This window comes from Somniosus microcephalus, chromosome 7, assembly GCF_052327205.1.
Source record: "Somniosus microcephalus isolate GS21.2 chromosome 7, FLI_Smic_1.0, whole genome shotgun sequence".
In the NCBI taxonomy this organism is placed as follows: Eukaryota; Metazoa; Chordata; class Chondrichthyes; order Squaliformes; family Somniosidae; genus Somniosus; species Somniosus microcephalus.
In genome coordinates, this window is record NC_140993.1 from 260,715,376 (window position 1) to 260,848,791 (window position 133,416).

At 45.7% G+C, this 133,416-nt stretch overlaps 2 protein-coding genes across 4 annotated transcripts; one reads left to right on the plus strand and one right to left on the minus strand.

The window, feature by feature from the left end:
* Positions 1-15,390: 15,390 nt before the first annotated feature.
* On the minus strand, positions 15,391-31,235 carry ntaq1 (N-terminal glutamine amidase 1). Of its 2 annotated transcripts, XM_085993669.1 has the most exons (6): positions 30,892-31,235; positions 28,249-28,348; positions 25,462-25,512; positions 18,778-18,926; positions 17,233-17,357; positions 15,391-15,967 (listed from the first exon to the last, which is right to left on the minus strand). In XM_085993669.1, the coding sequence occupies exons 1-6, from the start codon at positions 30,984-30,986 to the stop codon at positions 15,858-15,860; spliced, it is 630 nt and encodes a 209-aa protein (XP_085849795.1). In that variant the 5' UTR covers positions 30,987-31,235; the 3' UTR covers positions 15,391-15,857. The 2 variants fall into 2 exon arrangements, with proteins under 2 accessions (XP_085849795.1, XP_085849796.1); XM_085993670.1 differs by lacking the exon at positions 25,462-25,512.
* A 3,934-nt stretch (positions 31,236-35,169) lies between these two features.
* On the plus strand, positions 35,170-116,106 carry atad2 (ATPase family AAA domain containing 2). 2 transcript variants are annotated; one of them, XM_085993671.1, is made up of 28 exons: positions 35,171-35,628; positions 50,239-50,405; positions 50,715-50,758; positions 52,663-52,834; positions 52,964-53,069; positions 53,567-53,657; positions 56,823-56,942; positions 60,781-60,895; positions 61,343-61,453; positions 68,220-68,328; positions 71,663-71,778; positions 73,382-73,556; positions 75,033-75,121; positions 76,139-76,298; positions 79,311-79,401; positions 79,559-79,864; positions 83,000-83,129; positions 84,585-84,771; positions 87,400-87,585; positions 88,563-88,698; positions 94,026-94,222; positions 100,183-100,342; positions 103,830-103,952; positions 104,619-104,768; positions 106,858-107,304; positions 109,382-109,518; positions 110,183-110,311; positions 115,778-116,106. In XM_085993671.1, the coding sequence occupies exons 1-28, from the start codon at positions 35,518-35,520 to the stop codon at positions 115,814-115,816; spliced, it is 4,104 nt and encodes a 1,367-aa protein (XP_085849797.1). In that variant the 5' UTR covers positions 35,171-35,517; the 3' UTR covers positions 115,817-116,106. The 2 variants fall into 2 exon arrangements, with proteins under 2 accessions (XP_085849798.1, XP_085849797.1); XM_085993672.1 differs by lacking the exon at positions 104,619-104,768 and having other exon boundaries at positions 35,170-35,628.
* Positions 116,107-133,416: the final 17,310 nt, after the last annotated feature.

A 133,416-nucleotide genomic window follows, 5' to 3' on the forward strand; every position in this document is an offset into this window, starting at 1 on the left:
TTTTTTCCCGTGTCTCTTATTTGTTCCTCCCTTGCTGCTATCATTGTTCTTTTTCTTCCTGCACTATTCCTTTTCCTATTCCATCGCCAGTCTGCAAATTTCACTCTGATGATGATGGCAGCCACAACTATAGAACTCTGTCGATATCTGTCAGAGCTCCATTACTCATGTGCACTGCTGTTGGCAACTGATAATTTACTTTAAACTTTGAATAACATATTTATGCCAACAATTATTACAATTTGGAGTCTCTCCCAACTCTCTTTATTCGTGTTCAAAGCAAGCTCCACAAGCTACAAGGACACCACTACTTCTATGATCAAAAGCTACAATCTCATACATGTCGTGAACAGTAGAGGGTTAACATTTATCCTTTTTAAACAAGATAATTTACCCCCGAATGTTGAATGGGATTCTCACAATGAACTCCTGCTCTCTCTGATAGGTGTAAAACGCTGTCTGACCTTACCTTTCAGGCTAAAACAAGATGGTCGAATTTATTTAGAAGAATTAGGAATACACTAAAGCAAGAAACTTAAATACCTTTTTTTATATTTGTTTATATGGGATGTGGGCGTCGCTGGCAAGGCCAGCATTTATTGCCCATCCCTAATTGCCCTTTGAGAAGGTGGTGGTGAGCTGCCTTCTTCCAGGATTTTGACCCAGCGACGATGAAGGATCGATGATATACTTCTAAGTCAAGATGATGTGTGGCTTGGAGGGGAACTTGGAGGTGGTGGTGCTCCTGTACAAATATTTACAAACAAAAACTACAAAAATTTAAATCAGTTCAAGAGAGTTGAAGAATATCAGAATGCATTTGCTACAGTCCGCACCCCCCCCCCCCCACAACAAAATAAACCCCACAAGGCTTGTAAAGGGCAATGACTTTAATAAACTTTCTGGTAAGATATTTGTACATGAGATTATGTTCTTGCCTTCCACACGAAGCTTTGGAAACCTTTAGACACAGCCAAAATTGACCAGATTATATGGCAGCTAACAAAATTAATTAAGAATAGTATTAGATACAAAGAACTCATATAAAGTTGCCAGAAAAGTAGCAAGCCTGAGGATTGGGAGCAGTTTAGAGTTCAGCAAAAAAGGACCAAGAGATTCATTAAGAGGGGAAAAATAGAGCGTGAGAGTAAACTTGCAAGGAACATAAAAGCAGACTGTAAAAGCTTCTACAAGTATGTAAAAAGAAAAATATTAATGAAGACAAATGTAGGTCCCTTACAGTCAGAAATGGGAGAATTTATAATGGGGACCAAGGAAATGGCAGAGCAATTAAACAAATACTTTGGTTTTGTCTTCACGGAAGAGGACACAAATAACTTCCCAGAAATGCTAAGGAACCAAGGGTCTAGTGAGAAGGAGGAATTAAAGGAAATTAGTATTAGTAAAAGAAAATAGTGCTGGAGAAATTAATGGGACTGAAAGCCGATAAATCCCCAGGGCCTGATAATAACATAAGAACATAAGAACATAAGAAATAGGAGCAGGAGTAGGCCAATCGGCCCCTCGAGCCTGCTCCGCCATTAAATAAGATCATGGCTGATCTGATCCTAACCGCCAATCCACTATCACAGGACCATCTCCTGAATCTAACAGAATTAGACACACGAAATAGGAGCAGGATCAGGCTACACGGCCCCTGGGCCCGCTCCGCTACCCACAGGGCCATGACCGATCCGAACCTAGACTCATGTCCAAATTCCCACCCGCTCCCCGTAACCCTTAATTCCCTTTACTTCTAGGAAACTGTCTATTTCTGTTTTAAATTTATGTAATGATGTAGCTTCTACAGCTTTTTGGGGCAGCATATTCCATGGACCTACCACCCTCTGAGTGAAGTAGTTCCTCCTCATCTCAGTTTTGAAAGAGCAGCCCCTTATTCTAAGACTATGCCCCCTAGTTCTAGTTTCACCCATCATCGGGAACACCTTCCCCGCATCCACCCGATCCAACCCCTTCACAACCTTATATGTTTCAATAAGATCGCCTCTCATTCTTCTGAACTCCAATGAGTAGAGTCCCAATTTACTCAACCTCTCCTCATATGTCCATTCCCTCATCCCCGGGATTAACCGAGTGAACCTTCTTTGTACTGACTCGAGAGCAAGTATGTCCTTTCTTAAGTATGGACACCAAAACTGTACGCAGTATTCCAGATGCGGTCTCACCAATACCTTGTACAACTGAAGCAATACCTCCCTATTTTTATATTCTATCCCCCTAGCAATGAAAGCCAACATTCCATTGGCCTTCTTAATCACTTGCTGCACCTGCATACTAACCTTTTGAGTTTCGTGCACCAGGACCCCCAGATCCCTTTGTACTTCAGTACTTTCCAGTTTCTTGCCATTAAGATAATAACTTGCTCTACGATTTTTCCTGCCAAAGTGCATAACCTCACACTTTCCAGTATTGTATTCCATCTGCCAAATCTCTGCCCACTTACTTAGCCTGTCTATGTCCCCTTGCAGGTTTTTTATGTCCTCCTCACTCACTACTTTCCCTCCCATCTTAGTATCATCTGCAAACTTTGATGTGTTACACTCGGTCCCCTCCTCCAAATCGTTAATATAGATTGTAAAGAGTTGGGGACCCAGCACTGACCCCTGCGGAACACCACTAGTTACTGATTGCCAGTCTGAGAATGAACCATTTATCCCAACTCTCTGCCTTCTGTTAGATAGCCAATCCTCTATCCATGCCAGAATATTACCCCCATGATGCGCTATCAATAACTCAAAAGACTGAGATTAAGCGAGTAATTAACAGGCTTTTATTAACAAGAGAATGAAGGTGTGCCTCGAGTGGTCGACCGGTCCAGAATACAGAGGGACTGTGGAGCAGTCACCTTTATACCTGGACTCGTGGGAGGAGTCAGCCGAGACATGTACAGGCATGTACACAGTGGAATACAAAGTGGTTTACCACATTCACCCCTTGTTTAAAAATGAGTCCGGCGGGGTGAAGTGTATTAAAAGTTAGTGTATTGGAGTCTCTCCGGAGGTCTTGTCTGCCGCTGTGATCGACGTGGCGACGGCAGGGGTAGTGAAGCTTCCGGCGTTGAGTCCCGCGTAGGCTGGGGCACTGGTGTGTAGTCCTCATAGGTGTCGAGCGGGTCGCAGGGCCCAGGCCCGCCGTCTGCTGGGGCTGGATATCGGGTCGTTGGGGGGGGTGGTAGTGGGTAGTGGGTTACTGCGGCCCCCGAGGGTGCGAGGTCTTGTATGAAGACTGTGTCCTCCCGCCCGTCTGGGTACGCAATGTAAGCATACTGGGGGTTGGCGTGGAGGAGGTCGACCCTTTCGACCAGGGGGTCCGTTTTATGGGTCCTCACGTGTCTTCTCAGTAGGACCGGCCCTGGGGACATCAGCCATGGCGGTAGCGATGTCCCGGATTTGGACTTCCTTGGGAAGACAAACATTTTCTCATGAGGGGTGGTGTTAGTGGCAGTGCAGAGCAGTGACCGAATAGAGTGGAGCGCATCGGGGAGCACATCCTGCCAGCGGGAGGTCGGAAGGCCCCCAGACTTTAAGGCTAGCAGGGCGGCCTTCCAAACTGTCGCATTCTCTCTTTCCACCTGTCCGTTCCCCCGGGGGTTGTAACTGGTGGTCCTGCTTGTGGCAATACCCCTAGCGAGCAGGTACTGACGGAGTTCATCGCTCATAAACGATGAGCCCCGGTCGCTATGGATATAGCTGGGGAAACCGAACAGGGTGAAGAGGTCGTTCAGACATTTAATAACCGTGGCACTGGTCATGTCCGGGCAGGGGATGGCGAACTGGAAACGGGAGTACTCATCAATAATGTTGAGGAAGTACACATTGCGGTCGGAGGAGGGGAGAGGCCCTTTAAAATCAACGCTCAGGCGCTCGAAGGGGCGAGTGGCTTTTATCAGGTGAGCCCTGTCTGGTCTATAAAAGTGCGGTTTGCACTCAGCGCAGACTTGGCAGTTCCTGGTCATGGTCCTGACCTCCTCAATGGAGTAAGGCAGGTTGCGGGCCTTGATGAAGTGGAAGAACCTGGTGACCCCCGGGTGGCAGAGGTCATTGTGGAGGGCCCGCAGTCTATCGATCTGCGCGCTGGCGCAGGTGCCACGCGATAGAGCATCCAGGGGTTCATTGAGCTTCCCGGGCCGGTACAAGATCTCGTAATTGTAGGTGGAAAGTTCGATTCTCCACCTCAAGATCTTGTGGTTTTTGATTTTGCCCCTCTGCTTGTTGTTAAACATAAACGCAACTGAATGCTGGTCAGTGAGCAGGGTAAATCGTTTTCCGGCCAGGTAGTGCCTCCAATGACGCACAGCCTCCACAATAGCCTGGGCCTCCTTCTCAACGGCGGAGTGTCTGGTCTCCGGGCCCTGGAGGGTTCGTGAAAAGAAGGCCACGGGTCTCCCCGCCTGATTGAGGGTAGCGGCCAGGGCAAAGTCAGACGCGTCGCTTTCCACCTGGAAGGGGATGGATTCGTCCACTGCGTGCATGGTGGCTGTGGCAATGTCTTCCTTGATACGGTGGAAGGCTAAGCGGGCCTCTGCCGTCACGGGAAAAGAGGTGGACTTGATCAGCGGATGGGCCTTGTCCGCATAGTAGGGGACCCACTGGGCGTAATAAGAGAAAAACCCTAGGCACCTCTTCAGGGCCTTGAGGCAGTGGGGCAGTGGGAGTTCCATAAGGGGACGCATCTGGTCAGGGTCGGGACCGATGACTCAGTGTTCCACAACACAGCCAAGGATGGCAAGGCGGGTTGTGCGGAATATGCACTTCTCCTTGTTATACGTCAGGTTGAGGGGTTTGGCGGTGCAGAGGAATTTTTCGAGGTTTGCGTCATGGTCCTGCAAGTCATGGCCGCAGATGGTCCAGATATGGGAAGGTGGCCTGCAACGCATTTTGATCGACCATCCGGTCCATCTCCCTTTGGAAGACGGAGACCCCGTTGGTGACGCCAAAGGGAACCCTAAGGAAGTGATAGAGGCGGCCGTTTGCCTCGAAGGCAGTATACTGGCAGTCCTCAGGGCGGATAGGGAGCTGGTGGTACGCTGATTTCAGGTCAATGGTCGAGAAGACGCGGTACTGCGCGATCTGGTTGACCATATCAGCTATACGGGGGAGTGGGTAAGCGTCCAGCAGGGTGTAGCGATTTATTGTCTGGCTGTAGTCGATGACCAGGCGCTGCTTCTCGCCGGTCTTAACGACCACAACCTGGGCTCGCCAGGGGCTGGTGCTGCCCTTAATAATCCCCTCCTTCAGGAGCCGCTCCACTTCGGTTTTAATGAAAACCCTGTCCCCGGCACTGTATCGCCTGCTCTTTGTGGCGATGGGCTTACAGTCGGGGGTGAGGTTAGCAAACAGTGGGGGGGGGGGGGGGGGTGACTCTGAGTGTGGAGAGGTTGCACCTGGTGTGCGGCGGGCAATTTGGAAGCTGCTGGCTGCGGACTGTGAGTGGGGGGAGGGGTCCACCGTACGCCATCGTAACACTTTTAAGGTGGCACTGAAAATCTAACCCCAGTAGAACGGCAGCGCAGAGGTGGGGCAGGACCAGAAGTTTAAAATTATCGTACACAGTCCCGTCTACTATGAGTGTCACCACGCAGTAGCCGCCAATGTCCGCCGACTGGGACTCGGAGGCCATAGAAATCCGCTGGTGCGCAGGCAGGACTGGGAGAGAGCAACGCCGCACCGTGTCGGGGTGGATGAAGCTCTCCGTGCTCCCAGAGTCAAAAAGGCAGATTGTTTCGTGACCATTTACCTTAATGTCCATTGTGGACCGGGCCAGCTGGTGCGGTCTCGCTTGGTCCAGCGTAACGGAGGCCAGCGTAGGGGTCGGTGTGTCGCTGCGGGTATCAGATGAGGCGGTGTTGGGGGCCTGCTGCATCCCGGCTGTCGTCCAAGATGGCGACGTCCATGATCCCCATGTGGCTGGGGGCGTCCAAAATGGCTGCTGTTCCGGTGGTTCGCACATGGCTGGGGAGGCCCAAGATGGCGGCCCGCACGGCCCACACGCGGCGCTGCTGGGGTTCGGGGTGGCTTTGGCCCTGCAGACGCTGGCGTAGTGTCCTTTCTTCCCGCAGCCCGAGCAGATCGCATTTTTCGCCGGGCAGCGTGCTCTGGGGTGTTTGGCCTGGCCACAGAAGTAGCATTTCTGGCCTTGGGGCACTGCTGTCTGGCCTTGGGACACTGCTGCGGTAGTTGGGCCGTTGCTGGGATGTGGCTGGGGTGGCACGGCGCTATGAGACGGTCCTACCGTGTCCCAGGCTGTCGTTCCCCGCGGCGTCCAAGGTGCAGAGGAGTAGGCGTCCATGCCCCGGTAGGCTGCGTCCAATGATAGTGCGAGTTCAGAGGCCTTGTTGAGATCGAGGTCACTCTGCTCCAACAGTCGCTGTCGGGTGTAATTGGACCTGTGGCCCGCTACAAAAGCGTCCCGGATAAGTTCCTCTGTGTACACGGCGGCCTTTACATCCTTACAACCACAGGCCCGGCCAAGCACAGACAGTGCCTGAAGGTATTCCTCGGTTGATTCCCCAGGTTGTTGTTTACGACTCCCCAGGAGGTGCCTAGCGTACACCTCGTTCACTGGGCGCATGTACTGGTCCTTGAGGAGCTTGATAGCATCCGCGTACGAGGTCGCGTCCTGGATGACCGAGTACACTCGGTGGTTCACTTTGGAGGTCAGGACATCCAGTTTGTCCTCGTCCGATTTGACCATTTCAGCGGAGGCGATCAGAAATTTTTCAAAACACCTAAGCCAGTGAGTAAACTTGGTGGATGAGTCCGCCTCCCGATGATCTAAGTCCAGGCATGCTGGTGTGGGGATCTTCTCCATTATAAAAATCTTGTTAATAAAATTGATGCGCTATCAATAACTCAAAAGACTGAGATTAAGCGAGTAATTAACAGGCTTTTATTAACAAGAGAATGAAGGTGTGCCTCGAGTGGTCGACCGGTCCAGAATACAGAGGGACTGTGGAGCAGTCACCTTTATACCTGGACTCGTGGGAGGAGTCAGCCGAGACATGTACAGGCATGTACACAGTGGAATACAAACAGTGGTTTACCACACCCCAATCCCGTGATTTTTTATCTTAAGCAATAATCTTTTGTGTGGCACCTTGTCAAATGCCTTTTGGAAGTCTAAATACACTGGCCTAGAAATTCACTAGCCTTAGCGCCGCTTTTGAGGCGCTAGAGGGACTAGCGCCAGAGTTATGGCCAGTTTAAAAATTCCCTGGGGCCCTAAATCGGCGTTGCACCGGTAGCGCTGCGCCGGCACCGATGACGTCATCGGTGTGCGCAGCGTCCCGGTTGCCGTGGTAACCCGCCCGAACTCCGAAATTGAGTTGCGGCCGCCTCGCCCGTGGCAGCCGCAAGCAACGTTCTGGCAGAGGTGCCTTACTTCAGTTTGCGCCGGCGCATTAAAGGCCCCGCGGCGGCCGGCCACTTTCCCGCCGGCCACCTGCCCGCAGCTCCCTCCCCGGACTTCTCCCCCCCCCCCCCCGGAACAGATGCAAGCCCGGCACTTGTCCGAGGTGCCGGGCTCATTTTTAAGCTGATTTGCGCGGGCCGCGGCCGGGTGCAGGCAGCTCCTCCTTAACGGGAGGAGGAGGCCTGCACGTCCCCAGCCTGCTGCACCGCATCGGGTGCCGCAGCGCCGGAATTGCGGCGCGAAATGGCAGTTAGCGCCGATGTACCGCCGCAAAGACCCTTCAGTAGCGCCGGCAGCCGTTTGGGCGCGGCGCCACTGAATTTTTGCCGCGCGCAGGGGACTTAGCGCCGGCACTAACTTCCGGCGCTAAAGCCCTGGCTAAGCCAAAACCCAATTTCTAGGCCACTATGTCCACTGGTTCCCCTTTATCCACCCTATATGTTACTTCCTCAAAGACCTCCAGCAAATTTGTCAAACATGACTTCCCCTTCATAAAACCATGCTGACTTTGTCCTATTAAATTATGATTATCCAAATGTCCTGTTACTGTCTCCTTAATAATGGACTCCAAAATTTTACCTACCACAGATGTTAGGCTAACCGGTCTATAGTTTCCAGCCTTCTGTCTACTGCCCTTTTTAAATAAGGGTGTTACATTAGCAGTTTTGCAGTCTGCCGGGACCTTTGCCGAGTCCAGGGAGTTTTGGAAAATTATTACCAATGCATCCACAATCCCTACCGCCACTTCCCTCAAGACCCTAGGATGTAAGCCATCAGGTCCAGGTGATTTATCCGCCTTGAGTCCCATTATTTTACCGAGTACCACTTCCTTAGTGATTTTGATCGTGTTTAGCTCCTCCCCCCCCCCCCCCCTATAGCCCCCTGTTTGTCCAGTGTTGGGATATTCTTAGTGTCCTCTACTGTAAAGACTGATATAAAATATTCATTCAGTGTTTTTGCCATCTCCATATTTCCCACCATTAATTTCCAGGTCTCATCCTCTAAGGGACCAACATTTACTTTAGCCACCCTTTTTCTTTTTATATAACTATAAAAACGCTTGCTATCTGTTTTTATATTTTTTGCTAATTTACTTTCATAATCAATCTGTTATTTTTTGCTGTCTTTTAAAGTTTTCCCAATCCTCTATCCTCCCACTAGATTTGGCTACCTTATATGCCCTTGTTTTTAGTCGAATACTATCCTTAATTGCTTTACTTAGCCACGGATGGCTGTCTTTTCTTTTACACCCTTTTTTTCTCAGTGGAATATATATTTTTTGGAAGTTGTAAAATAACTCCTTAAATGTACACCACTGATCATGTATCGTCTTACCCTTTAATCTATTTTCCCAATCCACTCTACTCAATTCCGCTCTCATACCTTCATAGTCTCCTTTATTCAAGCTTAGCACGCTTGTTTGAGATCCAACCTTCTCACCCTCTAATTGAATATGGAATTCAACCATGTTATGGTCACTCATTCCAAGGGGATCCTTTACTAGGACATTTTTAATTAATCCTGTCTCATTACACAGGACCAGATCTAAGGTTGCTTGCCCCCTGGTCGGTTCAGTTACATACTGCTCAAGAAACCCATCCCTAATACACTCAATGAACTCATCCTCAAGGCAGCCCTGCCCAATTTGATTTGTCCAATTAATATGATAGTTAAAATCCCCCATAATTATAGCTGTTCCCTTATTACAAGCCTCAACTATTTCCTGATTGATACTCCGTCCAACAGAGTTGCAACTGTTCGGAGGCCTATAGACTACGCCCACTAGTGTTTTTTTCCCCTTATTATTCCTTACCTCCACCCAAACTGTTTCATTATCCTAATCTTTTGACCCAATATCATTTCTCTGTATTACAGTGATTCCTTCCTTTATTAACATAGCCACCCCACCTCCCCTTCCTTCCTGCCTGTCCTTCCTGATCGTTAAATAACCTGGTATGTTTAATTCCCAGGCATTGTCACCCTGCAGCCATGTTTCTGTAATGGCCACAAGATCATACCCATATGTAGTTATTTGTGCCATTAACTCGTCTATTTTGTTACGAATGCTACGTGCATTCAGATAGAGAACTTTCAAAGATGTTTTGTGACACTTAGTTCCTGCTTTTGCCCTTTTTATTACTTTACCTTTTACTCCATACCTTCTGCCCCTTCCTGACACGCTCTGGTTTTTAATTTCCCCACTGCTACCTAAGTCTATGACCTTCTCTGTTGTCATTTTTATTATTTGCTCTCTAGGAACCTCCCCCCCACTAGTTAGTTTAAAGCCCTCTCTACAGCCCTAGTTATATGATCTGCCAGGACTCTAGTCCCAGCACTGGCCAAGTGAAGCCCATCCCAACGGAACAGCTCCCTCCTGCCCCAGTACTGGTGCCAGTGTCCCAGGAAGCAAAACCCATTTCTCCCACACCAGTCTTTGAGCCACAAATTTAACTCTCTAATTTTATTTGTCCTAGCCAAATTTGCTCGTGGCTCAGGTAATAATCCAGAGATTATTACCCTTGTGGTTCTGCTTTTTAATTTGACCCCTAGCTGCTCAAACTCCCTCAGCAGAACCTCCTTCCTTGTCCTATCTATGTCGTTGGTACCAACATGGACCACGACAACTGGATCCTCCCCCTCCCACTCCAAGTTTCTCTCCAGTCCAGAGGAGATGTCCTTAACCCTGGCACCGGGCAGGCAACACAGCCTTCGGGACTCTCGCTCTCGGCTGCAAAGAACTCTATCTATCCCCCTAATGATACTATCCCCTACCACTACAACATTTCTTTTAACTCCCCCCACTTGAATGGCCCCCCGCTCCACGGTGCTGTGGCCAGGTTGCTCATCCTCCCCGCAGTCCCTGTTCCCATCCTCACAGGGAGTAAGAGCCTCGAACCTGTTGGACAAGTGCAAGGGCTGCGGCTCCTCCAACACTACCTCCTGGATCCCTGTACCTGCCTCACTTCTAGTCACACCATCCTGACCCTGGCCACGGACTACATCTGAATTAATTAATCTAATTGGTGTGACTACCTCCTGATACACAGAGTCCAGGTAACTCTCCCCCTCCCTGATGTGTCTCAGTGTTTGAAGCTCGGACTCCAGCTCTTCAACACGGAGCCGGAGTTCCTCGAGCAGCCAACACTTACTGCAAATGTGATCACCGTGAGCATCAATGGTGTCCACCAGCTCCCACATATTGCAGCAGTAACACATCACCTGATCTCCCATTCTATGTAATTAATTTAATTTATTATTATTCTTAAATACCCTCTGTCCCGATTCTAGATGGTGAATATCACACCTTAGAAACTATAAACGAAAGAGATTTAAGCTTAAAAGGGAGAAATACTCACCAACCAATCACTTACCCGCTTTCTGGTGACATCACACTTGGATTACTTTTTACCTCTCTCCTTCACTCCGAGTTCCCAGACTGGAGATTGGTCGGCCTTACCTGGTCTCTGGGACTTTTATAGCCCCGCTGCTGCCGCTCGAGTTTCCCGCCGATGCTGTGAGGCCTTACCTGGTCTCTGGGGCCTTTTATAGCCCCGCTCTGCCGTTCGAGTTTCCCGCCGACGCTGTGAGGCCTTACCTGGTCTCTGGAGCCTTTTATTGCCCCGCTCTGCCGCTCAGGATTCCCGCCGACGCACTGAGGCATTACCTGGTCTCTGGAGCCTTTTATAGCCCCGCTCTGCCGCTCAGGATTCCCGCCGACGCACTGAGGCCTTACCTGGTCTCTGGAGCCTTTTATAGCCCCGCTGCTGCCGCTGAAACACCCGCCGACGCACTGAGGCCTTACCTGGTCTCTGGAGCCTTTTATAGCCCCGCTGCTGCCGCTGAAACACCCGCCGACGCACTGAGGCCTTACCTGGTCTCTGGGACTTTTATAGCCCCGCTGCTGCCGCTGAAATTCCCGCCGACGCATCCCAGAGTACTAAAAGAGGTAGCCATGGAAATAGTGGATGCATTGGTTGTCATCTTCCAAAATTCTATAGATTATGGAACAGTTCCTGCAGATCGGAGGGTGGCAAATGTAACCTCACTATTTAAAAAAGGAGAGAAAACGGGGAACTACAGACCGGTTAGCCTAACATCGGTAGTAGGGAAAATGCTAGAGTTTATTATAAAGGATGTGATAACAGGACACTTAGAAAATATCAATGGGATTAGACAAAGTCAACATGGATTTATGAAAGGGAAATCGTGTTTGACAAACCTACTGGAGTTTTTTGAGGATGTAACTGGTAGAATAGATAATGGAAAAAACAGTTGATGTGGTGTATTTAGATTTTCAGAAGGCCTTTGATAAAGTCCCACATAAGAGGTTAGTGTGCAAAATTAAAGCACATGGGATTGGGGGTAATATACTGGCATGGATTGAAAATTGGTTAACGGACAGGAAACAGAGAGTAGGAATAAATGGGTCTTTTTTGGGGTGGCAGGCGGTGACTAGTGGGGTACCGCAGGGATCAGTGCTTGGGCCCCAGCTATTCACTATATATATCAATGATTTGGATGAGGGAACCAAATGTAATATTTCCAAGTTTACTGACGACACGAAACTAGGTGGGATTGTGAGTTGTGGGGAGGATACAAAGAGGCATCAAGGCGATTTAGACAAGTTGAATGAGTGGGCAAATACATGGCAGATGCAGTAAAATGTGGATAAATGTGAAGTTATCCACTTCAGTAGGAAAAACAGAAAGGCAGAGTATTATTTAAATGGTGAAAGATTGGGAAATGTTGATGTACAAAAGGACCTGGGTGTCCTTGTACACCAGTCACTGAAAGCAAACATGTAGGTGCAGCAAGCGGTTAGGAAGGCAAATGGTATGTTGGCCTTCACTGCAAGAGGATTTGAGTACAGGAGCAAGGATGTCTTACTACAGTTGTACAGGGCCTTGGTGAGACCACACCTGGAGTACTGTGTGCAATTTTGGTCTCCTTACCTAAGAAAGGATATACTTGCCATAGAGGGAGTGCAGCGAAGGTTCACCAGACTGATTCCTGGGATGGCAGGACTGTCGTATGAGGAGAGATTGGGTCGACTAGGCCTGTATTCACTAGAGTTTAGAAGAATGAGAGGGGATCTCATTGAAACGTATAAAATTCTGACAGGGCTAGACAGACTGGATGCAGGGAGGATGTTTCCCCTGGCTGGGGGTCGAGAACGAGGGGTCACAGTCTCAGGATACGGGGTAGGATATTTAGGACTGAGATGAGGAGAAATGTCTTCACTCAGAGGGTGGTGAACCTGTGGCATTCTCTACCACAGAAGGCTGTGGAGGCCAAGTCGGATTTCTAGACACAAAAGGCATCAAGGGGTATGGGGAGAGAGCGGGAATGTGGTATTGAGATAAGAGGACCAGCCATGATCATATTGAATGGCGGAGCAGGCTCGAAGGGCTGAATGGCCTACTCCTGCTCCTATTTTTCTATGTTATATGGTACATATATAGCAGATGAAGGGGCCTCGGAGTAGAAAGCTGTTGAAGCAACCAAGTTCAAAGACACAATGGAACATCTTAAGCACAGAATTATTTGACGAGTAAATGCTCACATCCCGTCCGGCCCATACATAACCCTTCTTGCTTTGAAGAGAAATAATTGGATTAGCTCTCGGAAAATATTGGCCTGGACACCGGGGAGAACTCGTTCTTCGAATAGAACACTAGTGCTGTGGGATCTTTTACTTCCACCCGAGGGAGCCTTAGTTTAACATCTCATGCGAACGACGGCACCTCCGACAGTGCAGCACTCCCTCAACACTGCACTGGGAGTGTCAGTCTGGATTATGTGCTGAAGTCTCTGGAGTGGGACTTGAACCCACAACCTTTCTGACTCAGAGGCGAGAGTGCTACCCACTGAGCCACAGCTGACACCTAAATCTCAGTGATGTGACAGTGAGTGTACTACAGTCAACGGCAAAACCCTAGGCGAGGGAAATCAGCCAAGGACCCCCCTCCCACTCAGTATCCAGTAATCTCTGCTGGAATTGTACTTTCGTAGCGATTGGGTGAAGGCAGGACCAAACTCAGCTGTGATAACCCTCAAAAAAAAAGCCCATTGACTCCCGGTATAGACTTAAGATGAGGCAGTCAAAGGAGTTATCATCGATCTCTGTGCACATCTGTGATGATACTAGTACGATAGCAAAATACTGCAGATGTTGGAAATCCGAAATAACAACAGAAAATGCTGGAAAAACTCAGCAGGTCAGGCAACATCCGTGGAGAGAAATTTGAGTTGACGTTTCGGGTTGGACCCTTCTTCAAAACTGGAAAGGAAAGAAACTAGATCGAAGGCAGGGCTGCGATCAGACAAAAGAATAAAAGAAACAAAAGAAGTAAAAGAGATTAGAAGCTGGACGAGATGGTAATAGGCTGGGATTAGGTGTAAAGTGTACTGGCAGGGCAAAAGATAGCTGCCAGGTGTGAGAGAGAAACAAAAGGAAAGGGGGGGGGGGGGGAAAGGAGTAGAACAATTACAAGGGAAAATGAAATGGGGGCCGAGCTTATGATCTGAAATTGTTGAACTCGATATTGAGTCCGGAAGGGAGGAACAGCACCTCATCTTCCGATTAGGCACTCTGCAGCCTTCCGGACTCAATATCGAGTTCAACAATTTCAGATCATAAGCTCGGCCCCCATTTCATTTTCCCTTGTAATTGTTCTACTCCTTTCCCCCCCCCTTTCCTTTTGTTTCTCTCTCACACCTGGCAGCTATCTTTTGCCCTGCCAGTACACTTTACACCTAATCCCAGCCTATTACCATCTCGTCCAGCTTCTAATCTCTTTTACTTCTTTTGTTTCTTTTATTCTTTTGTCTGATCGCAGCCCTGCCTTCGATCTAGTTTCTTTCCTTTCCAGTTTTGAAGAAGGGTCCAACCCGAAACGTCAACTCAAATTTCTCTCCACGGATGTTGCCTGACCTGCTGAGTTTTTCCAGCATTTTCTGTTGTTATCTGTGATGATACTCCTACTTTTGAACTGTTGCCGAGAGTTGCATTGGCACCAGGTCAAATATCGGTGTTCAGTCTGGTTTTGATGGATGTGTGTGATCTTAAAAATGTTTTAAAAAATGTTTTCAAATCCCTCCATGGCCTTGCCCCTTCCTATCTCTGTAATCTCCTCCAGAGATCTCTGCGCTCTTCCAATTCTGGCCTCTTGCGCATCCCCGATTTTAATCGCTCAACCTTTGGCAGCCGTGCCTTCAGCTGCCTAGGCCCCCAAGCTCTGGAATTCCCTCTGTAAACCTCTTTGCTTCTTTAAGACGCTCCTTAAAACCTACCTCTTTGATCAAGTTTTTAGTCGTCTGCTCTAATATCTCCTTCCGTGGCTTGGAGTCAAAATTTTTTTAATTGATATCGCTCGTTAAGCACCTTGGGACGTTTTACTACGATAAATGCGGTATATAAATGTAAGTTGTTGTTGTTGAACTAGGACCACACCGAGTCTTCAGCCAAAAAAATGTTAAAAACAAAATAAGGAAACAGGATAAGAAATTGCTGGGTTTTTTTTCAGTTCCTTCCTGGTTCTTCTTCGGCCACCTGAACGTCTCTAGCCAAGGACCAGGTTTTGTACCTTCCATGCTGCTGCCCTTCACCCACCCACCCACTATGAGACAGTGATGCAGCCCGAAGTTGACTCTTCCTCCGATTCGCTTTCCTTCCCGTGATGATGTCCCGTGCCGCCCCCCGTGTACACCTTGCTACAACAACACTGCTCAGTCGTATGGGCAGGCCAACCCGCATCCCCCTACTGTTGAGGAACTTTGCACTGGTCTCCAATCTGCTGCGCTGGCAACCCCAGTGTAAAATCATTATATATCTGCGTACCATAAGCAATTAACACATACTTCAGAGTGAGTTACAATGCGGCAACACACTGAATGACTTTCATAAACCCCTTGCACTTCGCTTGCACTGTTAATCATGACATCTATAGCAGAAAACAATTGTTAAGCTTTAAAACATTACATTTTATTAAACTATTTTGCATTGTGGAATAACAATAGTTTGGAGGTTTCCACACTGATCAGGTAGGTTTGGTGTCCTTTACTCTTGTGATATCAGTGCATGAAGGAAGAGTCTGCGCTATGATGTGGCTGTAGAAAACAGTTCATCACGTTGTCTTCATTTAATGGTAAGAGTTCACTCTTAAGCAATGTGTGCAACTCGAGAGTCTCTTTGGAATCACCAGTACCAATAGTTTGAATTAGATTTTCTTTAGTCTCTAACTCTCTCGGCTGTATTCCTGCTGTTTGTGTGTTCTTTACTGGCCATATTTGGGTTTTCTTTTGCACACTTTAAACACCCAAAATGCTTCTTTGCAGGATTATTTGTGTCCCTCTTATGCAGTTCCTCAACATGTTGCAGGGCAAGGATTAATACTGGAAACTTCAAATAGCTTTTCCTCCAAATATTATAGCTTTGTACTTCCAAATTGTTGTACAAATTCCAGAAGGGCATACACATCACCCCATCCGACGGTAGGAGTCATACTTATAAAATCATCCAGGTTCATCTTTGCCTCTAGATTTCAACCAGAGTCACGCCAGGTTAGGAGATGCAAGTTTTAAAAGACACGACACCAAAATAGGAAACAATCCATCTTACCAGTGGAAACAGTTTCTCCTTATTTACTCTAACAAAACCCTTCAAAATTTTGAACACCTCTATTAGGTGCTTAGGTTAAGGGAAGATTTAAGTGTTTTATTTTCTGGAATGTGAAACAGGGTTCCTTCGGCCCGTATGAACATGTCAGCCACATCAGCCCAGGGACACGCCGCGTCAGCCCAGAGACACACCACGTCAGCCACGAGCCCAGAGGCACGCCGCGTCAGCCCAGGGACAGGCCGCGTCAGCCCAGGGACAGGTCGCGTCAGCCCAGGGACACGCCGCGTCAGCCCAGGGACACGCCGAGTCAGCCCAGGGACACGCCGCGTCAGACATGAGCCCAGGGACACGCCGCGTCAGCCCAGGGACACGCCGCGTCAGCCCAGGGACAGGTCGCGTCAGCCCAGGGACACGCCACGTCAGCCACGAGCCCAGAGACACGTCGCGTCAGCCCAGGGACAGGCCGCGTCAGCCCAGGGACAGGCCACGTCAGCCCAGGGACAGGCCGCGTCAGCCCAGGGACAGGCCGCGTCAGACACGAGCCCAGGGACAGGCCGCGTCAGCCCAGGGACAGGCCGCGTCCGACACCAGCCCAGGGACACGCCGCGTCAGCCCAGGGACAGGCCGCGTCAGACACAAGCCCAGGGACACGCCGCGTCGGCCCAGGGACACGCCGCGTCAGACACGAGCCCAGGGACAGGCCGCGTCAGCCCAGGGACAGGCCGCGTCAGCCCAGGGACAGGCCGCGTCCGACACCAGCCCAGGGACACGCCGCGTCAGCCCAGGGACAGGCCGCGTCAGACACAAGCCCAGGGACATGCCGCGTCGGCCCAGGGACACGCCGCGTCGGCCCAGGGACACGCCGCGTCAGACACGAGCCCAGGGACACGCCGCGTCAGACACGAGCCCAGGGACACGCCGCGTCGGCCCAGGGACACGCCGCGTCAGACACGAGCCCAGGGACACGCCGCGTCAGACACGAGCCCAGGGACACGCCGCGTCGGCCCAGGGACACGCCGCGTCAGACACGAGCCCAGGGACACGCCGCGTCAGACACGAGCCCAGGGACACGCCGCGTCAGACACGAGCCCAGTCCAAAATTTAATTACATTAAAAAACATGCATTACCCGTTTTTGGAGCATAGTTTTTTAAAGTTCCAAACACATTTTCTTTCACTGACCTGCAGTCTGAATACAAGGATACGATGGAGGAGTCACGCGCCACATTCCACAAGCATCTTTCATATGAGACCGATCTGAAGCGAACGTCTTCAGGTACAGATCTGCTCTTAGAACTCTCATTTTCCTGCACAAAAATAGCAGCATAATTTGTTGCATCATACTTTTCTGCCTGTTTTTTTTTTTCACCCTGATCTTTTCCTCCAAAATATCTTCCCTCTTTCAGATCCTAGGCCCAGAGAAACTCTCCACAAATGGAAACAAACTGCTATTTCTGGGTCGATACACTGCAGGCATATTGGAGTGATGTGAAAAGGGGCAGCTGATTTCATCAGAGTCAAGTTGGGTCTCCAACCATCTAACCACGGATGTGCATTAATATGGTCGTGGAGGGGGGTCCAGTCTATTCTACTCTCTCATCTTAGCTACAGGAGGGTTCACAATCTTGGTAGCCATGAGGGGGACAAAATACTGCAAGGATGGGGGGGCAGCAAGAAAGTGGAAAAATAAGAGGTACAGTGAGTGTCACATAATAGAAAGATGGCAGAAGTTATTGCTGGTTGGAGATTGTCTTGTTTTCCTTCTTTTCCTCATCTCTCTCCTTTCATCATTTTTTTTCTTCCGTCCATCTTTTTGTTCACCCAAACCCGTGTCAGCCGTGACTCAGTGGGTAGCACTCTCGATTCTGAGTCCGAAGGTTGTGGGTTCACGTCCCACCCCAAAGACTTGAGCACAAAAATCTAGGCTGACACTCCCAGTGCAGTACTGAGGGAGTGCTGCACTGTCGGAGGTGCCGTCTTTCGGATGAGACTTTAAACCGAGGCCCCGTCTGCCCTCTCAGGTGGACGTAAAAGATCCCATGGCCACTATTTTGAAGAAGAGCAGGGGGAGTTCTCCCCAGTGTCCTGGCCAATATTTATCCCTAAGCCAACATCACGAAAACAGATTATCTGGTCATTATCACATTGCTGTTTGTGGGATCTTGCTGTTCGCACATTGGCTGCCACGTTTCCTACATTACAACAGTGACTACACTTCAAAAGTACTTAAAGTGCTCTGGGTCATCCTGAGGTTGTGAAAGGTGCTGTATAAATGCAAGTCTTTCTTTCTCATGATTCTCTGTCCCTTTTTTTCATTTTCTAATTTTCTCTCCTCCTCCTATGTTACTGATTCCTTGCTGCAGAATGATTTGATGGTCTGAGGCAGAGGCATCCTACAGTACCCCTTCCAAATAGCCATCCTTTCATGTGTGAGCCTTGATGCTTGCTGCTAGTCAGTTATTTAGTATGGGATACATGGCAGCCAAGCGCAAAACTGTCCTCACTCGATGTCCATGCACACGTGTACTTTTAACATGGATCACTGGATTCAGCCATCTAGGCCCCAAGCTCCGGAATTCCCTCCCTGAACCGCTCCGTTACGGAAATTCCCAGTTGATTCCCTCTGTAATTAGTAATGTTCATAAAGTTCATCCATCACATTCTGACCACTGAAAAGTTGTGAAGAACTAATGGAAGGAATATCTCTTAAACGACAGCTCTCCTCACCTTCTAAAAGCCGGTCGGATGAGATCTTCAGATCTGAAGGCTTCTTTCACGTAAGTATCAAAAGGACATGGAAATGGGAGAGTCGTATCCAGGTCATAGACCTCACAGTGCTGTCCTCCGCAATCGTGGAGTAGGATAACATGGTAATCCTGGTTTAAAATACATTATTATTGTAATGTTTGCACTATAGTATGCCAGATTGCAAAACTATAATTGCTATTATTAATTTATCAATAATTATATACTTACTGTAACACTTGTACTTATGTGGTGCCTCTCACATCAAAATATCCCAGAGCATTTACACAATTAATTACCTAATTAAAGTCACAATTGTTACACAAGCAAATGTAGTAGCTGTTCTGTGCCCAAAAACTACAAACAGCTACAAGATGAATGACCAGACAATCTGCTTTTAGTTAGTATCTGTTGCCCGTATCCTAACTCGCACCAAGTCCCGCTCACCCATCACCCCTGTGCTCGCTGACCTACATTGGCTCCCGGTCCGGCAATGCCTCGATTTTAAAATTCTCGTCCTTGTTTTCAAATCCTTCCATGGACTCGCCCCTCCCCATCTATGTAACCTCCTCCAGCCCTACAACCCTCTGAGATCTCAGCGCTCTTCCAATTCTGGCCTCTTGCGCATCCCTGATTTTCATCGCTCCACCGTTGGCGGCCGGGCCTTCAGCTGCCTTGGCCCGAAGCTCTGGAATTTCCTCCCTAAACCACTCTGCCACCCTCTCCTCCTTTACGTCGCTCCTTAAAACCTACCTCTTTAACCAAGCTTTTGATCACCTGTTCTAATATCACTTTATGTGGCTTGGTGTCAAATTTTGTCTGCTAACGCTCCCGTGAAGTGCTTTGGGACGTTTTACTACGTTAAATAAATGCAAGTTGTTATTGTTATTGGTTGAGGGAGGAATGTTAGCCAATACACCACAAGACCTGCCCACTCTTCTTTGAATAGTGCCGTGGGATCTTTAAGATTCACCTGAACAGGCAGATCGGACCTCAGTGTGATGAACATGGGTTCCATTCAGCCTCATGTTGTAAAATATAGCTATATTGTATCTTTGCACATGACTACAGGAAACTGTGCGCTATCCGGCACCGACGGGACCGAGCTGCTGCCGTTCCCTCAAAACTGCCGTACACTCCAGAGCTAATGTTGAAACATACGGAGATTTTCATCTGCGTAAGAATCAACAAACCCTGTGCCTCTAAACAGTCGGCAAGCATCTCTGTAGCGTCTCTAGCTAAAGCTGTTGCTTAGCTACAGACGTTGCAGAGCTTGACTGTTCAAAAAAAAGAAAAGAAAAGAAACGAAAAGAATAAAAAACGGCTCCTGATTTTTGCCAGTGGCTCGAGCTTGCCGGACGGTTCGTCTCCGGATAACTCAAAGTTTCCTGTATTAGGTAGGCCAGGAAAAATAGAAGCCCTGTTGACTATTTCTGCACTGGAGTGTAAGTCTAGATTATGTGTTGAAATCAGCAGGTGTCTGGCCATGTTTTTAATTCACTTAGCCAAACCAGAGTTACGTCACACAGCAAAGTGCAATTGTATTTTATGCTAATCCACGATCCAGTTAAAGGACTCCGAAAAAGGACCTTTACGAATTCTGAATCATTTTCCTATTTTCATTCCAGAAAACAGATTTAAGTATTGGTGAGTGTTGAGTACTGCATTACTATTTTATCTGCTGATTTATTTTATCTTTGCAAACTACCGCCCCATCTCCAAGACCTTTGAACATATCGTCGCCTTGGGTACTTCACATTAAAGGCAGAGTCTAAATGCAAATTGTTGTGGTTGCTTCTGTATAAATTTATGCCTTAAAAAAAATCTAGCCTGATATATTTTGCCTTTCAGCGTGTTGTTTTGCAGCCAGAGTGATCAGGAGTGTACAGTAGGATTCTTGTACATCTTTCCATTGTGTAACCCAAGAAAAAGGTTCTTAGCGTTTTAATAATTAACAAGCTTTAAGTTCACTTGTATATGCAACAATGGAACTTAAGGACATAAGCAAACATTTTCAAAGTTATGTGCAGAGATTGGAGAAGCTGGAATTGTTCACCTTAGAGCAGAGAAGGTTCAGGGGAGACCTAATTAGAGGTATTCAAAATTATGAGGGGTTTTGATAGAGCAATTAGGGAGAAACTGTTTCCTCTGGCAAGTGGATCAGTGACTAGAGGTCTTAGATTTAAAATAATTGCCAAAAGAACTAGAGGGGGAATGAGGAGAAATGTTTTCACACAGAGGGTTGTTAAGGTCCAGAGCGCACTACCTGATGGTGGAATCAGATTCCATAGCAACTTTCAAAAGGCAGTTAGGCATGTACTTGAAGAGGACTAATTTGCAGGGCTATGGGGGAAAAAGCTGGGGTGTGGGACTAAATTGGACAGCTCTTTCAAAGAGGCACAGGCACGATGGCCCGAATCGCCTCCTTCTATGATAAGAACATAAGAATTAGGAGCAGGAGTAGGCCATACGGCCCCTTGAGCCTGCTCTGCCATTCAATAAGATCATGGCTGATCATCGACCTCAACTCCACTTTCCCGCCCGATCTCCATATCCCTTGGTTCCTCTAGAGTCCAAAAATCTATCGATCTCAGCCTTGAATATACTCAATGACTCAGCATCCACAGCCCTCTGGGGTAGAGAATTCCAAAGATTCAAAACCCTCTGAGTGAAGAAATTCCTCCTCATCTCAGTCTTTAGAGGCTGACCCCTTATCCTGAGACTATGCCCTCTAGTTCTAAACTCTCCAGACAGGGGAAACAATCTCAGCCTCTACCCTGTCAACCCCCCTCAGAATCTTATATGTTTCAGTGAGATCACCTCTCATTCGTCTAAACTCCAGAGAGTATAGGCCCAATCTACTCAATCTCTCCTCATAGGACAGCCCTCTCATCCCAGGAATCAATCTAGTGAACCTTCGTTGCACCGTCTCTAAGGCAAGTATATCCTTCCTTAGATAAGGAGACCAAAACTGTGCACAGTACTCCAGGTGTGGTCTCACCAAGGCCCTGTACAATTGTAGCAAGACTTCCTTACTCTTATACTCCAACCCCTTTGCAATAAAGGCCAACATGCCATTCGCCTTCCTTATTGCTTGCTGTACCTGCATGCTAACTCTGTGTTTCTTGCACGAGGACACCCAAATCTCTCTGATCACCAATATTTGAAAGTTTCTCACCATTTAAAAAATATTCTGTTTTCTATTCTTCCTACCAAAATGAATAATCTCACATTTCCCTACATTACACTCCATCAGCCACCTTACTGCCCACTCACTCAGTCTATCTATACCTCTTTGCAGACTCTTTGGGCAGGATTTTCATTGGTCCGTGGAGGCGGGATTGGTGGCGCGTGGGGGGTTAAAATCCCGAAATTGGGGGGGCACGAACCCATCCCGCCTCCATGCTAATTTCAAAGGAGGCGGGTACCCGACCCGCACTGGGACCCGCCTCCCCGAGGCGGGAAGGGGATTAGTGCCAATTAACTGTCTGTTAACAGGTAGTTAACAGGCAGTTTTTAGCCTAATCCCTATTTTCATTGTTGAAATGTGGGATCCCCGATGGCTCCAAACCACGCCAAGTTAGCGAGGCGGACCGTCGGGATGAAGGGCTTGGAGGGGTCGAGATGTCCGGTGTTCAGGTGAGTGATGGTGCATGAGTGCAAAGGTAAGTGTGTTTGGTGTGTGTAAAGTGTTTAAATAAGTTTTACATACCTTTACTTACCTTTACAGCCTTCCTTCCTTCAGGTCTCGGGAGTCCCTCATCTCACCGGCACAGAAAGCAGAATGGCCGCGATCTGTCAAAAATTGCAGCATTCAGCTTTCTGTTCTGGAGAGATCTCTAAATCATCCTGAGAGGAAAGAATTAACTTGGAGTACAGATTGTCAGTGTTTGACAGCTTCAAACAGCTGTGAAACGCTGATATTTCATCTGTCAAAAGGTCTTGACAGATAAAATATCAATCTGTGACGTCACCTGTTGACGGGTGGCCCTTAATTGGCCTGCTGAGCCCGTTGGGTGGGCTCAACAAGGTCAATCAAGTCAAAATCGCGTGGGTTGGCTAGAACTCGATGGAGGCGGGACTACAACCCCGAAAGTTGTAGTCCCGCCTCCTACCCAACTCCTCAATGAAAATCCAGCCCTTTGTGTTCTCCTCACAGCTTACTGTCCCACCTAGCTTTGTATCATCAGCAAACTTGGATACATTACACTCGGTCCAGTCATCTAGGTCATCAATATAAATTGTAAATAGCAGAGGCCCCAACACTGATCCTTGCGGCACCCCACTAGTTACAGCCTGCCAACCTGAAAAAGATCCATTTATCCCTACTCTCTGTTTTCTGTCCGTTAACCAATCCACTATCCATGCTACTATATTACCCCTAACCCCATGAGCCCTAATCTTGTGTAATAATCTTTTATGTGGCACCTTATCGAATGTCTTTTGGGAACCCAAATATGCTACATCTGGCCTGTAGTTCCCTGTATTCTCTCTCCCTCCTTTCTTGAATAGCGGTGTTACATTTGCGACCTTCCAATCCGCTGGGACCATTCCAGAATCTAGGAAATTTTGGAAGATCAAAAGCAATGCATCCACTATCTCTTCAGCCACCTCTTTTAGAACCCTAGGATGTAGGCCATCAGGTCCTGGGGATTTGTCGACTTTTAGTCCCATTAGTTTCTCCAGTACTTTTTCTCTACTTATATTAATTACGTTAAGTTCCTCACCCTCATTAGACCCTTGGTTCCCCACCATTTTTGGTACGCTTTTTGTGTCTTCTACTGTGAAGACAGAGTCAAAATATTTGTTTAACGTTTCTGCCATTTCCTTATTCCCCATAATAATTTACGTTTACTTTTGCTACTCTTTTCCTTTTTACATACTTGTAGAAACTCTTACAATCTGCTTTTATATTTCTTGCTAGTTTTCTCTCATATTCTATTTTTTCCCCTTTTTATCAATTTTTTGGTCAACCTTTGCTGGTTTCTAAAACTCTCCCAATCCTCAGGCTTACTATTATTCTTTGCAACATTAAAAGCTTCTTTGAATCAGTCTTCTTTGTATCGGTCCCTTCATCTAAGTCATTAATATAGATCCTTGCGGCACCCCACTAGTTACAGCCTGCCAATCTGAAAATGACCCGTTTATCCCTACGCTCTGTTTTCTGTCCATTAACCTATCCTCTAGCCATGCTAATACATTACCCCCAACCCCATGTGCCCTTATCTTGCGTAACAACCTTTTGTTGCACTTTATCGAATGCCTTTTGGAAATCCAAATATACTACATCCACTGGTTCCCCTTTATCTACCCTCTCGTTACATCTCAGAAAACTCTAATAAATTGGTTAAACACAATTTCCCTTTCATAAAACCATGTAGACTCTGCCTAATCAGATTATGATTTTCTAAGTGCTCCGTTACCACTTCCTTAATAATGGATTCCAGCATTTTCCCGACGACTAGTGTCAGGCTATCTGGTCTGTAGTTCTGTGTTTTCTCGCTCCCTCCTTTCTTGAACATAAGAACATAAGAAATAGGAGCAGGAGTAGGCCAATCGGCCCCTCGAGCCTGCTCCGCCATTCAATAAGATCATGGCTGATCTGATCCTAACCGCCAATCCACTATCACAGAACCATCTCCTGAATCTAACAGAATTAGACACATGAAATAGGAGCAGGATCAGGCTACATGGCCCCTGGGCCCGCTCCGTTACCCACAGGGCCATGACCGATCCAAACCTAGACTCATGTCCAAATTCCTGCCCGCTCCCCGTAACCCTTTATTCCCTTTACTTCTAGGAAACTGTCTATTTCTGTTTTAAATTTATGTAATGATGTAGCTTCTACAGCTTTTTGGGGCAGCATATTCCATGGACCTACCACCCTCTGAGTGAAGTAGTTCCTCCTCATCTCAGTTTTGAAAGAGCAGCCCCTTATTCTAAGACTATGCCCCCTAGTTCTAGTTTCACCCATCATCGGGAACATCCTCCCCGCATCCACCCGATCCAACCCCTTCACAATCTTATATGTTTCAATAAGATCGCCTCTCATTCTTCTGAACTCCAATGAGTAGAGTCCCAATCTACTCAACCTCTCCTCATATGTCCATCCCCTCATCCCCGGGATTAACCGAGTGAACCTTCTTTGTACTGACTCGAGAGCAAGTATGTCTTTTCTTACGTATGGACACCAAAACTGTACGCAGTATTCCAGGTGCGGTCTCATCAATACCTTGTACAACTGAAGCAATACCTCCCTATTTTTATATTCTATCCCCCTAGCAATGAAAGCCAACATTCCATTGGCCTTCTTAATCACTTGCTGCACCTGCATACTAACCTTTTGAGTTTCGTGCACCAGGACCCCCAGATCCCTTTGTACTTCAGTACTTTCCAGTTTCTTGCCATTAAGATAATAACTTGCTCTACGATTTTTCCTGCCAATAGTGGGTTTACATTTGCTACCTTCTAATCCACTGGGACCGTTCTAGAATCTAGGGTTTTTTGGAAGATCACAACCAATGCATTCACTATCTCTGCAGCTATAATGATTCTATAATAGAACGAGCCGGCAAAAGGACAATGGTGTTTTAAAAAAAATTGGAAAAAAATGATTTACCGTTGAAAATGTAAATATAAATATTAATTAACAAAGGGGTCACTTACCCAGACTACAGGCTGATCTCCATGGCCAGACTGCTGTCTCCAGATGGGCACCTTTGCAGTAATGAAGTGAATAAAAACAAAATGTAAATTAGACAAAAAAACTATTCCACAGTCTTTATTCAAGTCTTTAATGTGACTATTCGTTTTCTTTAATTACTGTATCATGTCAGTGACACGGTGATCAGGTCATTCCTGCTTGTACGGAAGGGGACACAAATAACTTCCCAGCAATTCCAGGGAACCAAGGGTCTAGTGAGAAGGAGGAATGAAAGGAAATTAGTATTAGTATGATTTAAAAAAAGAGTGCTGGAGAAATTAATGGGACTGAAAGCCGATAAATCCCCAGGGCCTGATAATCTGCATCCCAGAGTACTAAAAGAGGTAGCCATGGAAATAGTGACTGAGATGAGGAGAAATTTCTTCACTCAGAGGGTGGTGAACCTGTGGAATTCTCTACCACAGAAGGCTGTGGAGGCCAAGTCACTGAATATATTTAAGAAGGAGATAGATAGATTTCTAGACACAAAAGGCGTCAAGGGGTATGGGGAGAGAACGGGAATATGGTATTGAGATAGAGGATCAGCGATGATCATATTGAATGGCGGAGCAGGCTTGACGGGCCGAATGGCCTACTCCTGCTCCTATGTTTCTATGTACATTTCATGAATGCAACTAAGAGAGAACAGGATAAGATGGGGACCCCTCTGGTGGCTCAATGGGGAACTGCACCATACAGTGTGAGGATGAGCCTTTCAAAGCATGCTTAGGCTAGATTCAATCCCTTGTCTGTGTCAAGATAGACGATCTCAAGCGAATCACTAATGAGCTATGTCGTTGAACATTAACATTGATGTGTTTCTTATTCAATCTCACTCTGTTATTATCAGTACTTGATATTGCTAATGTGCAACACATATTGAGCAGACAGAGCTTCTGTCGTCCAGTGAATGCGCAGCGTACAAGTTTATAGAATCTTACAACATAGAAGGAGGCCATTTGGCCCATCGTGCCTATGCTGGCTTTTTGAAAGAGCTATCCAATTAGTCCCCACCCCACTCCATTTTCTTTCTTTTTCCAGGTATTTATCCAATTCCCTTTTGAAAGTTACTATTGAATCTGCTTCCATCACCCTTTCAGGCAGTGCATTCCAGATCATAACAGCTCCCTGCATTAAAAAATTCTCATCTCGGTAATTATCTGAAATCTATGTTTTCTACCAGTGGAGACAGTTTCTCCTCATTTACTGTATCAAAATCCTTCATAATTTTAAACTTTTCTCTTAAATCTCTGATCTAAAGGAGAACAATCCCAGCTTCTCCAGTCTCTCCACGTCATTTGAGGCCTCACTAGCAATTTATAAAGGTTTGGCAATAACTTCCTTGCTTTTGTACTCTATGCCTCTATTTATAAAGCTGTTATATACCTTTGAGAAGAGCTCATTATTAAATTGTGCAGCAATGTTAATAAATAACAGAATTCACAATGCTGGAAGGATTCCCCTTGCTGCTGAGCAGAAACCAATTTAAAGCTGCTCTGCCCCATTGTGGTGGAAAAGAATATAAGAACAGAAGAAATAGGAGCAGGAGCAGGCGTAGGCGATACGACCCCTCCAGCCTGCTCCGCCATTCAATAAGATCATGGCTGATCTTCTACCTCAACTCCACTTTCCCGCCCTATCCCCATATTCCTCGATTCCCTTCGTGTTCAAAAATCTATCGATCACTCAATGACTGAGCCTCCACAGCCCTCTGGGGTAGAGAATTCCAAAGATTCACAACCCTCCGAGTGAAGAAATTTCTCCTCATCTCAGCCCTAAATGGCCGATCCCTGATCCTGAGATCCCTAGTTCTAGACTCTCCAGCCAGGGGAAACAATCTCTCAGCATCTACCCTGTCAATCCCCCTCAGAATTTTATATGTTTCAATGAGATCACCTCTCATTCTTCTAAGCTCCAGAGAGTATAGGCCCATTCTACTCAATCTCTCCTCATAGGACAGCCCTCTCATCCCAGGAGTCAATCTAGTGAACCTGCATTGCACCGCCTCCAAGGCAAGTACAGTATATTCTTCCTTAGGTAAGGAGACAAAAACTGTACACAGTATTCCAGGTGTGGGCTCACCAAAGCCCTATATAATTTCAGCAAGACTTCCTTACTCTTATACTCCAACCACGTTGCAATAAAGGCTAACATACCATTTGCCTTCCTATTTGCTTGCTGCACCTACCCGTTAACTTTCTGTGATTCGTGTACAAGGACCCCCAAATCCCTCTGCATACCAACGTTTACTGGTCTCTCAACTTAAAAAAATTCTGCTTTTCTATTCTTCCTACCAAAGTGGATCATTTCACATTTCACCACATTGTACTCCATCTAATATGTTCAGGTACTGCCCCCCCTGCTGGTTATTTTTACAAAGTAACTAAAATTAATTCACTGGAAGAATTATTACCATTCTAATAGCTTATTTAATTTGAAATTTTTGTTCTGATTCCAATCATAATTATTTCGTTTCTAGGTGTATTTGGTTAGGTGTCAGACATGGCTCAGTGGGTAGCACTCTCGCTCTCGGAATCAGAAGGTTGTGGGTTCAAATCCGACTCCAGCACAAAATCTGTGCCGTGCTGAGCGTGCGTGCTGCTTTTTGGCAAATTTACTACTTTGGTGCCTGAAACAATATAACTTCATTCAGGACGATAATTAAGCCTTTATGGGGAAAAAAGGAATTTAGTAAAATTCTTGTACCTTCGAATAAGAAAATGTACATTTTAGTTTCAAACTGCACTTACCATCTTTTGATCGTTTGATATAAAAACAGCATACCATTCTTCCAAAGGATGCTGTCTTCGGTTCTTTATGTACTCACAAAGCTTCCACACATTTTCTTCACTGAAAAACACATTTTAAGATCGAAGAATGGTAAAAGATTGTTTGCTTAAACATTTGGCATTTTTTTCTTTTTAAATCAAATGTGGGAAGTTGAAATGTTCTGGGCATCACAGTTCAGGAAAGATGTAAAGGCTTACAAAGGGGACAGAGGAGGTTTACCAGGATGTTACCAGGGATGAGGGATTTCAGTTATGTGGAGAGGTTGGAAAAGTTAGAACTATTCTCCTTGGAACAGAGAAGGTTAAGAGGTGAGCTAATAGAGGTTTTCAAGATGATGAGGGGTTTTGATAGAGTAAATAGGGAAAAAATATTCCCTCCGGCGAATGGGTCAATAACCAGAGGTCACAGATTTAAAATCATTGGCAAAGATCTAGAGGGGAGATGAGGAGAAATTGTTTCACTCAGAGTTGTCGGGATCGGGAACGCTCGACCTGAGATGGTGATGGAAGTGGATTCCATAAATAATTTTTAAAAGGGAGTTGGACAGGTATTTGAGAATGAGGAACATGCAGGGTTACGGACAAAAAGCGAGGGTGTGGGACTAAACACGACGGCTCTTTCAAAGAGCCAGCACAGGCACGACGGGCCGAATGGCCTCCTTCTGTGCTGTAAGTTTCTATGATGCAAAGTGCAAAGCAGACTTTGTTTTCACTTCCTTTCTTAAAAGGCGCTGCACTCATGGCTGGGGTAGGTCTCCAGAGGTGCTGGTAGGCCTTTGGTCCCTCGTCCAAGTGGCCATTCATCACGTGTGAGCTTTGACAATGCCAGCAGGCTATTTTACCCAGGGGTACATGACCAGAGCGGAGCCTGGACCGGTCTTTATACACGTGGACGTCAGATACACTGTTTGGAAAGAGTGATTGTAAAGAAAGACAAGGAATCTGCAAGATGGAGTTTGTAAGTTAGCAGTGAACTGCTGAATGCGGCAGTACGTAAAATTGTTTCCAATCATAATAAATGCAGCTGTGTTTCCTTTATCATTTGATGCTGCAGTAGAAATGCCAACAATATTATATAAGGGCAACAAAGTGTTTTGGTCAGTGACAATGGCAGGTCAGTAACATTAAAGGCCAGCATGTCTATAACCAACCTTTTAATTTTAAAAGCCAATTAAGAATAATCCCTCAAAGAAAAAAAACACATCTTTCCGACAATTCTATATATTCCTTTTTGAAGTGTGGTCACTGTTGTGACGTAGGGAATGCAGCAGCCAATTTGCGCACAGCAAGCTCCCACAAACAGCAATGGGATAATAACCAGATAATCTGTTTTAGTGATGTTGATTGAGGGATAAATATTGGCCCCAGGACACCGGGTATAACTCCCATGCTCTTCTTCGAAATAGTGCCACAGGATCTTTTACATCCACCTGAGAGCAGGTCTCATTTTAACGTCTAACGTCTCATCCGAAAGACGGCACCTCCGACAGTGCAGCACTCCCTCAGCACTGCACTGGAGTGTCAGCCTAGATTTTTGTGCTCACGTCCCTGGAGTGGGACTTGAACCCACAACCTTCTGACTCAGGGACGAGGGCGCTACCAACTGAGCCATGGCTGACACTCAATAGGAAGGGGTGAGATATCATTTTACTTTAAAAAAAAAACTGAAACTGATCCATAGCGGTCAAGATCAGGCGACCAATAGAAGTGACATTTATAGAATCATACAGCACAGTAGGACGACATTCGGCCCATCGTGCCTGTGCCAGCTCTTTGAAAGTACCATCCAATTAATCCCACTCCCCCCTGCCATTTCCCCATAGACCTGCAAATATTTCCTTTTCAAGTATTTATCCCATTCTTTTTCAAAAGATACTAGTGAATCAGCTTCCACTGCCCTTTCAGGCAATGTACTCCAGATCATAACAACAACAACTTGTATTTATATAGCACCTTTAACGTAGTAAAAATGTCCCAAGGTGCTGCACAGGAGTATTATAAGACAAAAAAATTTGACACCGAGCAACATAAGGAGAAATTAGGGTAGGTGACCAAAAGCTTGGTCAAAGAGGTAGGTTTTAAGGAGCATCTTAAAGGAGGAGAGGTAGAGAGGCGGAGAGGTTTAGGCAGGCAATTCCAGAGCTTAGGGCCTAGGCAACAGCAGGCACGGCCACCAAAGGTTGAGCGATTATAATTAGGGATGCTCAAGAGGGCAGAATTGGAGGAGCAGAGATATCGCGGGGAGTTGTGGGGGCTGAAGGAGATTACAGAGATAGGGAGAGTACCGAGGCCACGGAGGGATTTGAAAACAAGGATGAGAATTTTGAAATCGAGGCGCTGCTTAACCGGGAGCCGATGTAGGTCAGCGAGCACGGGGTAGACGGGCGAATGAAACTTGGTGCGAGTTAGGACACGGGCAGAGCAGAATTTTGCATGACCTCAAGTTTACGTAGGGTGGAATGTGGGAGGTCAGCCCACATAGGCTTCTTTTTTTTTTAAAGTACACCTTAGGAAAGTTACATCAAAATGTTTGCAATTTTAACCCACAATAAGTGAGACAATCTCTCTCCACAGGGAGGAGGGGGACTTGCCAGGCCTGCTTACCAGTAACAGCTGGTATACGTACAATCCTCCTTTACAATGGCTGAGATCTGACGTTTACCGCCTGGCACGAACCTGTCGGGGTTTGGGGTACTCATAACTTCGTGGGAGGGAGGAGGGGGGGAAACAGAACTGCCAAACAATCTAAATTTAATTATTTTCTTTTTTTTTTAAGAAAAGAACTGCTTCAAAAAGGCGACAGACCAGAAACCAGTGTGATTCCTCTTGTCGGATCCATCGACCACAGCGAATATTTTTTTTTAGAAGGACGGAGGAGTTTAGCGGCACACAATCGCACTGCCCCGCCCACCCAATGACATAAGGCGCGGCGTGGCGGGCTGCGCGCGCACACTACAGTACAAGTCTTTGAAATGAAGCAGACGCCTTTTTTTTTTGCAAACAGTAAAGCTCTTGGTTTGATTTGAACGCGTGTTCAGTGATTTTACTGGCGCCTCCGCAGTACTAAACGAACCGTGCACGTTCATCGTTTAGGAGTAGATACATAAGAATTGCATTAAATTGATAAATGTGTCAGCAGTGGGTAGCACACACTCGCCTCCCAGTCAGAATTGTTGTGGATTCTTCAAGTCCCACTCCAGGGACTTGAGCACATAAAAACTAGGCTGACACTCCCAGTGCAGTGCTGAGGGAGTCAGTGGCAGCAACACAAAGAATTCGACCCAACACAATCGTCGCTAAGCAAAAGGAAAAATATCTGTCATATTGGGCAGAAACAACAAAAACCCAAAGCAAACTCAATTGCTACTTGGCCCTAAAGACAATACAACATGGCTGATTACCTGACCATGGTAAAGGATAGCAAACTGAGAAAAACCTTGACAATGTACAGACTTAGTGAACATAGCCTGGCGATCGAAAAAGGTAGACACAGGCAGACCCAGCTACCAAGAGAGGACAGGATATGCTCTCACTGCAGTCAGGGAGTGGTGGAGACAGAGATGCACTTCCTCACAGCTTGTAGAAAATATCAGGGCATAAGGGAGAACTTCTACCCAAAATTCACAAAAATATGCCCGGAATTCAGAAATTTGAAGGATGACCAAAAACTCCCATACCTACTAGGGGAAGAGAGAAATTGTGTAACACTAGCGGCACACTATGTTACAGCTTGCCATAAACAGAGGGACAACCACTAAATATAAGAAAAGAGTATATATAAATTACATGAAAGTATACTTATACACTCAGGGATATATCTGTTTATACACTGTATGGATAGATCTGTATTTTTGTGTACAAACATGAATGTTTTTCGATGCTTTGGCAACATAAGATGTAACTTGTCATGCCAATAAAGCGATTTGAATTGAATTGAATTGAAATTGAGTCCCTGCGCCGTCTTTCGGTATGAGACGTTAAACCGCGGCCCCGTCTGCTCGTTCGGGTGGGTGTAAAAAAGATCCTATGGCACGATTTCAAAGAACAGCAAGTTATCCCCGGTGTCCTGGCCAATATTTATCCCTCAACATAACAAAAACAGATTATTTGGTCATTATCACATTGCTGTTTGTGGGAGCTTGCTGTGCGCAATTGGCTGCCACGTTTCCCACATTACAAGTGATGCCACTTCAAAAAAGTACTTCATTGGCTGTAAAGTGCTTTGAGATGGCCAGTGGTCGTGAAAGGTGTTATATAAATGCAAGGCTTTCTTTAAATGGGGTTCCTTCATGTCTTCACATACAATTTTTCCTCAATTAAGTAACTGCATCCTCTGTCCCCACTGCTCTATTTTGGTCTGCAAATTTTACAGCTAACAAGTAGTTTCTGCATCAGGGTTATGTGTAGATAAGAAACAACTGGAGTTCAATCCCTGAGATACTGAAAATAAAATAGAAGGCCGTGCCAAATACAAGGAGCAGCACAACCAGATTCAGACGGATTTGGATAATTTAGAAAACTGAGCTACAGGCAGATGCAGTTCAGAGTGGACCAGTGCAAAATATTTAGTATGGAAACAAGGACCCAACAGACCTGGAGGTAAATGACACAACTTGTATTTAAATAGCGCTTTTAACGTCGTAAAACGTCCCAAGGTGCTACACAAGAGTATTATAAGACAAAAATGTTGACACTGAGCCACACAAGGAGAAATTAGGGCAGGTGTCCAAAAGTTTGGTCAAAGAGGTAGGTTTTAAGGAGCGTCTTAAAGGAGAAAAGAGAGGCGGAGAGGTTTAGGCAGGGAATTCCAGAGCTCAGGGCCTAGGCAACAGAAGGCACGGCCACCGATGGTTGAGTGATTATAATCAGGGATGCTCAAGAGGGCAAAATTAGAGGAGCGCAGATATCTCAACGGGGTTGTGGGGCTGAAGGAGATTACAAGATAGGGAGGGGCGAGGCAATGGAGGGATTTGAAAACAAGGATGAGAATTTTGAAATCGAGGCGTTCTTTAACCGGGAGCCAATGTAGGTCAGCGAGCACAGGAGTGATGGGTGAACGGGACTTGGTGCGAGTTAGGACACGGGCAGCGAGTTTTGGATCATTTCAAGTTTCCGTAGGGTGGAATGTGGGAGGCCAGCCAGGAGAACGTTGGAATAGTCAAGTCTAGAGGTAACAAAGGCATGGATGAGGGTTTCAGCAGCGGATGAGCTGAGGCAGGGGCGGAGACTGGAGACAGGGGAGGGATGCTGAAATCTGAAATAAAAACAGAAAATGCTGGAAATACTCAACAGGTCAGGCAGCATCTGTGGAGAGAGAAACAGAGTTAACGTTTCAGGTCAATGGCCTTTCATCAGAACTGGAAAAAGTTAGAGATATAACAGGTTTTAAGCAAGTGCAGAGGGAGGGAAAAGAGGAGGGAGGGAAGAACAAAAGGGAAGGTAACAAGGTAAAAGAAACAAACGGAAATCCTGCCAGAGAGAAGAGCAGAACTTCTTCAAGGTGGGCATTCCTGGAAGAGAGGTGCAAATGAATTACACACTAATTCAAAAGCAAAATACTGCGGATGCTGGAAATCTGAAATAAAAACAGAAAATGTTGGAAATACTCAGCAGGTCAACCAGCATCCGTGAGGAGAAAAACAGAGTTAATGTTTCAGATGCAAAAATAGTTAGTATGGAAACAAGGACCCAACACAGACCTTGAGGTAAATGACACAGCATATTGACGGAGGAATAGAAAGACGTACTTGCATTAATATAGTGCCTTTCACAACGTCAGGACATCCAAAGTGCTTTACAGCCAATTAAGTATTTTTAAAGAGAAGTCATTGTTATAATGTAGGTAACTTGGCAGCCAAATTGCATACAGCAAGGTTCCACAAACAGCAATGTGATAATGACCAGATAATCTACTTTAGTATTGTTGGTTGAGGGATAAATGTTAACTACAACTCCCCTGATAGTCTTCGAAATAGTGCTGTGGGATCTTTTATGTCCAGGAGAGCAGACGGGGCCTTCGTTTAACGTCTCATCTGAAAGACGGCAATTCCATCAGTGCAGCACTCCCTCAGCATTGCGCTGCAGTGTCAGCCTAGATTTTTGTGCTCAAGTCTCTGGAGTGGGACTTGAACCCACAACCTTCTGACTCATCGACTGGAGTGCTACCAGTGAACAAAGGTTAACGCCTTATCAATAGATTGGTTATGGGAGCCAAGCATCAGCCCACTGTTAGATTACACTGAAAAAGAGCAGTCAACAGGTACTTGAAAGGGGATTAAAAACATACAATATTGGTGTATGTCACACAAATTGGACAGCTTCTGGGGCACGGTATTCAGTACCATAAAGTAGAATCACAGATTGAGTCAGCACAGAAGGAGGTCATTCGGCCCATCGTGCCTGTGCCAGCTCTTTGAAAGTGCTATCCAATTAGTCCCACTCACCCTGCTTTCCTCACAGCCCAGCAAATTTTTTCTCTTCAAGTATTAATCCAATTCCCTTTTGAAAGTTACCACTGAATGTGCTTCCAACGCCCTTTCAGGCAAATCAAGAACTCATTAATATGGCTGCTGAGTGGGTGGGTGTGAAAATGCATCCACTCTATAGTTCCTAGGCACTATAACCTAGCTGATGAGCAGCAATGTTTGCTGCCCAGATTTTGCAGCAATCCTTCAATCCAAGTCAGCAGGCTCCCCCACGTGCCTTTTAGTTTTAACCACGCCCCTGTCTATTGCGTCACACGAGGTGTGTTTACCGAGTTCTGATTGGTCCGCTGTGACGCAATTATGCGGGCCGTCGAGAGCACGTGACACGAGGGCGGCGGCGGGTTGGCTGGAATGCCGACCAATGTGTGAGCGAGGTGGCTTTTCGGCTTCCGGCAAATTGGAAGTGGTGGTGAATGTTGTTGTTGTCGCACTGCGCGCTATAGGAGAATATTGAATCCAGGCGATAATACCCACCTTGCTGCCGTCAGATTTGTATTTGGTGATATTGGACGCTGATCCCGCGCGCCCTAACAGCTCGTCCGGTCGGAAAGAGTCAGACTAGCGGCGGAACTCTTTTAGCTGGCGGAAGGGAGCGCGGAGAGCGCGGCGCGCGGGAAAGTTCTGGCGCCAGAATCTCGGGCGGTTGGAGCGCGCGGGGCGGAGCAACGGCTGGCGGAGCTCGAGCGGGAGCGGGAGCTCACCCCACCAGCCATCGCCAGCCACTGTCCGCCTGCCTCCCTCAGCCATGGTGATGTTGAGGAGCGGCGTGTCCGTCACCCTGGACTCCAGCTCCGAGTTCATCGCCCTGGAGAAAAGTCACAGTTCGGCCCCCTCCTGCCGAGGCCGGGCCGAGCCGGTAAGACCGCGATCACTCGACCGGGGGCGGACACTGTGTGTGTGGGGGGGCCCCTGTCACTGTGTGTGGTGGTGGGGGGGGCCCTGTCACTGTGTGTGGTGGGGGGGGGGGGGCCCTGTCACTGTGTGTGGTGGGGGGGGGGGCCCTGTCACTGTGTGTGGTGGGGGGGGGGCCCTGTCACTGTGTGTGGTGGGGGGGGGCCCTGTCACTGTGTGTGGTGGGGGGGGCCCTGTCACTGTGTGTGGTGGGGGGGGGCCCTGTCACTGTGTGGTGGGGGGGGCCCTGTCACTGTGTGGTGGGGGGGGGGCCCTGTCACTGTGTGTGGTGGGGGGGGGCCCTGTCACTGTGTGTGGTGGGGGGGGGGGGGGCCCTGTCACTGTGTGTGGTGGGGGGGGGGGCCCTGTCACTGTGTGTGGTGGGGGGGGGGCCCTGTCACTGTGTGTGGTGGGGGGGGGGGGCCCTGTCACTGTGTGTGGTGGGGGGGGGGCCCTGTCACTGTGTGTGGTGGGGGGGGGGCCCTGTCACTGTGTGTGGTGGGGGGGGGGGCCCTGTCACTGTGTGTGGTGGGGGGGGGGCCCTGTCACTGTGTGTGGTGGGGGGGGGGCCCTGTCACTGTGTTGGGGGGCCCCCTGTCACTGTGTGTTGGGGGGGGGGGCGCCCCTGTCACTGTGTTGGGGGGGGGGGCGCCCCTGTCACTGTGTGTTGGGGGGGGGGCGCCCCTGTCTGTGTGTTGGGGGGGGGGCGCCCCTGTCACTGTGTGTTGGGGGGGGGGGCGCCCCTGTCACTGTGTGTTGGGGGGGGGGGGGGCCCTGTCACTGTGTGTGTGTGTGTGTGTGGGGGGGGGGGCCCCTGTCACTGTGTGGGTGTGGCCCTGTCACTGTGTGTGTGGGGGGGGCCGTCACTGTGTGTGGGGGGGGTGTCCCGTCACTGTGTGTGGGGGGGGTGTCCCGGTCACTGTGTGTGGGGGGGCGTCCCGGTCACTGGGGGGGGAGGGGCGTCCCGGTCACTGGGGGGGGAGGGGCGTCCCGGTCACTGGGGGGGGAGGGGCCCCGGTCACTGGGGGGGGAGGGGCCCCGGTCACTGGGGGGGGAGGGGCCCCGGTCACTGGGGGGGAGGGGCCCCTGTCACTGGGGGGGGGAGGGGCCCCTGTCACTGGGGGGGGAGGGAGGGGCCCCGGTCACTGTGGGGGGGGGGAGGGGAGGGGCCCCTGTCACTGTGGGGGGGAGGGGCCCCTGTCACTGTGGGGGGGGGAGGGGCCCCTGTCACTGTGGGGGGGGAGGGGCCCCGGTCACTGTGGGGGGGGGAGGGGCCCCTGTCACTGTGGGGGGGGAGGGGCCCCTGTCACTGTGGGGGGGGGGGGGAGGGGCCCCTGTCACTGTGGGGGGGGGAGGGGCCCCTGTCACTGTGGGGGGGGGAGGGGCCCCTGTCACTGTGGGGGGGGGAGGGGCCCCTGTCACTGTGGGGGGGGGGAGGGGCCCCTGTCACTGTGGGAGGGGGGAGGGGCCCCTGTCACTGTGGGGGGGGAGGGGCCCCTGTCACTGTGGGGGGGGGGAGGGGCCCCTGTCACTGTGGGGGGGGGAGGGGCCCCTGTCACTGTGGGGGGGGAGGGGCCCCTGTCACTGTGGGGGGGGGGAGGGGCCCCTGTCACTGTGGGGGGGGGAGGGGCCCCTGTCACTGTGGGGGGGGGAGGGGCCCCTGTCACTGGTGGGGGGGGAGGGGCCCCTGTCACTGGTGGGGGGGGGGAGGGGCCCCTGTCACTGTGGGGGGGGAGGGGCCCCTGTCACTGTGGGGGGGGAGGGGCCCCTGTCACTCTGGGGGGAGGGGCCCCTGTCACTGTGGGGGGAGGGGCCCCTGTCACTGTGGGGGGGGATGGGCCCCTGTCACTGTGGGGGAGGGGCCCCCTGTCACTGTGGGGGAGGGGCCCCCTGTCACTGTGGGGGAGGGGCCCCCTGTCACTGTGGGGGAGGGGCCCCCTGTCACTGTGGGGGAGGGGCCCCTGTCACTGTGGGGGGGGGGCCCTGTCACTGTGTGGGGGGGGGGGCCCTGTCACTGTGGGGGGGGGAGGGGGCCCCTGTCACTGTGGGGGGAGGGGAGGGGCCCCTGTCACTGTGGGGGGGAGGGGGGCCCCTGTCACTGGGGGGGGGAGGGGCCCCTGTCACTGGGGGGGGGAGGGGCCCCTGTCACTGGGGGGGGGAGGGGCCCCTGTCACTGTGGGGGGAGGGGCCCCTGTCACTGTGGGGGGGGGAGGGGCCCCTGTCACTGTGTGGGGGGGGCCCTGTCACTGTGTGGGGGGAGGGGCCCCTGTCACTGTGGGGGGGAGGGGCCCCCTGTCACTGTGGGGGGAGGGGCCCCTGTCACTGGGGGGAGGGGCCCCTGTCACTGGGGGGAGGGGCCCCTGTCACTGTGGGGGGGGGGGCCCTGTCACTGGGGGGGGAGGGGCCCCTGTCACGGGGGGGAGGGGCCCCTGTCACTGTGGGGGGGAGGGGCCCCTGTCACTGGGGGGGAGGGGCCCCTGTCACTGTGGGGGGAGGGGGCCCCTGTCACTGTGGGGGGAGGGGGCCCCCCTGTCACTGGGGGGAGGGGGCCCCTGTCACTGTGGGGGGAGGGGCCCCTGTCACTGTGGGGGGAGGGGCCCCTGTCACTGTGGGGGGAGGGGCCCCTGTCACTGGGGCTGACCGTTTATCTGGTGAGATCTCCCGCCCCGGGTGAGTGGCTGCCCTGGGATTGCGGCCCAATCCCCCGGCCATGGTGGGGGCGATGTGTCGCTATCGGAGCCTGGCCCGGGGAGCGATGGCCGCTCGGTGGGGGGAGTGACGCAGTTTGCTGGCGGAGCCGCGCCTCTGTCGGACTGTTTGTGTTTTTTGTTTGTTCCATTGTCGCAGACGTCAATATAGATTTGTTTTGAAACGGGCTCGGGCGGTCCGAAGTGAGCTCAGGCCCGGGGAGCTTCCGTCCAAATCTCGGGCCCGAGCTCGGCTTTCACGCTTCAGGCGTTGACTGTGGCCGCTGAAAAACAACCGGTCACATGGGCCGCAGGCACGGGTCGGCCAAGTGTCATCACTGAAGATTGTTCTTCCAACTTCTTCATCTCGCTCATTATTCGGCACCCCATTCCAGCCCCTCCCGACTTTTTTTTTTGTCTGCATTTTTAAAAATGTTCTCGGACAATTCAGTGGGGATTTGTGAGCATTTTCTGTCGACTATGGAAGTGGAGGTATCCCAGCATTCAATGCTACAGCGCAAGTCCTCTATCCGAGCTACAGAGATTGAGGAACGGGATTTCGCATTGCTCCAGCTGCTGGGACAGCAGTGCCTCCATAGCATTTTGCGCGCTCTCTCTCGTTAGAACGAGAGGAGCGCTGCGAGCTGATGTCGGATATTACGATTTCGTTGTTTGAATGCAGTTAAGTTAGGCGGTCTCTGGAAGTTCAGTGTTGCGACAGTACAGCCTTTTGTCATTTTACTTAAATCGTTGCATTTTGAAACCAACTTTTTTTGCTAACAGTTTTGCACTGTTAGATATAGTAGTCAGCTTGGTTCAGTAGACAGCTTTTTAAATCAGAAGTTGTGGGTTCAATCACCCCCCCCCCCCACACCACACACACACACACTCTCTTCCCAGGCTTTCTGGCATCTATGCTGCAGTGCTGGAGGTGCCGTCTTTCAGATATTCTGTAGAAACTAAGGACCTCATCTGTCTGTTCAGGGAAATATAGAAAATATCTCGACACCAATTGATTTATATAGGTGTCCTATGTTCTTCAATTAGTATTACCAAAAACAGTCGACTGGTCATTCATCTCATCTGTGGGACTGTGCTGTGTGCCAAATAAATGCATTTAACTTTTGTACCTTCCATCTTAAGAATGATGCAACCTAGAGAGTAAATGTATTCAGTGTTTAGCATAGTTCTCTGTTGTAATTGAGTAAGTTGCAATCTTTTTGTAATAGACATTATGTTCTAGAAAATGTTAGATCTGACTAATGTATGAAGTATGTCTCTCTATTTTGAGGTTATAAAGGGTTCCTTGTAACCCAGATTTGGAAGTGTGACAGCTGTTCAGTTATTTAAAACCAAGACACACAATTCTATGTTTTTGTTATGACTATATTGGGAGCCACATCTGAACAGGATCTGAATCACTGGGTTTCCAGCACTACCGTGCCATAGTATACCATTGCTTTTACTTGCATGCTGGTTAATAGATTAATTGGCACACCCATTTATTATCCCGTCACTAGCACACATCTATTCAACAGACACTTACCTTGGCAGCAGACTTCAATGTGGTGAAATGTGTCCACATTAAATATTCACTCCCTCCACCACTGGCACACTGTGGCTGCAGTGTGTACCATCTACAAGATGCATTGCAACAATTTGCCATGGCTTCTTCGACAGCACCTCCTAAACCCGCACCCTCTACCACCTAGCAGGACAAGGTGCATGGGAGCACCATCACCTGCAAATTCCCCTGCAAGTTACACACCATTCTCACTTGGAAATATATCGCCATTCCTTCATCGTCGCTGGGTCAAAATCCTGGAACTCCCTCCCTATCAGCACTATAGGACTGCAGCGGTTCAAGAAGGCAGCCTTCTCGAGGGCAATTAGGGATGGGTAATAAATGCTGACCTTGCCAGCGACGCCCACATCCCAGGAACAAATTTTTAAAAATTGAATGGCGGACGTGCTGCCGACAGAAATGATTCCTATGCTCTGCCACTCTTCCTCTGCAGTACAAACAACTACCTTCTGAAAAGGGTGACCTTCCATGCCAAAGATGACAACTCACTTGCTTCCTTTTATAATATCTCTAGGGCGCTGTCTGTAAATGCAGCAGTCTTCTCTGTGACCCTTGTACTTTTCTTCTGCTATCTTTAATATGCCAGCAAAAACATTTTAAAAATAGGGTACTTGCAAAACACCAAGTGCCAGTGTGCCTTTAAGGCGTTGCAACAGCTGTTTTTCTGCTGCATTAGGTAGCCTGTGATTTTTGGCCTTCACAGTCAGCACGTGAGCCAATCCACGTTGAGGGTGCCTGTTACAAATTTGGGTTTGTTGTAAATACTGTCTGATTCATTGGCAGCAGTTATAAGAACATAAGAAATAGGAGTAGGCCAATCGGCCCCTCGAGCCTGCTCCGCCATTCAATAAGATCATGGCTGATCTGATCCTAACCGCCAATCTACTATCACAGAACCATCTCCTGAATCTAACAGAATTAGACACACGAAATAGGAGCAGGATCAGGCTACACGGCCCCTGGGCCCGCTCCGCTACCCACAGGGCCATATCCGATCTGAACCTAGACTCATGTCCAAATTCCTGCCCGTAACCCTTAATTCCCTTTACTTCTAGGAAACTGTCTATTTCTGTTTTAAATTTATGTAATGATGTAGCTTCTACAGCTTTTTGGGGCAGCATATTCCATGGACCTACCACCCTCTGAGTGAAGTAGTTCCTCCTCATCTCAGTTTTGAAAGAGCAGCCCCTTATTCTAAGACTATGCCCGCTAGTTCTAGTTTCACCCATCATCGGGAACATCTTCCCCGCATCCACCCGATCCAACCCCTTCACAATCTTGTATGTTTCAATAAGATCGCCTCTCATTCTTCTGAACTCCAATGAGTAGAGTCCCAATCTACTCCACCTCTCCTCATATGCCCATCCCCTCACCCCCGGGATTAACCGAGTGAACCTTCTTTGTACTGACTCGAGAGCAAGTATATCTTTTCTTAAGTATGGACACCAAAACTGTATGCAGTATTCCAGGTGCGGTCTCACCAATACCTTGTACAACTGAAGCAATACCTCCCTATTTTTATATTCTATCCCCCTAGCAATGAAAGCCAACATTCCATTGGCCGCCTTAATCACTTGCTGCACCTGCATACTAACCTTTTGAGTTTCGTGCACCAGGACCCCCAGATCCCTTTGTACTTCAGTACTTTCCAGTTTCTTGCCATTAAGATAATAACTTGCTCTACGATTTTTCCTGCCAAAGTGCATAACCTCACACTTTCCAGTATTGTATTCCATCTGCCAAATCTCTGCCCACTTACTTAGCCTGTCTATGTCCCCTTGCAGGTTTTTTATGTCCTCCTCACTCATTACTTTCCCTCCCATCTTAGTATCATCTGCAAACTTTGATATGTTACACTCGGTCCCCTCCTCCAAATCGTTAATATAGATTGTAAAGAGTTGGGGACCCAGCACTGACCCCTGTGGAACACCACTGGTTACTGATTGCCAGTCTGAGAATGAACCATTTATCCCAACTCTCTGCCTTCTGTTAGATAGCCAATCCTCTATCCATGCCAGAATATTACCCCCAATCCCGTGATTTTTTTATCTTAAGCAATAATCTTTTGTGTGGCACCTTGTCAAATGCCTTTTGGAAGTCTAAATACACTATGTCCACTGGTTCCCCTTTATCCACCCTGTATGTTACTTCCTCAAAGAACTCCAGCAAATTTGTCAAACATGACTTCCCCTTCATAAAACCATGCTGACTTTGTCCTATTAAATTATGATTATCCAAATGTCCTGTTACTGTCTCCTTAATAATGGACTCCAAAATTTTACCTACCACAGATGCTAGGCTAACCGGTCTATAGTTTCCAGCCTTCTGTCTACTGCCCTTTTTAAATAAGGGTGTTACATTAGCAGTTTTCCAGTCTGCCGGGACCTTTGCTGAGTCCAGGGAGTTTTGGAAAATTATTACCAATGCATCCACAATCCCTACCGACACTTCCCTCAAGACCCTAGGATGTAAGCCATCAGGTCCAGGTGATTTATCCGCCTTGAGTCCCATTATTTTACCGCGTACCGCTTCCTTAGTGATTTTGATCGTGTTTAGCTCCTCCCCCCCCCCCCAATAGCCCCCTGTTTGTCCAGTGTTGGGATATTCTTAGTGTCCTCTACTGTAAATCACAGATCACAGAATCACAGAAATCCCACAGTGCAGATAGAGGCCATTTCGGCCCATCGAGCCTGCACCGACATCTCCCACCCGATCCCCGTAACCCCACGTATTTAATCCCCCTAACACTAAGGGTCAATTTATCATAGCCAATCAACCTAACCCGCACATCTTTGGACTGTGGGAGGAAACCGGAGCACCCGGAGGAAACCCACGCAAACACAGGGAGAATGTGCAAACTCCACACAGACAGTCACCCGAGACCGGATTCGAACCCGGGTCCCTGGCGCTGTGAGGCAACAGTGCTAACCACTATGCCACCGTGCTGCCAGACTGATACAAAATATTCATTCAGTGTTTTTGCCATGTCCATATTTCCCACCATTAATTTCCTGGTCTCATCCTCTAAGGGACCAACATTTACTTTAGCCACCCTTTTTCTTTTTATATAACTATAAAAACTCTTACTATCTGTTTTTATATTTTTTGCTAATTTACTTTCATAATCTATCTTCCCTTTCTTAATCAATTTTTTTGTTATTTTTTGCTGTCTTTTAAAGTTTTCCCAATCCTCTATCCTCCCACTAGATTTGGCTACCTTATATGCCCTTGTTTTTAGTCGAATACTATCCTTAATTTCTTTACTTAGCCACGGATGGCTGTCTTTTCTTTTACACCCTTTTCTTCTCAGTGGAATATATATTTTTTGGAAGTTGTAAAATAACTCCTTAAATGTACACCACTGATCATGTATCGTCTTACCCTTTAATCTATTTTCCCAATCCACTCTACTCAATTCCGCTCTCATACCTTCATAGTCTCCTTTATTCAAGCTTAGCACGCTTGTTTGAGATCCAACCTTCTCACCCTCTAATTGAATATGGAATTCAACCATGTTATGGTCACTCATTCCAAGGGGATCCTTTACTAGGACATTTTTAATTAATCCTGTCTCGTTACACAGGACCAGATCTAAGGTTGCTTGCCCCCTGGTCGGTTCAGTTACATACTGCTCAAGAAACCCATCCCTAATACACTCAATGAACTCATCCTCAAGGCAGCCCTGCCCAATTTGATTTGTCCAATTACTATGATAGTTAAAATCCCTCATAATTATAGATGTTCCCTTATTACAAGCCTCAACTATTTCCTGATTGATACTCCGTCCAACAGAGTTGCAACTGTTCGGAGGCCTATAGACTACGCCCACTAGTGTTTTTTTCCCCTTATTATTCCTTACCTCCACCCAAACTCTTTCATTATCCTGATCTTTTGACCCAATATCATTTCTCTGTATTATAGTGATTCCTTCCTTTATTAACATAGCCACCCCACCTCCCCTTCCTTCCTGCCTGTCCTTCCTGATCGTTAAATAACCTGGTATGCTTAATTCCCAGGCATTGTCACCCTGCAGCCATGTTTCTGTAATGGCCACAAGATCATACCCATATGTAGTTATTTGTGCCATTAACTCGTCTATTTTGTTACGAATGCTACGTGCATTCAGATAGAGAACTTTCAAATATGTTTTGTGACACTTAGTTCCTGCTTTTGCCCTTTTTATTACTTTACGTTTTACTCCATACCTTCTGCCCCTTAGACTGCTTACAGTTGTTCCTGTAAGCAGTCTAAGCGTCTATTGGAGTTGACTTTCATGCCCTGTATCTGCTTGTATGATCGCAGGTCCCAGGAGTGCAACAATGGAAACCCCTTTTTGACCTGAACTGGATCTCTGACTTGAGCATGTTAAGAGGAAAAAAAAGACTTGTATTTCTATAGCGTCTTTCACAACCTCAGGATATCCCAAAGCGCTTTACAGCCATTGAAGTACTTTTGAAGTGTAGTCACTGTTGTAATGTAGGAAAGGCGGTAGCCAATTTGTGCACAGCAAGCTCCCACAAACAGCAATGTGATAATGATCAGAGATTTTTTTTTTTAGTGATATTGATTGGGGGATAAATATTGACCAGGATAGGGGAGAACTCCCCTGCTGTTTTTCAAAATAGTGCCATGGGATCTTTTACGTAGAAGCATACGGGGCCTTGCTTTAACGTCTCATCCGAAAGGTATTGACTGGACTAATCAAATTGGGCATGGCAGCCTTGAGGAAGAGTTCATAGAGTGTATTAGGGATGGGTTCCTTGAGCAGTATTTAACTGAACCAACCAGGGGGCAGGCAATCTTAGATCTGGTCCTGTGTAATGAGACAGGATTAATAAAAAAATGTCCTAGTAAAGGATCCCCTTGGAATGAGTGACCATAATATGGTTGAATTCCAAATTCAGTTTGAGGGTGAGAGAGTTGGATCTCAAACCAGTGTACTGAGCTTAAATAAAGGAGACTATGAAGGTATAAGAGTAGAATTGGTTAAAGTCGACTGGGAAAACAGATTAAAGTGTAAGACGGTACAAGAGCAGTGGTCTACATTCAAGGAGATATTTCACAACTTTCAAGATAAATATATTCCACTGAGGAAAAAGGGGAGTAAAAGAAAAGACAGCCATCTGTGGCTTAGTAAATTAATAAAGGATAGTATCCGACTGAAAACAAGGGCATATAAAGTAGCCAAATCTAGTGGGAGGATAGAAGATTGGGAAGCATTTAAAAGCCAGCAAACAATAACTAAAAGATTGATTAAGAAAGGGAAGATAGATTATGAAAGTAAACTAGCAAAAAATATAAAAACAGATAGCAAGAGTTTCTACAGCTATATAAAAAGAAAAAGGGTGGCTAAAGTGAACATTGGTCCCTTAGAGGATGGGACCGGGAAACTAGTGGGGAACATGGAGATGGCAAAGACGCTGAACAAATATTTTGTATCAGTCTTTACAGTAGAGGACACTAAAAATATCCCAACACTGGACAAACAGGGGGCAATGTGGGGGGGGGTGGGGGAGCTAAACACGATTAAAATCACTAAGGAGATGGTACTCGGTAAAATAATGGGACTTAAGGCGGATAAATCCCCCGGACCTGATGGCCTACATCCTAGGGTCTTGAGAGAAGTGGCGGTAGGGATTGTGGATGCATTGGTGATTATTTTCCGAAACTCCCTGGACTCAGGAAAGGTCCCGGCAGATTGGAAAACTGCTAATGGAGCACCCTTATTTAAGAAGGGAAGTAGACAAAAGGCCGGAAACTATAGACCAGTTAGCCTAACATCTGTGGTTGGCAAAATGTTGGAGTCCATTATTAAGGAAACAGTAACAGAGCATTTGGATAAACATAATTTAATAGGACAGAGTCAGCATAGTTTTATGATGAAGGGGATGTCATGTTTGACAAATTTGCTCGAATTCTTTGAGGACGTAACATACAGGGTGGATAAAGGGGAACCAGTGGATGTAGTGTATTTGGACTTCCAAAAAGCATTTGACAAGGTTCCACACAAAAGATTACTGATCAAGATAAAAAATCACGGGATGGGGGTAATATACAGGCATGGGTGGAAGATTGGCTATCTAACAGAAAACAAAGAGTTGGGAGAAATGGTTCGTTTTCGGGCTGGCAATCTGTAACCAGTGGTGTTCCGCAGGGGTCAGTGCTGGGACCCCAACTCTTTACAATCTATATTAACGATTTGGAGGAAGGGACCGAGTGCAACATATCCAAGTTTGCTGACGATACAAAGATGGGAGGGAAAGCAGTGAGTGAGGAGGACATAAAAAACCTGCAAAAGGACATAGACAGGCTAAGTGAATGGGCAGAGATTTGGCAGATGCAATATAATGTTGGAAAGTGTGAGGTTATGCACTTTGGCAGAAAAAATCAAAGAGCAAGTTATTATCTAAATGGAGAGAAACTGCAAAGTGCTACAGTACAAAGGGATCTGGGGGTCCTGGTGCATGAAACACAAAAAGTTAGTATGCAGGTGCAGCAGGTGAGCAGGAAGGCCAATGGAATCTTGGCTTTTATTGCAAGGGGGATGGAGTATAAAAACAGGGAAGTCTTGCTTCAGTTATACAGGGTACTGGTGAGGCCACACCTGGAATACTGTGTGCAGTTTTGGTTTCCATATTTAAGAAAAGATATACTTGCTCTCGAGGCGGTTCAGAGAAGGTTCACTCGGTTGATTCCGGAGATGAGGGGGTTGACGTATGAGGAAAGGTTGAGTAGGTTGGGACTCTACTCATTGGAGTTCAGAAGAATGAGAGGCGATCTTATCGAAACATATAAGATTGTGAGGGGGCTTGATCGGGTGGATGCGGTGAGGATGTTTCCACTGATGGGTGAGACTAGAACTAGGGGGCATAATCTTAGAATAAGGGGCTGCCCTTTCAAAACTGAGATGAGGAGAAACTTCTTCACTCAAGAGGGTAGTAAATCTATGGAATTTGCTACCCCAGAGAGCTGTGGAAGCTGCAACATTAAATAAATTTAAAATGGAGATAGACAGTTTCCTAGCAGATAAGGGAATTGGGGGTTACGGGGAGAGGGCAGGGAAGTGGACGTGAGTCTAGATTCGGATCAGCCATGATCCTATTGAATGGCGGAGCAGGCCCGAGGGGCCGTATGGCCTACTCCTGCTCCTACTTCTTATGTAGCACTCCCTTAGTACTGCACTGGAGTGTCAGCCTAGATTTGTGTGTGTTTCTTCAATCTCTCCAAAGGCTGAGTTTTTAAAAAATTTGTTCCTGGGATGTGGGCTTCATTGGCCAGGCCAGCATTTATTGCCCATCCCTAATTGCTCCCATAGTGCTGTTAGGGAGGGAGTTCCAGGATGTTGACCCAGTGACTATGAAGGAACGGTGATATACTTCCAAGTCAGGATGGTGTGTGACTTAGAGGGGAACTTGCAGGTGATGTTGTTCCCATGCGCCTGCTGCCCTTGTCCTTCTAAGTGGTAGAGATTGTGGGTTTGGGAGGTGCTGTCAAAGAAGCCTTGGTGAGTTGCTGCAGTGCATCTTGTAGATGGTACCGCAGCCACGGTACGCCGGTGGTGGAGGGAGTGAATGTTTAAGGTGGTGGATGCGGTGCCAATCAAGTGGGCTGCTTTGTCCTGGATGGTGTTGAGCTTCTTGAGTGGTGTTAGAGCTGCACTCATCCAGACAAGTGGTGACTACTCCATCGCACTCCTGACTTGTGCCTTGTAGATGGTGGAAAGGCTTTGGGGAGTCAGGAGGTGAGACATTCGTCACAGAATACCCAGCCTCTGACCTGCTCTTGTAGCCACAGTATTTATGTGGCTGGTCCAGTTAAGTTTCTGGTTAATGTTTTACCCCCTCCCCAGGATGTTGATGTTGGGGGATTCAATGATGGTAATGCTGTTAAATGTCAAGGAGAGGTGGTTAGATCCTCTCTTGTTGGAGATAGTCATTGCCTGGCACTTGTGTGGCGCGAATGTTACTTGCCACTTATCAGCCCAAGACTGAATGTCGTCCAGGTCTTGCTGCATGCGAGCATGGACTGCTTTATTATCTGAGGAGTTGCGAACCTGTGCAATCGTCAGTGACCATCCCCACTTCTGACCTTTATGATTGGAGGGAAGGTCATTGATGAAGCAGCTGAAGATGGTTGAGCCGAGGACACTGCCCTGAGGAACTCCTGCAGCGATGTCCTGGGGCTGAGATGATTGGTCTCCCAACATCCACAGCCATCTTCCTTTGTGCTAGGTATGACTCCAACCAGTGGAGAGTTTTTCCCCTGATTCCCATTGACTTCAGTTTTACTAGGGCTCCTTGATGTCAAGGGCAGTCACTCTCATCTCTGGAATTCAGCTCTTTTGTCCGTTTGGACTAAGGCTGTAATGAGGCCTAGAGCCAAGTGTTCCTAGCGGAACCCAAACTGATCAGGTTACTGGTGGGTAAGTGCCGCTTGATAGCACTGTTGACACCAGATGAGGGAAGCTTGGTTTGAATCATTTAGCTATTTATTCTACAGCAAGATGAACATGCAGAGGAATAGATACTATCAGATTTGCTTAGTTCAGTTAATGCACCTTGACCTAGAAGTTGGCCTCTCTTTTCCCACCCACCCTCCCATTTTACAGGCGTAAAATGGCTGACATTGTCCAATATGGCATGTGCATGTGTGCGCACATATTCCGTGCAGAAAGTGCACCAGCTTCCATATTGGTAAAGATAGAAAAAGGTGTCCAGGGCCAGTGCCTGAAACAGGGGTTGGGCCCTTTGCAAATGGAAATAAGGGGGCGAATGCCTGTTTGAGGCCCCCTTTGCAAAATTGGTATGCCCTGAATGCAGCCAGTGCTGGCCAGCTGCATTCAGGAAAACATGGTCTATGAGTGGCCTTAGCAGCGGCTCTTAAAGGAACCACTGAAGGCCAACACCAAAAAGGTAGATTTGTTTAAAAAAATACTTCGCTGAATGTGGAGCCAAAGACGCTCAATCGCTCACCAGTCTCAAATCAAATGAGGTCCGAGGCCCAATATCTGGTCCTTGGGCCTCCTATTCTGGTGCAGGGATTGTTCACTGCGCCCAATTCATGCTGACTGATCTCTCGGCCCTTCTCCACATATAACAAGATAAAGGTATTGAACATGCAATGCTACCCCACTTTAGTGATTGTCTTGTTTGATTAACTCCTCTGGATTCATTCTTGCCACCCAGAGCAGAACATTTCCCTGCAGCCTCCTGTCTTTCACGACTGTTTTCTGCTTGACAGTTCTCTTTCAGAAACCAGAATGGCCTTTTTGGTATCTGGGCCTCTTTTCAATCCCAACTTCACAGACAAAGAGCAATGGGTTTCCAACACATTGGGTGAGAGGCGTTTTCCAGCAACAACAACTTGCATTTATATAGAGCCTTTAACGTATTAAAACGTCCTACGGCACTTCACAGGAGTGTTATCAGAGAGAAATTTGACACCGAGTCACAAAGAGCTATTAGGGACAGGTGATTAAAAGCTTGCTCAAAGAGGTAGGTTTTAAGGAGCGTCTTAAAGGAGGACAGAGAGGTTTAGGGAATTACAGAACTTGGGGCCGAGGCAGCTGAAAGCACAGCTGCCACTGGTAGGGCAATGGAAATCGGAGATGTGCCAGAGGCCAGAATTGGAGGATCGCAGAGTTCTCCTGAGGGTTGTAGGGCTGGAGGAGGTTACGAGACGTGAGGCCATGGAGAGATTTGAACACTAATGAGAATTTTAAAATCAAGGCATTGCTGGACCGGGAGTCAATGTAGGTCAGCGAGCACAGATGGGTGAATGGGATTTGGTGTGAGTTAGGATACAGGCAGCAGAGTTTTGGATGAGCTCAAGTGTATGGAGGGTGGAAGAAGGATCCAAGAACAGAGATAAGTAATGCTTGGCTTTTAAAAACAGTATTATTACAAGTTTTTTCCCCATAGACTAAGCAATAAACAATTTGTTGGAAAAGTTGACTCTTTTCTCAAATCCTTTCTGTGGAAATAGTCGAATTTTGAGATGTGACAATGCTGCACATAATTGTTGAAGTGAGTGGACCACAGAATACATGAGGAGGTTCTCCGCCCGCCCGCACGCACTCTGTTTTACATGTGCTGGGACACTTGCAAGTGCTGTGCAGCAAATTGTAAAATCGCTGCTCTAAAGCTTATCCCCTGACTTCTGGACATATGGTCCACTAATCAATTCTGCTAATTTCCAACCATTCTAGATTTGTAAAAAGATTAGTCTACCATGTAGCAGATTTTAATAACATTTTTGCAGTTTGTTGAATCTTCCCGAACTCAGTGTAACTGTTTCATTGCAGAGTTACTTGTCTGGGAATGTGAAGAAAAGCCTCAATGGTAATCTGTTTCCTGCTTTGAGAAGGAAAAGACGGTTGAACCAAACTGATACCTCCTTAGAGTCGAGCTGCAATGAAAAGAGCATGGAAGAGATGCGTGACAATGGGATGGAAGGACAACATTTTACCAGGTAAAAGAGCTGTTCATAACTAACGTTAGTTAAATTATTGATTAATGTATGATTCCTGTATTTTTACAGTGTCATGGTTTCCTTCTGCAATGTATTGTCTTAAATTTCAATCTTGGCATGTCTACCTTGATTGCTTTAGTATTGCAACTTTTAGTATGCATTTGTTGCCACCAGAGAGCGCCATTGTATTTTTGTAAATACCAAGAAACAAATAAAGTTACTGGAGTTCAGATAGCTCCAAGAATGTTATATTTTCCTCACCCAAAACATTTTCCCTTCAGTCTTTAAGCACTCTTCTTCTCTCTGCAGACAATCGTTAAGACTAAAAATCAACAAAAGCAATGATAAAGAAGGTAAATCAAACTTTTCTTTTGAATAGTTGCTCTAAGTGCTTTATTTCACTAATGTATATCAGATATACATCTGGGAATGTCATATTAAATCTGCTGGGATCAGTCCTATAATAGAGCAGATTATACGTGAATGCAGTCATCTCGGCTGACGGTTTTAAGTATGTGTTCTGCACATGAGGTTAATTTTTTACTCAAGTTGGGACTTGCTGTCTACAATTTTTGCCCATAAAATGGTAGCTGTTAACCTGAACATATTGGAAGTGGCACATAATGTATTGCTCAAAGATTCAGGGCAATGTTGTACAATTGGGGTCAATTCTGTATCCCATTAAGCAATAACAACTTGCATTTATATAGCACCTTTAACATAAGAGAACATCCCAAGGTGCTTCACAGGAGTGTAATCAGACAAAATTTGACACCGAACCACATAAGGAAATAGTAGGCGGGATGACAAAAAGCTTGTTTTAAGGAGGGTCTTAAAGGAGGAGAGAGGGACCTAGGGAGGGAATTCCAGTGCTTGGGGCCTAGACAGATGAAGGCACGGCTGCCAATAGTAGGGGTGGAGGGAGCATAGGAGGCCAGAATTGGAAGAGGATTGTAGGGCTGAAGGAGGTTACAGAGATGGGGAGCAGCGAGAACATGGAGGGATTTGAACACGATGACCGTTTTAAATTTGAGACGTTGGTAGACCAGGAGCCAGTGTAGGTCAGTGAGCACAGGGGTGATGGGTGAATGGGACATGGTACGGGTTAGAATACAGGCAGCAGAGTTTTGGATAAGCTCCAGTTTATGAAGGGTGGAGGACAGGAGGCCAGTCAGCAGAGCATTGGAATAGTCGAGTCTGGAGGTAACAAAAGCATGGCTGAGGATTTCAGCAGCAGATGTGCTGAGGCAGGGGAGGAGACCAGGAATGTTGCAGGAAGCTCAGCTGAGAGTCAATTTGCTGTTTGTTTAGTAATAATTCTGTACTATACAAGCCTGAGAGTTCTTTAAGATTATGAAAGGGTTCGACAGGGTAGACGTAGAGAAGATGTTTCCACTTGCGGTGAGACCAGAACTAGAGGCCATAAATATAAGATAGTCACCAATAAATCCAATAGGGAATTCAGGAGACACTTCTTTACCCAGAGAGTGGTTAGAATGTGGATCTCACTACCCCAAGGAGTATTTGAGGTGAATCGCACAGGTGCATTTAAGGGGAAGCTAGATAAACACATAAGGGAAAAAGGGGGGGGGAAAAGAGAGAACTTGCATTTATATAGCATCTTTCACGACCTCAGGACGTCCCAAAGCGCTTTACAGCCAATGCAATACTTTTGAAACATAGTGACTGTTGTAATGTAGGAAACGTGGCAGCCAGTTTGCGCACAGCAAGCTCCCACAAACAGTAATGTGATAATGACAAGATAATCTGTTTTAGTGATGTTGATTGAGGGATAAATATTGACCAGGGCATCAGGATAACTCCTGCTCTACTTCGAAACAGTGCCATGGGATCTCTTGCATTCACCTGAGAAAGCAGACAGGACCTCAGTTTATCGTCTCATCTGAAAGACGGCACCTCCGACAGTGCAGCACTCCCTCGGTACTGCGCCGGGAGTGTTACCCTAGATTTTTGTGTTCAAGTCTCTGGAGTGGGACTTGAACCCACAACCTTCTGACTCGGGAGAGAGTGCTACCCACTGAGCCAAGGCTGACACTGATTGAAGGATATGTTAAATGGGGTTAGATGAAGGGTGGCAGGAGGCTCGTGTGGAGCATGGACCTGCTGGGCCGAATGGCCTGTTTCTGTGTTGTAAATACATTAATACTTTGTAAAGCTGGCATCTGAATCATCCAGAGAAGCAAAATGTGGATTTAAACACTACACATGATGGTCATCCATGGTATTCTGTCTCTAGTGAATGCAGCTCCAGTCACCAGATCACTTCGGAGTAACAGAGCTGAAATGGAAGTGGAGGAAAGAGTACATGAAGAAGGCACTGATACAGAAGTGCGGCGCAGTTGTCGGCTCCGAAGAAATCGCTACAACACATTAAACCAATCTGTACTCTTTGATAAATTGATAACAAAGTAAGAGTTGGGAACATTTTCTTTCTGTGCTTGGGATTCAGCAACTAGGAATCAGACTGTCTTGCTGTGTGGAACGTGTTACTGCAATCTAACTTTTGTTTTCTTCATTTGCAAACATTTGTTGGGCAGCACTGCAGAAGCTGTTTTGCAGAAAATGGATGACATGAAGAAACTGCGTCGTCAGAGAATGAGGGAATTGGAGAATTTAAGAGTGCTTAATGATACAGAAGAAGAAGTAAGTCTGTACTTTGAGCATTACTTTAAATAGTTGAAATGTGATTTGTGAACTGCATCTGAATGTGGCTAGATTGAACTGCTGCATGGTTGAAAAATTGGTAAATTAGAAATGCTAGCTATTATTTAGCTCGGGAGAGGTAGACCCGATTTGAGTGACAAATACCCGTCCTTGGAAACCCTGCATATACTGGTTTGAGTCCTCATGTTTGTTGACTGCCATGGTTGAGAGTTGACACAGGCCATCCTTTGTAGCCTGGCTGGTGGAAAGCTTTTGCTGGTGGAGGGGGGGGGGAGGTGAGAGTTCTACTGTATCGTAGTAGAGACATGCAGTGTTGTTTGATCATGACAATTCCCCACACATTGTTAGAATAGCTGAATTTGGAAAATAATGAAAGTGAAAGCGCTGAGCTGAAGCCAGGCACGACCCTATCAAAGGGCAAAAGTTCTTCAAGGTTGTACAATAGTGTGTAGTTCTGATACTGTCTTTTTTGAAAGGAAAATCTGGATATGTATTCACGTGTGAAAAAGAGGACAGTTCAGACAATAGATGAGGAAACCACAGAAGATCATGAGGATGGGAGTGGTGGTAAGTAACACAAGTTTAGTAGTACATCGACCATTGTGACTGTTTTCCCTCTCCTGAGGGAATCTCAGTATTTTTAATCCAATATAAATGAGTATATCTAGACAGGATTAAGGCAAATGTAAGTCCTCTCCTGCAGAAAATGCTGGCTCATGATTTCAGGGTTATGGGGAAAAAGCTGGCGTGAGGGACTAAATTGGACAGCTCTTTCAAAGAGCCAGCTGGCACATGCACACAGGCCAAATGGCCTCCTTCTGTGCTGTAAGATTCTACAGGAAACTTTGGTTTATCCGGAGGCTGTATGTCCGGAAACCTCGATCTAACGGCAGAAATCAGCAGCTGTTTTGTTAGTTTTTTTTCTTTTTTTCTCTTCTAGCATTTTTTTTAAACAGTCAGTCTCTGGAAAGCCTCTCTGAAGCTGTTGCTAAGCTACAGAGACGCTTCCAAGGTACGGGCCGACTGTTTACAAGCTGTTTCTAAGCAACAGTGTTTGTTGTCCCTTCAACATTAGCGCTGGTCTGTCCGGAAGTTTTCATAGATCGGCATCACGCCGGTCCCGTCGGTGCCGGATATCGCGAAGTTTCCTGTATCTGGGGAAGGGGAACTAACTACAACTGGTTTTAATGAAGCCATTTAAGTCACATGAAAAATAGGGTAGTGAACATGATTTCCTTTTTCTACCTGTGCCACCTTCACTGTTCGTCATTCCTGAACAGATGACCTATTTGCAGGGCTTCACCTGTTTGTGGTCCAGAGCATGTGCTTGAATTATTCTGGAGGGGGAAATGGAAGTTTTCAGTGCCGATGCATATATTTTTATGGCATCCTGGTGGGGAGGAGAGGTAAAAATGTTCTGCTTACCGTGAGGTGCCTGCAGTGGAATTGCTGATGAGTTTAACATGTGTCTCTCCTTCCCTGTGATGGGTAGTTATTGCTCTGAAGGGTAGGGAGCTTCCTTGGGCGGTGCCTGGCCACAGCTCTAGACTGAGATCCGTCAACTCGGCACAGAATGAGGATCAAACCTGGGTGGGAGCTTTGTGATCATTAGGGCTCAGCTATACACATCGGGTACAGAAAATAATCAAAAAGGCTAATGGAATGCTGGCCTTTATATCTAGAGGACTAGAATACAAGGGCTAGAAGTTATTCTACAGCTATACAAAGTCCTGGTAAGACCACACCTGGAGTACTGAGAGCAGTTCTGGACATCACACCTTCGAAAGGATATATTGCCCTTGGTGGGAGTGCAGCGTAGATTTTCTAGAATGATACCTGGACTCTCAAGGGTTAAATTACGAGGAAAGATTATACAAACTAGGATTGTATTCCCTGGAATTTAGAAGGTTAAGGGGTGATTTGATTGAAGTTTTCAAGATATTAAAGGGAAGTGATAGGGTAGATAGAGAGAAACTATTTCTGCTGGTTGGGGGGTCTAGGACTAGGGGGCATAGTCTAAAAATTAGAGCCAGACCTTTCAGGAGTGAAGTTAGGAAACACTTCTACACACAAAGGGTGGTAGAAGTTTGGAACTTTCTTCCATAAAAGGCAATTGATGCTAGGTCAATTAATTTTAAATCTGAGATTGATAGATTTTTGTTAACCAAAGGTATTAAGGAATATGGGGCAAAGACGGGTATATGGAGTTAGGTCACAGATCATCCATGATCTCACTGAATGGCAGAACAGGCTCAAGTGGCTGAATGGCCTACTCTTGTTCCTGTGCACTGAATGAACGCCGAGTACTTGCGGGGCAATATGAAATACTGTTAACCATTAAATACAAATCACAACAGACGGGCTTTTGATGCCGCAATAGCTAGCTTGATATTTTCTCGCCGCAGCAAGGAAACGGAGAGACGTTTTGTCGTTCTAGTGCTGACTGTGCCCGAGGCTGGGTATAATTAGGAACTGTCAACTGATCCACATGCTGACAAAAAGTCCAAGTATAAATGCAGGTTTACAGACTAAACGTCAGGGGATTCAAATAAACAGTTTAAGATTAATAATGTTTGAAACATGCCGTAGTGACGAAGGGAAATCAAGGTTAACACGTAAAGAAATTAAGAGAATAAAAGCCATTTTGACACTAATGCTTCCTCCAGTAGTCACTGATGTCCACCTTTTATACGTTTGGTTGCACCTGAACACTGATTCATACAATATTGTGAGGTACTTTCCACTGATTCGATCTCTCTTCCCGTCAATTGTCCAAGGCTGACCAAGTCTGTTCACAGCCTTGGTGTTTTATTTGCTCATGAATTGAGCTTCGTACCTCATATCCGTTCTATCACTACGACCTTCGTAATATCGCCCGTCTCTGCCCTTACCTCAACTTATCTGCTGCTGAAACCCTCATCCATGCCTTTACCACCTCTAGAGTTGACTATTCCAATGCACTCCTGGCCGGCCTTCCTATTTCTACCCTCCGTAAACTTGAGATCATCCGAAACTCTGCCAACCCGTGTGCTAACTCGCACCAAGTCCCGCGCACCCATTTCCCCTGTGCATGCTGACCTACATTGACTCCCAGTTAAGCAACACCTCGATTTTAAAATTCTCATCCTTGTTTTCAAATCACTCCATGACTTCGCCCTTCCTTATCTCTGCAATCTCCTCCAGCCCTATAATCCTCCTAGACCTCTGCACTCTGCCTATTCTGGCCTTTTGATTGGTGGCCGTGCCTTCAGCTGCCTGGGTCCTAAGCTCTGGAATTCTCTGCCTCGCCACTTTTTCCTCCTTTTAAGATGCTCCTTAAAACCTACCTCTTTGACCAAGCTTTTGGTCACCTGTCCTAATATGTGGCTCGGTGTCAATTTTATTTTTTTGATAAAACTCCTGTGAAGCGCCTTGGGATGTTTTATTATGTTAAAGGTGCTATATGAATATTTGTTGTTGTACTAACTTTGTGAAATTGGATAAAAATCTATCCTTAGATACCTGAATTTCTTATTAGCATACTTAAATGGAAGAAGCCGTACCATTCCTTTCCGACATTCCTTGATAGGAGCATGAGCTCATGTTTTCTCCCAGTTGATTTCGTAGCCTGATATGATGAAGGAATCAGCCAGGTCAAGAAGCTATGGTACTGAGGAATGAGTGCGTGGTATGTTCCCCCCCACCATCCAAGTTGAATTAACAAATAATTATTTCCCAAACCTGTAACTATAGAGTTATCTGAGGAAGAGGAGGCTGAAGATAGAGAAGATGAGGATGGTGAGGAGGATACTCAAAAGCGCTATTATTTACGTCAGAGGAAAGCTGCTGTGCAATGCCAAGCTCCATGTGAAGGTATAACTGCTTTTTATTTGATGTGATCCAACCCAAGTCTGTTTGTGCTCCTTTAAAAAAAAAAAAAACTCCTTTTTTCTTGCTCCTTTGAGAACATGTTAATATTTACATTCCCTTTTGTTTGGCTTCTTGCTTCCGGACCTTTGATACTCTCTTGAGCTGGCTGCTGGGATGTACATGAAAATAGTAAATCAGTGACTCCCTCTGATTGATTTATATTTTAATGTATCGGTTTCCCCGCTGCCCCCCAAAAAGAAAAGGGTAGTGACGGGCCTTTTTGCAGGTCATTATCTTCTTACTCTGGAAATTGTGGGGCGGAGCGGCTGAATTCTGTTGGCACTATTGTCAGGGTCTCCTGTTTTCCAGGGCAAGGAGAGATGAAGGCTGATCTGGATGAAATGTTTTGACTTGTTATACGGCAAGTTTTCAGAGGTGGCACAAATACTGATGATACTGTGTAGGGTTGCAAAGGGGTGGAAAGTTTCCGGTAAATTTCTGGAAATTTTCCACGGGAAGTTTAGCTTGGGAATTTTGCCCAAAAAAGCACATGCTAGCATAATATTGTTTTTTTTGTATTTCTTTCTTTTTTTTCCCCACAGGTCCTCTCTCAAAATTACTAACAGAGATGGAATCTTAATTATTAAGGAATTTCTTAATCAATATATGTTTATCTTCTTACTTGGCTTGTTTTAATAATTACAAGTTATGTGTGTGACTGTGAACAAATGTGTCCTGATTGGTTGGATGAGTGGATGAGCGATTAGCTCCCTCTATTTGTAATATTTGCATATCAAATTGTGATTGGCCTGCAGGCATCTGTAAGACTGCTATAGTTTTTTTAAGATCCAGGTTAGGGGTCCTGAGGGAAGTCATTTTGTTTTCTGCTGATGTTGTGATGATGCAGTAAGTAAATCAGACTTTATACCAAATAAACCAGTTGTTGAACTCTGTTGTCCTTCAATTTAAAATATACAAAATAATACACTATTGGTGATGTAGCGTCGTGTGTGTACAGGTCATGCTTCCATCACATGGAGCATCAGCAAAAATGTACTCACCCTGTTGCAATCGTGCTGATCGACCGCAGTTCGACACAGAGATGAATGCCCTTTATTTCTCTGCATAGAACAATGCCACGTTTACCGTCGGATGTGTGGAAGCATTTTACCCCAGGCATTAAAGATGGAAAGACTGTGTACATGTGCAAACACTGTAGAAAGCCATATGTAAAGAATGCCACAAAGATGCAGCAGCATTTATTCAAATGCAACAACTTCACTCAAAGCTCACAGCAGTCAGCCCAGAGTTCCTCTGCTTCCATTCAAGAAGATGATGGTTCTCATTCAGCATCAGGCTCCTTATCATCAGCAACTCCTGGCCCACTTGGAAGGTTCTTTGATACAATGGATAACCATAGCCAGAAGAATGCAGATGAGTGCCTTGCTCGAGCTGTATATGCAACAGGCTCACCCCTCATGCTCACAGCCAATGGGTACTGGAAGAGATTTTTCAATGTTATTCGCTCTGCATACTGCCCTCCCACCAGACATGCTTTGTCTACTTATTTGCTGGAGGCTGAGTATAACAGAGTCCAAGGAAAGCTCAACGAAACGATAGCGATAACGATAACTAAGAGCACAGACACGAAGGACAACAGACACACAGGCACATACATTGCTGATGAGCTGAAAGCGGTCATCAACGATCTTGGATCACAAAAGGTCTTTGCAGTAGTTACTGACAATGCTGCGAATATGAAGGCTGCTTGGGCTCAAGTGGAGGAGGCCTACCCTCATATTACGTCTATTGGGTGCGCAGCTCATGGGCTTAACCTGCTCCTCAAGGACATCATGGGTTTGAGAACCATGGAAGCACTGTACAAGAGAGCCAAGCAAGTTGTTAAGTATGTCAGGGGAAAACAGGTAGTTGCAGCAACCTACAACTCCAAGCAAATGACAAAGAACAAGAACACCACACTGAAGCTGCCCAACAACACTAGATGGGGTGGTGTTGTCATAATGTACAACAGCCTTCTGGAGGGTAAGGAGTCGCTGCAAGAAATGGCAATATCCCAGTCTGGGGATATGGAAACCACCATCAAGAAAATACTGCTGGATGATGTGTTTTGGGAGAGAGTGGTTAGCAGCCTTAAACTACTCTCACCAGTAACATCTGCAATTGCTCAGATTGAAGGAGATGACGCTGTCTTGTCAGATGTTCTCAGGCTTTTTACTGATTTAAAAGAACAAATCAGCATTGCCCTACCCACATCCCTGCTGCTCAAAGCAGAGGAGAAGGCAATTGTTCAATTCATACAGACGCGTCAAGAATTTTGTGTCAAGCCGATTCATGCTGCAGCATACATGCTGGACCCAAAGCATGTTGGGAGACCAATACTTTCTGGAGATCAGATCAACAGCGCTTACAGTGTGATTTCTACCCTCTCACACCATCTCAATCTGGATGTGGGCAAAGTTCTGGGAAGTCTGGCAAAGTTCTCTACCAAGCAAGGTCTTTGGAATGGGATATGGGAATCATGCAAGCATATCAGTGCACATACCTGGTGGAAGGGACTTTGTGCATCTGAGGCCCTGTCACCTATTGCATCGGTGATACTCCAAATCCCACCTTCATCAGCGGCCTCTGAACGAAACTGGTCACTTTTTGGGAATACGCATACAAAGGTGCGCAACAGGCTGACTAACAAGAGAGTGGAGAAACTGGTGGCTATCCGGGCGAACCTACAACTTATTGAGCCAGATACAGAAGTGTCCACCACACAGCTAGACACTGACACAGAGGAGGAAATGGACACGCCAGAGCCAGAGAATCAGGAGGAGCAATGAGGAGCAGAAGACTCATGAGTAGAAGACTCAAAGGGACAAAATAAGGACAAATTACAGGCTAAATAAGCTGACGCTCTTTTTATTTTATTTTAGATGGGTCTTTTTTGTGGGGGTTCAATAAAGTTCAAAATTATAACCTAAATAAAGTTTTGAAAGCCTGTTTTTATTTGTATGGAACAGTATGTCTATTTTGACGACAAAGATAATATAAGGGTCAGAGACAAAAACCATCAGTGTGCAAAAAACCTCAAAATTCCCGAAAATTCCCATGGAAAGTTTCCTCTTTTAAAAATTCCCAGAATTTTGCAACCCTAATACTGTGTCATGTTAGTTACCTCGGGCATCTATTTTAGTTATTGTTTCTCTGCCCAACTCTAGCAAGTGGGTTACTGGGGTTTGTAGCATCATTATCTTGGCCTGCTTTTTACAGCCATAGGTTTAAACTTTATAAACTGATTTCATTTTAGACTGTTGCAGCAGACGTGCACACTCGCGCATATACACATGCGCGTACATGCGCACACAAGCTCGCGCGTATACACATGCATACATACGAGCCTGCCTGCGTGCGTACTCCCGCACACGCACTTATACCATACTGCATCTTTATGTGTAGCCCAAGCCTAACAATGACCCTGTTTAGCAGTAAAATTGCACTCTAGAATTTAGGTAGGATTCACACTGCATTTCCCCTCAATCTGAAGGACAAAATGTATCGAAGGTTAAACCACCTTTTATACAACCTAAAATTTCTGATAGAAATACAGATAATGGCTGGATCTTGCAATTAAAGGTGAAATGCTCTGTTTATTCTATGGAATAGCATCTGTTTGTAAAAGCTGTGTGATCCTGCAAAGTCTCATTTTTGGCTTTTACGGGTATGAAATTACAGACTAATAGTCTTGTACAATGTGTTTGGGAAAACCTTCAGTCTGCTCTGTACATATTGGAAGAGTCGAATGAGATTTCTTCAATTATGTTCTTTGTACCAGAACCCGAAGGAAAAGACACTATATTTTATCATGGCCCAGCTTCTCCTGTAAGACGAAGATTTCGATTTGGTACTCCTGGCTCTCGCAGTCCTTACAGCAAGAGAAAAATCACCAGGTTTGTAATGAAAGTATAACCTGCAATCTATTTAGAATAAAATATTAGACCATGGTTAACTGCCTCTCGTAGTAATAGGGTTCAAGGAACTTGTAATGAAAATAATTGATTTGTTTTTCATCTGCTTGATCCCAAACAAATATCTTGCCAATTAAACACTTTATATGGTGTTGTAAAGCTACATTACTTTGCATTAGTGTTTTCTAACTATGCAGCTCTGTCATGTAAAGACTAGGAATTGTAACTATTGGCATCAACTTGATTCCTAGTCTTTTTAGAAATTCTGAAGACTTGTCCCATAGTCTCTGAAAAGATGGCAAATGCTCTTGCACTTGCTGGCTTAATCAACAGAAGATTAAAAAAAAAAGAAATGTCAAAGCTTTAAAACATGAGTGCTACGTGTAGAACTTTAAGCAAATATGTTCACAGAATATTTTCTTCTTTAAGGCGAAGACATGCAATACACAGCAGTGATTCTACCTCCTCTTCCTCATCCTCTGACGAGGAGGGGCATTTTGAGAGAAGAAAAAACAAAACTAGGAACCGAGCACTTTTGAGGTACGTCAAAAAAACTTTCTATAGTACAGTTCACAACCTCCGAACGTCCAAAAGTGCTTTATAGCTAATGAAGTACTTTTGAAGTGTAGTCACTGTAGGAAGTGCGGCAACCAATTTGCACACAGCAAGCTCCCACAACAGAAATGTGATTATGACCAGATCATCTCATTGTGCTGTGGATTGAGGGATCAATATTGTCCAGGACACCAGGGTTAACTCCCCTGCTCTTCTTCCAAATAGTGGCCATGGGATCGTTTACGTCCACCTGAGAGTAGACGGCCTCAGTTTAACGTCTCATCCAAAAGACGGCACCTCCGACAGTGCAGCAGTCCCTCAGTACTGCACTGGAGTGTCGTCCTGGATTTTTGTGCTCAAGTCCCTGGAGTGGGACTGGAACCCACAACTTTCTGACTCAGGCGAGAGTGCTACCCACTGAGCCCTGGCTGACACAAGTTTTGGAAATAGCGACATGTTAAATGGAGGATCATTTTGTGTAAAGTGTATGGGCTCGAATTTCCAAGCTCCTGTGGAGGTGGGAGTGGGGGGGGGAAATTGCAGAATCTGGGGGGCATGAACCCTACCTGCCCCCATGCCCATTTCCCAGGAGGCGGGTACCCGACCTGTGCTGGGAGCCGCCTCCCCGAGGTGGGAAGGGGATTAGTGCCAATTAACTGCTTGTTAACGGGCAGTTTTTAGCCTAATCCCTATTTTTAGCCCTGAAGTGTGGGCTGCCCGACGGCTCCAAACCACGCCAAGTTAGCGAGGCGGACCATCGGGCTGAAGGGCTTGGAGGGTTCGAGATGTCCGGTGTTCAGGTGAGTGATGGGTGCATGAGTGCAGAAGTAAGTGTGTTTGGTGTGTGTAAAGTGTTTAAATAAGTTTTACTTACCTTTACTTACTAATGCAGGCTTCCTTCCTTTAGGTCTCGGGAGTCCCTCATCTCACCGGCACAGAAAGCAGAATGGCCGCGAGCTGTCAAAAATTGCAGCATTCTGCTTTCTGTTCTGGAGAGATTTCTAACTGAGTCTGTGGAGAAGGACTCAAGTTAGAAGTCAGACTGTCAGTGTTTGACAGCTTCACAGAGCTGTCAAATGCTGATATTTCATTTGTCAAAAGCTCTTGACAGATGAAATGTCAATCTGTGACGTCACCTGTAACCGGGTGTCCCTTAATTGGCCTGCTGAGCCCGCTGGGCGGGCTTAATAAGGTCAATCAAGGGAAAATCGCGTGGGTTGGCCACAAGTCGATGGAGGCGGGACTACAACCCGACAAGTGGGAGTCCCGCCTCCATCACATCCCCATTGACAAAATTCAGCCCTGTGTCTTTTCTTTGTTTTTTAAAGTCCCAGGGCACTTCATTGCATATTTTGTAGAGTATGGTATTTTCAAAAAAATGCTAGCTTTGCAGTTAGTTGGGTGTGGGGAGGGAAGAGAAATGAAAAACCTCTTGGAGTAAGTTAAGTTCCACTTGGGTTAAAATCTATTTTGCTAGCCTTTCACTTAGTATTCATCTACAACTCCTATCTGCTGTAACAGTTTGAACTATTATTCTAAATAGTATGAGTTTAGTGCCAATGTGATGTTTACCGGTGGAAGTATAGCTTGCTTTTCCCAGTATCTGTCCTTGCATGTTTTTAATTGGTACGTGTGAGAAATGCCATGCTTTGTGCTGAACTTTTTAGACTGATTATTTAAATGTAGTTGGAACTAAAGGTGGGATGTTGCACTTTATGATGTCATTCGGTTCTTTTTTTAGAAAAACATGCATCATAACTGTAGGACTTTGTTGTTTGAATATAAATTAGTCCTGTTACTGCTGGCAGTAAAGTGAATAATGTAGAAGAAGTGGTTCAGAGGATGATGGGTTGAAGTAATGTTAATATGCAGTGAAGAAAACCGTTTTAAATTGAGATGAGGTTTGTCATTTTTATGTAAAACTGATGGATACACTGGAGTTGGAAGAAGGTAATGGTTTCTGGTGAGTGCTCTGTGGGGATTTGCTTATTAGTAACAGGTCAAAGAGTTAACGTTGCTTGTAATTCTATGTTGCTTGTAATTCTGTGTTGTTTAGCAGAAATTGTTGTGCAGGGTTTTCATTTTGTGGAAAGTTCCTGTATTAACGGCTGGAAATGAGCACACCTGCCCAGGCTTAAGTTAGAGAACAGGAGGACTGAGACGGGGAGGAATAGAGAGCAAAGGACAGATGAGAATTTCCAGTCCAAGCAAGAAAAGCATAATTGCAAAATGATTGCTTTGCGGGGCCATAAAAATGATGGGAAGTTGAGAGAAAGTTCCGTGAAGACAGAACCAAGTGAAGAAGACTGACCGCTTTTTTTCATGGCTTGTTCAGAGGCAACGTAAAATCTCTGCAGGCAAGCCAACACTTCAAAAAATCATTGAATAAAGACTATCTAATTAAATAAAATAAGACAGGGCTCGGATATGTCAGGGCAGGTTGTATGTCTGGACTGCAGTATGTGGGAGTTTGTGGACAGCGAGATTGTCCCGAGCGAACACGCCTGCAGGAGATCTCTCCATCTCGAATCTCTCCAGCTCAGAATCATTGAGTTGGAGTGCGAGTTGGAGACATTCCGACACACAAGGGAGGGGGAGGAATTTCTGGACAGTTCTATCCAGAATGCAGTCACACCCCAGAGGAAAGCAGGTTCAAGAAGGGGTGGTATGACTGCTAGGGAGCCAGGTAGTGGGGATTTAGGAGAGGTTGAGAAGGAGGTCCCGCAGACACTGGTCCTGTCCAACAGGTACGAAGTACTCTCTACTTATGAGGACAAGGAGAAAGACTGCAGGGAGGACAGCCACAATGTAGACCAAGGCACTGTGGCTCAGAAGGCTGTCCAAGGGAAGGGAAGAGCAGAATAGAAATGTGATAGGGAACTCTATAATTAGGGGGATTGATAGCATCCTCTGCAGCCAAGAACAAGAATCCCGAAGGGTGTGTTGCCAGGGTAAGGGATATCTCAGTGGCTGGTGAGGAACTTGGAAAGGGAGGAGGTATATCCAATTGTCGTGGTCCATGTTGGAACAAATGGCATAGGTAGGGACAGGGAGGAGGTCTTGCTGAAAGAGTATCAGGAGTTAAGCTCTAAATTAAATTAAAAAGCAGGACCTCGAGGCTAATAATCTCTGGATTATTGCTCGAGTCATGTGCAAATTGGCATAGAAGCAGACAGATCAGGAGAATTAACATGTGGCTCAAGGGCTGGTGTGGGAAAGAGGGGTTCCTTTTCATGGGGCACTGGCACCAGTTCTGGGACAGGAAGGAGCTGTACCGATGAGACGGGCTCCACCTGAACCAGGATGGGACCCGTGTCCTAGCTGAAAGGGTAAATAGGGAGGTGGCAAAGGCTTTAAACAAGCAAGATGGGGGGAGGGATCTACCAAAAATGTAACCAGCCTAAATATAAACAAAACAGGAAAAGAGAGCATAGGAAAGAATAAAGTAAGGGAGGACATTGATGGCAAGGGAATAAATAGAGTTATAGAACAGGAGTCTAAAAAGATGGTTAAACATCGTGAGAAGAAATCCTGTTAAACTGTCTGTACAGCAATGCACACAGTGTCCGTAATAAAACGGGAGCTGGAGGCAATCATGCATTGCGAGGAACCAGACATAGTAGGGATTACTGAGACCTGGCTACAGAAAAATCAGGACTGGGAATTAAACATTGCAGAGTATAACATATTTAGAAAAGATAGGGAGGGCAAAAGGGGAGGTGAGCTGTAGTTATTAGAGATAACATAATGGCAGTAGAAAAACATGACGCAGCTATCAGCAAGACAAAAATAGAATCCATATGGATAGAGATGAAAGACAATAAAGGATCAATCACACTAATGGGTGTAGTCTACAGATGACCTAATATTGAAAGGGAAGTGGAGGAAGAAATATGCAGACAAATTAGGGAAATGAGTAAAAAAACAAAGGAAGGTTGGGATGGGAATAGGACCATTAAGAGATAGACAGGATAATACCACGGGTAACGATAGAGAGATGGCAGAAATATTAAAAAAATAATTTTGCTTCAGTATTTACCAGGAGATAGAAGAGGTGGACATGACATTGGATGATGAGATAAGTGCATTTAAAATAAAAAGAGGGGATATATTAAATAAACTAATCAAATGCAAAGACGATAAAACCCCTGGTCTGGAGGAATTGCATCCACGCATTTTAAAAGAATCTAGGGAAGAGATAGCAGAGGGCATTACTACACATTTAATAATTCGTTAGAAAAAGGTGTGATGCCAGAGGACTGGTGGATAACTAACATAATACCTATATTTAAGAAGGGGGATAGAACATGTCCAGGGAATTATAAACCAGTCAGCTTAACATCGGTGGTAGGAAAAATAATGGAATCCCTACTAAGAAAAAATAGAAGAACATCTAGAAACCAAAAACATAGTCATGAGTAGTCATCATGGATTTCAAAAGGGAAAGTCTTGCTTGACCAACCTCATTGAATTTTTTGAAGAGGTAACAGAGAGTAGACAATGGTAATGCAGTAGATGTAATTTATCTAGATTTTCAAAAAGCCTTTGATAAGGTACCCCATAATAGACTGATGAATAAGGTCAGAGAATGCGGAGTCAGGGGACAAGTAGCAGAATGGATAGCTAGCTGGCTTCAAGACAGAAAGCAGAGAGTGGGAGTAAAGGGTAGCTATTCACAGTGGCAGAAGGTGGGTAGTGGTGTCCCACAAGGATCAGTGCTGGGACCACTGTTGTTCACAATTTATATTAACAATTTAGACTTTGGAATCAAAAACATAATTTCTAAATTTGCGGATGGCACCAAATTGGGGGGGATAGTCAATACTGAGGAGGACTGCAACAAATTACAGGAGGACATTAATAAACTTGCAGGATGAGCAAATAATTAGCAAATGAAGTTCAGCACAGATAAATGTGAGGCATTACATTTTGGTAGGAAGAATAGGGAGGTCACTTATCACTTGGAGGGTGCGAGTCTAGGTGGGGTAGAGGAACAAAGGGATCTCGGAGTACAAATACACAAATCACTAAAGGTTGCGCCACAGGTTAGCAAGGCCATAAAAAAGCAAACCAAGCACTAGGGTTTATTTCTAGAGGGATAGAATTGAAAAGTAAGGAAGTTATGCTAATCCTGTATCGAACCTTGGTTCAACCACACTTGGAGTACTGCGTACAGTTCTGGTCGCCATATTATAAAAAGGATATAGAGGCACTGGAGAGGGTGCAGAGAAGATTTACAAGGATGATACCAGAAATGTGAGGGTATACATTTTAAGGAAAGGATGAACAGGCTGGGTCTCTTTTCTCTTGAAAAAAGAAGGCTGAGGGGTGACCTAATAGAGGTCTTTAAAATTATGAAAGGTTTTGATAGTGTGGATACAGAGAGAATGTTTCCACTTGTGGGGAAGAGCATAACTAGAGGCCATCAATATAAGATAGTCACCAAGAAATCCAATAGGGAATTCGGAAGAAACCTCTTTACCCAAAGAGTGGGGAGAATGTGGAACTCGCTACCACAGGGAGTGGTTGAAGCGAATAGTATAGATGCATTTAAGGGGAGGCTGGACAAGCATATGAGGGAGAGGGGAATAGAGGGTTATACTGGTAGAGTTAGATAGGGAAAGGCGGGAGGAGGCTCGAGTGGAGCATAAACACCGGCATGGACTGGTTGGGCCGAATGGCCTGTTTTATGCCGGATATCCTATGTAATCCTCCTATGTAATATGTTAGATTCCACATCTATCCTGAGGGTCACCTGCCCCTCCATTTCTAATCTCTGTTGAAAAGAAAAACGCTTACTCACTGATCTCCGCTCTGTCCGTGTGTTCATACTGTTTGCTCACCACTCTGATATCTAAGGTGCACAGAATTTAAAAAAAGATTTTACTTACCTGATCCACTTGTCTTTGTTCTCTAAATGGAAGCCTTCTTAAAATGACAATCTCGCCCTTCATCCAGCTTGGATTTGTCTTTTCATTCTTCTAAATGCTTCTGACAGAAATATCCTGGAGATTTTGCTCAATTGATGTATGCCTTTATATGTCACTGGAATGGCAACGTCTAGGAGGTGTCATCTACTGAGTTTATTTTTCTCATCATTAGGCAAAAGGACATTTATGCAGTATTAAAAGGCAAAATACGGCGGATGCTGGAAATCTGATCTATAAACTGGAAATGCTCAGCAGGTCAGGCAGCATCTGAGGAGAGGGACTCTATAATCTCCAGCACCTGCTGCAAGCATAAATCCCCCGCATACCTTTAAATCTGTGGAGAGAATATTTCAGAATTTAAAAAACATCAACTCCGTTTCTCTCTCCACAGTTGCTGCCTGACCTGCTGAGTATTTCCAGCATTTTCTGTTTATATTTATGCAGTACAGATGTTTCAATTACCAAAAAAATGATGAAATAGATAACATATTTGTTCCCTGAGTCGCACAGCTAAACTAGGAATTATATGTGCATACTATCGGTATTTGGCGATTTATCTGAGTGCTTTGAGGGCAGGCTCTCTTTCGTGTACCCCCCCCCCGCCCTCAAAAAAAAACCCCAACTCTGCTTCTCTACAGCAGAATAAGATAGACAAGACACTGTCCTGGTAGTTCACTAGTGTACTATTTTGCCACGTTGTTTGAATAGTTCACCCTTCTAAGATTATCTGTGTAATCAATTGTTTACTGTTACATATACAAATGTGAGAAAGCACACTTTTGTTTACAATCCCACTGTTAAAATTGTTTTATATTTTCTAGATGTCTGCCACTGAATGTCAGGAAAGATGACGTGAAAGGAATTCACAAAGATCGGATGAAAATAGGTGCTAGCCTGGCAGATGTGGATCCAATGCAAATTGACACTTCTGTAAGTTAAGGAAATTTGGGCTTCTTCCTCAGATCTTAATTATTTTCACCCCTTCATTTCTGCCACTAATAATAAATATGGAGCAGATCAACCACCAAATGTTGTCAAGTTAAAAGCTCTGTAGGAATTGAAGGCTATCACCTTGCTATGATGGGAATAGCTGTTAATCCATTGCTATTTCATGGTCACTTCTTTATTTGCACCGAAGTACCAGTAACTGCAAAGGTTTCTTGTCATCTATGGCAAATTTGCAGTTGTATAACTTGTTTGCCGAGGCTTCTTGTAGTTTCCTTCAAGCTCAAACTGTTGACATAGGGGCACGTACTGACTTCTCCCAAGAAAGTCACAGCCCCACTGCCTCAATTTTGTCTGCTGGTTTTCAGTTTCCGTCTCTGAACTAGGTATCACAGTCTCCGAATAAGGGGTCGGCCATTTAGGACTGAGATGAAGAGAAACTTCTTCACTCGGTTGTGAATCTTTGGAATTCTCTACCCCAGAGGGCTCTGGATGCTCCATCTTTGAGTATATTCAAGGCTGAGATAGATTTTTGGACTCGTGGAGAATCAAGGAATATGGGGATCGGGTGGGAAAGTGGAGTTGATGCAGAAGTTCAGCCATGATCTTATTGAATTACAGAGCAGGCTCAAGGGGCCATATGGCCTACTCCTGCTCCTGTTTCTTAATGTATTTTCTTGGATAGGTGATATGATGTGCACAGTGGCCCATTAGAACTTGTGGGCATTTCAAGCAAAGAAGCAAGCCGTTGTGCGGCTGCAGCCACATTGTTGACTTGAGCCCTGTATTACAGATTCGGATGATTGGGTCTTACATAAGAGATACGGCACAGAAACAGGCCATTCGGTCCAACCAATCCATGCTGGAGTTTATGCTCCACACGAGCCTCCTCCCGTCTCTCCTCATCTAAGTATCAGCATAACCCTCTATTCTCTTCTCCCTTATATGCTTGTTTAGCCTCCCCTTAAATGCATCTATACTTTTTGCTTCAACCACTCTTTAATCTGAAGGAAAGAGGTGGCTTCATCTTTATTGGTAGGGATGAGTCGGGACTGAAGTTCAGTGGTTTGATGATCCTGTAGAATTTTGAAGCAATAACTTTTCATTGCACTCTTAATTAGGCATCCCAATGAAACTATAAGAATGAGTGAATAGGACACTTACTTCTCACTCCACAAGTGAGGTTAGGGCCATGAGCTTTCCTTAAACTTCTCGGCTACCAAACTAAAACAAGCTCGCCACCTCAGGATCTAGGGATAGGGCGGGAAGGTGGAGTTGAGGTAGAAGATCAGCCATGATGTTTGTGAATGGTAGAGCAGGCTCGACCCGCCATATAGCCTACTCTTGCTCCTATTTTTTAAGTTCTTATGAGAGGATAATGGGAATGTTTCCCCTTAATTACTGGAGTTATTGGCATTTAAAGCAGTTAGGGAAGAATTGCATGAATGGGGCATCAAATGTATTACTTTCAATCCTTTCCACTTTTATATTTAGTTCAGCGGTCAGTTGGAAATTTTGACAGTATCTATTTTTTGGTCAAAGAGTTTAGACTCCTTTTCTTCCATTTTCTCCACTTCCTGACTTTGCCCCCACCTGCATGAGGGTCTTTGCAGGAATCCCCCTGGCTGTCCTTTTTTAGTTTTCCTTTTCTTCCCCAACAACCCCCCAACACCCGGGTCATTGACATTGAGGTTCATTGTAGTCTCTTTTTGTTACCCTGGTTGTGAGCTAACTTGGTATAGAGCAGGATTGAAACCTTCCAGGTTGGCTGTGTAGATGGTGCATTTTACCCACAGCCATCAGAAACTTCAGTTGCTCTATCTTGATCCCTTCCTTGGAGCTTGATTCTGGTTGCAGAATGGCTGAACACAGAACTCATTAGGGCTCAATTGGCATAGCTTGGTATCATTTCCTCCTGGGAAAGGGAGATGTGTTTCTAGTCTTTCTGGCATTGGATGGACGACTTTGGATATAAAGCAGTAATCTTCCTCATAGTGGGGAGTTTCTTGACCGTTTACACCAAAGGTTAGAATTTGCCCTTGGTTGGCTAGATTACAGATTTGTAGATTTGTACCACAGGTTCTGTGTTGATTTATGCTTTAATGGGGTCCTTGATGGAGTATCTGAAATGCAAAACTTTTTTTGATTCAAAGTTTAATTGGTGTTATGAAGGTTAAGGAGAGATTTAATAGAGGCATTCAAAATCATGAAGGGGTTTTGATAGAAGAAAGACAGACTTGCATTTATATAGCACCTTTCACAACTACCAGACCTCCCAAAGCACTTTACAGCCAATGAAGTACTTTTTTGAAGTGTAGTCACTGTTGTAATGTAGGAAATAAGGAGAAACTGTTTCCAGTGGCAGAAGGGTCGGGTAACCAGAGGACACATTTAAAGTAATTGGCAAAAGAGCCAGAGGTGAGATGAGGAGAAATCTTTTTGTGCAGTGCGTTATGATCTGGAAGGCACTGCCTGAAGGGGTGGTGGAAGCAGATTCAAAAGGGAATTGGCTATATAATTGAAGGGGAGAAAATTTGCAGTGCTATGGGGAAAAGAGCAAGAGGAGTGGGACTAGTTGGATAGCTCTTTCAAAGAGCCGGCTCAAGCTAGGGTGGGCTGAATGGCCTGTGGTGTAAGATTCTATGTGGTTAACACGTGGACCACAGACCAATCGACAACAATGAAGGCTCACCATCATAATATTACAGACATTAAACTTTTATATATACAGAAAAGGTTTTATACTGACGATACTGCTTTCCTCTTCTGCACTGTCGTGCAGTGCCAACTGTTTCAGATGCAGTTATCAAAGTAATACACAGTATTTGCTTATTTAATGAAATATCTATTGGCTGTCAATTTCACAAAAAAGCAGATGAAGTACCGGTTTTGTAAAGCGTAGTGCTGTCTGGAAGCCACGTTTTATCACGTGCCCAGAAGTATTACTGTGCACTTGCTTCTGATATGTTTATGGGGATCTGCAGTTTTCAAATCCTATTGCATTCTGACAAGTTTGATGGCATGAGCCCCACGCCCAGTAGGATACATTGTTATATTTGGCAGAATCCGCTCAACAGCCATGTCGGATTCACTTTTTATTAACTTGGCAGTGCAAAGTGGGCAAAAGAAGGCAGGTATACTGTAATCGGAACTGTATAGCATGAATGGGGGAAGTATAAAGGGTACGTAGATAACGTCAATCCAGTTTATTCTAGTTTACAGATATTTGGGAGGAAAGCATATGTAGGAAAAATGCATGTAGATAAAATCTTAGTATTACTTGTTAAAAGTGGCATTTGTTTCTGTTATATATTCTTAGGTTCGTTTCAGTAGTGTGGGTGGACTTTCAAACCATATTGCTGCATTGAAGGAGATGGTGGTTTTTCCATTGCTTTACCCTGAAGTGTTTGAGAGGTTTAAGATTCAGCCTCCAAGGTACAGGAAGGCCATTTTGATTATCAATTTAAATAATGCTGTTTTATGGGTCCATTGGGGACTGAGGTGGTTAATTGAAATGTGGGGTCAGTATGTTAAAGGATAACAAAAAATACAAATTGTATATTGGGTTTTAATTAAAGTTTTATGCTTAGCTTGAGATCTTGCTGCACTTACCTATGCTGTGCTAATCTGTAAACTGCATAACTGTCTGTTTTGTCTGTTAAAGTGTAGGAAAGTCCTGTATTTACTGTTGCTATCTGATCTCCCCATTGGTGTTGCTCATGGGTAGTCGGAGGTCTGGAACATAATTATGCTGTTTAGCTACTAACATAGTCTGTCCTTTTTAAGTCTATTGCTGTTAATGGGCAAATCCAGCTGATCGTGAAGTGCTGCTGTCATATAGAGCGGAAGTTAAATTGCTCACAAATTCTGAGCTCCAGCTCAATGCTTGAATTTTTCAAAAATTGTTTTTGCATCTGTAACAAAGTGTAATGCGTGCATGCTCGATACAAGATGCTTTCTGTGCTAAAGCATCTGCTGTGGTGTTGCTCATGGAAAGTCCGGTGATGATGCTGTGCTATTCAAACAGCATTATAACATCAACTTGCATTTATGTAGCACCTTTAACCTAGTAAAACATCCCAAAGCACTTCACAGGTGCGTTACCAAACAAAATTTGACACCGAGCCACATAAGGAGATATTCGGACAGGTGACCAAAAGCTTTGATCAAAGAGGTAAGTTTTAAGGAGCATCTTAAAGGAGGAGAGAGGTGATTAGGGAGGGAATTCCAGAACTTAGTGCCGATACAGCTGCCAATAGTGGGGCGAAGGAAATTGGGGATACACAAGAGGACGGAATTGAAGGAGCACGGAGATCTCCGAGTTGTAGGGCTGGAGGAGATTACAGAGATGGGGAGGGGCGAGGCTATGGAGTGATCGGAATCCAACGATGAGAATTTTACATTTGAAGTGTTGCCGAACCTGGAGCCAATGTCAGTCAGCGAGCACAGGGGTGATGGGTGAACTGGGCTCAGTGAGTTAGGATATAGGCAGCAGAGTTTTGGATGAGCTGAAGTTTACAGAGTAAGCACGTTGCATTATTCTGCTATTGAGGTGGAGCTGAATCCCTTTAAGGCCACAAGGTTTAATTGTTGAGTAAACAGACTCTGTCCTTCAGAGTTTAATTGTTTGTTTGGAATGCATCCGTATCCCGCTTCAGCTCAGACCCGCACAACATTTATAAATGATTTGGAATCTTAACAAAATGAATGTCTGCATGGATATAGAGAATAACCAATGAAACGCAATCAAACTAAATAATGAAGTTAAAATGTTCAAGAAAAGCTTTGGGAAATATGTTTATAATTCCCTCTAGTTCTCTTTCAACCATAAGCAAAGCTAATTTGAGTCGTATGTTGTTTCCTTATTCAATGTCGGCAATGATCTGCAGTTAACTTACAGGAGGTGTGCTACCGTGGGTAGGACTGAATCGATCAGAACTGAACTAATTGTCACTTTAAAATGTCTTCCTTTGTAAACATTTCAGCATGCAAAAAAAAAAGTGTTATTTTAAAAATTAGTTCATCTTTCAATTTTTAGAGGCTGCTTATTCTATGGCCCTCCTGGTACAGGGAAGACACTTGTTGCCAGAGCCCTGGCCAATGAGTGCAGCCAGGGAGAACGGAGGGTGTCCTTCTTCATGCGAAAGGGTGCAGACTGCCTCAGTAAATGGGTAGGAGAATCTGAACGACAGTTAAGGTTACTTTTTGATCAGGTAACTAGAAAATTTGGTCCTTTTTTTTACATTGTGATGTTTATGCATTTAAATGTGTTTCAAAAAAATTAAAACCTACAGATTTTTGAGCTGCTAACTAGCTCATTAAAAAATAAATAGATCTTTTACACACAGTAATGCGCTACGTGCATTTAGGACAGCACTTATCCAGCGAGGCAGGTAGCCTTTAAATCCATTGATGCAAAAAGGGCAAGCTCCTGTCGCACCTCTACAGATTAGATAAGGTCCGAGGCCCAATTTTGTGCCGGCCTCGGGCCTCCTGGTTCAGGCTTGCGTTGGCGGCTGTGTCACCTTAAAACCGAGCACCGGTGACTTCCCGCCCCATCGTCTTTGCCTATTCACTCAAAATCCTTCATTTTTAAAAACCTCTATTAAATCTAAACCTTCTCTGTTCCAGTGAAAATAGTCCCAATATCTTCAGCCTCTCCTCATAACTAGTTTCCTAGTTTGCAGTGTCAGCCGTAGCTCAGTTGGTAGTACTCTCGTCTGAGTCAGTAGCTTGTGGGTTCGATTCCCATTCCAAGCTGCACTGTCGGAGGTGCCTTCTTTCGGATGAGACGTTAAACCGAGGCCCCGTCTGCTCTCTCGGGTGGACGTAAAAGATCCCATGGCACTATTTCGAAGAACAGCAGGGGCGTTATCCCTGGTGTGCTGGCCAATATTTATCCTTCAATCAACATCCCAGAAACAGATTATCTGGTCATTATCACATTGCTGTGAGCAAATTGGCTGCTGTGTTTCCTACATTACAACAGGGATGTCCTAAGGTCATGAAAGGCAAGTCTTTCTTTTTATCCTTGGCATCATCCTTATAAATCTACACAGTACGCTCTCTGTGGCTTCAATGCCCTTCTATAATGGGGTGCCTAAAACTACACATTTGTGGCCTAAGCACAGATTGCATTTATAAAACCCAAAATGCTATTGGCCTTTTTATTTACCTGCTCACTCACTTTCAGAGAATTATGTATTTTAATCCCTTGGGTCTCTCTGTATCCGCACCTTTCAGCATATAGCCGTTGAATATATACTCCTATTACCTGGTTTTATCCCCAAAATTTATTACATCGCACTTTTCCACATAAAATTGCGTTTGTCACCTGTCTGCTCATTCCGTTAAACTGTGTGTGTCCTCTCGCTGTTTGTGCAAACCCCCTATTTTCTGTCACCAGCAAATTGCTATATTGTATTCTCAGTGCCCAAGTTCAAATCATCATCTCTATATACCTCTAGGACAAAAGTGGATCCAGAACTGGACCCTGGGGTATACCGTTTCCAACTGTTCTCCATTCCAAGCATTTTCATTTTTCTTCTATTGTAATTGATTTCAAACAGTTTATTTTGTGTTGTCTATAAAATGCCTCATTGTAAAGACAGCTGAGATGGTACTTAATCTAACTGGGTTTAAATTATTTTGAGAAGAAAGTTTGATGCATATAACTTTTTTTTTTATAGGCCTATCTTATGCGTCCTTCAATTATTTTCTTTGATGAAGTAGATGGCTTGGCCCCTGTTCGCTCCAGCAGGCAGGATCAGATACACAGGTAAGGATGCAAAGAGGTTTTTTTTATAAACCGGATTAAGTACTTTGCATTGTTATTAGTATGGCGACCTGATGCCAGTTAAAATTCAGTACATTAGTAACCCCATCTTGTTACTTGATATCATGTATCTGAACTGGAATGGACCTGCTGAAGTTGGGGATCTCTTCCCTGTAAAATTCTTAGAGGGCTTGACCGGGTAGCTGCTGAGGGGATGTTTTCTCCTGGCTGGAGAGTCTAAAACTAGGGTCCCTAGTCTCAGGATGAGGGGTTGGCCATTTAGGGCTGATATGAGGAGGAATTTCTTCACTCCAGAGGGTGGTGAATCTTTGGGATTCTCTGTCCCAGAGGGCTGTGGTTGCTCAATCGTTGAGTATATTCAAGGCTGAGCTCGATAGATTTTTGGACATCAAGGGATATGGGGATAGGGTGGGGAAATGGTGTTGAGGCAGATGATCAGCCATGATCTCATTGAATGGCGGAGCAGGCCTACTCCTACTCCTTTTTATGTTCTTGTATGAAAAAGTTCAATTGTTTTTAGTTGCATATTTCAAAGAAAAGGAGTATATTAGTAATATACTCCTGTTTTCATTAAGTTTTTCCATATTTAGATGTTTATTTTCCCATTTTTGTCCCTTACCCTATTTCACCAAGTTCAGTTTGTGTTCTTTTTCTTTCGGTCAAAAGTAGGACCTCGTTATTCACCAAGAAAAGAATGTAGAGCACGATGATCAATTTGATCATAAATTTCTGTGGGATTGTCCAGATAGTATTTTTTTTAATGGATTTATGGGGAACCCTTGATGAGCACTTTTTTCCTAGATTTTAATTTGGTTTTTGTACAGAAACGCCAACTTCAAATTCTGCATTTTTATGATTGTGATTTTTATTGATTAAACCCAAAACCTTGATTCCCCTGGTTATACGCTTCTATACTTAAGTCTTGGCTTGAATTATAGTGCTTATATATTTTTACTCTGCCTGCTGTGATGAAATTTTAATGTTCTAAGTGTTCTTCAGTTCTATAGTTTCTACTTTGCTTGCACTAATGGATGGGCTGGATAGCAGAGGTGAGATTGTGGTGATAGGAGCAACAAACAGACTGGATTCCATTGATCCTGCTTTACGAAGACCTGGACGATTTGACAGGGAATTTCTTTTTGGCCTCCCAGACAAAGATGTAAGTGTGTGGCTTGCTCTATTTGCAAGTTAGCTTGGCTAATGGATTAATATAAAGCTAGTAACTTTCTGATTATTGAAATGGGAGGATTAAGAACATAAGAAACAGGAGCAGGAGTAGGCCATTTGGCCCTTTTGAGCCTGCTCCGCCATTCAGTAAGATCATGGCTGATCTTCTAACTCATCACCACTTTCCTGCACTATCCCCATATCACTTGATTCCCTTAATATTCAAAAATCTATCGATCTCTCTCTTGAATATACTCAACGACTGAGTCTCCACAGCCCTCCGGGGTAGAGAATTCCAAAGATTCACCACCCTCTTGAGTGAAGAAATTTCTCCTCATCTCAATCCTAAATGGCCAACCCCTTATTCTGAGACTGTGACCCCCCTGGTTCTAGACTCCCCAGCCAGGGGAAACATCCTCCCTGCATCTACCCTGTCAAGCCCTGTAAGAATTTTGTATGTTTCAATGAGATCACCTCTCATTCTTCTAAACTCTAGAGAATATAGGCCTAGCCTACTCAATCTCTCCTCATAGGACAATCCTCCCATCCCATGAATCAATCTCGTGAACCTTCGTTGCACTCCCTCAATGGCAAGTATATCCTTCCTTAGGTAAGGAGACCAAAACTGTACACAATACTCCAGGTGTGGTCTCACCAGGGCCCTATATAATTGCAGTAAGATGTCTTTACTGTTATATTCAAATCCTCTTGTAATAAAGGCCAACATACCATTTGCTTTCCTAATTGCTTGCTGTACCTGCATGTTAACTTTCAGTGATTCGTGTACAAGGACACCCAGGTCCCTCTGAACACCAACATTTCCCAATCTCCATTTAAAAAAAAAATCTCTGCTTTTCTATTTTTCCTACCAAAGTGGATAAGTTCACATTTCTCCACATTATATTCCATTTGCCATGTTCTTGCCCATTCACTTAGCCTGTCTATATCCCCTTGAAGCCTCTTGCATCCTCCTCATAACTTACATTCTCATCTAGCTTTGTATCATCAGCAAATTTGGATATACAGGTCCACAATCCCTTATCCGAAACCCTTGGGGCCAGATGTGTTTCGGAATTCGGAATTTTTCAGATTTCAGAACCATAGGGGTATCTGCAGCTCTTTTTGACATTTTCACAGTGAAATTAAACTCAAAATCACAAAATAACAAAAAGTATCAGAGAGCAGCAGACGCACGTGTGACTGGTAGCAGCGCTGAGACACAACTGACGCCTCACACCTGCGTGGGTCAAGCATCGGCCGCGTCGGGTCATGTTTGGTGCCACTTGGGTCATGTCGTGCACACGAGTAATGCTCCACGAAAAAACTTTCGGTTTTCAGAGCTTTTCGAATTGCGGATAAGGGGTTGTGGACCTGTATTACATTTGGTCTCCTCATCCAATTCGTTGATGTAGATTGTGAATAGCTGAGGCCCAAGCACTGATCCTTGCGGTACCGCACTAGTTACAGCCTGCCAACCCGAAAATGACCCGTTTATTGCTACTCTCTGTTTTCTGTCCATTAACCAATCCTCAATCCATGCTAGTATATTACCCCAATCCCATGAGCCCTAATTTTGTTTAACAACCTCTTGTGTGGTACCTTATCGAATGCCTTCTGAAAATCCAAATACACTACATCCACTGGTTCCCCCTTATCTATTCCGCTAGTTACAACCTCAAAGAACTCCCAACAGATAACTATTTCCCTTTCATAAATCCGTGTTGACTCTGCCCAATCCTATTATTATTTTCTAAGTGCCCTGTTACCACATCCTTGATAATAGATTCTAGCATTTTCCCTACTACTGATGTCAGGCTAACTGGTCTAGTTCCCAGTTTTCTCTCCCTCTTTTCTTAAATAGTGGGGTTATATTTGCTACCTTCCAATCTGCGGGAACCATTCTAGAATCTATGGAACTTTGGAAAATGACAACCAATGCATCCACTATCTCTATAGCCACCTCTTTCAAAACCCTAGGATGTAGGCCATCAGGTCCAGGGGATTTATTGGCTTTCAGTCCCATTAATTTCTCCAGTACTAATTTTTTTACTAATACTAAAGTTTATTAGTATATTTTGGCAAGACAACCATGTGCAGTTTCTCTCAACTGCTCTAAGTTTATTTTTTGGAGTCTGTCAATGTCACTCGGCATTTATGGCAGAGAGCCATGCTACTGGCCAAATCCCCAGATCTTTACCAATGCTACCCTTTGGCTAGCTTGATTATGGTAATGATAGCACTTGACCTATGTTTTCCAAAATCTTTAGTTGACTTGTGCAGAATTTCATTTGAAGAGAACTTGATTTTCACAGCGTGCTGGAGGAAAGGGAAGTTTTATTCCAGCGTGTGCACCTAACAGGGATTGATGGGCTGTGCACCATTGATTGCTGGTCATGGGCAAGGCATTAAACATAGAAACATAGAAGATAGGAGCAGGAGTAGGCCATTCGGCCCTTCGAGCCTGCTCCGCCATTCAACGAGATCATGGCTGATCATCCAAACCCTAGCACCCGGTCCCTACACCGACAGCCATCCCACCCAAGCCCTATCCCCGTAACCCCACGTATTTAATCCCCCCTAACACTTAAGGGTCAATTTTTTATCATGGCCAATCAACCTAACCCGCACATCTTTGGACATACAAACCATTGTATGGAAGCAGTTTCTGTTTTACCTCTAGTGTCAATATACACTTTTTAGTTTATTTGTGTTTGCGTCATTCACTGTGTTCTTGTGTGGCACCGATTTTAGTTTTATCCTGTTATAAAATTACTGTTTTTCTTAAACTGCTGTAATCCAGAGCCATGTTGGTGTCTAAATCACAACCCCCACTTTTCAGGTCATACAAACATATGCATTAGGTTCTTGGAGTAATTGAAAACAATGCTATTTGCAGAAGTATAAAGTCAGTTTTCACTAGAAATGGCGTATGAGTTGTCTACCAGTGCATTCATGAAATTGTTCTGTGTTTGTGTCTTCTGACCCTTTTCCAATTTGCTTGTAGGCCCGTAAAGAGATTCTAAAGATCCATACCAGGGACTGGAATCCAAAGTTATCAGATGCATTTCTCCAAGAACTGGCAGAAAAGTGTGTAGGTAAGCAATCTGGTACAGTGGATAACTGAAGAATAAACTGGATATGTACACTTGTCCACAATCTTAAATATTATGTGTGTGGTTAGAAGAATTTATCTAATTGAACAATACTGCTTAATATGTGAGCATTAGCTAACCAATCTGTTTTGTTCCATAGGTTACTGTGGTGCTGATATTAAATCTGTCTGCGCTGAAGCAGCACTGTGTGCCTTGCGCCGCCGTTACCCCCAGATTTACGTCACCAATGAGAAATTGCAACTAGATGTATCTTCCATCAACATCATAGCGCGAGATTTTGTGATGGCCATGCAGAAGATCGTGCCTGCTTCTCAGCGCATGGTGGCCTCGGCTGGTCAAGCGCTGTCGTTTATTGTCAGACCGCTCCTGGAGAACACCTTCTGTAAAATTCTGGAGGCATTAAAAAAGATTTTCCCACACGCAGAGCAAGATTTTAAAAAGAATGGTAAGACTGGTGAGAATTACATAGAATTTACAGCACCGAAACAGGCCATTCGGCCCAACTGGTCTGTGCCGGTGTTTATGCTCCACACGAGTCTCCTCCCGCCCTACATCATCTCACTGTATCCACATATCCTTCTATTCCTTTCTCCCTCATGCTTATCTAGCTTCCCCTTAAATGCATCTGCTATTCACCTCAACCACTTGTGGTAGGAAGTTTCACATTCTAACCATTCTCTGAGTAAAGAGATAAACCATTTTGATTATTTCAGTCATGAACAGTCTTTATAATTCAGTTGGGCTTGCAATGTGCTGATTTATGCCTTTTATTCATGAAATAAACCCAGTAATATAACTAGTTCTGCTACTATCGAGGTTATTAAGTAGCTGTACAGTGCTCAAGTATAAATGTTGTCTTGGTTTTGTGGGTTTAAGCTTTGTGCTGGTGAGGTAAGGGATATTTGTTAACTGAAGATTTTTCCATTTTTGGCACTTGGCATCAAGTACTGCAAGCTAAGATACAGCAAGAGCAGATGCAGAATAAAATGCTCGCTCTGCTCTACCTCATGATTTGCTTTCAGCTCCACCTCAGGAGCAGCTCTAATGCACCAGTATGAACTTTTCACCACCTGCACCAGCCATCTGTGTGTGGTCTTTGAGTGAGATTGTCATTTCTGTGCATATTGCCAAAATGGGTTTCATGTAGGATTGTTGCAGCTGGTCCCTTCAATCCATGTTGGATTGAGATCCAGAATTTCAGAGGTGAAATGACAGCATATTAACTTGCTGCCCACCCAAACATAGAGGTTAAAGATGAAGCAAAGGCTTGGGAATGCATCATGGGGCAGCAGATGTGCCTTCCAGGCAAGCTCTGTTCATTTTTAATGGAAGGCAGTGTTTCAAACTGCACTGGAAACTCGTCTGCAGGTGTGAGTTGGGGAAAATAGCTCCCATCTGTGTGTATAACAGCCATTAGTAGCTTTTCCTCCCCTTGGGTATTGTTTTTGTTTCCACTGAACATTAATAGTATTTCTTCAATATAGGTGAGGTTATTATGTATGCTGCCGGTGTCAATTGTATGCAGATCAGTATAGCTTTTTTACAGTTCCAACTCTTTTTAAAGTAATTTTATCCCTTTTTGAATTGCAACCACCCCTGCTATTAAAACTCCATGGCCTAGAAATTCAGTGGCCTGCGCCACTAGTTTGCGCCCAAAGAGGGCTTTTGCGCCACTGTGCAAACCTACCACGATATTTAGCGGGGCGCTAATGGCGGCGTTAGCCATTAGCGCTGTGCCGCCACCGATGACGTCATCGGTGTGCGCAGCGCCCCGCTGGCCATATTTGGTTGCTGCCGCCTCGCCCGCGCCGGCCGCAAACAGCGACCGGTACACGGGGCCCACCTGTGCCGGTACTGGGGCGAGTTAAGGTGGAGGTGCAGCCGGCCGCTTTTTCGGCGGCCGACTGCCCGCACCTCCTTCCCCGGCCTCCTACACCCCCCCCCCCCCCCCCCCCCGCAGCATTGCCGGCTGTTTCCAGAGAGCCCGGCACTTCTCCTTGGTGCCGGGCTCATTTGCCGGCACTCGCGAGCGGGGATCGCGCTGTTGCAGGCACCTCCCCCTTAAGAATGAGAGGAAGGCCTGCAGTACCGCAGGCTGCCGTGCCGCAGTGGGTGGCGCTGCGGCACTTTACACGCCGATATTCAGTTTCAGCGCCCCAAGCGGGGCGCCGAAACCCTTGTTTAGCGGCCGGCTTCCACTTGGGGCGCTGAAACTGAATTTCCCGCTGGCGCAAGTGGCTCCGCGCGCAGCGGTAATTCCGGCGCCTAGGCGAGCTGGGCGCCCCTATCTGAATTTCTAGTCCCATTTACCATATGGGGTGATATTAGCAACAGTATTTTTTAAATTCATTCTCGGGATGTGGGCGTCACTGGCAAGGCCAACATTTATTCCCTATCTCTAGATGCCGTGACAACTGAGTGGCTTGCTAGGCCACTTTGGAGGGCACTTAAGAGTCAACATGGTGTGGGACTGGAGTCACATAGGCCAGACCGGGTAAGGACGGCAGTGCAACAGTTGGATTTTTACGACAATCTGGTAGCTTCATGGTCACTTTTATTGATGCCAGCTTTTTATTCCCAGATTTTATTTAACTGAATCCAAATTCTCAAACTGCTGTAGTGGGATTTGAACTTGTGTTCTCTGGTTTACTAGTCCAGTAATGTTGTATAACCACTACAGTGAGAATAGACTGGCAGTAAAAGGAAACCTACCAGTGTCCAGAGAAGCTCTATATAGGTAAATGGTGGTGAAAACTTTTCACTATCTAATATGGTGGGGTGGGGGGCAGCTGCAGGGGACAGCCACATTTTCTTTTGCTATCTACAACAGTTTATAGTGATCCTGGCTCAAAAAGCAGGATTCCAATTTGTGCCTCAGACTTCACTCCCTCCAAAGTCAGAGGCATCGACAATTATACTTTAAACCTGCCTCAATTTTAGCACTGCAAGATTTATGCTGTAAATAGGATGCCAAGCTCTTTAAAATCATGGACATTCTCGGACAGGAGGGGGCCAGTTGTGCCTAGGCTGCTGCTGGTTCTTGGGAAGTCTCCACTCTGTTGTTTCCCTATATCCTGTAAAATTCTTCATTTTGAAGTAATTATGCAATTTTCTTTCTATTGATGTTCTAGTCTCTACCTCAATTGTCACTTCTGGCAAAATATTCCACGTTCTAATCCTCTGTGAAAAAAGTGCTCTTAACTACTTCATTCTTTCCCTCCCAGGCATCACTAATTAAAAATGGAATGTTATTCTACCTGTTTCAAGTGTTTTATGCTATCCATAGCCACCTATCGGTCTATTTGTAGTTTAATCCAATAATTATGATCTCCCTTTTGATGAGAGTTTTTTTTTAAATGGGAAAGCTACTGACTCCCTCATTTCTAAATATGTGAATGTATAACAGCCCGTTAAAGTATTGAGCTAATAACTGGGAGAATATTCATTCACACCCATCTCCACTTTCCACTCCGGCTGATGGCTATCGCCAGGTAGTTCTTTGGTTATTAGTAACTTTTAATAGCCTCGTGTGCTCCCTAAAATCATTTGAACATAACTGATGTGATTTCTCCTTAACCAGATGGAATAAGTCATATACTAAATGATGGCATCTACAGTGATGATGAAGGTCCATCTGTTTTTGAAATTGGACCACTTCAGAAATCAGCCAGTAAGCAGGGACATAATGGGTCCTTCCTCTGTTACACCAGGTAAGAACATTTCCGTTATATTCTGTAGAATATCTTCCGCACAGGAATTGAATGTACAGGTAGTGGATGGAACCACATGTGGGTTTTCTCGGTCTATGATTTTTCTCTTGGCCGCACCACTTGAGAGGGGTTACAAAATTGGAAGGCCTCGGGAGTTGGCTCACAAATGGTGCAAAAATAGTTTTTGGAGACTTAGTGAGAACGTGAGAGACTTGTATTTAAAAAGAAGGAAATGGAAGTAAATATAACTAACTAAAACTTACAGAATGTTCAGTATTTAAAGCTTTAACCAATATATGTTGTCAAAATTTTAGTAGTAAACTTGGAGATTCATTTTCTAATTTCCTCATTCAATGAATTTTGCCAATCTGTCCTTTATTTATCTAAAAAAAAATTACATCTACGCACACCTTCTGTGAACTATTTCCATGATTAATTCCCATGTCCACTTTTACTATTCCGGGTCTTCAGTGCAGTATTGTGTTGTCGGAGTTGCTGTCTTTCAGATGCGATGTTACACCGAGGCCTTGTCTGTCTGCTCAGGTGGACGTAAAAGATCCCATGGCACTCTTCAAAGAAGAGCAAGGGAGTTCTCTTGGTGTCCTGGCCAACATTTATCCCAACACCACCAAAAACAGGCTAACTGTGCACTTATCTCATTGCTGTTTGTGACACCTTACTATGTGCAAATTGGCTGCCATGTTTCCCTACAAAACGTGTGACTACATTTCAAAGGTAATTCATTTACTGTAAAGTGCTTTGCGATGTCCTGAGGACATGAAAGCCTTATATAAATGCAAGATCGTTCTTTACAAAGCAAACTGCTTATGTAAACTCGTCACGCTGTAATTATACCCTCCTGCCAGCAGAGGTGCTGCATTGCCACCACAGATGAATGGATAGGTGAAATTGTAGTGTGGCAAGTTTACATGGGCAGTTTACATTTATAAAAGTGGACATAATTTATAACGGAAATTTTAAAAAAGGACAATGTATCACTTTAAAGTAGGGATTCATTTACATATCCCCGCCCTCTAACCCCACTTAACCTGAAGATTACACTTGGTCATGACTCCAAGTGTGCAATGCCATGGGAGGTCAACAAGTAAAACACAGAAATACTGTAGTATGTCTTTTTCTGTGATCCACGGGGTGACTGGTTTGTAAAGCAACATTTTGGAAGATTAGGGCTATCTGTATCACTCCTCACAACTTTGCAACAGTCTGAGGGAGTGTCAACTGAAGATCCTACATCAATCTTGCTATTCTCCCCATATTCTTGCACTACACTTAACATCCTTTACTGACATTAAAACACAATTCTCAAAACTCTTTAAATGACATTTTTCTTTTTGTGCTGAAATCTTGCTGTAAATATTGTAAGCATGGCTTTCAAAGTCGAGCAGTAAACATGCATGAATGTCTGGCCTTTTTTTAAAAACATTTTTTTATTAGGTGTGCCTATCACCAACCAACCTCTTACAGACCAAGGCTACTGCTGGCTGGGATACCGGGTTCAGGTCAGAGTTCACATCTTGCCCCCGCACTACTTCACAGCTTGGAGAAATACGCCGTGCATACCCTCGATCTTCCAGGGTTGTATGGCGTCAGTGCCACTTCACCTGAAGAAACCTGCGCATTGGTAAGATTATGTATAGTTGAAATGATCTGGATGTACATTTTCGTGGAAACATGGTGGAAGTTATTTTTTAATTCAATTCAGACTTTCCAGAATAGGTTTAGAAAGTCACCCTTGTGGAGATGTTCGCCTTGTAATATTGCATTTTTTCTACCAGGGATCTGCCATTATATCCTTTTCTGCAGAACACTGCAGGTACTGCATATCACCAATATGGATGCCTGCTGGAGCTCCTATTTTTTTATATAAAAGAGTCACTTTTACAGATCCTCCTGGTCGCGTGGGAACATTTTTTTGTTTTACACAGCTCCTTCCCCACTCGCGTGCGCACACATACTTTGCCATTCTACCAGTCACACACTTTGCTGCCATGGTCTGATTCGGTATGAGAACAAAAAAAATATTTTCCCAGTCAGACAGAGTTGTGCTAAAAACATTCGCAAATTATATCTAGGTTCACTAGATAGATTCCTGGAATGAGAGGGTCGTCCTATGAGGAGATATTGAGTAAATTGGGCCTATACTCTCGAGTTTAGAAGAATACTCTCATTGCAACATATAAAATTCTGAGGGGGATCGACAGGATAGATGCTAAGAGGCTGTTTCTCCTGGCTGGAGAGTGTAGAACTAGGGGGTCATAGTCTCAGGATAAGGGGTCAGCCATTTAGGACTGAGATGAAGAGAAATTTCTTCACGCATGGGATTGTGAATCTTTGGAATTCTCTACCCCAGAGGGCTGTGGATGTTTAGTCATTCAATGAATATATTCAAGGCTGAGATTGATAGATTTTTGGACTCTCAGGGAATATGGGAATAGGGCGGGAAGGTGGAGTTGAGGTAGAAGATCAGCCATGATCTTATTGAATGGTGGAGCAGGCTTGGAGGGCCGTATGGCCTACTCTTGCTCCTATTTTTATGTTCTTTATATTTAAATAGGATAAGCACAATTGAAAGAAATGGGTGAAGTAAACATCTTGAAGGTAGGTGTCTCCATTCTCCTCTAAATAGAAGGTGTTTTTGAAGAAGTGTTTGTTTTTACAGGAAACTTTGTGATATCCGGGACCGAGCTGTTGCCGTCCCATCAAAACTGCCGGACAAACCAGCGCTAATGTCGAAACATATGGAGCTTTTGAGCTCCGTACCTGGCAACAAACCCTGTTGCTTAGCTTCTAAACAGTCGGCCGTACCTTGCAAGCGTCTCTGTAGCTTAGCAACAGCTTCAGCGAGACCTTGCAGAGCCTGACTGGTGGAAAAAAAAGCAACGAAAAGAAAAAGAACCTAACGAAACGGCTCCTGATTTTTGCCGGTGGATCGAGCATTCCTTTGAAAACCGAGGAGCGTTTCATTAACCTTTCCTGCAATGTGTAATGTTCAAAGAAATTATGGAAAGGCTCCCAATCTCCACGGAAGGCAAATTTCCAAAGCAGCGTAGTGGAAGAAAATTACACATTGGGTGTTTGCAGGTGCAGAGCATTGGGTGAGATTTTTGCGTGAACAAACTACAGGAAACTCTTTTATCCGGGACCGGCGTGGTGCTGGTTGATCAAAGTCCGGATCACAGAGAGGCATACTTACCAAGGTACGAGAGCCCCGTACACGGCCACAGGTGCAGGAACCCTGGTTACACGGCACTTGTGCAGGAGTCCCTGTTGCACGGCCACAGATGCAGGAACCCCGGTTACACGGCCACAGATCCAGGAACCCCAGTTGCACGGCCACAGATGCAGGAACCCCGGTTACACGGCCACAGATCCAGGAACCCCGGTTACACGGCCACAGATCCAGGAACCCCGGTTGCACGGCCACTAATATATAGTAAAACTTATCTGAACCTACTCCTGAATTTTGCCGGTTGAGAGATTTCTGGATGTTTAGGTGCCGGTAAAAAGAGAGTTTCCTGTATCCACTTTCACTTAGCTACTGGTCTGAGTGAGGAACAAGGTTTTGGTTAGTCTCTCGTACACTAACTGGTGCAGCATTTGACAATGAACACCCTCAACACAGGATGACAACTTGAGGCTTTATCTTCCACTGATGTGCCAAGTTGAGGTTATTGGGTTTCTCACTAGCATTCCAGAAAAGACTAATGGAAAGGGCTATTTTTTAAGTAAATATCAGATGTTGTCTCTCTCTTTAAATAAATAAAATGCAGCCATTCTGATTTACCCACAATATCTTCAACTCCTACCTAGCATCCAGTACAAGGTATGTCTAGCAGAGAGCAGATCTAGTTCACTGCAGAAGTAGTTCACTGCCCCCCCCCCCCACCGTCCAGCGGTGACTCCAGTCACTGCCATCCACAGAACTGCTGGAAACTTCAGTGGGGAACTACATCAGATCAGTTTTAATAAATTGCTTCTAGTCTTGTTGGGTATATAGGTAAAGAAACCAAGATTCAAGTGAGTTTTGTTTCCGCCCTGAAAGAGTCCAAATCTGGAGCTGCTGGAGAAAAGTGCAGGTGTTGCTGCTCATTGGAGATGTAGATATCATATTCTCGTTAAGTTAGTAATGTATGTGTCATTTTCTATTGCCAGTAATGAAAATAAATTTTTAGATCTGTGAAGATTATAAGGATTGTTGTGCCTGTTGTGTGCATTTTTTATTTTACACGATTATTTTGTGCCTTTTTAGCTGTTCCGAGAAGCTCGAAGGACCGCCCCAAGTATAGTGTATATTCCTCACATTGATCAGTGGTGGGAATCAGTTGGAGACACCTTGAGAGCTACATTCATTACATTACTTCAAGACATTCCCTCATTTACTCCAGTCTTGCTACTGGCAACATGTGATGTCCTGCACAGTGAGCTGGCAGAAGAGGTGAATTTTCATGTAACTGAAATCCTGTACATTTTGTATTAACTATTTTGTTTAATCTGAGCTAGATTGTGACATTTGAATGAGGGTTAATTCTGATAGCTTGTATCGGGTTGATTTTTTTTAATATAGAGAAATGTATCTTCTCACTCGTGACAGATAGTGTTCCAGCTATTCTAACATATGTGTAGGGTTTGTTGGTAGTGGTGTTCCTTTTTGATCTTTCTCTCACTGAATGTAATGGGTAAGTACTTTCATCGTGGTACTTGCTTTGCACTTCATAAGAACATAACAATTAGGAGCAGGAGTAGGCCATACGTCTCCTTGAGCCTGCTCCACCATTCAATAAGATCATGGCTGATCTTTGACCTCAACTCCACTTTCCCGCCCAATCTCCATATTCCTTGATTCCCCTAGAGTCCAAAAATCTATCTATTTCAGCCTTGAATGTACTCAACGTCTGAGCATCCATAGCTCTCTGGGGTAGAGAATTCCAAAGATTCACAACCCTCTAAATGAAGAAATTCCTCCTCATCTCAGTCTTAAATGGCCGACCCCTTATCCTGAGACTATGCCCCCTAGTTCTCTCTCCAGCCAGGGGAAACAACCTCTCAGCATCTATCCTGTCAATCCCCGCCCCCCAGAATCTTGTATGTTTCAATGAGATCACCTCTCATTCTTCTAAACTCCAGAGAGTATAGGCTCAATCTCTCATCCAGTCACATAATCTGAATATTGCAAGGAAAGAAATTTCTCAGCAACATTTTGATTAGATTTATTAAATAAATGTTATGTAGGAGTGTGGTTAGAAGAGTGTGACACAATCTTTGCATTTAGGTGATGTTAATGAATATCACTCTTGTAGATTAACTGCACTCTGAACCTCAAGACTGTTTCAGTCTTCTAAAAGATGCCCAGCCATTTTCTGTTTTTAATTCTAATCTCTCATCTGCTTTTTAATTGACCTTTTATCTTTTAAGGTAAAAGAGATGTTTGTTCGCCATTACGGAGAAGTTTTCAATGTTCAGCTTCCTAGCTGTGAAGAAAGAAAGAAGTTCTTTGAAGACCTGATACTGAAACAGGCTGCTAAACCCCCATCATCCAAGAGAAAAGCTGGTCAGTCGAAGACTTGTGCTGCTGAAGTGGAATAATTACAGTATGAGCCACGACACAGATGTGACTGTGGTACTTAGTAAAAGAAAATAGGTTTCAGATACCATTCCTCTGGTTGAATTTCAAACAAATGGTAGTTCTCAAAAGATCCAATAACTTGATCCAGGGTGCCCTGTATTTGAGGGAAGCACAGTAACCGTGTATATATAAAAAGACTGCTAGGTTACGTCATTGGTGGCTGCTTTCCTGAAGTTTCTCACCCAGATATCTTTTTAGTTCTTTCCTCCCTTCGTATCTGCACCGAATGACTTCTCAACCGTGGTGATTTCAAACTCCATCTCAATTCAACTTACTCTTGCTCTTCTGGGTTCACTGCCCTCCTCTTCACTGCCCCCCCCCCCCCCCCCATATAAACTCCTACCCATATTCATGGTCACCCCCTCAACTTGCTATCTCACGTGGCCTCTATATTACCATTGTCTCAATCACAGACATGGCCATCTCTCAGCGCTCACTTTACCCTTCCAACCCTACTTCCTTCTGTGTTTGCCCCTGGAATAAACTCCCTTGCAACTTACAGCGGCACTTTCAAACTCCCAACTGTTTAGCCTTTGACCCTCCATTTGCCGCAATACTTCCGCAGCTATCGATCTGCTCAATCACACTCTCCCCTCCTCCTTTGATGCCCTTGTCCCAACAAAACCCTTCCTCCCTGGTACAACTCCTATTTTAGCTCCATTAAGTCAGAGGGGTGCAGACTTGAATGTATTGGCACACAACTGGTTTAGCCATTTATAGCTGGATCTAGCTGAACCACATCAAGCATTATCGGGGTCCTGCTCTCCTCTGGCAAAGCTGCTCACACTGCAAGATCATCCTGGAATGTAAAGATAACCTATGGCTTCCGTTCTCCACTACCGACTGTCTCTTTAATCCCCTCTCCACTGCCCCTTCCATCCTCGCCTCCAACAATAAGTGTGAGGAGCTAATGGACTTTTTTGTACTAAGACAGACCATACATTCTGCTGCATCCCTCCCTTCTCCTAGCCCACCAAACCAAGGCTCCCTCCTGCCCTAGCCCTGAACTTACATCTTTCTCCAGTTTCTCTCCGATCTCCCCTCATGCCCTCTCTGAGCTCAACTTGTCCATGAGACCCACCTCTTGCTCTCTTGACCCTATTCCCACTAAACTGCTAACCACCCAACTTCCCTTCCTGACTCCTATGCTGGCTAATATTGTAAATGGTTCCTCTCCTCGGGTGCTGTCCCCCTCCTTTTCAAATCTTCCATCATCACCCCTTTCAACAACAAAAAAACCCCTACCCTTGATAGGGCTTTAAACTAAATAGTGGGGGGAGGGATACGCTGAGCGGAAATGTAAAAAGTCAAAGAAAAATGAGACGGCAAAAGTGCAGGGTAGCAATAGGGGTAATGATAACCAGAGTGTGACAGGAAGGGACAGATCATTTACACACGAGTGCATCAAAAAGAGGGGTCGGAGTAGGGAAAAATGGTAAAAAGACAACATTGAAAGAGCTATATCTGAACGCATGCAGCATTCGTAACAAGATAGATGAGTTGACAGCACAAATAGAAATAAATGGGTATGATCTGATAGCCATTACAGAGACGTGGTTGTAAGGTGACCAAGGCTGGGAACTGAATATTCAGGGGTATTTGTCATTTTGTAAGGATAGGCAGAAAGGAAAAGGAGGTGGTGTAGCTCTGTTAATAAGGGATGAGATCAGTGCAGTAATGAGAAATTATATTGGCCTAGAAGATCAAGACGTAGAATCAGTTTGGGTGGAGATAAGAAATAATAAAGGTAAGAAGTCACTGGTGGGAGTGGTCTACAGGCCCCCCAAACAGTAGCCACACTGTAGGACAGAGTATAAATAAAGAAATAATAGAGACTTGTAAGAAAGGTACGACTATAATCATGGGAGATTTTAATCTTCATATTGATTGGACAAAGCAAATTGGCAAAGGTAGACTTGAGGAAGAGTTCTTAGAGTGTATATGGGATGGTTTCTTGGAACAATATGTTGTGGAACCAACCAGGGAGAAGACTATTTTAGATCTGGTAATGTGTAATGAGGCTGGATTATTTAATCTCGAAGTGAAGGATCCTCTTGGGAAGAGTGATCATAGCATGGTAGAATTTCAAATTCAGTTTGAGGGTGAGAAAGCTAGGTCTCAAACTAGTGTCCTGAACTTAAACAAAGGTAATTACAAAGGTATGAAGGCAGACTTAAAGTGGACTGGGAAAATATATTACAGGGTAAGACTAGAAAAGCAGTGGCAAACATTTAAGGAGATATTTCATAACTCTCAGCAAAGATATATTCCAGTGCGAAAGAAAGACAAGAATGAATCATCCGTGGCTAACTAAAGAAGTAAAGGATGGTATCAAATTGAAAACAAAAGCATACAATGTTGCAAAGAATAGTGAAAGGCCAGAGGATTGGGAAATGTTTTAAAACCTAAAGGACGACTAAAAAAATGATAGAGAGAGAAGATAACTTATGAGAGTAAGCTAGCAAGAAATATAAAAACAGACTGAAAGAGCTTCTACAAGTATATAAAAAGGAAGAGAGTAGCTAAAGTAAACGTTGGTCCCCTAGAGGATGAGTCTGGGGAATTAGTAATAGGAAACGGGGAAATGGCGGAGACTTTGAACAAATATTTTGTTCCGGTCTTCACGGTAGCAGACACTAAAAGCATCCCAATAATGGATAATCAAGGGGCTATTGGGGTGGGGGGGGGGGGAACTTAAAACAATCACTATCACTAGAGAGAAAGTACTAGGCAAACTAATGGGATTAAAGGTGGACAAGTCCCCTGGACCCGATGGTCTGCATCCTAGAGTCTTAAAAGAGGTGGCTGCAGAGATAGTGGATGCATTGGTTGTAATCTACCAAAGTTCCCTGGATTCTGGAGAGGTCCCAGCGGACTGGAAAACCGCAAATGTAACACCCCTATTTAAGAAAGGAAGGAGACAGAAACCAGGCAACTATCGACCAGTTAGCCTAACATCTGTCATTGGGAAAATGCTGGAGTCCGTCATTAAGGAAGTGATAGCAGGACATTTGGAAAATCATAATATAGTCGAGCAGAGTCGGCATGGTTTTATGAAAGGGAAATCATGTTTGACAAATTTGCTGGAATTCTTTGAGGATGTAACGAGCAGGGTAGATAAAGGGGAACCAGTAGATGTCGTGTATTTGGATTTCCAGAAGGCATTCGATAAGGTGCCACATAAAAGGTTACTACACAAGATAAGAGCTCACGGGGTTGGGGGTAATATATTAACATGGATAGAGGATTGGCTAACTAACAGAAAACAGAGAGTCGGGATAAATGGGTAATTTTCAGGTTGGCAAACTAACTAGTGGGGTGCCGCAGGGATCAGTCCTGGGGCCTCAACTATTTACAATCTATATTAATGACTTGGATGAAGGGACTGCGTGTAATGTAGCCAAATTATGCTGCTGATACAAAGATAGGTGGGAAAGCAAATTGTTTGGAGGACGCAAAGAATCTCCAAAAGGATATATATAGATAGGCTAAGTGAGTGGGCAAAAATCTGGCAGATGGAGTTTAATGTGGGAAAATGTGAGGTTATCCGCTTCGGTAGGAAAAATAAAAAAGCAAATTATTATTTAAATGGAGAGAGATTACAAAATGCTGAGGTACAGAGGGATCTGGGGGTCCTTGTACATGAATCACAAAAAGTTAGCATGCAGGTAATTAGGAAGGCAAATGGAGTGTTGGCCTTTATTGCAAAGGGAATGGAGTATAAAAGTAGGGAAGTCCTGTTCCAACTGTACAGGGCGTTGGTGAGACCACACCTGGAGTACTGCGTAGTTTTGGTCTCCTTATTTAAGGAAGGATATACAGTACTTGCATTGGAGGCAGTTCAGAGAAGGTTCACAAGATTGATTCCGGAGATGAAGGGGTTGTCTTATGAAGAAAGGTTGAGCAGGTTGGGCCTATACTCATTGGAGTTTAGAAGAATGAGAGGGGATCTTATTGAAACATATAGGGGGGAAAATTCAGTATCGCCCTGTTTGGGCCGCCATTATCGGCTGTGCGCAAAGTTTAGCGCCTGGCGCTAATTATCGCCTCCGACGGCAAACTTGGCTTTTATCGCCCATGGAGGTGATTGGAGCGCTAAATCAGGCGCTACACACCTCAAGGCGCAAAGTCCGAGGAGTGAGGCGCTACCTCCGCGCGGGCGAAGCAAGTAAGTGCATATCAAAATGAACCTGCAAAGTGCTGCTCAGTACCATAAACTCCTTCACACAGCGTTTTGAATCTCTCCAGAAGTCGCTCTCTCTCTCTCTCTCGGAATGCGTGGTGCAAAAATGTCACCAACAAAAAAAGGCAGGAAGCGGTCACCTTTAAATAGCGCTCCCCCAGTCCCTTTCTGACTGCAAAACGCTCCCCTCAACCTGTCGTTGGTGAGGCAGGGGGCGCCACTCAATATCCGGCCCGGGGCGTTGCGCACTCTATTGACGTCCCGATCTGCCGGCGCAGGAAATCGTAGTGGTAGTGTTTAGCGCCGCTGCAAAATGTCTAGTTAATTTTGCGAGCGGCGCAAACATCGCCGCGCCCGAGCGCTAGTTGCTTTGTGCCCTCTTAAGGCGCTAACAGGAGGCGCAAACAACTGAATTTTTCCCCCATAAGATTCTGAAGGGGCTTGACAGGGTAGATGCAGAGAGGATGATACCCCTTGTAGGGGAATCTAGAACTAGGGGGCATAATTTCAGAATAAGGGGGCACCCTTTTAAATCGGAAATGCGGAGGAATTTCTTCTCTGAGGGTCGTGAATCTTTGGAATTCTCTTCCCCAGAGAGCTGTGGAGGCTGGGTCATTGAATATATTTAAGGTGGAGACAGACAGATTTTTGAAATGTAAGGGAATCAAGGGTTATGGGGAGCGGGCAGGGAAGTGGAGTTGAGGCCAAGATCAGATCAGCCATGATCTTATTGAATGGCGGAGCAGGCTCGAGGGGCCAAATTACCTACTCCTACAACTTATGTTCTCTGTTCTTGCAAACTACTGCCCCATCTCCAACCTCCCTTTCCTCTTCAAAGTCCTTGAACATGATTTTGCCTCCCAAATCTAAACATTAGATGGGAATTTTACTTGAACGTAATGGTCTTAATCTTTTTCTTCAAAATTGTGTCCAGCTTATTTGACACTTTAAGGTTGAAAATTGAAAGCATCAAGTTTGCAATGTGAAGCATTATTTTGAAATGCTTCACAGTTGCTGTATTGTTCTCTAGCTACTATGTGAATATTAAGTAAGTTTGAAATCACTCTAGTCCTTCAGGCTTTGGAGGTCCTTCCCGTAGCACCACCACCAGAACCACGACGTCTCTCCGAGGAGGAGGTAAAGCAGCTGGAAGAGGAGGAGGAAGGCACTTTACGGGAGCTGAGGCTTTTCCTCCGGGATGTGACTCACAGGCTGGCAAATGACAAACGCTTCAGAGCATTCACCAAGCCTGTCGATATAGAGGAGGTATAAATTACTGAACTTTAATGGAACACGTTGTCCCTTGAGAGATTGGTCAAATATTAATTGTATGACCTTTTTATAGTCGAGAAAATACCCGTCTGTCTCCTGTGGCATTGCACAGTAGGTTTAAAAAATAAAAAGAACTTGCATTCATGTAGCACTTTTCATGTCTTTGGGACATCTCAAGATTGTGTGAAGTTAGAGAGAAAGTGGCATAATTGGACCGGGGCACAGTCAATTTCAATGCTGGAGACCAGAAAGGGGAAGTTAGAAAATGGTGAGGCTTTGGGGATGCACGGGGAAGGTAGAGCAGGCTTGGAGATTTGGCAGGGGGAGAAGGTACAGTGGGGATTAAAGGCTTTGGGGGGGTGGGGGTAGGGGAATTTACAACAAAGGAAGAGACCAGAAGAGAATTGGAGGTTGGGGGGAGGAAGTAGCGAGAAAACGGAAGGCAGCCAGAATGGGCCTGGAGTTTGAAGGAAGTGGCCCCGGACTGTTGCAACAGTGGCACTGGTATGGTAGGTGCGGGCAAAGTGAAGCTGTGGAGAGCGAAGAGAAAGGCGAAGGGAGAGTAGAATTGGGGGAAGGGGTGTGTAGAGTGGATAGGTGGGGGGAGAATAAATGGTAGCCACTCTTGGGAGGATTTGATTGCAAGAATTAAAGCTTATGTTGTCTTGAACAATGGAAATAAAGTTGTATAGTTATAAATATTCCAAATGAAGACCGGGAAAAATCACATCAATGGCCAGTTAGGATTTTATCCGGTGTTACTGTTTTGTTTTTAAAAGTTAAATTTTCTGAGCCAATGTAGCAGGGCTAGTTATAATGAGGCGCTGTAGGCAGGTACAGCAAATGGAGAAACGTGAGCTGTAGCTCAGAGCAAATGTATTGCAATATTTCACAAGGACGGAATAGTTAGATGCTGCAAAATTCTTAACAAGTTACCCATTTAAATTTTGTTCAACTGAGCAAGTTTCTTGTAGGGAGTAATTAGGAGATACTGAAATTCCATTTTGTGCTGAAGCTAGGAGCCAGGCCACAAGTGGCTGTGGGGCAGAGAATGCATGCGGCCAGGAATAGGCTGCTGAAATTGCTGAGTGGATCAGTAAGCTAGTCAACAAGGTGTCAGTGGAAGTATTGGAGGAGGCTTCTTTAGCTCAGCCCCTTCTCTCAAATATTTAACATGGAAGGCCATTCGTAGAAAAAATATTTTAAACAGCAACACATGACTCCTCTAAATATCCAAGTGTAAAATAACTAGGGGAATTCCTGTAACCGTGCTACCTAAAGGCATAACAGGCAAACGGGTTGCATGGGAGTTTCAAATAGATAAGTGACTGATTTAGCATTTTTAAATGTATACATTATGTAAAATGGCCAATTTTTTGTTATAAATTTGTCATTGTAGTAACAGAATTGTTAATGTTGCAATTTTACCACCAACAACCTGAAAACAGGAAAGTACAGTAAGACATCTTCACAGTTTACTGCAAGTGGCTGCCATTTTGAATGCAACGAGCTGAGAAGTCTGCAGCTGTGTATTCCTGCCAACCTCCATCTTGCCTTAATTTTCCTGATAGCACAATGAACTATCGCATTGGTCATTTCGTTTCCTCTGGTGTTGGGGGTTCACACTTGCCAGTTTGAAAAATTAACTCCTTAGTTATTAAAATGTTAAATAACTGATGAATGAGTCATAGTCATAACGGCACAGAAGGAGGCCATTTGGCCCATCAAGTACGTGCCGGCTCTCGAGCAATCCAGTCAGTCCCATTCCCCTGCTCTATCCCCGTAGCCCTGCAAGTTTATTTCCCTCAAGTGCCTATCCAGTCTCCCCTTGAAAACATTGAGTGTCTCCACTTCCACCACTTCTGTCAGCAGCAAGTTCCAGGTCCTCGCCACTCGCTGCGTAAAGTTTTTCCTCGCATCCCCCCTGTATCTCTTACCTAAAACCTTCAATCTGTGTCCCCTAGTCCTTGTGCCATCAACTAGTGGTAACAGCCTTTCCCTGTCTAGCCTATCTAAACCTGTCATAATCTTGTACACCTATCAAATCACCCCTCAACCTCCTTTGCTCCAATGAAAACAAATCCAGCTTCTCTAACCTGTCTTGTAGCTAAGATCCCCCATCCCCGGAACCATTCTGGTAAATCTCCTCTGCACCCTCTCAAGGGCCTTCACATCCTTCCTAAAGTGTGGTGACCAGAAATAGACACAATACTCCAGTTGTGGCCTAACCAACGCTTTATAAAGGTTCAGCATAACTTATCTAGTTTTGTACTCAATACCTCTATTTATGAAGCCCAAGATCCCATATGTTTTGCTAACCACTCTCTCAATATGTCCCGCCACCTTCAGGGACCTATGCACATTACCTCCCAGGTCCCCCTGTCCCTGCACACTCTTTAAAACTGTGCCATTAAGTGTATATTGCCTCTCCCTGTTCCTTCTGCCAAAATGCATTACCTCACACTTCTCTATTAAATTCCATCTGCCCATTCTGCTAGCCTTTCTATGTCCTGTTGCAGTCGATTGGTATCATCCTCACTGTTTGCCACACATATATATCTCTATCTCTATCTTGAGATATATATTATGAGGAACACCACTGTCTACAGGAAACTTTGTGATATCCGGCACCGACGGGACTGGCGTGTTGCCGATCTATCAAAACTGCCGGACATACAAAGTTAATGTTGAAGCATACGGAGGTTTTCATCTCCGTATCTGACAACAAACACTGTTGCTTAGCAACAGCTTCTAAAGAGTCAGCTGCAGCTGCAAGCGTCTCTAGCTGAAGCTGTTGCTATAGCTACAGACCTTGCAGTGCCTAACTGGGGGGAAAAAAAGAATGAGAACTAAAAAAACTTATAGAAAACGGCTCCTGATTGTTGCCGTTAGATCAAGTATTCCGGACATACAACCTCCGGATAAACCAAAGTTTCCTGTACCATCCTCCAGTCTGAAAAACAGCCATTTACCACAACTTGCTGTTTTCTATCCTTAAGCCAATTCCTTATCCAAGCTGCCACTGACCCACCTATTCCATGAGCCTCAATTTTGTTAAAATTGAGCATCTGAAGAGAGAAACAGTTAGCGTTTCAGGTCGATGACCTTTCATCAGAACTCCCCTTTAAGAACTGGCCGGTGCCAGTGTGTCGGTGTTCCATTGCTGACTAACATCACAAGAGCTTCGCCAGCGCTCTGAGGTAGCACCTCGCTCCTCGGTCTTTGCGCCTCAAGAGAGGTGTGTAGCGCCTGATTTAGCGCTCCAATCACCTCCAGGGGCAATAAAAGCCAAGTTTGCAGTCAGAGGCGATAATTAGCGCCAGGCGCTAATCTTTGCACCCGGCTGATAATTGCGCCCCAAATGGGGCAATACTGAATTTCTCCCCCGTTGTATTTGGTCTGGTTCTCCCTTGAAGCATTCACCTGACATGCATCATACACCCTCTTAATGTTTCATCATCTTCTCTATCTCCCTCGTCATCCAAGGAGCCCTTGCTTTGGTTCCCTTACCCTTCCCTCTTGTTGGAATGTACCTAGCCTGTACTTAGAACATCTCCTTCTTAAAGATCACCCATTGTTCCGTTACAGTTTTTCCTGTCAGTCTTTGGTTCCATTTTACCCTGGTTAGATCCTTTCGCATCCCATTGAAGTTAGCCCTATTCCAGTTTAGAAGTTCCACTCTAGATTATTCCTTGCTCCTCTCCATTGCTAATCTAAATCTTATGATACGATGATCACTCCATACCCAAGTATTCTCCCACAGACACTTGGTCGACCTGGCCCACCTCATTCTCCAGCACCAGATCCAGCAATGCCTCCTTCCTAGTTGGGCCAAGAACATACTGGTGAAGGAAATTCTCCTGAACACATTTCAGAAATTCCTCCCCCTCCTTTCCCTTTACCCTAGCATTATCCCAATCGATATTTGGGTAATTAAAGTCCCCCAATATCACCACTCTATAGCACTTGTATATCTCTGCAATTTCCCTGCAGATTTGCTCCTCTACCTCCCTCTCGCTATTTGGATGCCTGTAGAATTCCCCCAATAGCGTGATCATACCCTTTTAGCTCCTGAACTCTAACCAAATGGATTCTGTCCTTGTCCCCTCAAGAACATCCTCCTTTTCCAACACTACAATGTCTTCCTTAATCAGCACTGCCACCCCACCTCCCTTTTTTCCTTCCCTATATTTTCTTAACACCTTGCACCCTTGAATATTAAGTGCCCAGTCCTCACCATTTTAAAGCCATGTTTCCGTTATTGCCACAATATCATATTGCCACATGGCTAATTGTGCTTGTAGCTCACCAACCTTATTCACCACACTTTGTGCGTTTACGTACATCCATTCTAAACCGATTTTGAATTTTTCGTAGTCTTAGTCTGCTCCTATTTAATGTGGTACTACTTCCACTTCTAGTACTACTTTCTTCTCTAGTACTATCCAACACACTCACTCTTTTATGCACCTTATTCCTCTTTTCTATTCCTATATGCTGGTGCCCATCCCCCTGTCAATCTAGTTTAAACCATCCCCAACAGCACTAGCAAATCTCCCCGCGAGAATATTGGTCCCGGCTCTGTTGAGGTGTAACCCGTCCGGCTTGTACAGGTCCTACCTTCCCCAGAAACTGTCCCAATGCCTCAGGAATCTAAAGCCCTCCTTCCTGCACTCTCTCTCCAGCCACACATTCATCTGTTCTATCCTCCTATTCCGGTACTCACTAGCACGTGGCACCGGGAATAATCTGGAGATACTACCTTTTAATCTCTTTCCTAGCTCCCTAAAGTCTGCCTGCAGGACCTCATCCCTCTTTCTGCCTATGTCGTTGGTACCGTTATGGACAACAACCTCTGGCTGTTCACTCTCCCCCCTCCGAGTGTCCTGCAGCCGCACAGTGACATCCTTGACCTGGCACCAGGGAGGCAACATACCATCCTGGAGTCACGCCTGCGTCCACAGAAATGTCTATCTTCTCCCCTAACTAATGAATCCCCTAGCACTATTGCTCTTCCACTCTTCTTCTGCCGCGCGCCTCCCCCCCCCCACCCCATGCAGCTGGGCCACCCTTGGTGCCGTGAAGGTACCTAAAGATCAGGGCCTAGAAATTCAGTGCCCTTAGCACCGATTTTGCGGCGCTAGAGGGCCTAGCGCTGCAATTGGCGCCGGTTCCTAAATTGCCTGGCGCCCTTCCGCGGTGGTAGACCGGTAGCGCTGCGCCGGCACCGATGACGTCATCGGTGTGCGCAGCGTCCCGGTTGCCGTGGTAACCCGGCCCCAAGCCGAAATTCAGTTGCGGCCGCCTCGCCAGTGGCAGCCGCAACTAAGACTCCGGCAAACGAGTGTTGCCGGAGTCTGCGCCGGCGCTTTAAGGAGGCGCGGCCGGCCGCCTGCCCGCAGCTCCCTCCCCGGACTTCTCCCCCCCCCCCCCGGGAACAGATGCAAGCCCGGCACTTGTCCGAGGTGCCGGGCTCATTTTTGATGAGATTTGCGCGGGCCGCGGCCGGGTGCAGGCAGCTCCTCCTTAATGGAAGGAGGAGGCCTGCACTTCCCGAGCCTGCCGCACCGCAGCGGGCGCCGCAATGCGGTGCGTTGCGCCAGTTTTCAGGTGCTAAAACCCTTCAGTAGCGCCGGCAGCCGTTTGGGCGCGGCGCTACTGAATTTTTGGCGCGCGCAAAGGGCTTTAGCGCCGGCGCTAACTTCCGGCGCTAAAGCCCTGGCGCAGCGTAAACTCAATTTCTAGGCCCAGATTTCAAATACGGCATGCAACCCTAGTGTATTATAAAGGAGGTGAGAATACATTATAATGATGATGAATCTGATGGTGTATTGGGAGTGGGTACTGTTCTGTTCACTCGGTCATTCAGCACTTTGATGTATTCAGCTGCATCTAGAATAAATATGCCATTACTTCTTTAAATGTAGGACTTGCAACTGTTTTTTTTCTGTCAGGTTCCAGATTACTGCGTTGTCATCGAACAACCAATGGACCTTTCCACTGTGATGTCAAACATTGACCTGCACAAATACATGACTGTAAAGGAGTATCTTCAAGACATCGAATTAATCTGCAATAATGCACTGGAGTACAATCCTGATGCAGATCCTGCAGGTGAGGAGCAAATGAGTGAATCTATTCTATTGAGCAACAAATACTGCAGAAGAAGTTCCAAAGTTGTAATCCAATTTAGTGGGTGCAGTTTCTGTATCAGACAAGTGTGGAACTGGATGTTGGCAAGACCCTAAGTGTGAATTATAGCCTCCAATTTTCCAGAAGTTACTTCTATAATGTGTACAGTACAGTTCCAAACAGTACCAGTAGCGAGTAGACCAATTGCATTAGAAGAAAGTTATCTTTTGCCAGAGTATTTTTGCACTGGATTTCATTGAATTCTGATGAATATTAGTGAATTTGCTGGTCTTCCCTGGGCATCTGAAGCAAACAAAAGTAGGTATTTGCCAGTCATGATTACAAGTTGAATCCATGTATAAAATTCTTAAAGGGCTTGACAGGGATGTTTCCCCTGGCTGGAGAGTCTAGAACCAGGGGTCACAGTCTCCGGATTAGGGGGTGGGCATTTAGGATTGAGATGAGAAATTTCTTCACTCAGAAGGTTGTGAATTTTTGGAATTCTCTACCCCAGAGGGCTGTGGATGTTCAATCGTTGAGTATATCCAAGACAGAGATCGATAGATTTTCGGATACCAAGGGAATCGAGGGTTATGGGGATAGTGTGGGAAAGTGGAGTTGAGGTAGATCAGCAGCTAATGAATGGCAGAGCAGGCTCAAGGGGCCAAATGGCCTACTCCTGATCCTAATTCTTATGTTCTTTTCCCCCTCCCTTGTTTACAATTCATGGTTTTGTTCTAATCCAAGAGCAGAACAAAAACATTTTTTTGACATGAAAAGGAGCAAAAACGCCTCAAAACTCAAGATCCTAATGGTCAACAGAAGGGGGAAACATTCCTTAAAACTCTACAGTTATCATCTTCAATTAATATGGCAACGGTGAATGATATGGCAGATGTTTGCTGTATTAGAGAATCTTGAGTTAATGAAAGCAATTCACTCCCACTTACTTTTGCTCTGCCTTTCTCTACACACCTGAGGCTGATGATCCATGTTGGAATACAGTGTCACGGTCCCTAGTACTTTACACAGATAGTAATTATCCAGGCTCGTGCAAGAATGGCTATCACTATTCAATCTTGCTTGGGTGGGATGTGTTAGATGAGCCTGATTCTATCCTCATTTGACACATACACACACCTACTTTCAAGCAAAGTCCTGGATAGTGACCAGGTACAGGAGCACTGGCTGCTGCTTTAATGGCCCCAGGGCACTCTGGCTAGTTATAACACACCACTCCTGACCTCAGCTGAGCAAAGATTTTAGCACAGACGAAGGACTGAACATGGAAACTTGCTGGTCTGTAGAGTTCAATTCCACAGTGGTCTGTTTATTGAGCTATTGGAGAGCATCAATGCTTCAATTCACTCTCTACACTGTCACATAAGTCCACCTTGAAGGTGATTTTAAACTATTCTATCCAGGATAGCGGAATGCAATCCACCACAAAAGTGGCTAAAAGTTTTGGAATACCATATAATAAAAAAAACTGAATTTGACTTGCTCAGTTCCTGCAACCCAGTGGCCCTGATTATAGGAAATAGCAGCCCCTTCGTATATTGCAGGCAAGGCCACTGGTGTTCCGTTATCATAGGGAAAACTGGCAGAACTCTTGAATGCAATCCCTGAACTCGTGAAAATTCCAGAATTTGACATTCACATACTCTGAACCAGTGACTGATTTACTAACTGAATAGATCTGGCTGCATATTTCTAGTTTAAAAGAGATTGGCATCTTAATAACAACAACAAACTACATTTATATAGTGCCTTTAGTGTGGAGAAAGCTCCAAAGTGCTTCAGAGGTGTAGTCAAAAAATGAACATGGAGCCAAAGAAGTAAGATATTTGAAGGAATGACCAAAAGTTTGGTCAGAGGTGGGTTTTAAGGAGGCTCTTGAGAAGGAAGTGGGCAGACAGGGTGGGGAGTTTAGGGAGGAAATTCCAGAGGACAGGACCTAGGCTGCTGAAGGCACAGGCGCCAGTGGGGGGGGGGCGGTTCCGAGAGGTTCTAGGGCTGAAGGATGTTAGAGACAGGGAAGGGCAAGGCCTTGAAGGGATTTAAACACAAGAATGAGAACAGTAAAAGGAACTGGGAAGCAATGTAGGTGAGTGAGGACAGGGATGATGGGTGAGTGGGATTTGGCGCAGAATAGGATACAAGCGGCAGAGTTTTGGAGACCTGAAGTTTATGGAGAGTGGACTGTTGGCTCAGACAGTGTGACCAAGGCATGGATGAGGGCTTCAGCTACCGATAGGTTGAGGTATGGGTTGCTAGCAATGCCTACATCTCGAATGAATTTTTTAAAAGATGGAAGTTGAGAGGGGATTTTAGAGGCATGGAGTGGGATATTCCACTCAGTCCACATCATATATTTCAATTTGTGGGGATAAAACCCTAAATAATTGTTTAACATGATGCGATTCCAAAATACAAAGAATAATGGGCTACAAATTTGGTGCATTTGTGCCTCCAGTTAGCGCACCTCGGAGACACTAACGGGGCGCAAACGACTTTTCAGCCAGGCATGCATCGCAACAACTCCTGCTAAATTCAGTAGGAATTTAGCGGCAGCGGTAACCGGTAGCGCTCCACAGGCAATGACTGTCATCACCGTGCGCAGCGCCTGGTTTTTTGCCCTGCCAGCAAAATTGGCCCGCACCCCCTGAATCTGCGCCGGGCGATGACGGCGACCGATTCAAAGGGCTGGAACGGAGCAGCAGGAGGTTCGCCGGGCGGTAAGTAAAGGGGAAGTGGGGGGGATCGGCCAACTTGCCGCGGCCCGTTGCGCATCTCAACGCGTGGTCCACGCCGTGATCTGGCAGCCTGCTTCCTGGTGGTCCAGGTAGGGCCCTGCAGAGTTGTGGGCTTGGGCCCTCCCCTTTAAAGAGGGGAGGAGCCCTTCCATGCGGCAGCACTACATGGCCCAGTGCGTAGCGCTGCAGAACGCACTGCCACGATATTCGGGGTTAGTGCTCTAAGAAGGAAGTGGAGAGCTTGAATTAGTGCTCTACCTCCCTCTTGGGGTGCTAAAACTAAATTTAGCGCCCAGGTGATGTTAGCGACCCAAGATGGTCTCTAATGAATTTTTCCCCCAATGTGCCTTGACTTGATCTTTATTTCTACTCCTCTGCATCTGTTCTGTGAGAGATAGAGAGCCATTTAGGCATGAGGGGTGGGGGTGTAGTAAATGCAGAGGATGATACAAGTGTGAGCTGTGTTGGTTATGTTCAAGTAGCAATACCCTTTCTGTGGTGTATCTAGACTGGAGCTCTTAAACAGTGCACTGTTGCGTTGCAGATAAATTTCTGTCTAAATTGGTAGGCTGCAGTCCATCTTTTTATTAGACTCAGTTGATTATAATCTTTTATTTGAAGAATTGCCTTGCTCCCCTTCAAACAAAAATGGAAATAAAAGGTGGCTTGTTTTTGCTTCTAATAGAATGATGAATGTAATATTGCTCTCTTAGATCGTCTGATCAGACACCGAGCCTGTGCTTTGAAAGACACTGCCAATGCCATTATGAAATCAGAACTTGATGAAGAATTTGAAAAGCTCTGTGAAGAAACTCAAGAATCTCGAAAGAACAGAGGTACAGTCATTTTCTTTTGAGTATAAAAGTGACATGGTCTGCCCCGCAGTAATGTTCCTTCAGTTGCTTGTAGCGGTAGCAATCACTTTCGATTTTAAAATTCTCATCCTTGTTTTCAAATCCCTCCATGGCCTCACCCCCTCCCTATCTCTGTAATCTCCTCTAGCCCTACAACCCTCCGAGATATCTGTGCTCCTCTAATTCAGGCCTCTTGAGCATCCCCAATTTCAATCACCCCACCGTTGACGGCTGTGTCTTCAGCTTCCGAGGACCTAAGCTCTGGAATTCCCTCCCGAAACCTCTTTGCCTCTCCCTCCTCCTTTTAAACGCTCCTTAAAACCTACCTCTTTGAGCAAGCTTTTGGCCAGCTGCCCTAATATCTCCTTATGTGGCTCGGTGTCAAATTTTGTTTTCTAATGCTCCTGTGAAGCGACTTGGGACGTTTTATAACGTTAACAGCGCTATATAAATGCAAGTTGTTTAACATACAGACATATGGAAGAGCCTGTCGGTCAAGTTCCTGAAGCAGTCCCAAGTGCTTGCTAACATTAATTGAATGCCGGTGGTACGCAAACATCTGTCATGCCAAACTTTGCATTTAAGGGGGGAAAAATGTGAATATTGAATTTCATATAGTATGCAAATCTTGTACTGTTGCTATTGTAGGCTGCTATTCTTCCAAATTTGCACCCACATTTTATCACGTGTTACCAAAGAGTTCCACCACAGAGAATAAAAAGCCAGGTCTGGAACTTTCCTACCAAAGAGTGGAAGTGCCCTCGCCAGTAGCTGCAAGCACACCTTCAACCTCTACAGGCGAGTGTTGTCAGAGTTTTGGTAATCTTTTTAAAATCAACCTGCATTCTTTAAATGTTTTTCTTTGCTCTGATTTTTAATCTTTGTTTGTTCGGTTTTCTGGTCCATTTGAGGGTTTGTGAGAGCGCAGCCGGATCTGACTCTCCCTCCTCCTGATGATTTTGAAAACATGCTGCACTGTCCCCGAGGTATTTTAACTGCAGCATGTTTTTAAAAAGTGTTTTAAGTTGGTAAGAAGCATAAACTTAATGCGAGCAATTTTGATTGCAGTATATAGTTTGTCAAATATCGCAATGAAGTACTGTTTTCATCCCACATATCAGTATTGCACATTAATACGTGTGGCTGCAAAATTTTAAAAGCTTGTGCTATCCCACAATGACTTAGACATTGGTAAGGCAGCATGTAGTTGAATCATACAGACCAGATTGTCTTAGCTTTAATTCCTGATCTGTACCCAGTTAGCTCATCTCAGCTAGGTGGCAGTAGCATTGCCCACGTGCTTATAGACCAAGAGGAGAAAGTCAGCCAGGGTTCCTGCTTATTGACCACTACCAGTGGCCCTGACTTGAAGGTGTGTGTATGGCGATTGCATGAAGAAATGACTGAGGTTAGTTATGGCACTTGTTGCTCCACAGGTCCACCCATCGCTATCCCCAGGATTGGATGGCCTGCCCACACTCACTGTCTAAGCTTGCGTGTGAAGGACTGCATTTTGCATGAGCTACTGGAGAGTGACCAGCGTGGACTTGTATCCCCATGAGTCAGTACCTTGTGGAGAAAGGAATGGATACCAGTGTCCCATCCAAAGCAGTGATGCTGATGCACATGCCTGAGATAGACAGAATAACACAAATCATTCTGAAAAAACACCTAAACCAAAAAAGTGAATTGCAAGTGATTTTGAAACGCTTATGATTCCTTTTAGATAATAAATAAAACTTGCAGTTAAAATATACCATTATTAAACCACAAAAGGGGTTTGTTTACACAGTAAACTTACAAATTAATGTATCTTGACTTATTTGAAAACACTGAATCTACGTTTAATACTTAAAATTTTAACAAGAAATGAAACCAAGAAACCACATGGAGCAACTGGCTCTGCGGCAAATTCTATTTCACAGTAAAAGCTTAATTCTGCTCCATAGACCCAGGTACTATTGGAATTGCAACAAAGTACGGTGCCAAGATCCTCACAATTGCCAGAACTTAGACACTGCGTGTTGCCAGTCTATTCAATCAGTCACGTTGGTGGGGGAGTCTGTGGGTTGACGTGCATCATAACTAACCTCAGTCTTTTATCTTCACCCTGATGCAGATAATGACTAAGCCATTTTTTGTGGCAATATTAAAATATGCAAGAGGGGGAAGAAATACATCCCTCACTGCTCACAACTGCCGTTTTGTAAACCTAGACCAGCATTGGCATGAACTACAATCTGAGAATAAATAGAATGAAAGCAGTGAGGGTAAGCCAGTTTGCAAGCACTTCATAAAAATGTTATAATGGTGAAATCCATATAAATAAGATTACAGATTCCTGGTCACTACAGAGCATACATCTCTCTGATCTATAATTTCTAGTACGATATTCAGTGAAAAATACCACCAAAGAAAATCACTGCATGACGCGCACCCTTGGTGCTTCAGTTGTTAATGCACTGCCTAATGTAGCACGGAGCCTTGCATACTAAGTTTGTTTCCTGGGCTCTGCTGAGTTTGCCGATCTCGACTGTGTTGCTACAATTGTACTGAGCATTCCTGGGCTATGGGGGGCGGCGGGGGAAATATCTACAGACATCACCTATTAAAACAGACTAGAAAGGCTCTCGGTTTCATACCAAAAATGTTAAATTATATGAATTTAATTTAGAAGTATATTTTAACTAGTTTTACTACTTTGGTCAATGTATAGATGTGACTGATAAAAATGGGCTGTCCTATTTATATATGATGATCCATAATATAAAGGATGATTGTATATGATAAAATATCTGTGAGGGGGAAAAACCTATTGATTACCAGCCAGATTGTATTGCTAGCTATTCTGGCATGTAGTAACAGAATACTTTGTGTACTTCTGTAGCTCAGTCAAAGAAGAAACCTTGTAGATCTAGGCGATGGGACCATGGTATGGTTTATAAAAGTAAACGCAAGAAGCCTTCACCAAACATCAGCTATGAGGAGGATGGTGACAGCGACGATGTCACAGAGGGAATAGAAAATTGCAATGATTCAAGTGTAGATCAGACGGACTACAATGGTGATTCCTCCATGGAAACTCCGCAAGAGCAACGTTTCTATAATGGGTGTGGCAAAATAAAAAATAAATTGACGAAGGAAATGATTAAACCGCAGTCTGATGATGCACTTCTGTCTGCTGGTGAAAGCATATGCAAGAAGAAAGTGATTTCTACTAATGAAGCAAAATGGGAAGAAAGTGAACTGGGTAATGGAGATTCTCTTAAAAACCAGCAACTTGAGACAAGTGAACTCATGGAAAGGAAGGGAGATAAACCGCATCATTCTGCAGGTTTGTACATATGGAAGTACACTACGACAGTTATGCAATTGTTTTGCCAACTTTTTTTCTTGGGATGGGGGGAGTAATTATGTCCTGATGGAGTGGTTATGAATGTCCGTGTTGCACTTTTGACTGCTTTTGCAAACACACCAGTGGTATTAACAGGAACTAGCCCAATGTCTTGTGAACATTGTGGGAGATTATAAGGCATGGAAAATCAATGTGTTGGTGAGTTTAACTTAATATTTTAAGTGTTTTTCCCCCCTTGTAAGTAAGCAACTCAATCACATGAATAACTAAATTAGTATAAATAACTTGTATACACGAGTATGGAATAGTAACAAAATGAGATCCGTTTCAATAATACATGCATTGAATGAGTAAAGTCTCCTGCTCAGTCCTACATAGTAAGGGGCTAAAGTAGTGAGTGTGGTACAGGTGGATGTAAAAGATCCCAGGGAATTATACAGAGTAGGGGAGTTCTCCCAGTTCCCTGACCAACGTTTACCCCTCGGCTAAAACCAAGTCATTGGTAACTTAGCTCATTGTTGTTTGTGGGGCCTTGCTGTGTGGAAATTGGCTGCCATGTTTGCCTAGGTAACAACAGCGACAACATTTCAGAAGTAATTTATTGGCTTTGAAGTGCGGAGGACATGAAACGCACTAAATAAATACCAGGTCATTTTTTTTTTTATAATTTGCTTTGCTATCTTAATGAGTTTCATCTCAAGTTGATCCTATTCTTGAACATCAACTTTTGGCAGGTTTTAAACTTTCCCCTTCAATTCCGTGTAAAAATAGGTGCCTTACATTCAGGGCTTGTTTGGCTCATGCCAAGCTTGGTTGATTTGACTTTTTTTTATAAAGGTCAGGCTAGAGAGTAGGGCCTAGAAATTCGATGGTGCCATGCCCGTTTATCAGGTGCTAAATGAGCGCCTAAGTTTCTAAATATTGAGGGCGGGAAGCACATGTTCATTACAAGCTAGAAGTGTGCCACCTGCCATATTGGTGTAGGCACAAAAAAAGGGGTCCCTGAACACAATGTTGGACATATGCAAATAAAGGGCCTAACTGCTGCTGATGGCCCCCTGTGCAAAATTGGGTTGCGCTGAGCGCAGCCAGTACCGGGCCAACCGAGTTCAGGAAAACTAGATCTACATGTAGCCCTTAAAGGGACCGCTGCAGGCCGCCACCAAAACGATGTTTGTTGAAATGGGCTTATCTGAATGTGGAGCCGTACCACGGGGCACCGCTGGCCACCGATCTCGCTCCCCCCACTTTAAGACTTACATCCACGGCCCAAAACTCCAGCGGTCTTCACCAGCGAGCTGCCTGGGGATGCCCAGCAGGTGCCTGCAGCTGTCTGACAATGAGGCCCAATATGAGTGATTGCACGCCAGTGGGCTTGGGTTCAGTTTGCTCATTTACTCCCTACTCTCGCCTTTTCTTGTGGAAAAGTGCTGAGCAATATCTGGCGCAAATGAAATGGCAATGTCTTTTGGGAATTGGGACGTGAGTATCTGTCGCACTGTGCCACCTTTTTTATCTTTAAATTGCAGATTTTCTTTTCTGTCAGGACCGTTGCAGACATTTGTTGCGTTTCCTTTAGCTTACCATTTTCCATTTACATTGCATACTCTTGGCTGATGTGTTATCTCACTAGAGATGGTAAAAGGGTTTTTGTCCCTTTTTTCCTTCCTCTCTCTCCCCCAGCCAGGAAGGTGGGCTAGAGATAGCCTCGGATATCTTCTAGTGCCATTTCATTGTGGAGAAATGCAGAACAGCAGTGCTGGGTGACTAGACATTTGTGTTGTGTTCCTCTAATTAGCCCCCCATCACTTAAGTGCTGACTTCTGCTCATTGCTTGTCCCTAACACCATGAAAAAGGGGTGGAACCAGATACTGTGTTTGGTGTCTTTAGCCCACATAACGCTGTGAATGGGAAGTATATAAATTGGCATTATAAATGGTGTGGTAAATGCTTTTGGGAGTTAAATTAGTGACGGTCTTAAAAATGATTGCAGAAATTCCAGAGTAAAGAGGAACACCATTTTGAAGGTGTTACTATTTATATTTCCCCACACAGATAAATACTCAAAGTTCCGTATGACCCGCAGCAGGCGGGTCCAGGTGGAACAGCAACAGCACATTAATGTTGAGAAAGCATTGGAGGTCCTTTCTGAACACACTCCACCTGTAAATGTAGATCATGAAAGGCTGAAGGTAGGTTGTGGTATATGGGCTATTGCTATCTTAAGCATTTTATTTGAAATGGTCAATTCTTAAAACAACTTCTGTATTGGTTTGTTCCTAGTTCTGTTAACTGCATTAATCTTATCTCTATGCAAAGAGATGCCTTCAACTCAGAAAGGAATATTAATTTGATAATTGTTTTGTCCTTGTAATGCAGAAATGTAATTTTGAGTAAAATAACTTTAAGTTCCTGACCTGATAAATTGATTTTACTAGTGACTCTATAATAGAACTGATTTGATCCTTTTTCCAAATCTTTCCAGTAAGCAAATACAAAACAGAAATTTAAATAAAGCCTGCGAAAATGTCAGTTAATCATGCATCAGCCACATCAGCTATTTTGCTGCTTTCATAAGGCACTCTGTTATATGGCGACTGTTAATATTGAGTGTACTGGCTATAGTTCCTTCATTAGTCCAGAAGTTTCAGTATCTTTATTCCCGCCCCTCACCGTAATACGTTATTCCTAACAGTAATGTTATTGGTGCAGTTCACTAGCTGTGGGGAAATTGTGTTTTTCTAACTCCATAGATTAAACAAATGTAGAATCCAGTCAAGTATGCTGCAAAATCTTTTGAAATACTGAATTCATCATTGACTGCTAAATGTGTTGTTCAATGTGGTTCACATTCAGAAACTCTGGAAACAAGTTACTCAGAAAAGTGAGGGATTCACTCTACTTCAGCTGGAAAAATTGTATGCAGTGCTCAGTCAATGCATCTACTATCACCGTAAGGAGTTTGACAAGACTACACTAGTACAAGTAAGTTACTGGGCCTTTTAAATTTGAAGCAAAGCATTCCCCACTCACCTTTATATCTAGGCTGACTTCACATTTAATAGCTTTAATGTGCTGTTTGTGATTAAAACATAATGGGGGAAAAATTCAGTTGTTTGCGCCTTAAGAGGGCGCTAATGGGGCGCAAAGCAACTAGCGCCCGGGCACGGCGATGTTTGCGCCGCTCGCGAAATTAACTAGACATTTTGCGGCGGCGCTAAACACTACCGCCACGATCTCCTGCACCAGCAAATTGTGACGTCAGTCGAGCGTGCAACGCCCCGTTAGTGCCCCGGACTGGATATTGAGTGGCGCCCCCTGCCGCTAGCAACGACAAGTTGAGGGGAGCGTTACGCTGTCCGAAAGGGACTAGGGGAGCCCTATTTAAAGGCGACCGCTTCCTGCCTTTTTTTGTCGGTGACATTTTTGCACCATGCATTCTGAGAGAGACTTCTGGAGAGATTCAACGCTGTGTGAAGGAGTTTTGAGTACTGAGCAGCACTTTGCAGGTTTATTTTGATTTGCCCTTCTTGCTTCACCAGCGCTCTGAGGTAGCGCCTCGCTCCTCGGCCTTTGCGCTTAAGACAGGTGTGAAGCGCCTGATTTAGCGCTCCAATCGCCTCCAGGGGCGATAAAAGCCAAGTTTGCTGTCGGAGGCGATAATTAGCGCCAGGCGCTAAACTTTGTGCATGGCCGATAATGGCGCCCCAAACTGGGCGATACTGAATTTTTCCCCCACTGAATTATCTTATTACTTCCACCACGAGTGACTAATCTGTAAATACTTCACCATAGTGTTATATAGTTGAAAATGCTTTTTCTAGAAACAACCCAAATTTGGAAAGACAGAATCTTGCAACAGTACTATTGTGTTCCTCACTGCAAATGAACACAGTACAAAAATTTCAGGTGGCCATTCAGATGCTAACCATTATAGTTTATTTGAAAGCCTGATACACAAGGGAGTACTTTGTACCATAAGTAATTATCCAGGGTCTGCCCCTGACAGTTTTCCCCTGTTTAAATGAGGCACCAGTTCCTTCCTTAACCTCGCCCTTTACAACAACTCCCAGACCCATGGCGACCCTCGTGCCCATACCATCTCACAAGGCCTTGTTACCTCGGGTCTCTTAGGAACATAGAACTTACTGATTATATCAAATAACTTCCTCATCTTCATTACTATCCATATCTTCTTGGCTACCTTCACCCCTATCTTTCTGGAAAAACATTTCCCCCTCCCCCCTCTCCCCTCTCCCCTCTCCCCTCTCCCCTCTCTGCTTCCCTAGCTCCCTCACCAATACACTTGTACTCTCAATTCCCCCTCCACCCGTTACACAGCTCAATCATTCTGCCCTTGATCCCATCAAGTCACTCCCACCCTCGTCCTTCCTGCCTGCTACAAGTTCTACCTGTGCACACTGAAGTCTGATGGCCTCAGACCTGACTGCACCTAGTCTGATTTGGTGTGGTCAGCCACCAAGTCTGGGTCTTGCACTACCAAGTCAAGCATTACTGTGCCTTCTAACATCCTGGCAGTCACATGATACAACAATGGAGTTGATAACTAATTGTGGCAATCAATCTCTGTTGATTAGTCCAAACCCAGACATGAGTTGAGCAAAACCACCAGTGGTGGAAACCTTTGGGAACCATAGGTCCAAAGTCACCTGTTCCTCCCAAGCATTTTCTTCACATTAAAGTAATAGCCCCTTCCTAGATTATTTTTTTGTCCCCATGTGAAGCACTTTGCACTTCTCTATCTTAAATTGCATTAGAATTACAGAGATTATACAGCATAGAAACAGGCCATTCGGCCCAGCTAGTCTGTGCTGGTGTTTAGACTCTACACGTGTCTCCTCCCATTCTATCTGCCTCATCTCAGCCTTTCAGCATATCTTTCTAGTCCCTTTTCTCATGTATTCATCTAGTTTCCTTTTGAAAGCATCTAAGCTTCTTGCCTCAACCACTTCTTGTGGTCTCAAGTTCCACTCTGAGTAAAGACATTTCTCCTTATTTCCCTGTTGGATTTATTAGTAACTACCTTGTATTTATGACCCCTAGTTTTGGATTCCCCCACAAGTGGAAACATTTTCTCCACATCTACCCTGTCCAACTCATTCATAATTTTAAAGAGCTCTATCAGGTCTCCTCTAAGTCTTTACTTTTCCAAAGAGAAAAGCCCCAACTTGTTCAATCTTTCCCGATAGCTGTAATCTCTCCGTTCTGGTACCATCCTTGTAAATCTTTTTTTGCACTTTCTCCAGTGTTTCTGTGTCCTTTTTTATAGTATGGAGACCAGAACTGTGCACAGTACTCTTAAGTGCGGCATCACCAGGGTCCAATACAAGTTTAACATAACTTCACTACTTTTGAATTCTATACCTCTAGAAATAAATCCCAGTGCTTTGTTAGCATTTTTAATTGCTGTGCTGACCTGCGACACTGCTTTTAATGATTTGTTCACCTGTATCCCTAGATCCCTCTGCTTTTCTACCCCATTCAGTTTCTTATTTTCTACGGTGTAGGTGATGTTTCTATTTTTCCTACCAAAGTGCATCACCTCACATTTATCTGTTAAAGTTAATTTGCCACTTAACTACCCGGTCTGCAAGTTTTCTAATGTCTTCTTGTATTATGTTGCATTCTTCCTCAGTGTTAGCTATACCCGCGCCCCCACCCCCCACCAAAAAAAAAATTTGGTATCATCTGCAAATGTTGATATTGCGTTACTTGTTCCTAAGTCCAAATCATTAATGTAACTTATGAATAACAGTGGTCCCAGCACTGATCCTTGTGGAACAACACCACTTTCTACCTTCCTCCAATCTGAATAACTACCCTTTAGCCCTACTCTTTCTATTTTTTGGCCAATTTGCTATCCATGCAGCTATTTGTCCCCATGACCTAACCTTTTTGTATGAGCCTACCTGTGGTACCTTATCACCAGCTGTATGCTGAATTCTCAAGTATATTCAAACCCTCCTGTAGGATATCCTGTCCAGCTTTACCTTCTATAACAGCAACAGCTTGCATTTATATAGTGACTTTAACGTAGTAAAATATCCCAAGGCACTTCACAGGCGCATTATCAGATGAAAATTGATAGTGAGCCAAAGGAGGAGATATTAGGACAGGTGACCAACAGCTTGGTCAGAGGTAGGTCTAAAGGAGGAGAGAGGGGGGGAGGTTTAGGGAGGGAATTCCAGAGCTTAGGGCCCAGACCGCTGAAGTCACGGCCGCCAGTGGGGAACTGAGAGAAGTGGGAGATGGAGGAATGCAGAGTTCTCTGAGGGTTGTGGGGCTGGAGGAGGTTGCAGAGATAGGGACAGGCAAGGCCATGGAGGGGTTTGAAAACCAGGATGAGAATTTTAAAATTGAGACGTTGCTGGACCGGGAGCCAATGTAGGTCAGCGAGCACAGGGATGATGGGTGACCGGGACTTGGTGCGGGTTAGGACACGGGCAGCAGAGTTTTGGATGAGCTAAAGTTAATGGAGGGTGGACGATGGGAGGCTGGGTAGCAGAGCGTTGGAATAGTCGTGTCTGAAGGTGGATTTCAGCAGCAGAGGCGAGGGTGGAGAGGGGCGCTATTACCGAGTTGGAAGTAGGCGGTCATGGTGATGGAGAGAGTATCACCTTCACTAGCTTTATATCATCTGCAAATTTAGCCACTGTGCTTGCGGCCCCTAGCTCCAAATCATTTATGAAGATATTAAACGAGGTCCCAAAACAGACCCCTTGTGAGACCCACTGGTAACATATTTCCAGTCTTATGACCATCCCTGTACCACCATCCCTGTACCACCACCATCTGCGTTCTATCGGTCAAGCAATTACAAACCCACTTCTTGGATCAAGCTTCTAGTCACCGCAACTAATATCGCCTCCTTTGGCTTGCTGCCAGTTTTTGTCTGCTTACGTTTTCGTGAAGCACCTTGGGCGTCTGTTTTAGTATTAAAGTGTTTGAAGACCAGGACCTCAAACCCGGCACTAAGCTCATGGTCTACAGAGCAGCAGTGATACCCGCCCTGCTGTATGCCTCAGAGACATGGACCATGTACAGCAGGCACCTCAAAGCACTGGAGAGGTACCACCAATGCTGCCTCCGCAAGATCCTGCAAATCCATTGGCAGGACAGGCGCACCAACGTCAGTGTTCTTGCTCAGGCCAATGTCCCCAGCATCGAAGCTCTGACCACGCTCAATCAGCTCCGATGGATGGGTCACATTGTCCGCATGCCCGATACGAGACTCCCAAAACAAGCGCTCTACTCGGAGCTCCGGCATGGCAAGAGAGCCCCAGGTGGGCAGAGAAAGCGCTTCAAGGAAACCCTCAAACCCTCCTTGAAAAAGTGTAACATCCCCACCGACACCTGGGAATCCCTGGCCCAAGACCGCACAAAGTGGAGGAGAAGCATCCGGGAAGGCGCCGAGCACCTCGAGACTCTTCGCCGGGAGCAAGCGGAAGCCAAGCGCAGGCAGCACAAGGAGCGCACGTCAACCCAAGCACCCCACCCACCCGCCCCTTCAACTACCGTCTGCCCCACCTGTGACAGAGACTGTAGGTCCCGCATTGGACTCATCGGTCACCTGAGAACTCATTTTTAATGTGGAAGCAAGTCATCCTCGGTTCCGAGGGACTGCCTAAGAGAAGAGAAATTAAAGATGGCATATAAATGCACCTTAATGTACTGCATTGCACCTCCTAAACCTCACCAACCTTTTCCATTTGCCTTTTTGTTTTCACCCCTGCTTGCTATCCACTGTTTTCCTCTTCTCGATGTGAAGTATTTTGAGACATCTTGTGCACGAGTGCTATAGAATTTATTTGGATGTAATTATTGGTTTTAACAATAGCTAATTGAGGAAAATGCTGCAAATCTTTTTGCTCCCTTCTCCTATTCCCTCCCCTCCATGGTTTCAGAAGTAAAGTTTCAGTCCGAGTCATACAGACTAGGTAAGTCCCAGGTCCCCACATGGTCTTGGATGAGTTAACTGGTCTTCATTGGGGCAGTGGCAGAAGTGCAAGAACTGGCTTCAGCTCCTCTGGGATAGGGAGGGAAATTGGGCAGGGTTCCCAATCCGAAACATTACACAGCAACCTCTACTGGAAGTATTCATGTGTGGACATCAGATAACAGGATCCTACACACTTGGATAAGTTACTGATACTCACTGTCAAGGCTAGCACATGAAGGATAGATACTTGGAAGAGTTATCTGAGGACAGCTGATTTGTGGAACCATACCTTAGTGAGGAAATCACCGTCGGGGAGAGAGAAAAGAAAATCTGGTCTTTTTATCCTTAAATTGAGCTGTATACCTACTTCACACTTACCAAAGAATAAAATTTGTTCTTAGGAAACATTTGATAGGTTATGATAATGATATTTTAGAACGAGTACATGTGAATGTCATTGCTTGATATTTTTTTTCCCCCCTGCCATGTAGGAAATGGAGAAAGAAGTGAGGAAGTTAAGTCGATCTTGAGCCTTCTGATTGCAAATGGATTTTCCTCGAGTATTGCATGAGTTTCCAGTCACTTTGTTTGGGACTGGTTCCAGTTTTTACAATTTGAATGTTTGTAACATAAAATGTAAAACCAACTTTTCCATCAATGAGCAATCCTTTTGTTGACCAAAACAGTTATTTTTTGATTGAATGTAAATATATATTCTAGCAGAAAATGAAGTGTTAAGTTGGGCTAAAATTTTTGCCATATGTTACGTACTGCTATATTTTGTAATTTGTGTAAAGAATAAAGTATCAAATTTGAGAAATGACTGTGTACCCTATGATTTTAAAGCAGCGGGCACAATACTACCACTATTGGATCTGCAGGAGCTGCAGTATTCTGTTATTTGCATGTTGTTACATGTGCCTGGTTAGACATTTTTGTTTAGAACTTATTTATTTAGCTGTGCTCACTTATCCACTTGTATTAATTTGTGCAGTGAGACTTTAACCTAGCCCCAAAAAATGGATGCGTTGTTCAGAATCCCAGTCAGGTTTAAGCAATTATGATCTTTCAGTGAAGGTTTTGAGAGACGGTTCTAGTTTAGAAATGTAGTATTCAGTTTAGCAAAAATAATTTTGCAACATGAAAATTAATTCGATCATTCACATAATTTGTGCAGTGACTGGTCAAGAACTGGTTTAGAACAGTAGTCCTCACATTTTGGTTGAAGGACACCTTTTCAAATGGATTAGTAATCATGGATCCCCCCCCCCCCATCTAAATTATCATTGCCCCCTTGTATTGATACTGTACCAGGATCTTCTGACAATGAATTGCAATATAGCTATGGTGACATTTACAAAACGGGAATCCCTCAAGTATGTATGTATAAAATGATAGTGATTTTAAAGCATTTTTTTTAAATCACAGATGCATTGGTTATTCAGTGTATTCAACTGCTGCCCAGATTATTAGGTCAGATTTGCTCCTTGGCCAGCCCTTGACCGGACAGACAGATCTAATGTAATGTATGTCCAACTTACGGGGCCTGTTCTTTTTGTCCATATCCTGGTGCTGCTGCAGCCGGCTGATAGTCGGGACAGGATCTTTGTTTACAGACGGTGGGTTCCTTGCCGAACAGCCAGCCCTACGATTTTTCCGCCTCCGACTTCTGTTGCTGGCGATAGCATTGTGGCCGTTGCTGGCGCGCAGTCTTTTTCCCTCCTCCCTTCTCCTCTTCCTGCAATGCACAGCTGCTGCTGCAACCGCTATGGTAACCATTCAGCACCCCATTCAGCAGCGCCCGGCTGCTCCGAACCAGCTCGCTCCATCACCGATTTGGGGGGTTTTCACTGACCCCCTGAAAAGTCTCTACAGACCCCAGTTTGAGAACAACTGTTAGAAATTAATTGATGCAACAAGGGCATTATGATAAGTTATCGGTTAGACTGTAGATTACTAAAGGGAAAAGCAGTTTTGTCTGGATACAAAATTGGAAAAATAGGCATCATACCTTGAGTACAAGAAACATTACCACCTTTATAGTTAAGCTATTTGTGTTGCAACATATAGAAAAGCAGTAAGAACACAAGTAAAGAACCACAGATGAAAACTACTTTTTTTTTTAAATAACTACTTTGCAACAGCTGTGGGTTTGACGCTGGCCTATCACCTCTGGGACTTGGGTTCAAAGTGTTCTCTGTCAGGGTCGTATGAAATTTTGGGCAAGTCCAACCCTTTTTCTAGTGAGTGTGGGCTAACCACACAGAACTGTATGTTGCCATTGTGACTCATCGCTACTGCTTGCATCTACTATATATCTACAGCTTTCCATGAACCCGGCAATGCACTGCATACAGTATGAAATGATTTCTCTAAATAAGCAGAGATCTAAAATGGGCCTGTTCCAACACTAAGCTGCTATTGGGGGATATATTTTTTAACATTTGCTATTCTGTAGATATAGAACAATGTGAGACAGCTCTTATAAAAGCAAGATGCTCAAACCAGTTACAGGAGCAACCGATGCCACTGAACCCAAGAAGTTATCTACAGACCAGAATGTGTGCAACAAGTGCTATAATGAACGATCTGCCTGAAGTGGTCTTATGCACACACAGCCTTAAACTAATTTGCTTGTTGCAAGAGGGAATTCAATTTATTTTGAAAATCAGTTTAGGTGCAAAAAGGGTGACTGGAGGGTAACCATGAGTGACTACAAGGCAATCAATCAGCTTTCATCTCCATCTATGGACAGTTTTCTTTCATAAACAAGGTTCGCCACAAACTGTAAAACTTGTTTCCCACATAAATGGTGACAACTCAATATTTTGAAACAAAAAAAATAAGTTATACAAATTTAATATACAACATTTCTCATTCTAAGCTACAGGTTTTTTTTTAAGTGTGCGGATAAGGGTGAGTTCTGAGATTCAGCTACTTCAACGTTAATGTATTATTTTTGAAGATTGAAATAATGCAGTATGGGATAGGAGGTGATTGAAAGTCTTGTACTACAGTATGTGTTTTTAAATTTAGCAAAAGCCCTCCCTTTTGTTACTCATATTAACCTACCAATAAAGTTAGATGGTTAGTGTAGGATGTAGTTCGACAGATTGTACATTGGTTTGCCCAATGTTGAATTTCACAATACATAACAGAGAATATTATACCAACAAGCAACCAAGAAAAACAGGAGATGGAAAGAATTAGCCAGCAAAATATTCAATTGAGTGGACAGGAACACTTTGTTCAGTTAGGAAGGTTAGGTCCACATCAAAAAATACTTAATGAGGCAAACTATTTACACAGAATCAATCGAAAGGGAAAATGAGGACTTTAGACCTGTGCAATTAAATGGGCAATACTGAATATTTTGTTCCAAACCTTCACCTGTTAAAATAAATCTATCCTGTGGCTCTTCATTCGATTTCAGTAAACCCTTGGATGGGTTATATAAATAGAATGCATGACTTGAAGTAGATTCTGAAATTAAATCATCCAGTAAGTTTTGTTTTGGTGGGGTGGAGGTGAGAAATTACCACATTTGACATCTCGCTGTTCTGCTTTAGTTCACGGGTGTATTTTTGATTTTTATTGTTTGGATGGGGAAGGGGTGCAGCAGTGTTTGAGATTTCAATTGCAGTTCATTGGAGGTTATAGAGCGTGGTATTCTGCCAACTGTGGAAAATATCATTTGATACAGCTACATAAAATATGCAGCTTATTGGGCATTGGAAATTCCAGTGTGATTTTTATTCAAAGGTTTAGGGGTATGAAGGGATATATATCATTAAAAATGTATTTTGAGAGCTTTTACCTTCCTGGGTCTGGAATCCAAAGTATTTTTTGCACAAGAGGTTATCTCTCTAGTTACAGAATCATAATGCTGTGTAACGGCAGTGTGTGTTTGGCATTTAATTAATAATGTATGCTTTGTGTGATTTTGTATGTAGGTAGGGGATTTTAGGCAGTCAATGGCTCGAAGTGGTCGGCACAGAAAACTGGAACTGAGCCCATTGCTAATACGAAAATGACGGACAGGAAAAGACCAACTGGTCCATCTAGCCTGCCCCATACGCTACATGTATATGACAAAAGCAGCACAATCTGAAATGTTATACTGTATCCTTAAGTCACACATCAGAGTATACCATAAAAATGAAAATTATTCCATACTTTACAAAATCTACAGCCATTATCCCTTTTACCATTTTAAAAACAATGTTACTTTTTTAACAACAATTATACATACATTTCTGCATTGCATAGTTTTTCATCCATATCCAACTCATTTTAAACTATACAAACTACTTTCATAGGGGACTGAAAGTACTCAGTCTTTTGATCCTAGTTTCATTTGTGTGGTTATAGTTAACAAGAAGCTGTTCTAAAAGGGAGAAATGCATGGCAAAGAAGGAGAGGGAAAGGGGCAGAAGCTGGGATCAGGAGAGTGCTAGTATTAACTGAGGGAGTGCGGAGTCTCTGCATGAACTCTTGGGGGTGGGGGGTGAACTGAGGGTTGAAGGGGGAAAAGAGTGTCAGTCTGAAAAGGGGTGTGGAAGATGAGTCCCAGCTTGAACTAGGTTTTAATGGAGAAGATGGCAGGTTGAAGAGGGTGTGGAAGAACCATGCCAGGATGAATTCAGGGGTGAGAGGGAGCAGTGTGCTAGGATGGACTGAGAAGTGAGGGAGCAGAGTGCCAGTATAATGTGGGGGTGAGAGGGAGCAGAGTGTCAGGATAATGCGGGGGTGAGAGGGAGCAGAGTGCCAGGATAATGTGGGGGTGAGAGAGCAGAGTGCCAGGATAATGTGGGGGTGAGAGGGAGCAGAGTGTCAGGATAATGTGGGGGTGAGAGGGAGCAGAGTGTGAGGATAATGTGGGGGTGAGGGAGCAGAGTGCCAGGATAATGTGGGGGTGAGGGAGCAGAGTGTGAGGATAATGTGGGGGTGAGAGGGAGCAGAGTGCCAGGATAATGTGGGGGTGAGAGGGAGCAGAGTGTCAGGATAATGTGGGGGTGAGAGAGCAGAGTGTCAGGATAATGTGGGGGTGAGGGAGCAGAGTGTGAGGATAATGTGGGGGTGAGGGAGCAGAGTGCCAGGATAATGTGGGGGTGAGAGGGAGCAGAGTGCCAGGATAATGTGGGGGTGAGAGGGAGCAGAGTGCCAGGATAATGTGGGGGTGAGGGAGCAGAGTGTGAGGATAATGTGGGGGTGAGGGAGCAGAGTGCCAGGATAATGTGGGGGTGAGAGGGAGCAGAGTGCCAGGATAATGTGGGGGTGAGAGGGAGCAGAGTGCCAGGATAATGTGGGGGTGAGGGAGCAGAGTGTGAGGATAATGTGGGGGTGAGGGAGCAGAGTGCCAGGATAATGTGGGGGTGAGAGGGAGCAGAGTGCCAGGATAATGTGGGGGTGAGAGGGAGCAGAGTGCCAGGATAATGTGGGGTGAGGGAGCAGAGTGCCAGGATAATGTGGGGGTGAGAGGGAGCAGAGTGTGAGGATAATGTGGGGGTGAGGGAGCAGTGTGCCAGGATAATGTGGGGGTGAGAGGGAGCAGAGTGCCAGGATAATGTGGGGGTGAGAGGGAGCAGAGTGTGAGGATAATGTGGGGGTGAGGGAGCAGTGTGCCAGGATAATGTGGGGGTGAGGGGGAGCAGAGTGCCAGGATAATGTGGGGGTGAGAGGGAGCAGAGTGCCAGGATAATGTGGGGGTGAGGGAGCAGAGTGTGAGGATAATGTGGGGGTGAGGGAGCAGAGTGCCAGGATAATGTGGGGGTGAGAGGGAGCAGAGTGCTAGGATAATGTGGGGGTGAGGGAGCAGAGTGTGAGGATAATGTGGGGGTGAGGGAGCAGAGTGTGAGGATAATGTGGGGGTGAGAGGGAGCAGAGTGCCAGGATAATGTGGGGGTGAGAGGGAGCAGAATGCCAGGATAATGTGGGGGTGAGGGAGCAGAGTGTGAGGATAATGTGGGGGTGAGAGGGAGCAGAGTGCCAGGATAATGTGGGGGTGAGAGGGAGCAGAATGCCAGGATAATGTGGGGGTGAGAGGGAGCAGAGTGCCAGGATAATGCGGGGGTGAGAGGGAGCAGAATGCCAGGATAATGTGGGGGTGAGGGAGCAGAGTGTCAGGATAATGTGGGGGTGAGAGGGAGCAGAGTGTGAGGATAATGTGGGGGTGAGGGAGCAGAGTGTGAGGATAATGTGGGGGTGAGAGGGAGCAGAGTGTGAGGATAATGTGGGGGTGAGAGGCAGCAGAGTGCCAGGATAATGTGGGGGTGAGGGAGCAGAGTGTGAGGATAATGTGGGGGTGAGAGGGAGCAGAGTGTGAGGATAATGTGGGGGTGAGGGAGCAGAGTGTCAGGATAATGTGGGGGTGAGAGGGAGCAGAGTGCCAGGATAATGTGGGGGTGAGGGAGCAGAGTGCCAGGATAATGTGGGGGTGAGGGAACGTAGAGTGCCAGGAATTTTGCAGTGCCAGTTTTACTGCAAAGAATGGGGGGAGGGGGCATTTTGACAAAAATGCATCAAAATTGGAAAAACATTGACAGATTTAATGTTTTCACTTTCCTAGCAGCTATTATTATTGCAATATTTGCTGCAGATATGGGCTCCATTTCCACAATGGAGCTGGTCTTGGTACACTGGTACCCCTGGCATCATGGAGGAGCAGTTTGCACTCGGAATGAGGTGGAACTGGCGGGATTTCTGATGTGTGATGCCTCCCCCCATCTCCTCCAGTCGTGGCTGCTCAGAGTGGGAGAGTGCCCTACCCCGCTTCAAAATATCCAGTGCTGCCAAGTCCCCTGTGAAATTCCAGCCCACCTACTATGAAAAAGGGTGAGGAGTTGGATGGGGTACAGTGTCTGTGTGAAAGGGTGGGGAGTTGGATGGGGTACAGTGTCTATGAAAGGGTGGGGAGTTGGATGGGGTACAGTGTCTGTGTATGAAAGGGTGGGGAGTTGGATGGGTACAGTGTCTATGAAAGGATGGGGAGTTGGATGGGTACAGTGGCTGTGTGAAAGGATGGGGAGTTGGATGGGGTACAGTGTGTGAAAGGGTGGGGAGTTAGATAGGGTATAGTGTCTATGAAAGGGTGGGGAGTTGGCTGGGTACAGTGTGTGTGTGTGAAAGGGTGGGGTGTTGGATGGGGTACAGTGTGTGTGTGAAGGTGGGGAGTTGGATGGGGTACAGTGTGTGAGAGGGTGGGGAGTTGGATGGGGTACAGTGTGTGTGTGAGGGTGGGGAGTTGGATGGGGTACAGTGTGTGAGGGTGGGGAGTTGGATGGGGTACAGTGTGTGTGTGAAGGTGGGGAGTTGGATGGGGTACAGTGTGTGAGGATGGGGAGTTGGATGGGGTACAGTGTGTGAGGGTGGGGAGTTGGATGGGGTACAGTGTGTGTGTGTGAAGGTGGGGAGTTGGATGGGCACAGTGTGTGTGTGAAGGTGGGGAGTTGGATGGGCACAGTGTGTCTATGAAAGGATGGGGAGTTGGATGGGTACAGTGTGTGTGTGAAAGGGTGGGGAGTTGGATGGGGTGCAGTGTCTGTGAGGGTGGTGAGTTGGATGGGTACAGTATCTGTGAAAGGGTGGGGAGTTGGATGGGTACAGTGAGGGTGGGGAGTTGGATGGGTACAGAGTCTGTGTGAAGGGTGGGGAGTTGGATGGGTACAGTGTGTGTGAGGGTGGGGAGTTGGATGGGGTACAGTGTGTGTGAGGGTGGGGAGTTGGATGGGTACAGTGTGTGTGAGGGTGGGGAGTTGGATGGGTACAGTGTGTGTGAGGGTGGGGAGTTGGATGGGTACAGTGTGTGTGAGGGTGGGGAGTTGGATGGGTACAGTGTGTGTGAGGGTGGGGAGTTGGATGGGGTACAGTGTGTGTGAGGGTGGGGAGTTGGATGGGTACAGTGTGTGTGAGGGTGGGGAGTTGGATGAGTATAGTGTGTGTGAGGGTGGGGAGTTGGATGGGTACAGTGTATGTGAGGGTGGGGAGTTGGATGGGTACAGTGTGTGTGAGGGTGGGGAGTTGGATGGGTACAGTGTGTGTGAGGGTGGGGAGTTGGATGGGTACAGTGTGTGTGAGGGTGGGGAGTTGGATGGGTATAGTGTGTGTGAGGGTGGGGAGTTGGATGGGTACAGTGTGTGTGAGGGTGGGGAGTTGGATGGGTACAGTGTGTGTGAAAGGATGGGGAGTTGGATGTGTACAGAGTCTGTGTGAAGGGTGGGGAGTTGGATGGGTACAGTGTGTGTGAGGGTGGGGAGTTGGATGGGTACAGTGTGTGTGAAAGGATGGGGAGTTGGATGGGTACAGAGTGAGAAAGGGTGGGGAGTTGGATGGGTACAGTGTGAGAAAGGGTGGGGCGTTGGATAGTGTATAGTGTCTATGAAAAGGTGGGGAGTTGGATGGGGTGCAGTGTCTGTGTGAAGGGGTGGGGCGTTGGATAGGGTATAGTGTCTCAAAGTGTGAGTTTGTTGGATAGGTTGCAGTATCTGAACTGGGTCTGGAGGGGGCAGCGTACCTTTATGAATTTGGATGGTGGGAACTGGGTGTGGGACGGTGACTGGTGATAACTTTGGAGGAATTGATGATCTGGTTGGTGTGTTGAAAATACAGTTACCACTTTTCTATTCCTTTTTAAGATCAACAATCTAATATAAATAAATCTGTTTAAAATAACAGAAAAAAAATATTTTTAGTGTAAAAATTTTAATATTCCAATGAGCATATCCCCAGACTCCCTGGAAACAAACTATTTTCTCCCTTCAATATTTGGATTTCCCCCTCAGGCTTTTATGTTCTGGGTGCAGAGTGAAAAATGTAAACACAAGAAATCACAGATACAGACTGGGAAACAGATGAAGAGATGGAGTTCAGGAATGGGTAGTTTGACTGAAGCAGGGAGCAAATGAAGGAAGGAGAGACACAAGATATTTACTTTACTTTTTATTTAGTCTTCTGACATTTATATTTGTATTGGTTTTATTTACAGTTCTATTTTGATTTTGCAATGCATAATTTGGAAATTAAATGGCGCACTTTTAGTGATAACCTGTTGTCAAAGCCGGTTTCTAACTCCCGACCCTAATCATGTGGGGTCAAGTCCTTGTGATTTCCTGGATGATGCCGGCCGGCCCTTTTACAGAACCGGAGCAGATTCTCAGACACTTGGGGCTTGATTTTGCCAGGCCCGAGGAGGCGGGATTGGAGGCGTGTGAGGTGTTAAAATCGCAAAAACTGGCGGGCGGGCCCGATCCCACCTCCATCCGCCTCCGAGCAATTTTCCCACATGCGAGTTTTCTGACCCCGTCTCCATCCCGCCTCCAAGAGGTGGGATAGGCCCTTAAGGCCCTTAACTAGTTAAGTGCCTCCATAATCCCATTTTGAGAGGCCTTTCTGATTTTACCACTTTTCCCATGTCCTGCACGTCTCCTCTGGAACACGCCAGTGAATCCTGATGGCAGCACAAGTGGATTGCTTACTAACAGCTGCAGCTCCACCATTAAAAAGGAGTTTTCACCAATCTTCATTTGCAGGTGGCAGAACTTTGTTGTCTCAGGTCTGGGGGAACTTTTAACAGGCCTACTCATTGTTATGGAAGTTTGGAGCCTGACACCCATCTCCAGTGTGACCTCCTGGGAAACCCCTCTCCCCACCTTGAATGAGCGCTTCCTCAAGTGAGGCATATACCAGAAGAATGGGAACCATTTATTTCCTTTCCTCCTGGACATCAGATTTGGACGAAGACCAGCCGCGGCAGCAGCAGAACCCTGAACAACAGCAGCACCAACTGCAGGAACAACAGCAGGAGCTCCAAGCTGCTGCTCACCCACCTGAAGCTGCACAGGCCAGAAGGCGCCAGCGCATGGAAGCCCGTTGGCGCAGGAGATACCCCCCCCAAACAGGGTCTACAGACAGAGGATCAGCTACCTCAAAATGACTGAGCAGCAGTGCCAAAGGAGGCTGACTTCTGCGCAATGTTGCAGCAAGACCTGGAGCCCAGAGGACCAGGTGGACACCCCTTATCAGTGGCCATCAAAGTTACCACCGCACTCAACTTTTTTGCTTCAGGCTCATTCCAGGGATCAGCAGCAGACATCAGCGGCATCTCCCAGGCGGCCGCACGCACTTGCATCACGCAGGTAACCGATGCCCTTTGCCATCGCGCACAATCACATCCATTTCTCCAAGGATCAAGCCAGTGTAATTGCGCGTGCGGTTGGGTTTGAGAATCTGGCAGGCTTTCCAAGGGTGCAGGGCGTCGTTGACCGCACACATGTGGCCCTTAAGGCACCCCATCACAATCCAGGTATTTTTGTCAACCGCAAGGGCTTCCACTCCCTCAACGTACAGCTGGTGTGTGACCACAAGAAGGAAATTTTGCATGTTTGTGCCAAGTACCCTGGCAGTTGCCATGACTCCTTCATCCTGCGCCAGTCTAGTGTGCCTCGCTCTTCAGTCCGCCAGACCAACTTAATGGATGGCTACTTGGAGACGAGGGCTATCCCCTGAAGGCGTGGCTAATGATGCCATTGAGGAGGCCATCCAACGAAGCTGAGGAGCGCTACAACTTGAACCACATTTCCACCAGATCTATAATCGAGCAAACCATTGGCTTGCTGAAGATGCGCTTCAGATGCCTGGATAGATCAGGTGGAGCCCTGCAGTACTCAGCAGCCAGGGTCTCCAGAATCGTCGTGGTTTGTTGTGCACTTCACGACATGGCACAGCATCGTGGCTTGCAGATGCTTGAGGAACAAGTGGCTCATCACATAGCCTCCTCAGATGAGGAGGAGGAGGAGGAGAGCGACAACAACCAGCTTGCAGAGGCGCATCAACCAGCGCCAGCAGCATGCGAGCACTTTGCTGGCCGGGATGCAAGGCACGCACTCATCCTGGACAGATTTGCTTAGCCTAGCCAATCAAGCACTTTTGCCTCGCAGCTTCTTACCAGAGCATCGACAATGGCCAAGAACCTGCGGTTCCTACCACTCTGCCCACCATACTGACAATTGCAAGTTATCCTAAGCCCTCAATGTGGAAGTCCCATTAGCGATATGACACACGCCACAACTGCAACAGTTGACATCAGAATTTTTAATGACAATAACCAACTGATGGTTTTTCAACATTAAACATAACATTTCACCCAGGTGACTACCCTTGTGACTACTTGTGCATTATCTTCCTCTTACACATGCTCCTACGTGGTGCTTCCCCTGTGGCTTCAGCAGATGTGGAGGCCCCTTGCTCACTTTCTTGCTGCTCCTGTCTCGACACCTTTGGTGGGCATCCTCTGGGGTTGCGAACCTGTGAGGGCTCGGCAACAGTCTGCTCCTCCTGCGTCTGTGCAGGGGTTGAGACGTTGATCTCAGTTGGGTGTGAACTCTGGTGGGGCTCTGACCGAGGGCTCTGCAGTGACATGGTCGTGTGAGCGCTTGGAGAGGAGCCCCCACTTGTTGTATGCCACCAACATCCCTCTCATGGGTCAGCCCCACTTCAGAGCTAGCAAGTGGCTTGACAGCACCTTGCTGCACTTCAGGGGGGCCATGAGGACCCATTTCTGTACTGGAAGTCCTACTCCCGAGGACTTGCCTGAAGGTCTGGTTTGTTTGCTCAAGAGCTGACCATCGCTCCTCAAGAGATGTCAGTCTATTCTGAACAAATAGCATGTTTTCCATACCCTGGCGACTAAGCTCCTCCATGAATGTAGCCATCCTCTCCTCTACGGTAGCCAGCCTTATCATGGAGGTAGCCATCCTTTCCACGGAGGTTGCCATCCTTCCCGTGGTGATGCATTCATGCGCCAATGCCTCCACAAAGGCTTTGCTCATGTTAGCGGTGGACTCCTCCATTCGCGCCACACTCGCAGCGACCCTGGAGACAAAGCCTGCCAGAGACTCCTGCACCTCTTCCTGGAGTTCCAGCACTGCTTTTCCTCTGGATGGACCTGGAGGCAGAGGGTCGACATGCAGCTGAGCCGAGCTGGCAGAGTCCTGCGCCCTCCAACTAGGACTCTCCGCTGCTGTCCCTGTCTCCACCATCTGCTGATGCTCACTTGTGAGCTGTAATACACCAGGTGACAACACTGCACTATCTCGCGAAGGTACCACCGAGGTGTGAGTGTCTGCGCTGGTGCTGGGTGCGCTGAATTCTGCTGACGCTGCGCCCTCAGAGGTTGCAGCTTCCTCTGAGGAGGCTGGAGGCTCAGGCTCTTCCTCCTGGCTAGTGGGGACGGGGGCTTTCAATGGTCCTGTGGGGGTGTAAGATTCAGGATCACAGGCTCACACAGATTACCTAACAGGGCTTTAGAAGTTGTAAGGCTTTTATTAAAGAGCTACAGTTTTAAGGCATAATCAGATATTACATATGGTTTAAGCCGAGTATAATAGACATACAACCCGTGACAGTAGGAGCGATCTACAACTCCCGAATCGGAATGCCACGACCGGACGGACGGGGAGGCAGTCCGGTGGTCTCGGATTGGGTGGATTCCTGCAGTCTGCTGCAGCGGTCACTTCCATTGGGTCGTCTCTCAAGCTGCTGGAGGTGTTAGGCCATCAGCCACCTCAGAGGCTAAACTTGACCAAGGTGTTAGGCCACCTCGGGGAAGCCTTCGCCCCTGATTGCCTGATTTCCTCTCTCGGTCGTCTATATTTATAGTTATTTCGGTGGGCTGGTAATCAGCTGGTGTCAATCACTTGATCCCCATCCTATTGTCCAATTGTGAAGCGGGAAGGCAACCCTCGCCGTCCCTTTCTGCATGGCTGACAAGGCCTCCCTCTTATCTTTCTGAGGAATGTTTTGTTATGTTTCTTTAAGGACATTTTATGACTTTTCGGCTCCATTTTTGTCTATTATCCCACCACCCTGTGATGTTTTGCATTTTACGATTCCCTTATCACTTCTATTTGTCTTTTGATGCTTGATATTCGACCTTGCTGGCATTTCTGCTATCTGTTCCCGGCTGCATGTCGTCAGTCTCTGTTCTTAGAATTAAAACCCATCTTTAAATCTAACAGCTATTTCTTACAGAGGAGTAAAGGAAAGAGTCAGATGTGAGGCCAAGGTTACATGCACATTGAAGAATGCAGATGATCATAAGTCAATCTGTTAGAGCATCAGAATCATTATCAGTGACTCATGCAATGTCAATGAGAGAGATGATAACCTATTCTGTCACCAGCTTGCTGTGATGCACCAGTCTGTCCGTCCCCCACTTGCGCATCCTCCTCCACTCCCACGATCTCCAGGGCCGCCTCCTCCCAGGGGGTGAGCTGGGCTACTGAGGGTGGCCCTCCTCCTGTCCTCGCTCTTTCCCTCTTATTGTGAGCTCTCTTTTTCTGCAATGAGGGAGACAAGTGGAGTTTGAGTGAGAATGAAAGAGTGAGTGTTGAGAATCCATATCATTGATGGTTAGAAGGAGACAAAGATGGAGTGAGGTGACAAGACCAAGGGCCCTCCCTGTGTGTTGTCAGTTGTTTTCATAGCATCACAGCGATAGGGAGTGTGAGGGCTGCATAGTCGAATAGTTAGGTGAATGTGAGCATAGAGAGAGAGGGAATGGGTAAGGGTGCAGGGATGTAAGTGTCAAGTGGGATGTGGAGGAAGAGGTTGTCAAAGCTGAGTGCTGGTGAGGAGAGGCGATGGGGATCAGATTGAGGGTGATGGGAAAGTCATACTCACTTTTCCAGTGCGCAGAAGGTCATGAAACCTCTTCCTGCACTGCAGCCAGGTTCTGCGGCACATAGACAAAGAGTTGACCTCCTGGGCCACTTGCATCCACACAGCTTTCGTCTGCTGGGGAGGCTTCTTCCTCCCTGAGGAAGGGAAGAGCACCTCCTTATTTCCTCTTGCTCCCTCCACCAGAGCTTGCAGGCGGCATCATTGAACCTTGGTGCAGACTTTGGCCTACTGCTGGACATATTGGCTGGAGGAATCTATCACAGCAAAGGGCATAAGGTTTGCAGTCTGCAGAAGAAGCAAGGCTGCTTGCAGGCCTTAAATCCAGCAGCATTGATGACATCATCGCAGGCGACTTTCAGGATGGAAAGACTAAGTGGGCCAGGGGTTCCCACACGCTGGAAATCAACTGCCCAATAAGGGGAAAATCGCATATTTTTCCCACATCAAATTGGAGTCGGGTGGCTAACACGAAAAGCGGTTGACACGCCCCCAGCCCGTCCCAATGGCAAAATCGAGCCCTTGGTTTCAACCCAAGTCCAGAAGATAGGATATAGTTTCTCCGTGAATTTATTCCCAGTGAAGTTGTGGGGATGAGATTTGGTGTCCACGCTATAAAATGAAACTGTCCCAAACTCATAACTGAGATAAACTCCCACCTTCCCGGGGATCTGACTGGCAGGGAGAGGGGATGATTAAACTCCTCCTCAACCTGCTCGCTGGTCCAGAGTCCATCCTCCGGTCTCACTGAGCTCTCCCTTCCTCTCCACAGACTCTGTGGCAACTCCCAGTCTCCAGCTCTGATTCCCCGCCACCTCTACCTCCCAGTAATGTATTCCCGATGGGAATTGCTTCAATCCCAGCACACAGAACCAGTTTGTAAACCTCTTCTCCGTGTCAGGGAGACTCCTCCAGGTCCAGGTCCATCTCAAACTGCAGATCCTCAGACACCTCGAGCAATGGTTGCGCTGTTCCCACATCCAGGGTCACAGAGACTGCGAGGAAAAGCAAGAAAGAAAGACATGCATTTATATAGCGCCTTTCACGACGTCCCAAAGTGCTTTACAGCCAATGAAGTACTTTTGAAGTGTAGTCACTGTTGTAATGTAGGAAACGCGGGCAGCCAATTTGTGCACAGCAAACAGCAATGTGATAATAACCAGATAATCTGTTTTCGTGATTTTTTTGATTGAGGGATAAAAATCATCCAGGACATTGGGGAGAACTCCCCTGCTCTTCTTTGAAATAGTGCCGGGATCTTTTACGTCCACCTAACAGAGCAGACAGGCCTCGGTTTAACGCCTCATCAGTTTTGCGGGCAGGGCCAATTTCCAGCACAATGTTTCTTAAACCAACGATAAAGATATCGGAAACTCGATTTATGCTTGATGTAACTTGCATTTAAAATTCTGCAATCGTTTGCGCTGGTTTGGCCAGAATGCGCTGATCAGCGCACACTAGCAGAAATTCAAGGCCGATAAATGGTACAACACACAAAAGCTCAGTGGGACGTGGAGTTCTAGCTTCGACCAGCATAAGCAGATTCGAACTACACACTTACAACTTTTCCTCATGAGTCCTCCTGTATCTGTCTGTCCCAGTAATCTCATGGTCACTGATCTGTCTGTATCAGTAATCTCATGGTCACTGTATGATCTGTCCCCAGTAATCTCAGGGTCACTGTATGATCTGTCCCCAGTAATCTCAGGGTCACTGTATGATCTGTCTGTCCCAGTAATCTCATGGTCACTGTATAATCTGTCTGTCCCAGTAATCTCATGGTCACTGTATGATCTGTCTGTCCTAGTAATCTCATGGTCACTGTATGATCTGTCTGTCCCAGTAATCACATGGTCACTGTATGATCTGTCTGTCCCAGTAATCTCAGGGTCACTGTATAATCTGTCTGTCCCAGTAATCTCATGGTCACTGTATGATCTGTCTGTCCTAGTAATCTCATGGTCACTGTATGATCTGTCTGTCCCAGTAATCACATGGTCACTGTATGATCTGTCTGTCCCAGTAATCACATGGTCACTGTATGATCTGTCTGTTCCAGTAATCTCAGGGTCACTGTATAATCTGTCTGTCCCAGTAATCTCATGGTCACTGTATGATCTGTCCCCAGTAATCTCATGGTCACTGTATGATCTGTCCCCAGTAATCTCAGGGTCACTGTGTGATCTGTCCCCAGTAATCTCATGGTCACTGTATGATCTGTCTGGCCCAGTAATCTCATGGTCACTGTATGATCTGTCTGTCACAGTAATCTCATGGTCACTGTATGATCTGTCCCCAGTAATCTCATGGTCACTGTGTGATCTGTCTGTCCCAGTAATCTCATGGTCGCTGTATGATCTGTCTATCCCAGTAATCTCATGGTCACTGTATGATCTGTCTGTCCCAGTAATCTCATGGTTGCTGTATGATCTGTCTATCCCAGTAATCTCATGGTCACTGTATGATCTGTCTGTCCCAGTAATCTCATGGTTGCTGTATGATCTGTCTGTCCCAGTAATCTCATGGTCACTGTGATGTAAGAAAACTACTAGGCACTTGGTCAGAGTATTAAACAAGGCTTTAATTAACTGTTTCACAACATGGAAGTCTAGTTATCCTTCACTAGTTCCTGTTTACAAAATGTCCTGAGCAAGCTGGGCCCATGCCTGAGTATTTATACTCTCCCTGGACAGCGCCACCAGCAGGCCACCCAGTATTATTTCATAAGTCATTTCTACATGAATGGCAAGATTCATATCATTCTTCCCGCCTGAAAGATTGGAAGTCCGGCGGCTTCTTTCTACCGAATTAGTCAGACTAAGAATAGACGCAGTCGTTTGGATCTCCGTCGGTGGCCGGAAGGCACGTCTCCTCGGACCGTGTTTTGGTCCCTGGGTCGCTTAGTTCATACCAGCGGGCCAGCAGAGTCCGTTGTCGCCTTGATCGATCTGAGGGGGACTGGGGAGATCGTGGCTCCGGGTGCGGGCCCCCATAGGCACAGAGCTGGCTTCACCCTGCCCAGTAGTTGGTGACTGACTGGTATCCTGGCTTCGGGTGGCCATCCTGCGGGGCACGCTCTGTTCCCCGGGTTGATCCGGCGGAATAGCTGGCAGATCCCTTGACGTCCCGGGTAGGGCATCATCCTCAGAGGAGCGCAGGGTATCGGCATCATTAATATGGATCCCACTATCGATTGGGTCCGTGGAACCGGTTGGGCAGGGAGCCAGATCCCGGAGTGACACTGGGGATTCCCGGCCATCAGGGTACCGCACGTATGCATACGTGGGATTGATATCCATCAGTTCCACTTCGTCGACGAGGGGATCACTCTTAGAGGATCGGACGAATCTTCAGAGCAGCACGGGGCCAGGAGCTGCTAACTAAGATGGTAGGGACATCCCATGAGTGGAGCGACGCTGGAACCCGAAGAATCGTTCGTGAGGCGTAGCGTTGGTGGATGTAGAAAGAAGAGACCTGATGGAATGCAACGCGTCAGGGAGCACAGTTTCCCACTGCTGGTCTGATAGGTTGTGTGACCTCAGTGCAAGACGAACAGCGTTCCAAATGATAGCGTTGTATCTCTCAACCTGTCCATTTCCAATAGGATGATACGGTGTCGTTTTACTTGTGGCGATTCTCCGTTGGGAAAGTTAACTTTTGAGTTCGCTTGACATGAAGGAGGGACCCCGATCAGAGTGGATGAAATTGGCCGTACCGCAAAGGGAAAAGACCTGATCGAGGCATTTGGACACTGTGGAAGTAAGCATATTGGGACAGGGGAAAGCAAAGGGAAAGCATGAATATTCATCCACCATAGTAAGCAAATAGGTGTTTCGCGTTGAGGAAGGTAATGGCCCTTTAAAGTCAATGCTGAGTCGCTGCATAGGCTGTGTAGCGTGTATGAGCGAGCCATCCGACGGACGGAAGAATTGCGGTTTTAATTCCGCGCAAATTCTACAAGTGGAGCATGTTCTTTTCACGTCTTCCATAGAAAATGGGAGATTTTTAGATCGCACAAAGTGTAACATACAGGTAACGCCAGGATGGCATAAGTCAGTATGAAGATCTGCAAGAGTCGAAGTTGACATGGAAGAGCAGAGTGCACGCGTGAGGGTATCCGGGGCCACATTCTCTTTGCTGGGTCGATAATGTATGGTGTATCCAAAGGCGGCCAATTCCATCCTTCGGAGTTGTATTTTGTTATTCTTGATCTTAGTGCGTTTCCGGTTATCCAACATAAAGGCCACGGAGCGCTGATCGGTTATAAGCGTGAAATGGCGACAGGCGAGAAAATGACTCCATTTACGTACCGCTTCAATGATGGCCGTAGCCTCCTTCTCGACAGGAGGATAATGGAGCTCGCTACCCTGCAAAGTTCTGGACAGAAATGCAACGGGTCGACCACCTTGATTCAAGGTAGCCGAGATCGCCACCTCCGATGCATTGCACTCGACCA

What these genes read in the sequence shown, in the direction of transcription:
- atad2 (XM_085993671.1), top strand. Translation starts at nt 35,518, where the DNA reads ATGGTGATGTTGAGGAGCGGCGTGTCCGTCACCCTGGACTCCAGCTCC. An exon ending in CAAAAGCAATGATAAAGAAG is followed by an intron (nt 50,759 to 52,662) that starts GTAAATCAAACT and finishes TTCTGTCTCTAG; the next exon opens with TGAATGCAGCTCCAGTCACC. An exon ending in AGGAACCGAGCACTTTTGAG is followed by an intron (nt 61,454 to 68,219) that starts GTACGTCAAAAA and finishes TATATTTTCTAG; the next exon opens with ATGTCTGCCACTGAATGTCA.
- ntaq1 (XM_085993669.1), bottom strand. Translation starts at nt 30,986, where the DNA reads ATGAGTACCCCAAACCCCGACAGGTTCGTGCCAGGCGGTAAACGTCAG. An exon ending in TATCAAACGATCAAAAGATG is followed by an intron (nt 25,513 to 28,248) that starts GTAAGTGCAGTT and finishes ATTACTGCAAAG; the next exon opens with GTGCCCATCTGGAGACAGCA. An exon ending in TCCTTGTATTCAGACTGCAG is followed by an intron (nt 15,968 to 17,232) that starts GTCAGTGAAAGA and finishes GTTGAAATCTAG; the next exon opens with AGGCAAAGATGAACCTGGAT.